The sequence below is a fragment of the Carcharhinus amblyrhynchos genome, chromosome 23 (genome assembly GCF_965287045.1).
Source record: "Carcharhinus amblyrhynchos chromosome 23, sCarAmb.v2.hapA, whole genome shotgun sequence".
Lineage (NCBI taxonomy): Eukaryota > Metazoa > Chordata > Chondrichthyes > Carcharhiniformes > Carcharhinidae > Carcharhinus > Carcharhinus amblyrhynchos.
Genome location: NC_137346.1, coordinates 33,564,994 through 33,709,172, shown reverse-complemented (window position 1 = coordinate 33,709,172; position 144,179 = coordinate 33,564,994). Strand labels below are relative to the sequence as shown.

At 42.9% G+C, this 144,179-nt stretch overlaps 3 protein-coding genes and 1 pseudogene across 9 annotated transcripts; 2 read left to right on the top strand and 2 right to left on the bottom strand.

Annotated features, from left to right (window-relative positions):
• Positions 1–5,273: 5,273 nt before the first annotated feature.
• LOC145357597 (surfeit locus protein 2-like) lies at positions 5,274–12,069 on the top strand (annotated as a pseudogene).
• Positions 12,070–33,469: 21,400 nt separating this feature from the next.
• Positions 33,470–96,196, top strand: mettl27 (methyltransferase like 27). Of its 7 annotated transcripts, none has more exons than XR_013889283.1 (7): positions 33,987–34,678; positions 43,534–43,654; positions 45,112–45,240; positions 50,752–50,887; positions 53,317–53,409; positions 56,776–56,973; positions 95,693–96,196. XR_013889283.1 is itself a non-coding variant. In XM_080210528.1 (6 exons), the coding sequence occupies exons 2-6, from the start codon at positions 43,535–43,537 to the stop codon at positions 55,017–55,019; spliced, it is 705 nt and encodes a 234-aa protein (XP_080066654.1). In that variant the 5' UTR covers positions 33,470–33,974; position 43,534; the 3' UTR covers positions 55,020–55,190. The 7 variants fall into 7 exon arrangements, 5 of the variants coding, with proteins under 5 accessions (XP_080066654.1, XP_080066657.1, XP_080066653.1 ...); XR_013889282.1 differs by lacking the exon at positions 95,693–96,196 and adding an exon at positions 63,618–64,812; XM_080210528.1 differs by lacking the exons at positions 33,987–34,678; positions 56,776–56,973; positions 95,693–96,196 and adding exons at positions 33,470–33,974; positions 54,793–55,190.
• A 2,500-nt stretch (positions 96,197–98,696) lies between these two features.
• On the bottom strand, positions 98,697–100,235 carry LOC145357480 (claudin-4-like). Its single transcript, XM_080210852.1, has one exon. The coding sequence runs from the start codon at positions 100,072–100,074 to the stop codon at positions 99,442–99,444; it is 633 nt and encodes a 210-aa protein (XP_080066978.1). The 5' UTR covers positions 100,075–100,235; the 3' UTR covers positions 98,697–99,441.
• Positions 100,236–121,569: 21,334 nt separating this feature from the next.
• Positions 121,570–123,283, bottom strand: LOC145357479 (claudin-4-like). Its single transcript, XM_080210851.1, has one exon. It carries the CDS (start codon positions 123,157–123,159, stop codon positions 122,524–122,526), a length of 636 nt encoding a protein of 211 aa, XP_080066977.1. The 5' UTR covers positions 123,160–123,283; the 3' UTR covers positions 121,570–122,523.
• Between the last annotated feature and the right edge of the window lie 20,896 nt (positions 123,284–144,179).

Here is a 144,179-nt window from a genome sequence, read left to right as displayed (position 1 = left end):
TACACAAACACAAAAGTATGCGGTCTTCAACGCAACATTTAATGATTACCCTCTACAGTAAGATATCAGCCTCCAATAATAACTTAGAGGTGGGAAGAAAATAGTAGATCATGTGGACAGGGAACTAGTTGCCTAAGTTTTCTGGTGACCCTTCTAATTTAATTGCATGTCAGTCATATTGGGAAGCTGGCTGGCTGTAGGCCTGCAGCACCAGGCCACAATCTGCCACCAGCAGGCAGTCAACACTGACAAATCAGCAAACAGGTAGAAGTGAGCACTGGGAGAGAAAAGTGGACACAGCAAGAAGGGACCAAGGGCTAAAAGAAATAAACATGATTGGGGGCTGAAGTGAAGCAGATACAGATAGGAGGAAGGGTGGGGATTGGTGGGGGGGGCATAACCGGTCAGTCAAACAACTGAAAGGATAGGTTGAAGAGAAAGTTGACGATCAAGTTGGGTGAAGGGAAGGGGTTTGGGCATTGGGGGGAGAGCAGAAACCAGTAGAGAAGCACACACTGAGAGATGATTTGTTTTCCTGTTTCCTGCATACAGTCAGCCAAATTGAGAGGTTTGGAGAGGGGAGTAGATGCCAGCAGAAGGAAAGGCAGTGAAAGAGGGTTAGACATTACATTTTTAATTAGTTGTTTCCTGGCTGTGGCAACCAGATTCAGAGGGATGTCTGGCTGCAGCCTGGCATCAACTATAAGGAAAGTTGGTGAAACTGGGAAGAGGTGCACATCTGCTCAAGAGGTTCTAATGTCAGAAGAGGATTGGAGGATGGATGACAGGTGGGGGCACTCAGTACTGGGTGAGGAGTAGAATCTGGGGGCAGGAGCAGATGCCAGAATCACAGGAGTTACCAGGGAGGGAAGAGACTCTGGGAGGGGCGCAGGTTTTGGGAGTGGAAGAGACACAGGAAAGACATTGATAATTATTTCCTGGTCCTTTAAATAGACTTGTAAGATCTACGATGATAATATGTTTGATATTTCTCTTCATTTATTACCAACAATACATGGATGGAATATAATGGCATTTTGAGACCATATCCATGTAGGCAACCTCACCCCAGGGAATTTTCTAGGGCCCAGTTAGCAAAGAGGGTCCCTTTAGGTTTGATATCCAATTTGGAAAAACATGCAGGAGCACTCAATGGCCCAACTGAGGGTGGTATTGAAAGGCACACAGATAGCAAGAACAGTGGGAAAACTGTACATTTTGGATAATAATGCTGCAAAAGAAAAACCAAGAGCCAGATAATGCAAAAGAAGAAGTGCAGCCCACAATTACAGATGCAACAATTGAAGTGACACTGAGGCACACTTTCCTTCCAAAGCACGGGAAGAAGAGGCAGCAAACTTCATGAAATGGGCTTGGTTGGAGTTCTTGGAGGAAGTGAGCAGTTGGAGAAGGTTCCAGTACAGGAAATTGCTTCAATGATGTCTGGTGGTCCACCAAGGTGAAGAGCATGCATGTGCCATATGACAACCATCACTTTTTTCATCTCAATAGCCTTTTCCAGCACAAATGTCCTTTAGTTCTTCCTTTACAATTCACTGAAATCAGTAAAAATGACCATGAGAGCTAACACTGATTGTAATAAAAACCTGTCTGGTGCACTAATATCCTTTAAGGAAAAAAATCTGTCATTCCTACATGGTCTGGCCTAAACGTAAATCCAGATCCACAGCAATGTGATTGATTCATTACTGCCCTCTAAAATGGCCCAGCAAACCACTCATTCAAGGGCAATTCAAGATGGACAACAAATGCTGGCCTTGCAAATGACAGCCATGTGACATGAAAGAATAAAGAAAAAAAAACACATCTATCAATGTTTGCCAGACAGCATCTTAACTTATCTCCATAGATAGTAATGACACTCTTCTTCAGATAGCTGGTTTTGTTCCACATCCGCCAGTGCATCCCACGAAAAATTGTGCTAAAATCCAAGAAAAGAATTATGTAATAATACTCCTCATTCTCTTTTTTTTACAGAAGAGAGCACATAACTCCTTGGAGAGGTGCCGAAGCTAGGGATTTCTGAGCCAAACTATGAGGTTGGATGTTTTCTTTCAAATATTTTTTGGGAATATTGTGATATTATAAGACCATTAAATATAGGAGCAGAGTTAGGCCAATTGCCTATCGAGTCTGCTGTTACTCAATCATGTAGATATGATCCTCAAACCTATTCTCCGTAACTTTTGATCCTCCTACCAATCAAGAACCTATCTATCGCTGTCTTAAATGCAGTCAAAGAACTGGCCTCCACAGCCTTCTGTGGCAATGAATTCCACAGATTTACCACCCTCTGGCTGAAGAAATTCCTCCTCATCTCAATTCTAAAGGGTTGTCCCTTTACTCTGAGGCTATGCCCTCAGATCGTGGTCTCTCCTACTAATAGAAACATCAGGGATGATTCTTCCAAAGAAGTTCTAAGTGCTGAATTCACAGAAAAAATGGTGTGAATCATGATTGTTTTATCAGTGGGAGTTCAGACTCGAATCTCCCACATTGTGACCTCTGAAATGCACAATCGTGATTTTCATTAAAAGCTCAGGGGACAGAGCCTATTCACACCAGAGTTTGACAGATCCAGGCCTCTGTGCATGCACATTGGCCCCAAACTGTCAACCTCCCATTTGCTGGCTAGGTCAATTGCTAGCCAACCTGGAACCCCACCCCTTCCCCGCAACCAGCTCACGGTCTCCATGACCATTCTCAGGCCAACCACGACCCAAATCCCATCCCCCGACCTCCAGCACATCCCTCCCTGGCAGTGACAATCCCCCCTCTTCCCACACACCCCCCCCCCCCACTTGAAGGCAGACCCCCACTCCAGCAGACCCACCCCACCACAGGAGGCAGAGATCCCCCAGCCCATCCTGATTGCTGGCCTCCCTCCAGTCCCAACCGATCCTGTCTACAGAGCAGCAGCTAGACCCCTCCCCACCCCCACCAATCACCCCCTAGGCACTGGCCCCAGCTGGCCCTGTCCCTTAGGCCCCATGCCCTTGGCACTGCCCCCTACACCCCACCCCCTTGGCACAGGCCCATGCCCAGTGGGCAGTGCTAAGGTGTCCCCTAGGCAGGGAGCACAGACTGCACTGCCAGGCCTGGGACACGGTGGACAGGGTACCCTTCGTCGTCCAGTACTTCCCTAGAGTGGAGAAGCCACGGCATCTTCTCCAGAGTCTTCAACATGTCATTGATGAAGACGAACATCTCACCAAGGCCATCCCCACACCTCCACTTCTTGCCTTCAAACAACGGCACAACCTCAAACAGATCATTGTCCGCAGCAAACTATCCAGCCTCAGGAGAACAGTGGCCACAGCATCAAACTACCCTGTCACAGCAACCTCTGCAAGACATGCTGGATCATCGACAAGGATGCCATCATCTCACGTGAGAACACCATCCACCAAATACATGGTACATATTCTTGCAACTCGGCCAATGTTAACTACCTGATTCGCTGCAGGAGAGGATATCCTGAGTCATGGTACATTGGGAGGGAGACCATGCAGTCGCTAAGACAACGGATGAATGAACACCGCTCGACAATCACCAGGCAAGACTGTTCTCTTCCTGTTGGCAAACACTTCAGTGATCACAGGCATTCAGCCTCTGATCTTCGGGTAAGTGTTTTCCAAGGCGGCCTTCACGACACACGACAGTGCAAGAGTTGCTGAGCAGAGACTGATAGCCAAGTTCTGCATGCATGAGGATGGCCTCAACTGGGATCTTGGGTTCACATCACACTATTGTAACCCACATGACTTGCCTAGGCTTGCAACATCTCACTTACTGTCCTGTCTGGAGGCAATACACATTCCTTTAACCTGTGCATAACCCTCACTCCACTCACATTGTCTGTACCTTTAAGACTTGATCAGCTGTAAAGACTTGCATTCTACTAAGTCTTCTGTAAACTGAGTGTGTGCCTTTATATGCCCTGTCTGTGATCAGAACTCCCCACTCACCTGACTAAGGGGCAAAGCCCCGAAAGCTAGTGGCGCTTGCTACCAAATAAACCTGTTGGACTTTAACCTGGTGTTGTGAGACTTCTTACTGTGTTTACCCCAGGCCAACACCGGCACCTCCACAACAAGGGTGCCCATACCCAGGCAACACCAGCCCCTCACCGTCCAATCTCCTGGGGAGCCCCGATTGCCTCTCTTCACTCCAGTGGGGTCTTCCACTAATTCCCCAAAAGTGGGAAGCTACTCTAAACCCCAGAGTGAAATTGTACTTGCAGAGTGGGAGGTGTTATTGGGCCCACAGAATTCTGTCCTGGACCCAATAATTACATTTAAATCACATTAAAACAAGGTTAAAAGTACCTGCTGTTCCCACGGGTTTCCTGCGTGGTTCCAATTGCACCAGATTTCCATTGCTAGGAGATGAAATCCCGCAAATCAGCACACACATGAATCTCCCAGCCCAACCCGCCAAAAAATTAGCAGATTTGCATGGGAGAATTGCCCCCATCTTCTCCACGTCCACTCAATCCCAGCCTTTTTGTATTTTCTAATTGTCAATGAGATCCCCCCATATCCTTCTAAACTCCATCGAGTACAGAAACCGAGTCCCAAATGTCAAGCCTTTCATTCTGGGATAATTCTCGTGAACCTCCTCTGGACCCTCTCCAAGGCTATCACATTCTTCCTGAGGTATGGTGCCCAAAATTGTCCAAATATGCCAAACATGGTCTGACCAGAGCCTTATAAAGCCTCAGTAGTACATCCCTGCTTTTGTATTCTAGTTCTTTCGAAATGAATGCTAATATTGCATTTGCCTTCCTAACTACCAACTCAACCTGTAAGTTAACCTTAAGAGAATCCTGAAATAGGACTCTCAAATCCCTTTACACTTCTGATTTATGAATTCTCTGCCCATTTAGAAAATAGTCTAGACCTTTATTCTTTCTATCAAAGTGCATAATCTAATATTTTCCCATGTTGTATTCCATTTGCTATTTCTTTGCCCACTTTCCTAAGCTGTCCAAATCCTTCTGCAGCCTCCACATCTCCTCAATATTGCCTTTTCCTCCACCTATCTTTGTATCGTCTTCAAACTTAGCCACAATGTTCTCAGTTCCTTCATCTAGATCATTGATGTATAAAAAGTTGAAGTCCCAACACCGACCCCTGTACAACTCCATTAGTCAATGGTTGCCATCCTGAAAAGGCCACCTTTATCTCCACATTCTGTCTTCTGCCAATCAGCCAATCTTCTATCCATGTTAGTATCTTGTCTCTAACACCATGGACTCTTACCTAATTCAGCAGCCTCCTGTGTGGCACCTTGTTGAAGGCCTTCTGGAAATCCAAGTAGGTAACGTCCACTGGCTCCCCTTTGTTTAACCTGCTCATCATTTCCTCACAGAATTCCAACATTTGTCAGGCATGACCTCCCCTTGACCAAGCCATGCTGACTTTGCCCTATTTTACCATGCACTTCCAAGTACTCCAAAATCTCATCCTTCATAATGGACTCTGAAATCTTACCAATGACTGAGGTGAGGCTAACTGGCCTGTAGTTTCCCATCTTTTGCCTCCCTCCCTTCTTAAACAAGGATGTTACATTAGCGATTTTCCAATCTTTTGGGACCCTCCCTAGCTCCAGGGACTCCTGAAAGATCACCACTAACGCCTCCACAATCTCTTTAACTATCTCCTTCAGGACTCTGGAGTGTACTCCATCTAGTTCAGGTGATTTATCCAGAACTTTCAGCTCCCCTATCACCTTCTCCTTATCAATGGCCACCATACTCACCTGTGCCCCATGACCCTCTTGGACTTTTTGGTATGTTACTGGTGTCTTCAACCACGAAGACTGACGCAAAGTACTTATTCATTTCTTCCGCCATTTCTTTGATCCCATTACTACTTCTCCGGCAGTCCAATGTCAACTCTTGCCTCCCCCTTACCCTTGATATATCTAAAAAAAACTCTTGCGATCTTCTTGTACATTACATATTTCATCTTCTCCCCCATTATTACGCTTTGGTTGTTCTCTGTTAGTTTTCAAAAGGATTCCCAACCCCCTGGCTTCCCACTAATCTTTGCCACATTATAAGCTTTTTCTTTTGCTTTTATGCTGTCCCTGACTTCCCTTGTCAACCATGGTTGCCTTGTCCTTCCCTTAGTATGCTTCTTCTTTCTTGGGATAAAATTCTATGTCTCCCGAATTACTCCCAGAAATGCCTGCATTGCTCCTCAACCATCTTTCCTGCTAAGCTCCTCTTCCAAGCAACTCTGGTCAGCTCCTTGATCAGGCCTCTCTAGTTACCATAATCAACTGTCATACTGTTACTTCTGATTCTCCCTCTCAAACTGCAGGGTGAATTAAATCATATTATGGTCACTGCCTCCTAAGGATTCCTTCGGCTTAAGCTCTCTTTTCAAGTCTGCCTCATTACACATCACCAAACCTAGAACTGCCTGCTTCCTAGTGGGCTCAACCACAAGCTGCTTCAAAAAGAAATCTAGTAGGCATTTCATGAATTCCTTTTCTTGGGATCCACTACTAACCTGATCTTCCCAGTCCACCTGCATAATGAGGTTCCTCATGATCACTGTGACCTTGCCTTTTGCACCTCCTGGTATATTTTGTGCCCCACATCCTGACTATTGCTCGGAAGTCTGCTTGTAACTCCCATCATGGTCTATTTACCTGTGCGGTTCCTCAGCTATACCCACACAGATTCTATATCTTCTGACTCAATGGGTGAAATTTTACAGCCTCGCTCGTCCCGAAATCATAAAATTCCATCTGAGATCAACAGACTTCTCCATGTACCACCCCTTGCCTGCTCTGATTCCCATGGCGGGCGGGGTGGGCAGTTCTGGCCTATGTCATTATTTGCTATGAATTTCATTTAATTTCTTACCAACCAGGCGACCTCGGCCCTTCAGCCCACCTGCCTGTCTTTTCAATAGGACGTGTATCCTTTGCTACTTAGTTCTCAGCCCTAATCCCTTTGCAACTACATCTCTGTGGTGCCCACAACATCATACCTGCCAATTTCAATCTGCACTACAAGTTCTTTTTCCTTATTTCACATACTGTGTGCATTCAAATACAACAACATCAGTATTGCATTGACTACCCCCCTTCTCATAGTCATTTGCTGTGCCTGAAGTTAGATTTCTAACCCTTTCCAACACATTGTCTTATTATTTGTTCTGGAGACTTTAATAACCTCTCCTGAGCTCTCCTTCCCTTTAGTTCTTTTCATTATTTTACATGCAGATCCTTGCACATGACAGGTGTGGTCCGCCATTCCCAACCCCAGGCTGGTCCTCTTGCTTGTCTCAAGGTTTATGTGCCATCAGTAACTAGGTCTTTCTTTCTCTCTCTCCCTCCGAGTTACTTCTTACCCTCAACGGAGACGTGAAGCCTGCATGTTTGAGTATCTGGGCAGGTGGTATCTCTCCAAGTTCTTGGCTCTTATCTGGATATCCCCCTGCTCCAGCCGAATCATTCCTTTATGGTAAGTGTCATTGCCCCATGTCACCATGGTAGCATGCCCCTCTGCCACCATCTACCAATGCCGTCTGTGCACAACTCACCCTATTACAGCATGCTGGCTCTCTTGATGTTTGGTTGAGACCCACCATTGCTCACCTACTTTCTTGCCACTTCTTTTAACCAGGCGAAGCCCATGGTCTCCTTGTGCCCTCAGTAAAATCAGAAATGCACCAAAATTCCAATTTATTTTCCTTTTAAATGCCTCAATTGCTGTCCCACTGTATTATACAAAGTGCAATGCCACAATTGATAAAACCTGGAAGCAAAGTAAAGAATTTGGACTCCTGGCCAAGCAGGTTCTATTTGCACTTTACTACCCTCCGACTTCCCATACCTGCCTCTGAACATGTTTTAAGTGACCCAGACAAATTTCAGCCCAAAACTTGTTCTTTCCAATGCCTTCCTCACTGGCTTCGTAAGCTCCCCCTTCAGAAACCCTAACATTCAAATGTTTGCCCTCCTGACCGACCTCTGTTCATCCATCATTCCTGTTTACATGGATTTCTATTGGGTCCCTGTGCCCAATGTACATCAAATTAGATATCCTGGCCTCATTAAAATCCCTTCCTTTATGCCTGAAATCAACTCAAGCTTTATCCCTTAGACCTTGGTTTTTAATTCTTTGATCCTAGTCTCCCATCAATATCTGCTTCTTCCACTCCACCATCAATATCAGAGCCTTCACCATCTTAATCCCATTGTCTGGAATTCCCCTGCTAGAGTTCTAATTTTACTTCCCTCCAACTTTTATAAGCTTCCACTGATTCAACCAAGTTTTCAGTTATTTATTCTAACTTTTCAGTATCTGAAATGATGCTGCTCGGGACATTCTTTACAGAAGGCACTGTATAAATGCAAATTGTTTTTGCATCTTTGAGTTGAAGAAGGATGTTCAGACACACATTCCTGAAGTGCCATCACTTGTATAAGTACTTTCCCATACATGGTAATCTTTGGAGGGAAATCTTGCATTATTCCTTAAGACTGGGCTCGGCCTGGGATGACACAGTGGTTGGCTTTGCTGTCTCGCACCAGGGACCTGGGTTTGATTCCAGCCTTGGATAATTGTCTTTGTGCGGCTTGCACGTTTTCCTGTGACTACGTAGGGTTCCTCCAGGTACTCCAAAGATTGGTAGATTGAACATGCTAAATTGCCCTTTACTGTCCAAAGATGTGCAGGTTACATGGATTAGCCACAGTAAATACACAGGGTTATTGAGATTGAGTGGAGGGGAGGGCCTGTGTGGGGTGCTTTTTCAGTGAAGACTCAACAGGCCGAATGGCCTCTTTCTGCACTGTAGGGATTCTATGATTTCCCAGATTCTGATGAAAATAGTTCTATAGTGCTATTAATTTTCTTTACAGTGTTGCAAGAGACACTGCCTTTTGCTTAACTTCCTGCTCGATTTTAGGGGGCCTGGTGGCATCAGACTGTCTCCAGCTCCTGTGTAATCTCTGACAAAAGCTGTCCTTGAAATATTGATGTTGACAAGCTTGTGAACCTCCTTACTACATTCAATATTTTGGAATAAGTTCAGTATTTACGACTATAATTCTCTGGTATCCAACTTACGCAGCTTCCGAAGTAATTGAAAGAATCTTGATTTCCACATAATATGGGAAGACTGATTCAATTAAGCTGTCCGTACTTATTAAAAGGACGCTGTTCTTGGAGGTGTGCCCCCTTCCGATCCCAGGCCTACATAGGGTAACTTCTCAAATTTCCCCTGTCCCTGAACTCCTTCCGCCAGCCAGAAATTTGAGGCTGGGTGGGAAATGGTCCTTAAATGATCATTAATTGGGGCAACAGCAATTGGCTGGCCTATACTTCATCCATTCTACTGTAGGTATGAAGAGAGGTCAGGGTAGGGGATAGTCCAGTGGGAAGACCATCCAATAAATTTTTCAGCCATCCCCCACCTCCAAGCTACTGACCAAGGAAAATAAAATTCTACTCAATAGTTTGGGACAAAGTTAACAATAATTTTGACAAATATAGATTAATTAAAGAAAGCCAGCAGAAGTTTGTTAAGGAAAAATCATGTCTAACTAGCTTGAATTTTTTGATGAAAGAACAGAAGCTTGGATGCATTGTGATCAATATGGTGTAAATGGGCTTCCAAAACACATTGGATAAAGTGCCACTTAACAGGTTTATCAGCAAGGTTAAGCCCATCAATAAAAAGGACAGTGGCAGCATGGACACAAAATTGACTGAACATGGAGCAATGGTGAAGTATGTTTTAGACTGATTGAAGAAACAGAATTAATGGGATTGCCAAAGATGTGGAGAAATTTAAAGGTGGTCAATTGTGTCTCAACTTAAACAATTCAAAACTCGCAAGGCAAATATTTCTGTACAAAGACATAACAAATTTATTTTACATAGTAAGTAGTCTCACAATATCAGGTTAAAGTCCAACAGGTTTATTTGGTAGCACGACCTTTCAGAGCGCTGCTCCTTCATCAGGTGAGTCACACAATATAGTAGTCACTCATCTGATGAGGGGGCAGTGCTCCGAAAACTCATGCTACCAAATAAACCTGTTGGACTTTAACCTGGTGTTGCGAGACTACTTACTGTGCCTACTCCAGTCCAACACCAGCAACTCCACATCATTATTTTACATAGAACGAACAAAACAAACATACAGCCGACCAGAGACTTCCAAAGGATTAAACAACTCTGGGAATAGAGCTATAGAACTCTCCAAAAGATCTGACGTACATAGTCAAATGCAGATCAATTATACTCTTCCTAATCAGTAATTTCACCTTTCATTAGCTTAAAATCAAATCTATTTAATAGTCATACATCAGTACAAATCTCTGTCAACTATTTCAGCCAACCATATGATACTTCATAGCGTGGTAATATTTTATTCATCTTCAAATCTAGACATGGTCACTCTTCTTGGCTCTAACTATGTCCCTGTTGCCTGGTAACAGCAGACGCTACCATAAGGTCAAAGCGAACATTCCCACCAGCTCACTGCCAAGTTGAATAGACGTGTTCCTGCATCCAAGGGCATATCTATCCTTGTGTCTGGACAGTGAATGTATCTGTTCATTAATATTACAAAATACATTCCCCCACAGGAATTCCCAATATCACTACTGTTGACTAGCCGGTTCCCAGATCTCTGGATTTGAACTGACAATATTTACACCATGCTTTCAGTAACACTGCTTGGCTAAAATAAATAATACATTTAAAACACAAAGTATCAGCATATATGTTTTAAAATCATAACAGCATAGAGTACAAAAGTAAGAAAATTATGATAAAACTGTATTAAGTGCTGATTCAGCTTCAACAGGAGTGTTATGCTTAGTGCAGGACACCACACTTTAGGAACAATATGAAGACAGTAGTACACCTCTACCATTCAGAAGCTACTTGTCAACTAATCAGCACTCTCTTCTCATGCAGTATAAATTGTTGTTCCCTTTAGAATGGGTATTTTTGCAAATCTGTCCTAACGAGTACAAGACAAAAGATTTCAATTTTTTCAGCAATGTAAGGTGTATTATATCACATGACCAAAAGCTTGATCAAAGAGGTTGTTCTAATGAGCATCTCAAAGGAGGAAAGAGGGCTACAGAAGCAGAAAACTGTGGCGTGTATTCTACAGTTTAGATTCGAGGCAGCTGAGGGCATGGTCATCAGTAGTGGAGCGATTAAAATCAGGAATACTGAAAGAGGCTGGAATTAAAGTACACATATCTAAAGGGTTGCTGGACTGAGGAGATTAGAGAGATGGGGAGTGATGATGCCATGGAAAGATTTGAAAAGAAGGATGAACATTTTTAAAATCAAGTAATTGCTTGACCAATAGCCCCAAAGGAGGTCAATGAGCACACAATGATCAGTGCGAGTCAACCTACATAGTTTCCAGACTGGCTCCACGGAGGCACCGTGGGCTCTGCCCTCCCCTGCAACTGGCCGTCATCTTCCAGCAACACCTGGTGCTGCAGCCCGGCCACATGAACCGGGTGCAATGTTCTCTAACCGGCATGAGTTGCCATGCCGACTGGCAGATCGGCAAGCCTACACCAAGGGCAAGAGTTACCAGCGTCTGGCAATGAATGAACCATTCGATTTCACTCACTATGAGCCACATGTCATCCCCAGCCCAAAAAAATCCATAGCAACTGTTCTGTAAATTGACAATCTGCCACATTAACAAGATTTGTCAGCATGTTCTTTGCCATGTGAATAGGAAACGTTGCCAAACAGCACTGAAAACCTTTGCTGCTGTCGGGTTCCCCTTCATCCCAGCATGTCTGTCACAGAAGAAACAGAATCAGCAATCTTACAGTAAGGACCCTTTGCACAAATCAGAAGGAGTTCTGGGAGCCAGACGAGAGTGATGAAGAAAGTGAGAGTGCAACTCTGGTGATAGTATGAATACCCAGAACATCTCTTTTAACAGAAATGACGACACAAGGGCAAAATTGCTCCTGAACGAGGTACATAGTGTCCGTGAAAAAATGGAGATTGAAATGCAGTTGCCAAGAAAATGAAAAATGGCAATCGCACCCTTTACAAAGAAGAAATTGAAGGAAGGGATTCCTGAAAAACCCGACTATTCGGGGAATTTAAAACGAGCCAGAAAGCTGGAAATCGGAACTGATTCTGAGAGTGGCTCAGCTCTTCTACACGGTTTGGGTGCAACATGCTAAGTGTTAATTGTACAGTTCAATTTGTATTTGTGTAGAAAATAAAGCATATCTGAAGCAAAGAAAAGTTCACCAAAGATAGAATGTGGGAGACCAGCCGGGATTGGAATAGCCAACAGTGACATCAGCAGATGAGTTGAGAAGGGTGAAGTTGGGAGACATTAGGGGTGAAAATAAACTATCTTACTGATGGTGTGAATCAGCAGCTTATCTCAGGGTCAAGTATCACAGTGAGGTTGTGAACATACCAGCTAAATTCAGGGTGCCAAAGTGAAGGATAGAATTGGCTGTTAAGAGAATGGAGTTTGGAGTGGGAGCCAAAGGCAGTGGCCTAGTTTCCCAACATTTAATTAGAAGATATTTCTGCTTATCCAATACTGAATGTCAAATAAAAGAAAGATGATATTTACAAGACAGGTTTTTTTAAGTTATGTGACCGGTACCTGCAGAACCTGTTTTCATGTTTAAGGATCCTCAAACTAAACTAGATCAAACTAGATAGAATTGCTGTTTGCCCAATATTAATAACTATTCTCTGCCCATTAGTCAACACCCACTTTGTTACATCAAGAGAATTTAAGTTGGTGAAATCAAGGTTATGAGGTTCTTTAGGGTTACTTACGGAATTTAACTTACTATACAGCTTAGCACGATAACATTGCATGATAATAAATTCAAAGATTTTTTCAGAAAATACACATTATTTAATCTTTATATATTTTGCAAAACATTCTAAATTATGTTTTTCTTTTAATTTATTATATTAGACAGAGTTCAGGAATAACTTAAAAATTAATAATTGAAAAAGCAGAAATTTTGCATAGATCAAAACAAAATTTGTGTTTGAGGTAAGGTTCAGAACACAACTCCTAACTTTAAACATGTTGATTTTTGCAGAAACTATAGCTACAAGGATGTTTGCTAAAAAAAACTAAATTAGACTGCTACATTTTATGTACTTTTTTGACCAGCGCTTTTGAAAACCATTGTGCTAAAAGATAGGCTGTGAAGCTGAGGGGATGCTTACTATGTTAATTGTAGAGGATTATTTATGTAATTGCAGCATGTGAAAGTAATAAACATCTACAATCAGTAAAGAAAATAGTTTATTTTCCAAGAATAATTTCACTGTCACCAAAGAAATTTGTTTATAAATGTCTCAAATTAATTTAGTAAAATCCACATCTTTGCCTCAATTCAACATCTTGGATGGCACGGTGGCACAGTGATTAGCACAGCTGTCTCATGGCATCAGGGATCTGTGTTCAATTCCTGGCTTGGATCACTGTCTGTGTGGAGTTTGCACATTCTCCTTGTTTCTGCATGCATTTCCTCCCACAGTCCAAAGATGTGCGGGTTAGGTGGATTGGCCATGCTAAATTGCCCCTTAGTGTCGGGGGACTAGCTAGGGTAAATGCATGGGGTATGGAGATGGGACCTGGGTGGGATTGTGGTTGATGTGGACTTGACGATCCGAATGGCTTCCTTCTGCACTGTAGGATTCTATGATCTATGATCTTGCCTAGCATAGAATAATTTTCTAGTTCTCACAAAAGGTTACACTTGAAATATCGTCTGCACTTTCGGTACTAACAACCTATTGATTATTTCCAGCACTTCCTCTTTTCTACTCAGAGATAAAAGAGATTATTTTATTCAAAGCTTAGCAAACTGAGAAATACATTCTGAAATGGATATATTAAAATTTGAAAGACTGTATTTTGCTACTTCTCTATCTTTCTCATATTTCTTACATTTAGAAGTGGCAATGGTTCAGCTATAACACAATTGTCTCTGAGTCAGATGACTGTGGTTTCAAAACCCAGCAGGGATTTGCATTTAAAACCTAAGCTGACACTTGAGCGCAGAATTCAGGGAGTGAAGCACCTTTGGACATGTTGACTTACACAAGCACAAAACCAAGGCCTCGCTGCTCTCCTGGGCAATATAACATACCTTGGCTCTATTTCTTGGCTAATATGACCCTCAACCAAAAATAATTAAAATTAATATTAAAATGTTATACAAATTAATATTTAAAAAGTAATATTCACACACACGTGCCCTCAGACAATTACCATCTGTAACAAGAAAGAATCTAACAATATCCCCTTGACATTTAATGGTATTACCATGGCTGAAGCCCCCCACTATCAACATCTTGGAGGTTACCATTGGCCAAAAACTTAACTGTACCAACAATATAAACACTGTGGCTACAAGAGCAGGGCACAGCCAGGGAATTCTATGGCAAGCAATCGTCTCCTGACTCCCCAAAGCCAAGGCACAAGTCAGGAGTTTGATAGAATACTCTCCACTTGCCAGGATGGGTACAGCTCAATAACACTTAATGACACCATCCAGGACAAAGCAGCCCATTTGATTGGCGCCTCATCCACTGCCTTAAACATTCACTCCTTCCACCACTGAGACACAGTGACAGCAGTGTGTTCCATAAACAAAGTGCACTGCAGCAACTCACAAAGGTTCCTTTGACAATATTTTCCAAATCTGTGATATTTAGCACCTAGGGCAGCAGATGTATGAGAACATCACCACCTGACTCAAACTCTATTGCTTCTGCTTCATTGTTACTGGGTCAAAATTCTGGAACTTCCTTCCTTACAACAGGGTGAGTGTACCTACATCACATGGACAGCAGCAATTCAAGAAGGCAGCTCACCATCACCTTTCTCAGGGCAATTTGGGATGGACAACAAATACTACCCTAGCCAGCAATGCCACATCCCCTGAAAGATTAATAAAAATGTCTAGCAATTTATTTCATTCCTACTTGTAGAGCCTTGCTATATGATAATAAACACATGTTACAATTGTGACTAACGTCAGAAATACCACATTGGCTGTAAAGCATTTAAAAATGTTTGGGGTCCTGAAAGATGTTAAATATGAGAGGCAGTGGCACAGCAGTATTGTCACTGGACTAGTAATCCAGAGACCCAGGATAACACCCTGCTTGACAAATCTATTAGAATCCTTTGAGGATATAACTAATAACGTTGACTAAGGACAACAAGTGGATGTAGTTTATTTACACTTTCAGAAGGCTTTCAACAAGGTCTCACATAACAGACTATTATGTAAAGTTAAAGAACATGGGATTGCTGGTAATGTCTTGAGATGGATAGAAAGTTGGTTAGTAGATAAGGAGCAAAGACTTGGCATAAATGAGTCTTTTTCTGATTGGCAGTCAGTCACTGTTCACATTAGATACTGATGATTTGGAAGAGGGAATTAAATGTATTATCTCCGAATTTGCAGATGATACAAAGTTGGGTAGGAGTGTGAGCTGTGAGGAGAATGCTGTCATGCTTCAGTGTGATTTGGACAGGTTGAGTGTGTGGCCATCTGAATGACAGATGCAGTATAATGTGGATAACTGTGAGGTTATCCACTTTGGTAGCAATAAGAGGAAGACAGGTTATTAAATTGAGAGTAAATTGGTGTAAATTGAGAGAGGTGGATACAGAATGAGACCTTGGAATTCTCGTGCATCAGTCGCTGAAAGTAAGCATGCAGGTGCAGCAGGCAATAAAGAAGGCAAATGGTACGTTAGCCTTCCTAATGAGAAGATTTGAGTATAGGGATAGGGATGTTTTGCTGCAATTGTATAGGGAGTTAGTGAGATCGTACCTGGAGTGTGTGCAATTTTGGTGTCCTTATCCAGAGAAGTATGTCCTTGCTTTAGAGGGAGTACAGTAAAGGTTTACCAGGCTGATTCCTGGGATGGCAGGTCTGTCATATGAGGAGAGACTAAAGTAGGTTAGGACTATATTCAATGGACTTTAGAAGAGTGAGAAGGGATCTTGTAGAAATTTATAAAATTCTAAACAGGGTATATTCAGAAAGAATGTTCCCAATGTTGGGGGAGTGCAGAACTAGGGGGTCATAGCTTGGGGATAAGGAGTAAATATTTTAGAACAGAGGTGAGAAGAAATTTCTTCACCCAGAGGGTGGTGACTGTGTGGAATTCACTACCAGAACATTGTCTGATTTCAAGAAGAAATTAGATAGCAATTAGAAGAAATTAGATGTAGCTCTTTGGGCTAAAAGGATCAATGGATATGGGAGTAAAGGGGGATATTAAATTCAATGATCAGCTATGATCAAAATGTATGGTGGAGCAGGCTCGAAGGTCCGAATGGCCTACTCCTGCTTCTGGTGATGAAAGAGGCCCCCGTAAGAACGGAACATGATGCTCAACTCATCGATCAAGGCACCACAGCGAAAAACTGCACCGACCTCCTCAGAAGACAAACACAGGACATGACCGACAGAGTCCCCTTCATCGTCCAGTACTTCCTCAGAGAGGAGAAACTACTACATCTTCTTCGGAGCCTTCAACATGTCATCGATGAAGATGAACATTTCGTCATCGTCATCCCCACACCCCCACTACTTGCCTTCAAACAACTGTGCAACTTCAAACAAACCATTCCTCGCAGCAAACTACACAGCCTTCAGGAGAACAGTGACCATGACACCACACAACACTGCCATGGCAACCTCTGCAAGATGTGCCAGATCATTGACATGGGTAACACCGTCACTCGCGAGAACACCACCCATCAGGTACATAGTGCATACTCATGTGATTCGGCCAATGTTGTCTACCTCATACACTGCGGGAAAGGATGTCCCGAGGCATGGTACATCGGTGAGACCATGCAGATGCTACAACAATGGATGAACAGACACTGCACGACAATCACCAGACAGGAGAGTTCCCTTCCCAGTCAGGGGAGACTTCAGCAGTCAAGAGCATTCAGCCTCTGATCTTCGGGTAAGCGTTCTCAAGGCAGCCTTCAAGACACACGACAATGCAGAATCACCGAGCAGGAGCTGATAGCCAAGTTCTGCACGCATGAGGATGGCCTCAATCAGGATTTTCGGTTCATGTCACACTACATGTAACCCCCACCATTTGGCCTGGGCTTGCAAAATCCTACTGTCCTGGCTTGAGACAATTCACACCTCTTTAATCTGTGATTATCTCTCTCTCCACTCATAAGAACATAAGAAATAGGAGCAGGAGTAGGCCATCTAGCCCTTCGAGCCTGCCCCGCCATTCAATAAGATCATGGCTGATCTGTCGTGGCTCAGTTCCACTTTCCCGCCCTCTCCCCATAACCCTTAATCCCCTCTCTTCTCAAAAACCCATCAACCCGTGTCTTAAAAATATGGAATACCTGAAAAGACTTGCATTCCAACCATTATCTTGCAATTGTGACTTTGTCTACATGTGCCATGTTTGTGAAACCTACCTCTCCACTCACCTGATGAAAGAGCAGCACTCCAAAAGCTCGTGATTCCAAATAACCCTGTTGGACTTTAACCTGGTGTTGTGAGACTTCTTATTACACTTTTTCATAATATTAAATTTATGTGTTTACTTAAAATTTATATTGTCCCATCTAACCTTCTGTATTAAACACTCACAAACCTAACTCCTATTCCCTGTGGTTGGCGGGAATAATTTCTGAGGAGTTCTCAGCTAGACCTTTACAATATATGGGCATTTACAATCCAGCTAAAAATAATTGGAGTTTAGACTATTGGGAGGAAGATAACATTCTGGACTGACTTTCTTTCTTTCAGTGAGGGGGTAGCCGAACTCTGACAATCCAAATTACGTGTACTGGAATATCGCTCTCCCTTTTGGCAATGGAGAGAAATTTGTTTAGTGATACACCAGATCCTAATAACAGCCATATTGATTAGGATTGTAAAAACACTACAGCCAGAATGTGGGCCAGAACATTGATTTATTGATTGATTGATTTATCATTGTCACATGTATTAGTATACAGTGAAAAGTATTGTTTCTTGCCCGCTATAGAAGCTATAAGGCATACCTTTCATAGAGAAGGAAACAAACAAGTGCAGAATGTTGTGTTACAGTCATAGCTAGGCTGTAGAGAAAGATCAACTTAATGCTAGGTAGGTCCATTCAAAAGTCTGATGGCGCAGGAAGAAGTTGTTTTGAGTCAGTTGGTATGTGACTTCAGACTTTTGTATCTTTTTCCCAATGAAAGAAGGTGGAAGAGGGACTGGCCAAGGTGCATGGGATCTTTGATTATGCTGGCTGTTTCTCTGAGGCAACAGGAAGTGTAGACAGAGTCAATGGATGGCTGGTTTGGTGATGGTTTGAGCTACTTTCACGACCTTTTGTAGTTTCTTGCAGTCTTGGGCAGAACAGGAGCCATGCCAAACTGTGACACCACCAGAAAGAATGCTTTCTGTGGTGCAGCTGTAAGAGTTGATGAGAGTCATGCCAAATTTCCTTAGTTTTGTTAGAAAGTAGAGGATCCAGTGGGCTTTCTTAACTACAGTGTCGGCATGAGAGGACTAGGACAGGTTGTTGCTGATCTGGACATCTAAAAGCTTGAAGCTCTCGACCCTTTCTACTTCATCCCCATTGATGTAGACAGGGGCATGTTCTCCACTCATCTCCTGAAGTCGATGACAATCTGTTGACATTGAGGGAGAGATTATTGTCACCGGACCAGTTCACCAGATTCTCTACCTCATTTCTGCATTCTGTCTCATCGTTGTTGGAGGTCCAACCCACTGTGGTGGTGTCGTCAGCAAACTTGAAAATCAAGGTGGAGGAGATTTGGCTACACAGGTGTATAAGGAGTATAGTAGGGGCATGGGAACACACTCTTGTGGGGCATCAGTGTTGAGGATAATCGTGGAGGAGGTGTTGTTGCCTATCCATATTGATTGTGGTCTGTGAGTTAGGAAGTCAGTCACAGAAAGAGAACATCCAATCCTGCCAATGACATAACCCACCACAGGTTTCAAAGCAGTGAGGGGTGCATTCAATGGGAAATCCTGTTGATAAGAGTGAAACTAGAAGATCCCACCACCAGTTAATGGTGGGCTGCCTCAGTGGATTGTGAGGTAAATCCTGCCCAAGATCTGTGAAATAATAGACACTTTAACCTAGATACAACACACATTAAAGTTTGTGATTTTGGTACAAAGGAGACTGGTCTCCTTATGAATTTTATTTTGCCATGGCCACAATTCAAAAATGACACGAAACAGCTCTGACTACAAATATGATCACTGTAAAACAAAAGATTTCGTTAAAAAAATCCTGATCTATAGTCACTGTAGCTTCAATGAAGCTATCTTCTCCTCATGCAAGTTCTCTTCTTCACATTATTGTAGGTGTATAAAAGATTGCGTAGGTGCTGACCACAACTCTGCCCAAACAAAATTGTGAATACAATCTGATTCTTTCTGAGGTAACTACGCAGTCTCACCAGTAACATCACTGTACAGTTAAAACATACTCAACATTTTCAGAGATTGTCCTAACTCCACAAGTTTATTGCAGTGTTAGTGTATTCTCCTAACTGGCCTGGTTACAAGTTTTCTTTTGAACATTGCAAACTTTTACCCACTAACAGTCCAGTTCTACACAGTACATTCTTTAGTGACAATCAATTTTATTTTTGGCACAATTTATACAAAAGAAAATTGTTCCCAGGTTACAGTACACAAGGAGCCAGGTTTTGTGTCAGCCAGTGCACCAGACACAGCTGTGTGCTGGGCATGCATTCTGCAGGCTGTTTAATAGCAGGTCTCACCACATGCCAAAATCAGCTGTTTGGAATGCCAGGAGTCCAAATTGATCATTATAACTGCTTTCCCAGTTACCGTAAAAGGCTGCTATGAGCATCCTAGATGAGGAAAACAATGAACACAAGAAGAGTAACTTTATCTGATGTGCCGAAATTTTATCACAGTCATCCTTACTCTTTTAACAGCTAGTCTTTGAATCAGTTGTGCTTTGTGAGTCTGTCCTGCCACCCAGTGGATATGGATGATTCTTTCAGCCAATGAAGCAAAACAATTGTTGTACTTGTTTTAATTGACATGAATAAATTAAGAAATTAGGCTTCTTAGTTAAGTTTCTTCCATTATCTTTCCTGAAGGCATTGCCTGTTGAAGGGCTAGTTTCTAGAACACCTTGGCTTTCAGATACGACAACTAAGTGGCCAATGTGTGAAAATAAACAGTATCACCAGACTACTAGGCCACAGTCAAATGCATTCTTGTCCTTGCCTGACACCTACTAATGCACAGTTTCTAGGTTAACCATCAAATAATGATAATAAATGATCTTTTTTCTCTCACTTTATCCTATGGATATGTGGGTCAGAGCAAGGGAAAGAAATCATGGGCCTTGGTGTTTCTTCTCTGACTGGGCACCTAATCTTTCCCTTTAATTAAGCATTATATTTCCCCCTTTCAAAACTCCTCAATCAATTCACTAATAGCAGAAAGCTACAAATAAAATGATAACATTCGTTGTTGGTACCCAATTGTCTGATATACATACAGCACGTGTCATTTATATCAAGAGTAACAATGACAAAATGAAACTATAGTTTGTATGCATCTTGTAGGTGATCCCTATTAAATGCAATCAGAGTACAAATTTTACTTAGCATAATTTGACAGGAAAATATGCTATTAGTTACTTATAGCTCTGTACAAACAATAACATTGATTTTGGTGACTGCCTTAGTACTTATTAACGCATTCTGCACATTGCACCAAATGGACATGGTGACAATAAATTCATATTTGGGGTAAAGATTCAATACTTACAATCCAGATAAACTGGACTGTAAAAAGATTCTTTCCATTTTGTAGACCAATTACAAGTCTTTCTTCTGCCTGGGTGGGTAGAAGGAATGTAATTAGGTTCTATTTTATCAGTAATGTCACAGTGTAGCAGATCAAATGACTCCTGAGCAAAAAAGTGCAATGATTGAACAACATAGGTGCTGTCAGTGAGAAGTATTGGAGTCCTCAGGTTTGTCTCTGTGACACAACTTTTAGGAGGTCAGTGAACAAAGACTGAAAAGTCCACAATTCTATGTTTTCTTAATCAGCAAGAAGACTCTTGATTGCTGTTTCTCGCTACAATATATTTTCCATATCTATAATGCAATATAACTTTATCACGATATTTCATTCTTCAAAAAGCTCATTAAAGCACCAGGATACAATGTAATAATAAGTAAGTAAACAAAAGGACAAGATTGAAGTTAATGGATAGACTCTTGAGAATCATGAGCTGTATAAAACAAGTTACTGATTCACTATGAGTCCATTAATTACGCTATTCCTGGGAATTTCACCCCACAAAGCTGCACACAGTAAACATCCATTAGCAACAGAATATACAGAACTCCAGCCATGATTTCACTCTCTGTTCACAAGATAATTATGGATGACAAAGACCATCTGGCCCAGCTCAGCTCATCCATCCTGAAAGACATACGAACATAGGTATTAGGAACAGGTGTAAACTATTCAGTCTCTTGAGATTGCTCTGCCATTTCATAACATTGCCTACATTATACTAATGACTAGGACTCAAAAGTACTTTATTAGCTGAAAAGCAATTTGAGACATTGTAAAAGGCACAGTATAAATGTAAGTTTTGTCTTTCTCCCATTACATTGCATTAGGCAGAGTGACTGTAGCAATGGTGAAATTGGAGGGCCATTTGTTGATTATGTAAGGATAGTTAATCATAGAGCAATCAACTGATGTTAGGAAAGTGGCAGAAAGCATGCATGACAGTTACAAAATGATTCAATTTTAGCTAATATGACCTTACAATTCTTATTTCTCTGGCACCAATCCACACTATGCCATGAATGGCATCTGCCCTATTTACACTAATGGATATTATCCCCAGGATTTGTCAATAAGATAAATACCAGCAGCTTAGAAAAAATGTGGTTGGATTTTTGATCTGAATTTTTCACAGAACAATACATAGTGCATAAATTCAGTGTGGCCTCAACTCAAGAACTGAATTGTGTACTCTTCCCCCAGAAGATGCTATACAAATTATGTTGTACACTCTGAACTTACAGCATGAAATGGGAAAATGTAGGTAACAAATAACAAACTCCAACAGCAAAAAAGTGACGCCCCTTCCCTATGTCACTCCCAACCATTACCCTCCCCACATTGCTCCAATAGCTGTTGACCTTTGGGCAGCTTTGTGGTTTTCTGATGGGCTTTTCCGAAACAAAAATCAGAATCATGAAACTGCCCAAAGGTCAGAGCAGTAGTGCGGCAACTAATGAAACTGACCTGATACAACGGTTTAATAAAAAAGTGGAATTCTCAGCCTGAAGATTTCAATTTTTTACAAAGTAATTCTTCCAAATCTGTCACTCTGCCTCAGGCTGCTCAGGTTAGGGAAAACAACAAACAAGCTCAGGCCCAGTATTTGGCACTGTCTGCACCTGCCACTCCCGGAACCTGGTTCAGGCCAGTTACAATGCAACCTTCAGGATTGTGCGGCTTAATGCTACATCAGAATAGGAGGTGTCTCCTTTAAAACTGAGATGAGGAGAACTTTTTAACTCAGAGGGTTGTTAATATGTGGAATTCTCTTTCCCTGAGCAACAGAGTCTGGGTCATTGAATTTATTCAAGGCTGATTAGACTACTGTTTGTTAGACAAGGCAAAAAATGGTAATCAGGGACAGACAGGAATGTGATCACAATCATAAGACATGGGAGCAGAAGTGGTCCATTTGGCCCATTAAGTCTGCGCCACCACTCGATGATATCATGACTGATCTGATACGATAATCCTCAACTCCACTTTTCTGCCTTATCCCCATAATCCTTGATCCACTTACTAATTAAAAATCTATCTCAGCGTTTAACATAATTAATGACCCAACCTCTATAGTCCTCTGCAGTAAAGAATTCTACAAATCCACCACATTCTGTGAGAAGATATTGCTCTTCTTCTGTCTTAAATGAGCAACCTGTTACTCTGAGGTTATGATGATTTTATTATTATGATCTTATTGAATGATGGAGTAGGCGTAAAGGGACGAATGGCTTACTCCTGCCATTAAGTTGCATGTTCCCATGGGCGTAATTTTCTGCACCCCCCATGGTGTGATTTGCGGTGGCAGATGCAACCCATCATTGGCCAGCAGAATCTAGTCCCACCATTATCAATGGAGATTCCCATTCTATGCACCCTCCACCTACTCCCTCCTCCCCCCAGCACCACCAGGAAACCTGCAGCATGTCATCTGTAGGACCATAAAATCCCACCAGAAAGAAAAGCCGGACAATTCCTGCCTATGTTCCAGACAGAGCATACACCACTGGGTAATTCATTTTTAAATATTTTTTAAAGAGGATTTGGCATCAGTGGCTAGGCCACCATTTATTGTCTGTCCCTAATTGCTCCTCAGAAGGTCTTGATGAACTGCTTTCTAGAACCGCTGCATTCCATGTAACATAGGTACCCCGTTAGGAAGGCAGATCCAGGATATTGATCCAATGACAGTAAAGAAATGACATTATAGTTCCAAGTCATGATGGTGTGTGACTCGAAGGAGAAATTGAGGTGGTGCTACTATGCTTGTCCTCCTAGGTGATAAAGGTCACCAACTTGGAAGGTGCTGTTGAAGGAGCCTTGATGGATTGCTGCAGTGCATTTTGCAGATGGTACACACTACTTTCACTATGCTTCGGTAGTGGAGGGATTGGCTGTTGGAAGTGATGGATGGGGTGCCAATCAAATGGGCTGCTTTATCCTGGATGATATCAAACTTTTTGAGTGTTCAGCCAAGTGAAAAGTATTCCATCATATTTCTGCCATGTGCCTTGGTGGTCAAGCTTTGCGAAGTCAGGAGGCGAATTATGCACCACAGAATTTGTAGCCTCTAATCTGCTGTTGAGGTCACAGTATTTATATGGCTAGTCCAGTTCAGTGTCTAGTCAATGGTAATAACCAATATATTGATTGTGGGAGTTACAGCGATGGTAATACCATTGATTGTCAAGGGGAAACAGTTAGATCTTCTCTCTCTCTCTTGTTGGAGATGGCAATTGTCTGGTACTTACATGGTGCGAATGTTACTTGCCCACTTATAAGTCAAAGCCTAAATGTTGTTCAGGTGTTATGCTTATTGGCATGGGCTGCTTCAGTATCTGAGTCATGAATGCTGCTGAACATTATGCAATCATCACTTCTGACCTTATGATGGAGGGAAGATAATTGATAAAACAGGAGAAGATGGTTGGGCAAAGGACACTACCATGTGGAACTCCTCAGTGATCTCCTGGGACAGAGATAATTCCAATGACCACAATCATCTTGGTGCTAGGTGTGCATCCAGCAATGGAGAGCTTTCCTCTGATTCCCATCACCTCCCATTTTAGTGGGGCTCCGTGATGCCATATTCTGTCAAATGTTGCCTTAGTGCCAAAGATAATCACTCTCACCCTCACTTCTTGAGTTCAGCTATTTTGTCCATGTTTGGATCAAGATTGTAATCCGATCTGCAGCTGAGTGGCCCTAGCCACTCTAAATTCGAAAAGTTAGTACTTTAATAGATTCTAGTAATAGTAATAGATTCTAAATAGTAAAGCTACACCAGAACTTTGGGGAAATTTTATTCCCTTTTCGATATTAAATTTATTACATTGAATATGGAAAGATGAATATTATACACAGAGAGAAAGAGACATTACATCAGTGTATCTTCTTTTCAGCAAAGCTTGGGAGAAAGGGGTGCACACAGTGCAAAACACCAGGGTCTAGGGCCCCAAGTTAAACTCACAGCTTTTGCATTACCAGCAGCATAGTCCCTCTGTACATGCAGCAGACAGTCATATCCACAGGCTATCATGAACGCATGTCCCAGACTCTGAAACTGAGGCACTGTTTCTAATTCAACAGCATTCCTGTACAGCTTCCTAATCGGCCACCTTCAGGGAGAGCTACTCGATAGGCAAAGCAGTGCCAGTGCACTCCCCCCCCACCTCCACCCCTCCCCTTCCCCACCTCCCCCATTCCCCACCCTCAGCCCCCTCCTGGACCATGTGCAAAGCCCACAAACAACTCAGCTGAAGAGAATGCAACACTGCAACTGTCTTGGCCCAAAGAAACAATGAAGTGAGCAAATGAAAATTGTGTGGCCGACACCTCAATCTGCATAAGAGGAGGTAGGTCTCAAATGTCAACCCCCCCACCTGCACCCACCCCCCCCACCTCCCTTACCCAAGGAAACCAAAAAAAAAGCCCTATTTGTTGGAAGAACAAAATTTTGAAACTGCTGAAAGAAACAATTAAGCTTGAAATCCCATCAGATGTCTATAACAGATCAATTTAAAATCTTTCAACATTGCTGGGCAAAGACAGATGGGTTCCATGTAGATTAGTTACCTGTGATAGAATACAAAGCACCACTGTGTAAAATATGCTCCTATAGAAACAGGAAGTGTTGGAAATGCTTAGTATGTCTGATGGCAGCAAAGAGTCAGATTGTGGAGTTGAAGCATTGTCTCTGTTTCTCTCTCCACGCTGCCTGGCCTGCTGAGTATTTTCAGCATTTTCTATTTAGGTTTCCAATTTCCAGCATCTGCTGTACTTTGCTGAGTTATTATATACTCCATTGTTTTTATTCATTCGTGGGACATGGGCAACTCTGGCTGGCCAGCATTTAATTGCCCTTGAGAAGATGGTAGTGAGCTGCCTTCTTGAATCGCTGCAGTCCATGTGCTGTTAGGGAGGGACCCACAATGCTGTTAGGGAGGGAATTCCAGGATTCCTGGATTGACCCAGCAATTGCAAAGGAACAGCAATATATTTCCAAGATAGGATGGTGAGTGGCTTGGAGGGGTACATGCAGATGGTGGCGTTCCCATGTACCTGCTGCCCTTTACTTCGAGATATGGGTTTGGAAGGCGCTGTCTAAAAATCTTTGGTGAATTGCTGCAGTGCATCTTGTGAACAGTATACAGTGCTGCTACTGAGAGTTGGTAGTGGAGGGAGTGGGTATTTGTGGATGTGATGCCAATCAAGTGGGCTGCTTTGTCCAAGATTCCTGAGCATTGTTGGAGCTGTACCCATTCAGGCAAGTTCATAAGATATACGAGCAGTATTAGGCCATTCAGCCCATCACATCCATTCTGCCTTTCGATCATGGCCGATATGCTCCTCATCCCCATTTTCCTGTCTTCTCCCCATAACCTTTCAACCAGTTACCATTAAAAATCTGTCTAACTCCTCTTTAAATTTACTCACTATCCCAGCATCGACAGCACTCTGGGACGGTGAATTTCACAGGTTCACACCCTTTGGGAGAAGTAGTTTCTCCTCAACTCTATTTTAAATTTGCTATCCATTATTCTAAGACTATGACTTCTCGTCCTAGAATGTCCCACCAGTGGAAGCATCCACTTCACGTCTACTTTATCCATACCCTTTATCACCTTGAATACCTTAATTTGATCTTTGCTCATTCTTCTAAATTCCAGAGAGTATAGGGCTAAATCGTTCAATCTATCTTCATATGAGAAACCCTTCAACTCTGGAATCAATTTAGTGAACTTCCTCTGAATTGTCCTCAATGCTACTACATCTTTCCTCAAATGTGGGAACCAAAACTTGGTTGCAATATGGGCGGCATGGTAGCACAGTGGTTAGCACTGCTACTTCACAGCTCCAGGGACCTGGGTTCAATTCCCAGCTTGGGTCACTGCCTGTGCAGAGTTTGCACGTTCTCCTCGTGTCTGCATGGGTTTCCTCCAGGTGCTCCGGTTTCCTTCCAAAGATGTGCAGGTTAGGTTGATTGTCATGCGAAATTGCCTCTTGATGTCATGAGATGCATAGATTAGAGGGATTAGTAGGTAAAACCATGTAGGGATATGAGAGTAGGGCCTGGGTGGGATTGTGGTTGGTGCAGACCCGATGGGCCAAATGGCTTCTTTATGCACTGTAGGATATCTATAAACTGAGCACAATGCTCCAGGTGTGGCCTCACCAGTGCCTTATATAGTTGCAACAATACTTCCTTACCTTTATATTCTATTCTTTTAACTATAAATGCCAACATTCCATCTGCTGTACCTGCATGCTAGTTTTCTGTGACTCATGAACGAGGACACCCAGGTCGCTCCGCATCGGAGCACCCCAAAGTCTTTCCCCATTTAGATAATAAGTCACCTTCCCAGTTTTGTAACTAAAATGCATACCTTACACTTCACCATGTTAAACTCCATCTACCACATTTTGACTCACTCTCCTAAACTATCTATATCTATTTGTAAGGTTTTGTTTCCTCATTGTAGCTTACTGTCCCACCAATTTTTGCGTCATCCGCAAGTTTGGCTATAGAGCCTTCCATCCCTGTATCCAAGTCATTAATATAGATTGTACATAGCTGGGGCCCAAGGACCGAACCCTGTGGTACCCCACTAGTTATTTTTTACTATCCAGAAAACAAAAAATTTACCCTGACTCTCTGTCTTCTGTGCATCAGCTAGTCATCTATCCAAGCTAATAAATTACCCTTAATTCCACGTGATCTAACTTTGTGAATTAATCTTTTGTGTGGTACCTTATCAAACGCCTTCCAAAATTTTAGATATACTACATCTACAGGATCCCCATTATCCACTTTGTTTGTTACATCCTCAAAGAACTCTAGCAAATTAGTCAAACATGATTTGCCTTTCATAAAACCATGCTGACTCTGGTGGATAGTGTTTTGACTTCCCAAATGTCCTGATATTTCTTCCTTGATAACTGATTCTAATACTTTCCCAATAAATGATGTTAAACTAACTGGTCTGTAATTTCCCAAATTTTGCCTCCCTTCCTTTTTGAATAAAGGCATTACATTAGCATTTTTCCAATCCATTGGAACCTTTTCTGTGTTCAGGAAATTTTGGAATATTATAACCAATGGATCCACTACCTCCACCGCCACTTCTTTTAAAACCCTCGGATGTAAGTCCTTAAGTCCAAGAGACTTATCTGCCCTCAATCCCAATACTTTGCTGAGTACCTTTTCCCTATCGATATTAATTGTTCTAAGTTCCCTTTTTATTATTTCTGATTTGCCTGTTCCATCAGGAATGGTACTAGTGTCCTCCACCGTGAAAACTAAGGCAAAGTATTGATTTAGCATCTCTGCCATTTTAGTTTCTCCCACTATTATCTTTCCGCTTTCATCTTCCAAGAAACCAACGTTCACCCTAGCGACTTTCTTCCTCTTTATATACCTATAGTAGCTTTTGCTATCCTTTTTGACGTTTTACGCTAGTTTTTTCGTAATTTACTTTAGCTTTTTTTATTACTTTTTTAGTATCCCTCTGTTTATGTTTGAAAGTTTCCAATCTTCCAGCCTGCCACTGGCCTTTGCAAGGTATACCTCAGTTTTTGTCTTTATATTGTCCTTTACCTCCATTTTTAGCCTTTTTTTTAACGCCTTACCACCTTTCTTCCTCATTGGGGTATACTTTGTGAGGACTTGAGTATTAAACTGCCAATGCACATCTACTACCCTATAATTTAACCTTCCTGCCTACTGCCTATGTAATTTCCTTTGTTTAATTTCAGAATGCTAGTATGGGATTCCACTTTCTCAACCCCAAACTGAATTTTGAATTCTATTATACTATGGCCACTACTCCCTAGAGGATCCTTAGCTATGAGGTCATCAATTAATCACTCCTCATTACACAGTACCAAATCCAGAGTAGCCTGCTCCCTAGTTGGTTCCATGACATACTATTCCAAGAAACAGTCTCTAATACAGTCAATGAACTCTGCATCCAGGCTACTCTTGCCAATGTGATTCTTCCAATCTATGTGCATGTTAAAATCACCCATGATTATTGTCGTGCCTTTCTTGCAAGCCCCCAGTATTTCCTGGTGCCTCACTGTGGAATTACTGTTTGGGGATCTATAGTCTACATCTACCAAGTACTTCTTTCCTTTGCTATTTCTTATTTCTATCCAGACTGATTCCACGTCTTGATCTCCTGTGGTTATGTCATTTCTCATTACAACACTGATACCTTCCTTCATTAGCAAAGCTACACCACCTCCTTTTCCTTTCAATCGATGTTTCCAAAATGCTGAGTACACTTGGATATTCAATTCCCAGACCTGGTCTCCTTGTAACCATGTCTCCATAATTGCCACCAAATTAAACCCATGTTTCGATTTGCACATTAACTCACTAATTTTGTTCCTTATGGTTCGTGCATTTAGATACAAAACTTTTAAATCTGTCCTACTGCTAAGTTTCCCTACTCTTTTATAATTCCTTGGTACATAAAGACATTCACCCGTTCTGTCCTCTCTTTTAGTGTCTGGTAATCCTCCATCTTGTCACTGACCTGCACTCTTATCTCCTCCTTCAATTTGGGCTTTCTAATTTCTCCTACAACTGAACCTTCCCCTATTCAGTTTAAAGCCCTATCTACTGGCCTAATTATGTGATTTGTTAGGACTCTCGTCCCAGCATGATTCAGATGAAGACCATCCCATCGGAACAGGTGCCTTCTTCCCCAGTACTGGTGCCAATGTCCCATGAATTCAAGCCCATTTCTCCCACATCAATCTCTAAGCTATGCATTTACCTGCTTAATCTTATTGACCCTGTGCCAATTAGCTTGTGGCTCAGGTAGTAATCCAGAGATTATTACCTTTTTGGTTCTGCTTTTCAATTTAGTTCCTAGCTGTTCATGCTTCTGGAGCAAAACTCCTGTCCTTGTTTTATCTATGTTGTTGGTACCTATGTGAACCATGACAATTGGATCTTTACCCTCCCACTCTAAGTTCCTCTGCAGCCCAGACGAGATATCCCGAACCCAAGCGCCAGGCAGACAGCACAACCTTCAGGAATCTCGATCCTGGTCACACAGAACAGTGTTTCTGCCCTTAAATATACTGTTCCCAATTACAATTACATTTCTTTTCACTCCACCCAGTTGAATGGCTCCCTGCACCACGGTGCTGCGGTCTGTTGGCTCATTCTCCCTGCAGTGGGGAGTATTCGATTACTTTCCTGACTTGTGCCTTGGAGATGATGGACAGGCTTTGGGGATTTGTCCTCCTTTTTCTGTATAGGGACATACCTGAGCAATTTTCCACATTGTCGGATAGATGCCAGTGTTGTGACTGTACTGGAAGAGTTTGGCTAGAGGAGCGGCAAGTTCTGGAGCACAAATCTTCAGTACTGTTGCCAGAATGTTATCAGGGCCCATTGTTTTTTTCAGTATCCAGTGTCTCCAACTGTTTCTTGATACCACATGGAGTCAATAGAATTGGCTGGTAACTGGCATCTGAGCTCTGGGAACCACTGGAGGCCAAGATAGATCATCTGCTCAGCACTTCTGGCTGAAGATTACTGTAAATGCTTCAGATTTATCTTTTGCACTGATGTGCTGGGCTCCTCCATCATGGAGGATGGGCATATTTGTGGAGCCTCCTCCTCCAGTGAGTTGGTTAATTGTCCACCACCATTCACAACTGGGTGTGGCAAGACTGCAGCACTTAGATCTGATCCGTTGGTTCTGGGATTGCTTATCTCTGTCTATCACTTGCTGTTTATGCTGTTTGGCATGCAAGTAGTCCTGTTTCGTAGCTTCACCATGTTGACACCTCATTTTTAGGTGTACCTGGTGCTGCTCCTCCTGCACTCTCCATTAAACCAGTATTGATCCCCTGGCTTTATGGTAATGGTTGAGTGGTGAATATATTGGGCCATGAGATCGCAGATTGTGCTGGAGTACATTCCACTGCTGTTGGTGGCCCATAACGCCTCATTGATGCCCAGACTCGAGTTGCTAGGTCTGTTCGAAGTCTGTCCCATTTAGCATGGTGATAGTGTCACGCAACACAATGGAGGTTATTCTCAATGTGAAGGCGAGACTTGGCCTCCATATGGACTGTGCAGTGGTTACACTTACTGATATTGTACTGAACAGGCGCATCCGTAACTGTCAAATTGGTAAGAATTGGTCCATTATATTTTTGCCTCCTGTTGGTTCTTTCACAGCCTTCTGCAGACTCTGTCTAACAGTTATATCCTTCAGGACCTGACCAGCTCAAGCCACTCTTGGTGGTGAACATTGAAATCCACCAACCAAAATACATTTTGCAACCTTTCCACCCTCAGTGCTTCCTCCATGGAGATGTACTGGTTCATCAGTTGAAGGAGGGTGCTACGTGCTAAGGTTTCTTTGCCCATGTTTAACCTGAAGCCATGAGACTTCATGCTGTCTAGAGTCAATGTTGAAGACACCCAGGGCAACTCCCCCCCCCCCGCCTGCCATTTCTGCTAGGTCTGTCCTGCCGATGAGACAGGGATAGTAATGGTGGTGACCAGGATGTTATCTGAAAGGTATGATTCTGTGAGAATGACTATGCCATGGCTTGACTAATCTGTGAGACAGCTCTCCCAATTTTGGCACTAGCCCCCAGATGTTAGTACGGCGGACTTTGCAGGGTCAACAGAGCTGTTTGTTTTGCCGTTGTCTTTTCCAGTGCCTAGGGCGATACCAGGTGGTCCATCCAATTTCATTTATTTGTTGACACTTTGTAGCAATTGATACAACTGGCTTGCTAGGCCATTTCAAAGGGAAGTTGAGAGACAACCACATTGCTGTGGGTCTGGAATCACATATAGGCCAGACCAGGTAAGGGCGGTGGATTTCCTTTCCTAAAGAACAGTAGTGAACTAGATGGGTTTTCCAAATAATCAACAATGGTTTCATGATCATTAGTAGATTTAGAATTAATTCAGATTTTTTATTGAATTCAAATTCCACCAGCTACCATGGTGGGATTTGAACCCAGATCCCTATAACATTAGCTGAGTTTTTGGATTAATAATCTAATAACAATATCACTAGGCCATTGCGTCCCCATACTGTGCATTTGTAAGTGCGGTTAGTTTCAGTTTAAAGGAAAAAATATTTAATACTCTAAATATAAAGTGTAATTTTGTATGTTAACAAAGTGTGATAGAAATAGCAGGTGAATTGATTGGTGCTAACTTCCTGGAAAGTTTTGGCATTTTTAAAATTGGAAGTAAAGCCAGTAGCCACATGTCAATGTAATATGCCACTACTAAGTTAAAGTTTATTTATTAGTCACAAGTAAGGCTTACATTAACACTGCAATGAAGTTGTTGTGAAATTCCCCTTGTCACCACAGTCCAGCACCTGTTCGGGTCAATGCACCTGACCAGCACATCTTTCAGAATGTGGGAGAAAACCAGAGCACCCAGAGGAAATCCATACAGACAAGGGGAGAACATGCAAAGTCCACAGACAGTGATCCAAGCTGGGAATCAAACCCAGGTCCCTGGCACTGTGAAGCAGCAGTGCTAACCACATGCTACTGTGTTGCCCTAGTTCTACTAGTTCAAGATATTCTCATTTGTACATGAGACTGATGTTTGTAAAGCTTGCGAGGGTGAAGTCTTTTAAATGTTGCCATCTGGATATTGCATAGGACCAGATTCAAATAAGCTGAGCGGGTTGCATAATATGAATGACCAGTTGTGTATAATTGTCCAACAAAGTTGTGGCTATAAAGTGAAACCTGCTGAATCCTGCACTTTCAATGGACTTTACAAATGGAGGCATGGAGTACAAAATCTAAGATGTTTTGCTGAATCTATATAAGACAGTTTGACCCCAGTGTGACTGATTCCCAGTTATGGGAACCCAAAAGATGTAAAGGTTTTGAAGAGGATTTAGAAGAAATTTGTTTAAATGCTCCAAGAATGAGGATTATAGAGAAGCTAGAGTTGGTACTGCACTGCCAAGAAGCCTGAGGGAATTTGATGGAGGTATGTAAAATATTGAAGGGTTTAGATAGAATCAATAGAAACTGTTTTCAACAGTTAAACGATTGATAATCAGATGGCCCAGATATAACTTAACTTGAATGGCAAAAGAACCAGAGGCAACACAAGGAAAAACATTTACACAAAGAGTGATTAGGATTTGGAATGCATTCTGTCCCTGATATTGTGGTGGATAAATAGAAAATACGTTAAATACTTGGAAAAAAAAGTTCAAAAGAAGAGTGGTGGTAGGGAGGGAGCAAATGTGTGGCAGAACAGATTGGCTTTCTCTTCAAAAGAACTGGGGCAGGCTTGATGGGCTGAATTACACCTTATTTGCTGCACTATTCTATATTACAGGACCCAAAGCGCATCACAAAGATGCTCAACAGAAGCTGTGGAGAAGGAGTGGGGTAATGAGCCTGGAAACAAGAGAAGTACAACGACCCATGATTTCCTATCCCCTGATTCCACTCCCCCCCCCCCCCCGCCCCCCACCTCCCGCCTCAGCAAAATACAGAATCAAATGAGCTAACTACCTTTTACCCAGTAACTAGTTAATATTCTCAGAGATTATAGGATTACACGAAAGTTTTATATAATCTCAAGATCATGCTGTTGTTTAAATACTGGGTAAGAAAGATGTATTGTTGATCATTGAGAATTCAGTGTCCATTTATAGGAGCAACAAATGATGTTGAGCCAAAAAAAAAATTTACACCCTTGAATGTCATAACTAAGTAAAAGATTTCAGATAAAATGGACACTGTGGCATGCATGGCCATGTCTATGTATGGGCCTTTTCCTGACCATGCAAGCATATAATGATCAGGCTCCTGAGTGAATTGAGATTGAAAGCTACTCAGTACTTCCCCAAATTTTGTCCATTCCAAGGTGGCATTTGAATCCACACCACTTAATTTTACGGTGAGAATTCAAGCCAAGTCACGTGGCTTTCCGAACTACGTTCACCATGTCACTTCCCACAATGAAGTTGGGCTGACAACCCCTTATGAATCCATGGCGATTAGCTGTAATCTACTTAATCATCATTAAACAGGTAAAAGCAAAATACCGTGGATGCTGGAATCTGAAACAAAACCAGAAAATGCTGTAAAATCTCAGCAGGTCTGAGAACGAATAAAGCCAATGTTACCCCACAACGCTGTCGGACGTGCTGAGACTTTCCAGTTTTTTTTGGTGTCTTGTTAAACAGGTAATCCTCAAAATCATAGAATCCCTACGGTGCAGGAGGCCGTGACTCCAAAGGATCTGTTGCAACCGATGGTTTGGATGCCAGCACTGGCTCTAATTCTCGGGATTTTTCCTTTAAACTATCTCTCACTCTGAATCAACAGCTTTTCTCTCCTGTGGTCTGTGTATACTAGCACATTGTTCAGGAAAAGATCGAGGTTTTTCCTAACAGAAGGGCTGCTGAGATACAAAGATAATGAAACAGCCCCATTTTGGAGTTTCGGTTCTCGATATATCACTGCATTGAGGGCGATTTCTGGAAAAGTTTTACCATCGGACGCAGTTCAAAGAGATCCTAGAATTGACAGCGGCAGAGAACGGAAGCTCTACGCTGCACACGTTACTTTGAGGCTAAGGTTGCATTAAATGACAATTTGTTTCTGAAGCAGATTCGCACTCACTTTGCGTAGTGGTTATTAGCCATTTATGAAGTGTCGGTGTTTCTCCTCCAGCGATAGAATGCGGAAGTACACGGAATGGTCGCGAAGAACTTTGATGCACTCCAAATAGGTAATGACGACCTGGGGCAAGGGGTAGCTCCGAACGGCGGTTAGAGCCGCGCGCCTGACCCCGGCATTTGAAAGGCAGCGCGAGCGGCGGTTAGAGCCGCGCGCCTGACCCCGGCATTTGAAAGGCAGCACGAGCGGCGGTTGGAGCCGCGCGCCTGACCCCGGCATTTGAAAGGCAACGCGAGTGACAGAGGCTTTTGCAGGAAAATCAGGCCCTTCATTGAGCTGGAGAAAGGGACTGGGAGTAGTCCACTAAGTGGGAAAGAAACTCCTGGGTTTGTGGAGGTCGTAGAGAGAAAAGGCCCTTACTGAATGGGGCTGGTGGGACAGAAGGCCCTTGTATGGAAAGAGTGGGGTGCGTGCCAGAGAGAAAAGCTCCTGACTGAGCAAGAAAGAAGCAGTCCTTACAAAATGGCTGAATGTGGTGGAAGAGAGGAAATGAAGAAAGCGAGATGGGAACCTGCTAAGCATTAGAATGTAGGGCAAAAATAAAAAGTGCTGGAGAAACTCAGCAGATCTGAGCATCTGTGGAGAGAGAATAGAACTGACATTTGAAGTCAGTATGATCCTTAGTCAGATCTGAGAAGCAAGAGTAAGCCATTTGGCCCCTCGAGGATGGTCTGATATTCAACTACATAATGGCTGAGCTACCTCAATGTCATTTTCCTGCACTATCCCCATAATCCTTGATATCATTTAATTGTAGGGCATTGGGGAGAGTTACAAAACAAAGAAATCTAGAGGTATACTTTCATAGCTCCTTGAAAGTGGAGATACAGGTGGACAAAGTGGTGAAGAAGTCATTCATCATGCTTGGTTTCATTGGTCAGAGCATTAAATACAGGAGTTGGAATATCTTGTTGAAGTTGTTCAAGACATTGGTAAGACCACACTTGGAATACTGTGTTCAATTCTGGTCATCCTATTGTAGAAAAAAAATTATCTTTTAAAAAAAGGGCAGCATGGACAAGTTGGGCTGAAGGGCCTGTTTTCATGCTGTAAACCTCTATGATTCTATGACTTTATTTTCTAGAAATCTGCCAATCTATGTTTGGAGCAGGCTCAATGACAGAGTGCCCACAACCATCTGGGGTAAAGAATTCCAAAGACATACCACCTTCTGAGTAAATTGATTCCTCATTTCACTCATAAATGCTCTCCCTTATTCTAAGATTACATGCCCTGGTTCCAGACCATCGTCCCAGCCAGGGGAATCATCCTGTATCTACCTTGTCAAGCCCTGTAAGGATTTTATATTTTTGAACGATATTGCTTCTTAGTCATCAAAACGGCTCAGTGTCCTTGATCTCATCTCAAGGGATAATTCCAGGGATCAGAACCTTTGTTGCCCTCCATCTATGGCAAGTATATCCTTCCTCGAATAAGGGAGCAAACTGTTTGTGATACTCTGGGTACAGTCTCATCAAGGCTCTATACAATGCAGCAAGATGTCTTTATTCTGTACTCAAATTCCCTTGCACTGAAAGCCAACATACCATTTGCCTTTCTAATTGCAGCTGTGTGTTGGCTTTTAGTGACTCATGATTAGGGACACCCTTTGAGCGTCAACTCTTTCCAATCTCTCACTATTTAAAAAAAATTCTCTGTATTTCTATTTTAGCCAGCAAAATGGACAACTTCATCTCCCCTGCCCTGCCAAGAGTGGTTCACTCCAACAGGGTTTACAACTGCTCGACCCCCGCTAGAGGGAAAAGAGGCCAGGGCGGTCCCCCCAAGAGGTCGGGTGTAAGGGAGGTGCACCTTTGGCAGTGGCAATCTGGCCTCTGGCACTGCTCAAGGGCCCACTGGGCAGTGCCAAGGGGGCAGGCCCTATTGGGGAAGGTGATTGATGGGGGTTGTCACTCTGCAAAAGAATGGCAGGCAGAGGGAGGGTGGACAGTGATCAGAGCTGGCTACCCGGGGAGGGAAATCAGCGCATGTGCAGTGGCCCAGTCAGCGCTATGCTGCTGGTCTTTTGGGTGGGAATCCCACTAAAGCACTTTGCAGTACTCAGAGTATGGGAGATTCAATCTGAAAATCCCGCTAAAAAAGTCAGTGAGAGTTATTCCCATTTTCACACAAATTGGGGACTTAGAATCTTTTGGAAGAACCCCTGCCCATATTTTTTCACATTATACTGCACCTGCCATGTTCTTGCCCACTTAAGTTAGCCTGTCTAAATCCCTTTGGAGCCTCTGCAACCTCCCCAAAACTCATATTCCTATCTAGTTTTACGTCATGAGGAAATTTGAAAACATTACCTTTAGTCCCCACATCCAAATCATTCATATAGATCAGTGGCCTCCAGACCTTTTATGCACAACATCACTTTTAGAATCTAAATGCAGCACAAGATTTACTCTTAAAAATTCAACTTTACTAAACCCCTCCCCCAAAAAATTATGCTATGCACTACAGTCACCTATTCTTAGTGTGACACCAGTGCTTGCACACAACCTGTATGTGCTGTGAAGTCTGGGTCATAGTTTGAGACGGCCAATCTCTCTCAGTCCAACCTGGACAATCTGTGTGACAAGTGCAAGAGTTGGACTTAATGCTTTTCATCTGGGAAAAAGTCATCTCACGTGTCTGGAACCAAAGGAGGTCTTCTTGAGTATGCAGGATGTCAGAAGAGGGTACTTCTGTCTGTTTACATGTCCCCAAAGTCTTTGTCCCTTGACCTAGCTTTCAGCTCTGTCATTTTGTGTGATGAGTATTCATGTGAAGTCCACTGCTTCATACAAACATCTGATAAAAGTTTGCTGTCAGTTTTTCAATGTCCATTTGAAGAAAAGAATTCGAAACAAACCTAATTATTTGTTCCAATTGTTTACTTCCTAAAACCATCCCTTAATTCCTTTTCCAATTTGTTCAAGTGTTCACAGAATTTGTTTGAGTGGAATCTTTGTTTGACTTGTTAGATTTTCTCCAGATTTGGGAAGTGCTCAGTAATTTTGTTCTTTAACTGAGAGAACCCCCACAGGTCCAATTTCAACTAGAACGCATTCACTGCACTGATCATGTCTGACAAGTCTCTGTTCCTCCCCTGCAGTTCACAATTCAGTTTGTTCAATTTTACATTTATGTCTGTAAGAAATGTCAAGCCTGGCAACCACACAAAACGGCTCACTGTATACTTCATTTTTTCTTGTTTTAAAAAAGGTGACAATTTCAGGGAGCAAATCTAAAAATCTCTGGAGGACTTTTCCTCAGCTTAACCATCTCACGTCTGCATGAAGGATTAGTTCACCATAGACAGCATCAAGCTCACTGAATAATGATTCGAACAAGAGATGTTGCAGAGCTCTGGCACAAATTGAATTGACAATCTAGACAACTGTCACTATATAAGTCAATAACCTTGCTCGCTAGCACTTGGTGGATAACAGTGGCAATTGACAAAGGAGGAGAATTCAGGATCACTTCTACGAAGTGCAACAAAGCCTGATTGACACCCAGCATTGTTGGTGCACGATCAGTTGCGATTGAAACCCATCAAGGTACATGGAGAACGTGTGAATGCCATAGAGTGTCACCCAAGGTTGGAATCAAACCCAGGTCCCTAGTAAGGCAGCAATGCTAATCACCATGCCACCTGGTGGAAATGGTAGGTTTTTTCCCCTCTTGGAGGTCCTTGGCTCCTTGCTCATCATTTTGTCTTTACCCAGCTTATTCCAAGTTTTGGCACCTGCATGAAACTCGTTGCCTGAGTTTTGTGGATTTCTGGTGCAGTTCAGCAGGCAATGAGCTACTCACTCGTCATTACAAAAGGCATAGTTTGGCAGGAAATGACAATCTTTTGAAACTCTGGAATGAAGGGCTGTGACTAGTGGCATTCACAGTAAGAAGTCTCACAACACCAGGTTAAAGTCCAACAAGTTTATTTGATAGTAAATTTGATCGTAAACTGGGTTTACTATCAAATAAACTTGTTGGACTTTAACCTGGTGTTGTGAGACTTCTTACTGTGTTACCCCAGTCCAATGCCAGCATCTCCACATCATGACTAGTGGCGTTCCTCAGGGATCAGTGCTGGGACTTTGCTGTTTGTAATATATATAAATGATTTAGAGGAAAATGTAACTGGTTTGATTAGTAATATTGCGGACGACACAAAGGTTGGTGGATTTGCAGATAGTGATGAGGCCTGTCGGAGGACACAGCAGGAAACAGATTGATGAGTGACTTGGGCAGAGAGATGGCAGATGGAGTTTAATCCGGACAAATGTGAGGTAATGCATTTTGGAAGGTCTAATAAAGATAGGAAATATATAGCAAATGACAGAACCCTTAAGAACATTGATAGGCAGAGGGATCTGAGTGTACAGGTACACAGCTCACTGAAGTGGCAATGCAAGTGGAGAAGGTAGTCAAGAAGGCATGCGGCATGTTTGCCTTCATTGGCTGGGGCATTAAGTTTAGAAACTGGCAAGTCAAATTGCAGCTCTGTAGAACCTTAGTTAGGCTGTACTTGAAATATAGGGCCCGATTTTACCATTGCATAAAACAGGCGCAAAAACTTGGTGAAGCTGGGCGCAAGGCCATTAACGTGACCAACGCCCGCGACTGCAGAGATGCCCACTTTACGAAGTCCCGAAAATGGCCGCAATCCAATTTGCACCCAAAATGGACAAAGGCAATTTAAATGCATTTGCAAACATTTCCCCCTTTCCCATCGGGTTCGCACGTCCTGCTTCAGCACAAAACAGACCTGTTCAGCAAAGATCTGTTTCGGGAGCTCCAGCTGCTGAAGAGGTAAGTTCATAGATTCCAACGGCTCTCTGATTCAGATCGATGGTGAGAGGGGAGGGAGGCAGGCCAGATCATTCTCTGCTGAGATGGGGGAGGGAGGCCAGATCATTCTCGGTGGGGGGGGGGGAGGAGCGTCAGAAGTATCTCTGGATGGGGGGTAGAGAGAACAGATCATTGCCTGGCGTTGGAGGGGAGGGGAGGGGTTGGGGACAGGGAGGAGGGTGGCCAGAGTGTTGTCTTGTGGGGGAGGAGGAGGGAGGCTATAATACTGCACATACACTTAATTAATGAAACTGTTAAAGTACTCGGCTGTGAGTATGTGAAATATACTGGGAGGGAGACCAGATGGATCTCTGGGTGGCAGGGGCAGAGGGGTCCACTGTCACTTTGCAGGCAATCGTTGGGGGGGGGGAAAGGGGGCAGAGGGTCGCGATCGGTCTAGGTAGCAGGGGGTGATGGGTGGATAAGAGAGAAAGTTATGTTGTAAGGGTGGGGGTGATATCTGTGGGGATCATCGCTCCCATTTTTTGCTCCGGGACCGCTTTATCTCCTTTTTTACAACCTGGGAGCAACGTGACAGGAGTGCGATTTTCAAACTTCTTTTCCTCTCTGTATATGCGCAGTTCAGAGCTCCGATTGCTTCAGGTGCGATAAGCCCTGCCCACAGCACAATTCAGACCCACAATTTTTTTAATGCTAAGTGCGTATGGGAGCACCTGAAAGCAGATTTCAGTGGATCTGAATTGTGCCCAAATTCAGCACTTAGAATGAAAATGATAAAATCGGGCCCATATTGTTCAATTCTGGTCGTCACACTACCAGAAGGATTTGGAGATTTTGGTAAAAGGTACAGAAAAGATTTACCAGGATGTGCCTGGTATGGAAGACATTAACTATGAAAAGAGTTTGGAGAAATTTGGTTTGTTCTCACTGGAATGATGGAGTTTGAGGAGCGACCTGATAGAAGTCTATGAGATTATGACGGTCATGGACAGTCTGGATAGTCAGAAGCTTTTTCCCAGGGTGGAAGAGTCACTTACTAGGGGGCATAAATTTAAGGCGCGATGGGCAGAGCCCCAAAAGCTAGTGGTATTTGATACCAAATAAACCTGTTGGACTTTAACCTGGTATTGTGAGAATAAAAAAGACTTTTATTTTCTATGATGCAGAGCAACACCAGCAGTGTGCGTTCAGTTCCCATATTGGCTGAAGTTATTCATGAAGGCCTGCCTTCTCAACCTTGCCTTCATCTGAGATATGGTGCTCCTCAGGTTAAAATCATCGCCAGTCAGTCTCCCCCTCAAAAGGAGAGCAGCCTATGGTCATCTGGGACTATGGTGACTTTACCTTTATTTGTAGAGGCTGACTGGCTTTTTTTCATTTCATGTTAATCTGATTTTTGGGAGAACTTTACTAGATAAGAGAGCTCTGAATGAGACCCATTTGAAAGAATTGTAAAAAAAAACAAATTTGGTATCATTTTAAATTTCTTAAAGAAAATTAATGGGTAGGCTGTGTGATTTTCACGAAAAAAAATGTTGAGTGCAAATAAAGTTTTGCAGTTGGAGGTAAATAACTGCCTCCACCAAACTGAACGTCTTGCCTCTAATACAGCCATGATGCTGTCCAAACAATTTGCTCGTGCTGTTCCTTTTTTATTCATTCTGCTTTGAAGTCGTTATCATTATGTTGTTAATCATTTTATCTGCTCATCCAAGCTACGTTAAGTTGCATTTTTGTGATTTTATCCAGTATTACTTTGTTCAGTTCAGTTCCAATTCTTTCTGTATTGCATCATTTCTTAGAATTTGTTATTTTGAATTCTTTAGTTTATTCATTTATGTGGGTGTTACTGGCTAAACCAGCATTTCTTGCCCATCCCGAATTACCCTTGAGAAGATAGTGGTGAGCTGCCTTCCTGAACCATTGCAGTCCATATGGTGTAGGTACACTCAATGTGCTGTCCGGGAGTTTGAGGATTTTGACAGCAACAGTGAAGTAACGGCGATATTGCTCTAAGTCAGGATGGTGAGTGGTTTGGAGGGGAACTTCCAGGTGGTAGTATTCAGATGTGTCTGCTGTCTTGGGCCTTCTGGATGGTAGTGGTTTATTTATTTGTTAGCCACAAGTAAGGCTTACGTTAACATTGCAATGAAGTTACTGTGAAATTCCCCTAGTCACCACAGTCCGGCACTTGTTTGGGTCAATGCAACTAGCCAGCACATCTTTCAGAATGTGTGAGGAAACTGGAACACCCGGGAGAAACCCACACAGACACAGGAGAACGTGCAAACTCCACACAGATAGTGACCCAAGCTAGGAATCAAATCCTGGTCCCTGGCATTGTGAAGCAGCAGTGCTAAATGGTAAAAAAATTGCAGGATGCTGCTGTGCAGAGGGATCAGTGCATGAATCACAAAAAGTTGGTTTGCAAGTGCAGCAGCTAATTAAGAAGGCAAATGGAATTTTGTCCTTCGTTGCTAGAGGAATGAAGTTTAAAAACAGCGAGGCTATGTTGCAGCTATATAAGGAACTGGTGAGACCACAGAAGAGTACTGTGCATAGTTTTGGTTTACTTGAGAAATGATATACTGGCACTGGAGAGGGTGCTGAGGAGATTCACTAGGTTGATTCTGTAGTTGAGAGGGTTAGCTTGTGAGGAGAGACTTAGTAGACTGGGGCTACGCTCATTGGAGTTCAGAAGAATGAGGGGAGATCTTATAAAGACATATAAGATTGTGAAGGGAATAGATAAGATAGAAGCAGGGAAGTTGTTTCCACTGGCAGGTGAAACTAGAACTAGGGGACATGGCCTCAAAATAAGGGGAAGCAGATTTAGAGCTGAGTTGAGGAGGAGCTTCTTCACCCAAAGTGTTGTGAATCTGTGGAATTCCCTGCCCAGTGAAGCAGTTGAAGCTAAATCATCGAACGTTTTTAAGGCAAGGATAGATAAATTTTTGAACAGTAAAGGAATTAAGGGCGATGGTGAGTAGGCGGGTAAGTCGAGCTGAGTCCACAAAAAGATCAGTCATGATCTTACTGAATGGCGGAGCAGGCCCGAGGGTCCAGATGGCCTACTCCTGCTCCAAGGTTTTACATTCTTATGTTCTAACCACTGTGCTACCATAGCACCCACACTGTGCTACCATGCCACCCACTAGTTACACTGTGTAACTGCACCGCCCACATTGCTACTATGCCCCAGTGGTCATGCATTTGGAAGTTGCTGCCCGAATAGCCTTGGTAAGTTCCTGTAGTGCATCTTGTAGATAGTACACACTGTTGCCATTATTCATCAATGGTGGAGGAATGAATATTTGTGGAAGGGATGCCAATCAAGTGAATTACATTGTCCTGGATCATGTCATGCTTCTCAAAATGCTTAGGTTATGTCTAAAGTAGCATGGTAGCAAAGTGGTTAGCACCACTGCCTTACAGCGCCAGAGACCCAGGTTCAGTTTCCAGCTTGGTTCATTGAATGGAGTTTGCACGTTCTTCCTGTGTCTGCATGGGTTTCCTTCGGGTGCTCCAATTTCCAACCACAGTCTGAAACATGTGTTGGTTAGGTGCATTGGCCATACTATTATTCTCCCTCTGTGTTCCCGAACAGGTGCCAAAGTGTGGCGACTAGAGGATTTTCACATTAACCCCATTGTGGTGTTAATGTAAGCCTATTTGTGACACAAAGAAATAAATTTTAAAAATACTTTAAAAGTAGTCAATTTGCTGTTAGCAATCATTGATTTGCCACAGTATGTTGAAATGTACAATATTTGCTTATATTTAGTTTGCACTACAAAATTATTTATGTTCCATATCATATATACACATTTTTTTCTGTTTGTTTATTTTTCATTTTATATAAATCCAGACTGTTATGGAGACAATTGTGGATTTGAGCCTTATTGTTTGCTTTCAATTTTTATTAGTTTTTCTGTGGAGCATAAATGAAATTAAATTGCTGCTCAATTCTGTACACGCTCAAGAAACACTACTTTTCACTGTATGCTAATATATGTGGCAATAATAAATCAAATCAAAAAGGATTTGTGAGAAGTGAAATGAAGGAATAGTTTCTGAGCAGCTCTCTGTCTTTTTCTCCAGAATGGCAGCCAATCCAAGAACATTTGCAGATATTCAGAGAACTGTTCTCACCGCTCATAAAACATCCACAACTGAAAACAAAATGTCCTTTTACGATAGTTGGTCTGAACTCTATGAACAGGTAATGTAACAAGGGAATTGTGTGGCTTTTCAAGAAAAGGAATCATAAAAACAAAACATATGGGCAGGATTTGGCCATTTAGTCCCTTGAGCCTGCTTCACCATACTATAAGATCATGGGTAATCTTTTAGCTTCAACATCCCATACTTTCCATTTATCTCTGATTCCTTTATACTCAATGACTGGGTATCCAACACTCCCAGTAATAGAGAATTCTAATGATTCACAACATTTTCAATGATATATTTGCTCCTCATCTTAGTCCTATGTTGACGCTATAATTAAGAAAACCCGCCAACGCATTTACTTTCTCAGAAGACTAAGGAAATTTGGCTGGTCTGCTGCGACTCTCACCAACTTTTACAGATGCATCGTAGAAAGCATTCTTTCTGGATGCATCACAGCTTTGTATGGCTCCTGCTCTAAGACCTCAAAAAAACTATAAAGGGTCGTGAACAAAGCCCAGTCCATCATGCAAACCAGCCTTCCACTCAATGATGCTGTCTACAGTTCCTACTGCCTTGGGAAAAGCAACCAGCAATAAAGGACCCCAGGAACCTCAGACATATTCTCTTCCACCTTCTTCCTTTGGAAGAAAGATGCAAAAGTCTGACGTTACGTACCAGCTGACTTAAGAACAGCTTCTTCTCTGCTGCCATCAGACTTTTGAAAGGCCCTACCTCGTTAAGTTGATCTTTCTTTACACCCTAGCTATGAATGTAATTCTGTAATTCTGCACCTTCTCCTTATCTATGGTATACTTTGTCTGTATAGTGCTCTAGAAACAATACTTTTCACTGTTTATTAATACACGCGACAATAATAAATCAAACCAAAATCTAATCTAATCCTAAAAGGCCAACCCTTTATTTTGAGACTTTGATCTCTACTTACAAATTCTCCACTTAGGGAAAACATCCTCCCAGTATCTACCCTTTCGAGGCCCTTAAGAATTTCATGTTTCAGAGATCCCCTCTCGCTTTTCTAAACTCTGTAACATATAGGCACAGTTCACTCAATCTCTCATAGGACAATCCATTCATCCCAGGAATTAACCTAGTGAACTTTTGCTCCCCCTAAGGCAAGTGTATCCTTCCGTATTAAGGAGACCAAAACTGTATATGGCATTCCATGTGATCTCATCCTGTGCCAAGAAGGATAGTTACAGGAACCTTTTAGTTTTATAAGATGAGTAGCAGGATAGAAAAAGTAAATATAAAAAATGGAAAATCCCAATTTTTGTTGTATGAAGGACACATCTTGGGCAGATAAAAACGTATTCATAGAATGGAATAACAGAAATCAGTTACTGGGACAGATGGTTATGACCAGGACTCAAATTATTTAAGAAATAGATAGCTGTCATAATGGACAGATGTTCTGAAAGGCTGAGAATACATAAACTGAATTACTACCTTCATCTGAACTGGCTGTTTTTTCAATTGTTTCTGCTGCAGGATGTGATGCTTCTGGATTATCGTGCTCCTGTCTTGGTTGCAGAAACTCTAGCAGCAGTAATGCCAGAAGACCGTGACCAAGCTCTGGTCCTGGATGTAGCCTGTGGAACAGGATTAGTCACTACACAGGTTGCTACATTATTAGGGAGCAGTTCTTTAATTCTTACCACATTTTGGTGTTTTTTAATCTTCCTTTATGTGTCACCTGGTTGCTTCTGATTTTCAATGTTAAACCTGTAATATAGATCACAAGTTTTCAAGTTGAGGCACTCAAATGACAGGAAAGGTCCCTGAGGCATCAATTTTCTGATTTATTAGCATATTGGCAGAAACCAATAGCATTAAAATGAGTATACTCAACCAATTACATCATTGCATCCACCCCTCCCAAACTATCCCCATGCCATTCCATCCTTCCTCTGCCACCCTTCTGATGACAACCCCATCCATGCCTTTCCATCCTTTCTACAAAAAATTTGCAGTCAAATTAGTATTCTTGGCCAATTGTTATCTGTTCCTTCCATAACGATTTTATCCTTCACATGCCTGTCATTTCATATATACGTATAACATACCCTTTTAATCGGTGTACAACGGCCCTGACCATCATCCCTGTACTCATGCATATTATGTGGAGATGCCGGTGTTAGACTGGGGTAAACACAGTAAGTTGGCATAAAGTACATCAAATCATTGATTTCAGAATTCTTGAATCCTTCAATCACTTCTAGTTTCCCTATTTCCATAACCACCACCTGTCCTACAAGAACTCTGAATTCTTTCAACTCTTTCTCCATTCCTTTTACTCCTATGTTAGTGGCATTGCCTTGAATGTTATAGTCCCTATATTCTGCAATTCCATCCCTGAACCTGTCCATCTTATTTTCTTCATTTAAATCTCTTTTAGTCACTAATCTTAAGGTCCCTTAATTTTTCTTATTGCACTCCTTAGAAGTAGATGGGTTTTTTCTACAATAAAGGCACTATGTAAATATAATTCATTGTACGATTATACAAATAATTCTCCAATGAAAGCACAACTTTTGAGTGGTGCACTTTTTTGAACAGGAGTGCATTATTATTTTCAGAAAGATTCCCACACAAGAAGTTGAAAATCAGTTGTGTGAATTGCCTAGCACTTAGGGCATCAGTGAAACATATAACTTTTTGGAAGAAATGCCCCTGATATGGTCTCTTCTGTGCTATACATTTTTCACTGATTTCTAAGTGTCGAATTTGCAGGAAAACTGGTAGATGATGCTTTTTTTTCGGTGGGAGTTCACACTGGAATCACCCACACTCTGTGCAATGCAGAGGTCACCAGTGTGATTATCATGAAATTTCAGGAGACAGGACCTGTTCACACTGGGCAGGGCCTATTCACACAACCAGCAGGTCTCTGCACGTGCACAGTGGCCCTGAACTGTCAGCCTCTGGTTTGCTGGTCAGCTCAATCGCTGACACCCGCAGTGCAGATGCCCCCCCGACCCGATCGCACACTTCCTCCTATTCCTGGGCTAGCCTCGACCACCCACCATCCCAGATGGTCCCAATCTCCAGTAAACCCCCCCCCCCCCACTCAGCAGTCCCAACCTTCCCCCACCCCCAGCCCACCACGATCATTGTCCTGCTTCCTGTCATCTTTGATCCCCACGCAGAGTGGCAGCGGGTTTCCCCACCTCTAATTGCCTCACCCCTATAAGCACTACCCCCTTGGTGCTGCCTGATGTCTAGTGGGCAGTGCCAAGGTGCCCCTTGGATATGGGCACTTTGCCCCTTTGGAGTGCCGGAGAGAACAGGCTGGCACTAATAGGGTGCCAGTGCCGGGGGTGGGGGGGGGGCAAACCTTTGGGGGGTCCCAAGACCACCCCCTTCACTTCAGCAGAGTCAGACCACTAGCCCCCCAACAGTTGGGGGGTGAGAGATGCTAACCATTTCCCGTGATAGATTGACAACCAATGTTAATTATAAACTCATCGATTCCCACTGCTACCTCAACTACAGCTCCTAACACCCTAGTCCTTGTAAGGACTCCATCTCATTCTCTCAGTTTCTGCACGCCCATCGCATCTGCTATTTTCTCCAACTCCAGAACAATGCTACCACAAAATGTATCAATCACCATCAGCATTCTGCAGGGACTACACCCTCAGTGACATCCTGGTTCACTCCTCCATTTTGTTTAATTACTTAATGATAGAACATAGAAAAACTACAGCACAAACAGGCCCTTCGGCCCACAAGTTGCACCGATCATATCCCTACCTACTAGGCTTACCTGTAGCCCTCAATCCTATTAAGTTCCACGTACTCATCCAGAAGTCTCTTAAAAGACCCTATCGAATTTGCCTCCACCACCACCGACGGCGGCCAGTTCCACTCACCCACCACCCTCTGGGTGAAAAACTTACCCCTGACGTCTCTCTACCTACTCCCCTCGTAGCAAACATTTCATGGGAAAAAGCCTCTGAGAATCCACCCAATTGATACTTCTCAACATCTTATACACCTCTATCAGGTCACCTCTCATCCTTCATCTCTCCAAGGAGAAAAGACCGAGCTCCCTCAACCTATCCTCATAAGGCATGCCGCCCAATCCAGGCAACATCCTTGTAAATCTCCTCTGCACCCTTTCAATAGCTTCCACATCCCTCCTGTAATGAGGCAACCAGAACTGAGCACAGTACTCCAAGTGTGGTCTGACTAGGGTCTTATAATATTATTCAACTCAATTAATAGTTCAGAACATACTTCATTTAGTGGAGCACAGTTTACACCATTTAACGTAGAAAGCCAAGTCCGCTTGTACAAAATTAGGGCATTTTACTTCAGTGTTTCATGTCACTTGAGCCCTTCCATTTTTAACTGAATTGTGAGATTTGTATGCTTTCTCCATTGGAAATCACACATGAAGCAACTTAGTTATTTACAGATCAGACCTGTGACATTAGCTATTTCTTCTGCTGCGTACTTCAACCATGTGTAAAATCTTGTATACTAGACGGAACAGAACTAATTATGAATTTTCTGATGTGATGCAGCACACACACTACACAGTACCACTGAAAAAAAAGACATTTAACTTTCTCTGTTTTGGCAAATACCACTTTTGACTTTGTTGTGTGAAAACAAGTTACTGCATTTCCTGCATTATAACAGTGATTACTCTCCAAAAGTACTTAATTGGATGTGAAAAACTGGGGCATGAAGTCACGGAAGATGCTATATATAAATGCACCTTTTTTATCTAATCAGGTAGCAGGATGTCAAATATCTGCTCTAATATATGGTCGAATTTCTGGTACAGATGGAGGGTGAGAAAGTAGGGTCCCAAACCAGTGTCCTCTGCTTGAACAGAGGAGAGTACAACTGGATGAGGGCAGAATTGGCCCTAATGTAGACTGGGAGTGCAGATTGGTTGGTAGGACAGCTGAGGAACAGTGGAAGATTTTTAAGGAAACTTTTTTCAGTACTCAGCAAAAATATATTCCGGTGATAAAGAAGGACTGTAAGAAAAGGGATAACCAGCCATGGATAACAAAGGAAATAAAGACGAGCATTAAATTAAAAATTGATGCGTACAGAGTGGCCAAAAATAGTGGGGAATTAAAAGATTGGGAAAGCTTTAAAAAACTACAAAGAATGACTAAGAAAGCGATAAAGAAAGGAAAGATAGATTATGAAACTAAACTAGCTCAAAATATAAAAAATGATAGTAAAAGTTTTTACAAATATATGAAAAGGAAGAGAGTGGCTAGAGTGAATGTTGGACCCTTGGAGGACGAGAGGGGGGATTTAATAGTGGAAATGAGGAAATGGCTGAGACTTTAAGTTTTTTGTGTTGGTCTTCATGGTGGAGGACACAAATAGCTTAATATTAACGATCGAGGGTTGGTAGGAAGTGAGGTCCTTAATACAATTACTGTTACTAAAGAGGTAGTGCTTGGTAGACTAATGGGACTGAAGGTAGACAAGTCCCCTGGCCCAGATGGAATGCATCTCAGGGTACTGAGAGAAATGGCAGAAGTAATAGCAGATGCGTTAGTAGTTATTTATCAAAATTCGCTGGATTCTGGGGAAGTGCCGGTTGATTGGAAAACAGCTGCTGTTATGCCACTGTTTAAAAAAGGAAGTAGACAAAAGGCGGGTAACTACAGGCCGGTTAGCTTAATGTCCATAATTGGGAAAATGCTGGAATCCATCATTAAAGAAGAAATAGCAGGACACTTGGAAAAGAATGGTTCGATCAAGCAGACGCAGCATGGATTTATGAAGGGGAAGTCGTGTTTGACGAATTACTGAATTTTTCTGAAGATGTGATTAGAGCAGTTGACAGAGGGGAACCAGTGGATGTGGTGTTTTTAGATTTCCAGAAGGTGTTTGGTAAGGTGCCTCACAAAAGGTTGCTGCAGAAGATTAGGGTACACAGAGTTGGGGGTAAAGTGTTAGCGTGGACTGAGGATTGGCTATCTAACAGGAAGCAGAAAGTTGGAATAAATGGGTGCTTTTCTGGTTGGCAGTTGGTGACTAGTGACATGCCGCAGGGACTGGTGCTGGGGCCTCAACTGTTTATCATATACATAGACGATCTGGAGGAGGGGACTGAGTGTATGATAACAAAGTTTACTGATGACACGAAGATGAGTGGAAAAGCGAATTGCGTGGAGGACGCGGAAAGTCTGCAGAGAGATTTGGATAGGCTGAGTGAGTGGGCAAGGATATGGCAGATGGAGTATAACATTGGCAAATGTGAGGTTATCCACTTTGGAAGAAATAATAGTAAAATGGAATATTATTTAAATGGTGAAAAATTACAACATGCTACTGTGCAGAGGGACCTGGGGGTCCTTGTGCATGAATCGCAAAAACTCAGTCTGCAAGTGCAGCAGGTGATCAAGAAGGCGAATGGAATGTTGGCCTTTATCACGAGGGAGATAGAATATAAAAGCAGGGCGATCTTGCTGCAACTGTACAAGGCACTGGTGAGACCGCAGCTAGAGTACTCTGTGCAATTTTGGTCCCCTCATTTGCGAAAGGATATATTGGCCTTGGAGGGAGTACAAAGAAGATTCACCAGGTTGATACCGGAGTTGCAGAGGTTAGCTTATGAGGAGAGATTGAGTAGATTGGGCCTGTACTCGGTGGAGTTTAGAAGGCTGAGGGGTGATCTTATAGAGACATATAAGGTAGTGAAGGGGCTAGATAGGGTAGAGGCAGAGAGATTCTTTCCAATTAGAAAGGAAACCAGAACTAGAGGGCACAGCCTCAAAATAAGGGGGAGGGGGTCAGTTTAGAACAGAGTTGAGGAGGAACTTCTTTTCTCAGAGGGTAGTGAATCTCTGGAATTCTCTGCCCATTGAAGTGGTGGAGGCTACCTCGATGAATATGTTTAAGTCACGGGTCGAAAGAGTTCTGATCGATAAGGGAAATAAGGATTATGGGGAGCAGGCGGGTAAGTGGAACTGATCCACTTCAGATCAGCCATGATCTTATTGAATGGTGGGGCAGGCTCGAGGGGCTAGATGGCCTACTCCTGCTATTTCTTATGTTCTTACGTTCTTAATTCATCATGCGTAAATTAAAACATTGCAGTTTGGTACAAGTCATTTGTGTCACAAAAACTTATTTATTTTTGTCTAGCTGCAGAGACTTGGATTTTGTAACTTTCATGGAGTGGATGGCAGTGAAGGAATGTTGGAATTAGCACGGTCTAAATCAGTGTACCAAACCCTCCAGAAATGTATTTTGGATACAGAGTTGCTTCCAGCATCTTCAGGTAACTGAATAACGAAAGTCACACATTCCTGTCTGAGACTTCCAATTATTTTGATCTTTGTTTTTTTAAGAAGTATGAGTTATTCTTTTCTAATTGTTGCTCAAGTTAAATACATTGCCATTTTTCAGTGTTCTCAGGGCATAATTAAAGCATAGAAACATAGAAAATAAATGCAGGAGTAGGCCATTCAGCCCTTTGAACCAGCACCACCATTAAATATGATCATGGCTGACCATACACTTTCAGTTATCCCATTCCTGCTTTCTCTCCATACCCCTTGATCCCTTTAGCCACAACAGCCATGTCCAGCTCCTGCTTGAACATATCTAACAAACTGGCCCCAACAGTTTTCTATGGTAGAGAATTCCACATGTTCACAACTCTCTGAGTGAAGAAATTCTTGCTTATGTCAGTCCTGAATGACTTGCCCCTTATTCTTAAACTGTGACCCCTAGCTGTGGATTTCCTCAACATCGGGAACATTCTTCCCGCAACTAGCCTATCCAGTCCCATCAGGATTTTATGTGTTTCTATGAAAGCTTCAAGTTTTTAGGTGCTCAGATCACCAGCCTATCCTGGTCCCTCCATGTGGATGCTACGGTTAAGAAAGCCTACCAAAACCTCTACTTTCTCAGGAGAGTAAGGAAATTTGGCATGTCTGATACAACTCTCACCAACTTCTACAGATGCACCTTAGAAAGCATTCTTCCTGATTGTATCACAGCTTGATATGGCTCCTGCTCTGTCCGAGACTGCAAGAAACTACAAAGGGTAGTGAATGAAGCCCAATCCTTCATGCGAACCAGCCTTCCATCCATTGACACTGTCTACACTTCCCACGGCCTCGGAAAAGCAACCAGCATAATCAAGGACCCCACACACCCTGGGCATACTCTCTTACACCTGCTTCCATTGGGAAAAAGATACAAAAGTTTGCGATCACATACCAACTGACTCAAAAACAGTTTCTTTCCTGCTGCCATCAGACTTCTGAATGGACCTACCTCACATTTAAGTGATATTTCTTTACACCCTAGCTATGACTGTAACACTACATTCTGCATTCACTCCTTTCCTTCCCTAAGTAAGATATGCTTTGTTTGTATAGCGTGCATGAAACAATGCTTTTCACTGTATAAAAATAAATGTGACAGTAACAAATCAAATCAGATAAGATCCCCTCTTATTCTTCTAAATTCCAATGAGTGCAAGCCCAGTCAATCCAATCTCTCTTATGTCAGTCGTGCCATTTCAGAATCAGTCTGGTGAACCTTTGCTGGATTCCCTCAATAGCAAGAATGTCCTTCCTCAGACTAGGAGACCAAAACTGCATACAATATTCAATGTGTGGCCTCACCAAGGTCCTGTATAACTTCAGCAAGACATCCTTGCTCCCATATTCAAATCCTCTTGCTATGAAGGCTAGCATGCCATTAGCTTTCTTCACTACCTGCATGCCAACCTTCAGCCACTATTCCATCATGAGACCCAGGTTATGTTGCACTTTTCCTTTTCCTAAACTGCCACGATTCAAATAATCTCTCTTCCTGTTTTTGCCACCAAAGTGTAAACTTCACATTTATCCACATTATATTCCATTTGATCTTATTGGATTGTGGAGAAGGTTTGAAGGGCCAAATGGCCTAATCCTATTTTCATGTTCTTTGTAGAAGGCATGAAATAAAGTAGATTGATCACTATCAACACTCGGATTCGATTCCCAGTCTGTCCAGGGCAGCAGTTGGAGTGCTTTCTTGGTAATAAACTGTGCAATGGAAAGATCAGTTAGTGGCATTGGGCCAATGTAATTGTCAAGTGGCATTAGATTTGACTCCCTGTGATGCCTTTTGTGATCAAGAAGCCTACTGAAACTTGCGGTCTAAGGTTACACATGAAGATTAGCTACTTGCTTGAGGTACAAGTCAAGCTTAAGTCCAGACGCCTTATAATAGATGCATTTTGTGGCTGGTATAACAGTACCATTTAAATTTTTTTCTATTACACTTGTCAATCATAAGACATTAGACTAGTGCTTCTGGCGAGAGCAATTCGTTTAATATTAAGAAGCATTGACTGTGAAGAAGCTAAGAAAATTAAAAATGAGTTGGGTTTATGATATCACTCAATAATTCAGTCAAACAGAAATCACAATGAAATAATGGGCTTAAAGCATGGCTTACTTTAATAATCCATTCATAAGGGAGTGAAAAACTGACATTCAATATGAAGCACTTCCTACATCACATAGTCCCACAGTGTTCTACCCTCTGATTTCGAATGCAAAACTAGTCTTCTCACACAGGAATGGACAATAAATGCTGGCCTAGTCAGTGACACCCATATCCATAAAATTTTTTTTTAAATATTTGCTCACTAGTGTAAAGCCAAATTTTACAGATCTGAATTTATCATCTTAAATCCTGTTTCAGGTACTTATGATGTTGTTGTGATTGTTGGGGCATTAAGCGAAGGGCAGGTTCCACATACCATTCTTCCTGAACTCCATCGAGTTACCAAGCCAGGTAAGAAAATTTCAGGTCATTTCCTAAAACCAAAAAGTGCAATACAAGATGATTATAAACTAAGTTGGTATTGGCCGAGTAAAGAGGAGGGGCATATTAATGTTCAACATCCAGCAAATATTTGACTTCACTTGGACTAAATTTCCATATTGTGAACAGGCCATTGAACAGACAGTAGGTATTGTTAAATTGGTCATTAACTACAATCCCAAGTAATGCATCAATGTGAGCAAGGTTACTAGGCATAGTGCTGTACTGATATCAACCCTCTTTTCATTGTGTTCAAAATTATAACATTTATATATTAGTGTTAAAATACCATTTGCATTGGAAGAGAAATGGATATGGTATCTGGTGACTTAGAATACAGAGCTAATTGAGGGGACTTGCTAATGGTGGCTACCCATTGGACACAATGCTGAGGTATCAAGCTGACTAGAGTGAATCAGTTTGATTTAGTTTCTGGTAAAGTATCAATCTAAAGACAGAAACTGGCAGATATTTGGAATAACATCAGCTTTGATAAAGGGTCATCTGGACTCGAAATGTCAGCTCTTTTCTCTCCTTACAGACGCTGCCAGACCTACTGAGATTTTCCGGCATTTTCTCTTTTGGTTTCATATTCCAGCATCCGCAGTAATTTGCTTTTATTTGGGATAACATGCTTATCTTTTTCGTCCAGAAGCCCACTTTCTGCCTTATTATTCTTCTGCCTTTCTGCTCTGCTGTCCCAAATTTGAATCCCCTTTGAGTAACTTTACCCATGTGTCTCTTGCAGTTCCCTGAAGGATCCATAGAGGAACCCATTGCACCTCCTTACAAGTAGTATGCCCAACTGCCTTAATTTCCTATAAAACAAACCTTCCTAAGCTTCATTACTACTGGGAGCTAACCTCATCAACATCATTTCCATCTCACTCATGTTAGCAACTGTAACACATTTTGAAGTCCCCCAGATGATCAACCATCACTGTGCCTTCCTTCTTCATTTTTCTTCCGGAATATGAGTTAATTCGTGAATAAGACCATTATGTTTCAGCACACCATCATAGTGGACTGGATTGCCATCCGGACTTTGAACAAAATTTGAACTTGTGACATCTCCCTTCTTATTTTAGCTTTCCCATATAGGCATCTTTTTCCAACAAAATCACTAAGTCATCAGGAAATCTATTTTTTTTTTAAATTCCAATCTGTACTTTCAATCTCAGAAGTTTGTTTCTATTTTCATATTTGTGTATCTTTTAATGCCAATTAATGAATGCTTTGGGGAAAATCAAGAAAATATTTTCAGGACAGCTTGAAATTTGTAAATTACTTGAACATAAATTTTACATAACATTCAGACAATTTAAGCATATAACCTTGTTCTCTGTTCTTCAGGGGGCTTTATATGCATGACCACCCGAACCAACTCCTCAAATCAACTCTACAAGAAACAGTTAGAGATTGTAATAGAAGAAATGGAGCAGCAAAACTTATGGGAAAGAGTAAGGGTGCAAGAAATAAAACATTGGGAAAAAGCAACATCTGTACATGAAGCTGAACAAGAATCTAAGTACATCTCTGGGATAATCTATACGTACCAAAAATCAAGGAGTCAGGATTAAAATGACTGAGAATTATGAAGACAATTCTTCATTAAGGTTCTGTAGCTTCATCACAGATGAGTATCTGATTCATAGGGAGTTTGATTCTGACTGACCATTTGGATTTGTGTATAAAATATAGGATTGTTGGCAGCAAAATTAGTCGCTAATAAAAATTTAAATTTCATTGCATCAGCAGGCTGATTGCTTACATCAGAATAGTAGTCATTAATGTTTTTGAATTGGAATGGAAAGTTAAATTGCAAATGGAAAAAGTAATAAATGTACTTGTTAAGTACTGATGATGACATAGTTGGAATAGTATTTATAAAAACAGAAAATACTCTGGATATTTAGTAGGTAAGGCAGCAACTGTGGAGAGAAATTGAATTAATATTGCAAAAAGTGTTCAGATAAAGGATCATCAAGCTGAAACGTGATATAGTATTGTTAGTTATTGCAAATTCAAAGACAGAAGCAGTAGAACAGAGCAAGAAGAGCATTTCGACCCAATCTTAATTTGCCCATCCAATTAAAATAGGAGAATTCCAAATAGTCCCAAATATTTAATAATTATGAAATCTGACACTGCCAATGCATAAAATATTTCCACTGTCCTGACACTGGTGCTTATAGTAAACTCTGTGATTCCTTATGAGCCTAACTTTCACAGGTGCTTGGGGTTCTTCTCTTGGTATCATCCTGCATCCTGTGTTAGCTAGCATTAGAGGCCGGTTATTAATTATAAACCAGGAAAGTAACACTTGCAGGTTTCAAGTTCCTATTTGAGCATTTAGTTCCTAATACGCTAACGGCAACTGTTAAACACCAAAATGGGATATTTGATTGTCATTAGGTTTTATATTAAAGGAAGGGATCATCCAACTTATCAAAATCAACTGAATCAGCCATTACTGTTTAAAATAATAGAAGATAATTACCATACTGTGTCCCAAATCTGGTCATCCAAAAATCAGAGTTGGCCAAAAACCAGACGTTTTTAGAATGTGCCACATATCAACTTTAAGTAAAATTTAAACCTACCTGGACAATTTAGCTAAGTGATGCATTGAGTAACAAGTGTGGTAATTGAATAGTTATCCCCTTGGTTAGCTGCCTATCTGTTTCAGCACTCCAAGTGACTCTTGACCCTACATGACTTGAATTTGGCCCAAACCGTCTGACCTGAAATTCGGCAAGATCTGAAATCTGGCATGGCTTCAGTCCTGAGGTTGCCAATTTTGAAATTGTACCTCTAATAATATGAACTCTTTGTAAACTGGATGTGAATCCAGGACCTCAATTCCACCCAACAATTACACTGTAAGTAAAACCAGGAACAGATAAGTATCAGATATCTGTAAAGGAAAGTAACACACATTTCAAAATTGTTAAGGTTCAGGTAGCAGTGAATTGGCACTAGGCAAATTTAACACTGCAGTCATTACTGTTGTTTTGATGTACTTCCGCAAACAGTTATAGGCACAACTCAGGTGATGCTCTGAAAATCATTTAAAATGAATTACCTTGCACTCAGTTGAGATGTACAGATTTCCGGCTGTGTTGCCAAGGCATGGAAGAATTGGAGCGTGACTTTGCTTCAATTTTGTAGGGCCACTGACAATCTGGTTTCCATGATTAAAAATCATTAATGCCATTTTGGGAGGCCGTTGGGCCAAAGCAAATTTACACCTGTTTCCCATTTCATGGCCCTTTAATCACAGAAGATGCAAGTAATATACTTTGATTCTGAGATTACTGTAATCTTATTTTACAGTTTTGTATTCTGAGCCTCCAGCAGCTATGGCATGGAGCTGCCCTCTCTTGCTCCAAAATGTCTTCCCTCAGTGGTTGTAATTTTGGAGCGGGGATTTCGGAAAGCTGTGAATGTTCAACCACTAAGTATATTCAAGGCAGAGATTGACAGATCTTTGGACACGAAGGAAAACAAGGGATATTTGAACAGTGAAGGAAGGTAAGTAAAAGATCAGCCATGATCTTATTAAAAGGCAGAGTAAATTTGAAGGGTTGTCTGGGCACTTTATGCTGCAATTTCCTAGGTCTTTAATTTCATTTCACATTGAACATGCACAATCAAAAATAAAATATAAATCAATCAATTGAATGAATGAATCATGGGACCCTACAGTGCAGAAAGAGGCCCTTCAGCCCATCGAGTCTGCACCAAACACAATCCCACCCAGGCCCTACCCCCATATCCCTACATATTATACCCACTAATCCCTCTAACCTATGCATCCCTGGATACTAAGGGGCAATTTCTTAGCATGGCCAATCAACCTAACCCGCACATCTTTGGACTGTGGGAGGAAACCGGAGTGCCCAGAGGAAACCCATGCAAACGCGAGGAGAATGTCCAATCTCCACACAGACAGTGACCTGAGCTGGGAATCAAATCCAGGACCCTGGAGCTGTCAAGCAGGAGTGCTAACCACTGTGCTACCGAGCTGCCCCAGTTTAAAAAATGAGTTTGCACAGTGTGGTGATCGAAAATACTCGTTTCCCTCTTTTGCGTGATTCAAATTAAAATCAATCAGATGTGTAGTTCCATAAAATAATTTGCACAATGTTCAATTTGAAATCACTCACTACTGCAATGTATTTATTCAAACAGATAAGTCAGACTATTTGACAATTTTTCCAGAAGGATTGTGAGGAGAGTTTTTTTCTTTTCAGCTTCACATTTTTAGCTTAACTTTAGATATGCGCCTTCCCAGATAATTGAAAACAAAATGGCTCTGTTCCCACCGACTTGTTGATCATTGTTCGTACTACTTCATTCTCTGATTCATGGACATCTTACATTTAGCGAAGTGCAAATTAGTTTGACCCATAATTTCACTTAAGAAAAGAAGTTAAGTATCAAGCACAGTTTGCACCTAATTACTGATTATGTCCAAAGCAGTCCTGTCCGTACCCCATTTTTCTAGATTCATGCAAAAGTGGCAACAGTTTCTGCTTGTCCGTCTATTGGGCTCCATTAGGGCTGTTCATAGTCTTCTCCTTTCTAGAGTATAGAGCTTTCTCAGTATATCCAGATGGTGACAGTGGAAAAGATAACAAAAAAGGACAAAGAGACTAGTGACTGAAAAAAGCAGCAAGAGAAACCACTGCGGGCAAAGGACAGCATGCAAAAAAATTGACAGAACCTGAAGATCGACTAGACTAAAGAAAAGCCATAGAGCAAATCTTACTCTGACCAGAGTTCTTTGATCATATGGAAAGCCTGATCAAACTAAGAAGTGGCGTCACAGGACTAGCAGGTACAGAAAGCTTTGGGATTAGCAGAGAAGGCGAGCAAGGAGCAACTGAGGACCCTTCTCTGCCTGTACCATTGCCTTTGGCACAGTGTAACAGCCTGACAAAGGATAAATGATAAGATGGAAAAATACAAAGAAGTTCTAAAAGCATTTGATACACATTGCAACCTTAGAAGGAATAATATCATCAAAAAGCTGAAGTTAAATAAACATACCCAACAACCAGGAAAAAACATGAATGCTCTCATTAACTCTTTATATCAATTAGCAAATTGCAAATATGAAGCCCTGAAAGATGACTTAATTCTGGATCACATTGTTGTAGGAGTCTTAGAGGAGACTTTATCAGATTTTCTACAGTTGAGAGAGGATGTAACCTTATTTACGGCTGTACAATTAACAAAGCAGGCAGAAATGTTGAAAGCACAATCGGCTATTTATTCAAGATGACAGATCTTGAGGAGGAAAGCACTGAGAATGTATTTTTTGGGACATAGAAATAGCCGTGATCTACTCCAAAACAGGGAAACAGTGAAGAGGCCATGATAGCCAAACTCGGTGTCCTTGCTGTGGCAGGAAAAAGCTGCATCAGCATAAAGAATGCTCTGTCAAAAAGTCAGAGGAGAGGGTTTTTAAATTTGCATGCTGAAACAAGAAGTTCTTAACACACAAATTTAAGGAGAAACCAATTAAAACATTTAGCATTTGAGAAACTGAAGATGGAGAAAAGACAATAAAGTGCCAGTCTTGGGAGAAATTACAGGACCAAATGGGAACTATCGGAGTACTGCCATATGGTCAACAAATGTGAAACAAATTTTAAATTGGACACTGCTGATGTAGTTTCAGTTCTTTCCAACACAGAACAGTGGCTAAAGCAAAACGTCCTTCAGCTTCTGGCCATGCAACTCTATGGTCCAGAAGGTATTCAGCCAGAGCAGTGGAAGAGAAATTACAGAAACTTTGTTATTAAAAACCAAATTGTTCATTGTTAAGACAGATTTACAATTCATTTCACAAAATAAATGAATTTGAAAACCAAGAAAAACCAAAAGAATTCAGGACAGAATTTCCAAACTTAATTAGCGGTGTTAGGAAGACTGAAACAAGTGCACTGAAGCGAACACCAGAACCTAATGGAACTATGTGAAAACCTCAAAGTCAGGCAAAAGATTCCTCATGTACTGCAAGTGAAGGAATTACATTAATACCCTGAAGGGCGGCTTGAATCAAGCAAGAAATAGATGGACAAGCTTGAGCAAAGAAAACAACAAATAACAGTATTCTCATGCATTCCGGTTAAAAGGTCTGAACAACATTTCTTTGAAGATATAAAAGTCCTTTTAACCACAAAATTTCTACCAGCAACAATACAAAAGCTAAAATAAATTTGAAAGACACTAAAAGCAGATGAACAATTTGCTAAAATTGAGGAATATCAATGGATGGCCAGAATTTGGTCCAAATAATCTCAACCCGAAACAAATACTTCAAGGCCATGAAGACGTCTAAGTTTCGTGGGTGACTTGTCTAATTATGATGAGAGATTGGACATACCAAGAGTACAAAGAACAACCCAGCATGGGAAACAGGCCCTTCGGCCCAACGAGCCCGCGCCACCGCATCACCCTACACCTATTCTACCCTGCGTGTCTACGAATGGAACCCCTAACTTAGCCAGATTCAGGGGAGAATAGTGTCAATTTGGTAAACCAATCAGCCTAAGAGCACATCTTTGGGGTGTGGGAGGAAACCGGAGCGCCCGGAGGAAACCCACGCAACCACAGGGGGAATGCAGAAACTCCCACAGACACGGGCCCAAATCCATGTATCTGCACAGCCAGCAGTGCTAGTCACCGAGCTGTTGCGACGCCCATACTTAGACTACAATCCTTCTGAGACAACAGCTGTGATTCTCATATCCTGCTGCACTAATTTTTTAATGGAGTAGACCGGGTGAATCGCACATTGGGCGATTCACAGGATTCCTGCAAGCGTCCATGCTACATTTGCGTTTGCACAGCCCAGCTAATTAGCTGGGAGGCATTAGTGATTAGTAGGCCGGCGACTGAATTCTCTGGGTCTGCTGCATCTCTCATCTCACCAAAGTGCTTCACTCCAGCAGGGATTGCAACAGCTCTCCACTTTAGGGGAGCTAGCAGCCTCAGCCCACTGGAGTGAAGAGAGAGGGCAATAGGCTCACCCCCACCCCCCTTCCCCCAGGGGACTGGGCAGTGACCTCTGGGCATGGGAACCCTGTCAGTGCCAGCTTGTGCCCCTGGCAGTGCCCAAGGGGCAAAGTGCCCATGCCCAGGGGGTACCTAGGCACTGCTCCATGCTTGACAAACAATGCCAAAGGGTGGAGCCTATTGCAATGGGGCGAGGCCTGCTGCAGCGTGGCCTAGAGGTGATTGGTGGAGGGTAGGGGGTCCTACTGCCACTCTGTATTGGGATCAATGGGGGCTCAAGGGAGGCCACGATTGGGGTAGGGGAGAGGTGTCGTCACTACAAGGGGGGGGGGGGACTGGAGATCTGGCAGGCTGGCACAGTGGGGGGGGTGAAGTTCGGGGTTGGCCTGCGAATGGGTGGGGGGGCTGCAATCAGATCATGGAGGATTTGGAGGGTGCAGTACAGTGGGGGTCCTGGGCTGGCCAGTGTTTGAGCTGGCTAGCAAACCAGAGGATAACACTTTGGGGCCACTACACTTGCGCAGAGGCCTGCTTATTTCAGCCACTTCAGCCCCGCCCTTGAAATCTAATGCTATTCACACTGTGGTCTTTGCAGTGCGCAGACTGTGGAGATTCTTTGAACTCCCATTGAAGACACCAGTGTGAATTACTCCAGTTTTCCTGTGAATTCAACACTTAAGATTTTTTTGGGAGAATCATCCCCTTCAGGTGGGATTCTCCAGCCATGCTCACCCCAAAACTGGAGACTCCCGCCTGAGGTCAACAGAGCTTTGCTTGGTTCGCCCCTCACTCACTATGATTTCTGTGATGGGCAGGATTGGAGAATTCCCCCCTACAAGAGCCTAAAACATTGTAATGCCTGAAGTGCAAAATTCTGTTTGGTGGCCATGGATCGCACAATCATTAGAGGAAATTATTTTGAGCTGTGTCATCTGTGCAATCCATTGCCAGGATCAAAGAGAACCACTGATGGTATCCTCCTTTCCATGCAGACCATGAGAATATCTCAGAATGAATCTTTTCAAACTGAAAGAGAAAACATTCCTCATAGTCATTGACTCCAGAAGGATTAAGATTAAACACCTTCATGGTCTCCCCTTTGGAAGAATTCATAAATTACGAAATGAAACTTTTGCCACAAATGCCATTCCAGTCTAGTCATTTCAGAGAACGGTCCACAGTTTGCAAATGCATGTTTTAAACAGTTCATAAAAGACTATAATTTTGTCCACATGGCTAGTTCACCCACATACTCACAAGCAAATGGTGAGGCTGAAAGAAGAGTAAAAATGGTAAAGGCTTTATCAAAGAAAAGTTTCAACAATAACTTGGCACTTTTGAGCAACCTTTGTGCACTACCTCAGAATGGTTTGACTCCATCAGAACTTCTTATGGGAAGACAACTATGGACTCAACTTTCTGTTCTTCCATACACACTTATGCCATATTTCAAAACAGCAGTTATAGAGAGAATAAGAGAGTATGAGGATGAGTATCGTGCAAACCACAATACTCGTCCTCCTACAAGGGAACATAGGATAATGTATTTAATAGAGCCTGAAACTTGGGTGAGGTGAAGTATACAGGGTTAATGTTAAATGTAAATAGAACAGTCTACATCAGAGATGATATGAGAAAGTATGCTGAGATAGTTCTGTGTGAAGCCTCAAGCTAAACCTTATACTAGCTCCTTATTATACCATTAGTGGGGAGCTAGTGTAATCCCCACTGGAGTGAAACACTGGTGGCGGTGGGGGAGACCTGTTCCCATTGGCCTCTGCACATGCGCCAACTCTGGAAAATTCAGTCCTGGCCCTGCTGATTTCCAGCACGCAGCAGACCGTGCCGAAAAGCCAGTGCTGGGAGATGCAGGCGCGGTGCGAAAGCTTACGATTTTCCTGGCCCATTGCACTAATTTTTGGGAGAATTGTGGCCGATGAGTGAGGAAGTGCAGAAACGTAAATTTCTAGCCAATGTATTTAAATGGATAAAGTGACTGATAATTGCAGCTAGATATAGTTGTAGAACTAGCTAACGTTTCACCAATTATTTGACAGCATACTAAATATTAATCTGGTTATTATGAGTTATAATAATGGGGGCGATTCTTCTCCCTCAAAAAACTAAATGCCCAATGAGCGGGAAAACGACAGATTTTCCTACTTTTTTTTGGGCATACTTGGTCAGGTGAATATCCAGCACTCTGCGCTTCGCAGAGTGTATGGAGGGTTGGGGGATTCACACTGCTAAGGTGGAGGGGGGAGGCCTATTCCCATCTGAGAGGCTGGCATCAGCACACTGAGTGAGCCACTGCACATGCACCAATCCGTCAATAGGAGATCTGCGCATGTGCATTGGCCCCCCCATTGCCGCCTCCCAATGGCTCCCACCCCCCCAATCCCCCATCATCATCCTCTTTCTCCCTCTCTCTCAAATGCGAAGTGCGCAGTTTTGTCATTTCCCCCCGACCCCCTCAGGTCCTGTCACCCTGTCACTGTCTGGTGCCTAGCAGTACCCAAGGGGGTACCCCTCTGCTCCCAACCTCCTGGGGGGGAAGGGGCTCAATGGTCTCTGCCCCAACCAGCAACGCCATCCCGCCTGCTCCCCTTTGTTGAGGGATTGTTGAGGGTGGTGAGGGATTGGAATGCCCTGCCTGCTGCTGTTGTAAATGCGCCTAGTTTGGGGGCGTTTAAGAGATCCGTGGATAGGTTTATGGACGAAAAGGGATTGGTTTAGGTTAGTGGGTCATTGTTTTGTAACTGGTCGGCGCAACATCGTGGGCCGAAGGGCCTGTTCTGCGCTATGTTCTATGTTCTATGTTGAGGACCAGCTTCAGTCCCTACTGATGGGAACCTCTCCTGGCAGGGGCAGAAACATTAGTGAGCCCAGACGAAACCATCCCGGGCTCACTAATGATATTTATATAGCAATTTAAATATTGTAATCAGCCTCACACTGCCTTCCAGTGCAAGACTTATTATGCCATTAAAGATGGCCCAGGAAAGTCACAACTGGCTGGACACTGGTCGTGAATCTTGCTAGGGTCCCCTCGCTCATACTTCCCAGCCCATTGCGCTACCCAAGCAGTGCAGCAGGCCAGGAAAGTTGCACCCAACATCTTTGCCAATGTCTCTCTTCCTCTCTCGTAGCTACAACACTGACATCTACCCAGCAACATGGAAAATTGCCCAGGTATGTCCTACAAAAAAATGCTGGACAAATCCATACAGCCAATTATCAGCCTAGTCTTGATCATCAGTAAAATGAAGGAAGGTGGTCATAAAAAGCACAATCAAGCAGAACTTGCTTAGCAATCACCTGTTCACTGACCCTCAGTTTAGGTTCGGCCATGGTCATTCTGCTCCTGACTTCATTTCAGCATTGCTTAAGTAATGGACAAAAGAGCTAAACTCCTGGAGGTGAGGTTAGAGTGACTGTCCTTGACATCAAAGCAGCATCTGAGCGAGTATGATATCAAAACTGGAGTCAATGGGAATCAGGGAAAACCTACTGCTGGAAGGAGTCTTATCGAACAAAAATGGATAAAGGATTATGATTGTTGGAGGCCATTTCCAGGACATCACTGCACAAATCTTTCAGGGTAGTGTCCTAAGCCCAACCATATTCAGCTGCTGGATCAATGACCTTCCATCATAAAGTTAGAAGTGGGGATGCTCATTAATGATTGCACATTATTCAGCACCATTCGTCACTCCTCAGATATTGAAGCACCATTCGTCACTCCTCAGATATTGAAGTAGTCCATGTTCAAATGCAGCAAAACCTAGACATTACCTAGGCTTGGCTGACGAGGCAAAAATAACATTCACACCACACAAGTGCCAGGCAATAACCATCTCCAACAACAGAGAATCTAACTATCTACCCTTGAAAGTCATTGAAATTAACAATGACCAAAATCTAAGCTGGACTAGCCATATAAATACTGTGCTACTATGTGGATGACAGCACAGAGTCAACGAGCAGAAACCGATAGCCAAATTCCACACACATGAGGACAGCCTCAACCGGGATCTTGGGTTGATATCACACTATCTATAACCCCCATGACTTGCCTAAACTTGCAACATCTCACTTACTATCCTGTCTGGAGACAATACACATCTGTTTAACCTATGCTTAATGCTATCTCCACTCACATTGTCTGCACCTTTTAAGACTTGAATAACAGATTAGCAGTAAAGACTCACATTCTAATCAGTATTCTATACACCGTGTGTGCTTTTATGTGCCCTGTTTGTGATCAGAATTCTCCACTCATGACGAAGGAACAGCGATCCGAAAGCTACTGGCATTTACTACCAAATAAACCTGTTGGACTTCAACCTGATGTTGTGAGACTTCTTACTATACATAAACATATCCATAGTGTCATTTTTAGCTTTGAATCCCCACTACTGTGTATGTAAACAAGCCCAACACAGTGCAAACTTTCAGCATCTGTTGCATTTTCACTTTTGTTCACAAGATGTCAGTGTTGCATTGTACCAGGAGCTTAGCATATTGAAACAAAAAATAGAAAATGCTACAAATGCAAAGCACGCCTGTTGCCTTTTTATGAACCCACAGCTTAACATTTCAGACTAGCTTCTCTTTAACTCAGTTTCTTGCAGTCTACAAAGTAGAAGGGAATTCAGCCTTTTTCCAAGATGGTGCTAAAACAAGGCAACTTATTGTGAGCTGTCCCTGGCAGAGTCTCTATCTTTTAGTCTCATTTTATGCTTTTAGAATTTGACTCTAACATTATATTCTGCACTCCATCCTTTTCTTCTGCCCTATGTACTTTATGAATGGTATGCTTTGTCTGTATAGCATGTTGTACCACCCTTATACAATGGACAAATAACTGCGAGTAGATGTCTGGTTAGTTCAATCAATATTTATTTAAGACACACAATCAATAATCACCCACCCAATCAACAATAAGTTATCTTTACAAAAAATATTAGAGTTCAAGTCCAATACAAGACCTTGACTTAACTTTGCGTGACTGGCAAATACCCAAGCAAATATTGGCCTTTATCTGTGCGCTGGTCTCGGTCATCCTCTGCTCAGTCTGGCCCTTTGGTCTGGTCTGGCACTCTGGCTCTGGTCTTCTTTCCTTTATGGGTGTGGTGGCTCTCCTCGTGCTGGTCGCCGCTGGCGATGGCACCGGTATTGTAGCTCGTTCATGGGGTCAGAGAGAGAGAGCTCCTTCTGTTGTGCAGCAGCTTTTATCCCTCCCTGGTTTTGTGACCTTTTGGGTGGTCTCCTGATTCTTGTCAATCAATCGATCAGGGCTTGCCAAGCTGATCTCTGGGTATGTACCCAAAAAATGGAGATGCCTAACAGCCATGCCTGTAGATACTGGAGGCATGTAGGTCACATACCTTCCTCCCAAATAAGGGGTTAAGGTAAACAAGTCTGTTTGACCAGAGAGTGTCCATTGTCTTTGGGATGGCCTGTTTCCTGTTTATTCAGTCATCTGAGTTGCAGCCTGTTTATCTGTCTTTTAGGCTGCAGTTTGTCTTTTTAGTTCTTGCCCAAATGTCCCAGAGTGCTTTACAAATTGTCGTCTAAGGTGGCCCGTTTGGTCACAAGCACAAGAAGCAATATTTTTCACTGCTCACGATGTGACAATAATAAATCAAATCAAATCAAAAAAGACTCCAAATTCCTGCAGCTAAATATTGTAAGGCATAACTCATTGCCTTTGGTCCCTGTCACGAACTTTGTTTCCTTGGTATTGATTCTTTCCCACTCGCCGGTTTGAGGTTGGACAAGACTGTTCACAACCTTAGTGTTATACTTGATCCAGTGAAGAGTTTCCTAATACACATCCATACTATCATTAAGACCCCCCTGACAAAATATAACTTCATCCTTGTTTCATACCTGCTGCTGAAACTGAACCATAAATTTGTGACAAGGATTGTTAGTACCCAATTAGCTGTAAGTACCTTATCTTCCCCTCCCCCAGCCCAGCAGGCCATACTATCACTCAGGCTCTGTCTGTCTTAACTATAAACTGTATCTTTCTCTAGTTTCTTGCCTGTATCCCCTCATACACTGACTGAGTTCATTTTGTTTATGAAACCCACCTGTTCGAACCTATTCTCTCCCAACCTTACTCCCACTCAACTGCTGATCAACCAATTTCCCTTCCAAGCTCATGTTAATTGACATTATTAACAGTTCTCAGATACTGACCCACCCCCCGCCTTCAAATCTGCTGTCATCACCCTACTTCCAGCAAGACCAAACCTTCAGCACTCTGACCTTACAAACTATTGCCCCATCTTCAACCTCCCATTCCTCAACATAGTCCTTGAATGCGTTGTCATCTTACAAATCCATTCCTATTTCCCCAACTCACAAATCAAAACTCAAAAATCAACATCCTATTATAACTGTGACAAAGATAAACTATTCACATTCATCTCTCTTGACCAGCCTTTAACATTGTTAACCACGCTACCTTCCTGTTCCAAAGTTTCTGCTGCACGTTTCCCTAATACACACCATGTCCCATTCACTCATCTGCTCATTGATCCACACTGACCCCATTTAAGCAAAACCACAATTCTAAAATTCTCATCCTTGATTTCAAATCCCTCCATGGCCTCATACCTCATTTCCTATCATTGTAAACTTGAGCAGCCCTGCAACACTCCAAGATCATAGAATCATAGAACCCTACAGTGCAGAAAGAGGCCTTTTGGTCCATCAAGTCTGCACTGACCACAATCCCTTCCAGGCCCTACCCCGATATCCTTACATATTTTACCCACTAATCCTTCTAACCTAAGCATCTTAGGACACTAAGGGGCAACTTTACAATGGCCAATCAACCTAACTCACACATCTTTGGACTGTGGGAGGAAACTAGAGCAAACCCACACAGACACAAGACAATGTGCAAAGTCCACATAGACAGTGATCCAAACCAGGAGTTGAACCCAGATCCCTGGAGCTGTGAAGCAGCAGTGCTAACCACTGTGCTACCGTGCCACCCATATTCTGGCCACTTGAGCATTCCAGATTTTAATCACTTCCTCACAGGTGACCATGCCTTCAGTCGCCTGGGCCTTAAGTTCTGGAATTCCCTCCCTACACTTCCCTGCTTCAACATCTCATTTTCCTCCTTTAAGATGCTGCCTCTTTTTACAAGTCTTCAATCATCAGGCCTAACATTTCCTGGTATGCACAGTGTCATATTTTGTTTTATATTGTTTCTGTGGAACACCATGGGAACCATGCCTTTATTTCTTAAAGGCACTAGATAAATATAAGTTGTTGTTTGTGAGATGTGTGTGTACAAATTGACCTGTGTGTTTCTGACGTTACGTTGTAGAGATGCCGGCGTTGGACTGGGGTAAACAGAGTAAGAACTCTCACAACACCACGTTTAAGTCCAACCAGTTAATTTAATAGTAATTTTCTACGTTACAGCGGTGACTGCACTTAAAAGTACTTAATTAACTATAAAGCACTTTGGGACATCCTGTGGTCTTAAAAGATGCTATATAAAGCCGAGTCTTTCTAGACTTTTTGAATATTCTAATGCACCCCTGATCAGTCTCCTTTCTGCAAAGTTTTGGTCATTCAAAAGTCTTTTGCCTAAGTTCTTTTTGCTGACATATTTTGGCTCTTGATTAAGCTACTTTTTGATTTTGAAATTCTCACCTTTATTTTCAGATCCCCATTATGGTTTCACTCTCCCATATCTTTATAATGTGTAACAGCCCCAAAATTCCACCAGCTCTGGCCTCTTTAGCATTTCGCATTTTAATTACTCCGTTATTGATAGCTGTGCTTTCAGCTGTCCAGGCTTTAAGCTCTGTAGTACCCCTGCCACTAAATCTCCCTGCCTTTTACTTCTTTTCATTGTTACGATGTTCCTTGAACTTATCTTTTTGACCTGGCTTTTGGTCATCTGCCCTAATATCTCTTTCACTGATTAATTTTCTGTTCAGTAACATTTGAAAGGCACCTTGGGATATTTTGTTATGTCAAAGGTGCTGTGTGAATGCAAGTTGTTGTTGTTGCTGTCATTCATTGATGGTATCGCCACCAATTTGGAATAATCTCTAGAAATAGAGATAAGGTCACTGTGTTGCCAGGCTGCTTGCCTCTGAGTCAAAAGGTTATTCGTTAAAATGCTACTTTACAAATAGAGAAGCATGAAGCTCAAAATCTGACACCCCAGTCTGATATTGAAGGACTGCAGCACAAATGGAGGTGCTGTTTTTCAGATGACACTTTAAATTGTCTGCCCTCTCAGATAGATGTATGACATCCCACATGTTATTTATTTAGCCGGCTGTATTGGTGCTTTCAGAGCTGATCACATGATTTGATGGTGATGTCATTCGGGTGTTTGCATAGGTTGCTCTTTCACTTTCAGTTTATACTCTGCAGGACAGAGGCAGCTCTCAATAAACCTTGTTGTGTATTAGTTTGAATCTACATGTACAACCTACATCTTTTTATGTAAAACCCACAACCCCTAACATAGTTAGGATGTTACAGAAAGAAAATTAGTGACAAGTCGGGATTCTGTTTCATTAAGAACATCAAAATTGTGGGTCCTCCCATCTTGAATATTAGAAGGATGGAGACAAGCAACAATGGGATTAAAGTTTAACGTGCCAGTGCCAGAAAAACCAAGTAACTAAAAGTCCTCTGTGTGGTTTTAAATTAGGGTTTTTTCCTAATCGGAGAAAGATAAGATTCCAGGCAGAATCTGGCATATTTGAAAAGAAGGGATGATTTGCTGTACAGCCGAGGTTGCTTGAAAAAAATACATAAAGCCAACTGTCTCCAGGGTAAAAAAGAAAGCACTGGGAAGACTCTAATTAAAAAAAAACTGAGCTGTCTCAAGTTGCTAGTGCCTACAAAAGGACTAATGAGTCAATTAGGATCCATAGGGCCTTTCAATGAAGAAAATGAATGGAGTGGAGTTCCAATGCTGTGCGATTTTAGTACTTTATGCAAGTGAAGAAAATTGCAAATGAGTTGCTCCTACCAGTTTTTCTCGGTATGATAAGAAGTAAAACCTTTGATTTGTTCCAGAACTGTGTTCATCCAAAAGAGCTAAGAACCAAAATTTATGATGACTTGACAATGATCCTTGAAGAGTATTACTCTCCAAAGCCATTGCTTGTCATGTAAAGGTTCAGTTTCCACTGAAAAAATTAAGTGGAAGGTGAAAGCATTGTTCAGTTTCTGGCAACCTTATAAAGGCTGGCACAACATTGAGAGTTTGGTGAGTCATTAGAAGATACTCTTCGAAATCACCTAATTTGTGGTCTCTAAAACTAGGTTGTCCAAAGAAGATTACTTACTGAACATGCTTTGACCTTAAAGACAATAGTGAAAATCACAGTATCGATGGAACTGGCTGCTAAAGAGGCTGCAGAATTTGGTGTAGGAATGAAGATTCACATGTTGGGAAATGCCCACAAGTCAAAATAGCTACAAGCATGTCACAGATGTGCCAAAATAAGCCATTCTTTAAATGAATGCTGGAGCAAGGATAATGAGTGCAAAAATTGTGGCAAAATGAATCATATTACAAAAGGCTGTTGGGCTGGACCAGCTTCCCCTGAGAAGAATATTTAGAAAAATAATCTGGGTAGTTTCAAGGAGAAGAACAACTTGCATTCTGCAAAATAAATTTACAACATGGAAGAAAAACATTATGACTATGATGAAGACAAAGCCCAGAGATATGATAAAGAGCTCAAAGTGAATGTCTTAACCCTTACAGGGTGGATCAGATAGATTCTGGGTGATTCTGAAATTAAGTGGACACTTGTCAGGATGGAAGTTGATATTGATGCTGATCTGTAATTTCTGAGGCTGCAAACCAACAAAAGAGGAAGCATCTTCCTATGAAACTAGCTGATGTCATTTTAAGAACATATATGGAAGAGATTGTGCCATCAAAAGGTTACATCATGGTAAACATGGAGATGAGTGCACGAACAGTAGAGTTGCCTGTCCATGTTATCTGTGGTATTTTTCCACCTCTATCGGAGCTTATGTTTGGAGAAGATAAAGCTTAACTGGAGTGCTGTTGACAGATTGATCGATGTAAAAACAGACCTACAGTGTCTTCTGGATAAATACAAGAATGAATCCGAAGAGACGGGGGTTCAAGTGAAACTCATGGTGAAGCCTAATAGTCAACCAAAAAGTCTCAAATCAAGAGCAGTGCCATATGCAATTCATCCCAGGGTCAAAGAAGAAGTAGTATGATTTGTCAATACTGGTGTGTTAGAGCTGGTTACAATGAGTGCCTGGGCTTCCCCCATCGTACCAGTCATGAAACCAGATGGTTCAGGTCGTATTTGTGATGACTTTAAAACAACCATATATCTAATGCTATGTGTTGATCAATATCCACTTCCTTTAATTGAAGATTTTGTGTGTTAGGTTATCAGGTGGCCAATAATTCAGCAAGATTGATCTTTCATGAGCACATTTACAGATGAATGAAGCCACTGAGTTTCAACCATTACTTACTATCATTACTCAAAGTTTTTTTCTGTTATAAAACATTAGAACTTCTTCAAGCACATCGTCTGCGTACATTTTTTTTCCAGGCATCAGTACTGTATTTGGGTCTACATAAAGAGATAGACACTATTTTAAAATCACCATGTCCAACAAATGTGATGCAATTAAAGTCTTTTCTAGAATTAGTAAATTATTATGGCAAATTTGTTCCTAACTTAGTTATATTATTGAAACCGTTAAATAATTTACTATGTGTGAAGCAGTCATGGGACTGGACAACAGAAAACGTAAGAAAACATACAAGGATTATCAACATGCTTTACAGAAGTCTGAAATATTGGTTCATTTAAACCAAAGTTACCATTACTGCTTATGACGCTTCATTTTACGAAGAAGAGGCAACTGTTTCACAAATTATGTCTTCAGGAGAAGAACGACCAATAGCTTTTGCTTTGTATATGCTGAATCTAATTAAAAAAGAAACATTAAGTAAAATTTTTTGGCATGTGAAGATTTCTTCAATATTTATATGGTCATTATTTCATATTATTGACTGATAATAGACACTTAAATACAATTTTTAGACCATATAAAAGCATACTACCATTAGCTGCTTGTCAATTGCAAAGGTGGTCACTTATCTTGTCGGCACACTCTTATCTAAAGTATCATCAGAGTGCTATACCAATGCTGGTGCATTATTACACTTACTTTACCTATTGAGTAGAAGCCACCAACTCTTTATTTTTGCTAGTAGATCATTTGCCTGTGACAGCTTCTCAAGGTCAGACACATACAAGAAATGATCCTGTGATAAGAAAGGTGATGGATATAGCATTGAAAGGAACAATTGTTGGAACGCATCATCCACATCCTAATTTGGAACCATGTGTCAAGAAAGCTTGAGTTGACCATCCAATGTGGATATTTATTATAGGGAATCAGAGTAATCATTCCTTTTAGTCTCCATGGAAGAGTTCTTGAACAACTACATGAAAGACATCCCCCTGTCAAAGGAGTTAGCATGTAGTTATTTTTGGTGGCTGGATCTGAATGCTCAGATTGAAGAAAGAGTAGGACAGTGCCAATCTTGTGCACAAATAAGAAATTACCAATGTCTCCTTTATGCCCTTTGGAGGGACCTAAAACACCATGGCAACAATTGCATGTAGATTTTGCTTGTCTGATTGAGGGTTACATGTTCTTAGTCACAATTGATACACACTCATTGTGGCCATAGTTTGTTATAATGAGATCTACTACAACTGAACAAACCATTAAAAACTTGCTGAAATTTTTGCAAGTTTTAGTAAACCAGAACAGACATTGCGAAAATTGTTTATAGTTTAATTTATTTGATTTATTATTGTCACATGTATTAGTATACAGTGAAAAGTATTGCTTCATGTGTGTTATACAGACAAAGCATACCGTACATAGGGAAGGAAAGAAGAGAATGCAGAATAAAGTGTTACAGTCATAGCTAGGGTGTAGAGAAAGATCAACTTAATATGAGAAAGGTCCATTCAAAAGTGTGGCAGCAGGGAAAAAACTGTTTTTGAGTCAGTTGGTACATGATCTCAGACTTTTGTATCTTTTACCCGACAGAAGAAGGTGGAAGAGATATATCTGGGGTATGTGGGATTCTTGATTGTGCTGGCTGCTTTTTCAAAGCAGCGCAAAGTGTAGACAATATCAATGGATAGGAAGCTGGTTTAAGTGATGGACTGGCCTTCATTCATGACCATTTGTAGTTATTTGTGATCTTGGACAGAGCAGGAGCCATACTAAGCTGTGATACAACCAGAAAGAACGCTTTCTATGGTGCATCTATAAAAGTTGGTGAGAGTTGTAGCAGACATGCCAAATTTCCTTAGTCTCCTGAGAAATTAAAGGCATTGGTGGGCTTTCTTAACTATAGTCTTAATTATAACTCAACTTCACAAGAGTTTGAGGATTATCTCAAAATAAATGGTATTCAACATTTGCAATCTGTACCTTATCATCCATCAAGCAATGGATTTGCAGAAAGATTTGTACAATCCTTGAAAAATTCTTTAAAAGCTTCAAAAGAGCAATGTTCGTTATCATACTGGGTGAATAGCTTTTTGGCATCTTATAGAAACACTACTCATACGACTGCCCAAAGTTCATCTGCTCTTAAAGAGAAAGTTGAGAGCTTTGTTTCACTTGTTATTACCTCCAGAAACTTCAGAGCAATAATAACAACATCAAGTTGTTAAATGATAGGTGAGGGCAAAGCAATGCTCATTTCAACAAGAAGATTGATTATTAGCATATAATTATGCCAGAGGTGAAAAATGGATACCAGCCATAGTTTTAGCAAAACCAGGTCCAAGTTCCCTAATTAAATTTTCCAACTTTGGTCTCCACCAAAACTAAGAACATAAGAAATAGGAGCAGGAGTAGGCCATCTAGCTCTTCGAGCCTGCCCCGCCATTCAATAAGATCATGGCTGATCTGAAGTGGATCAGTTGCACTTGCCCGCTTTCTCCCCATAACCCTTAATTCCCTTGTCTATCAGAAATCTATCTACCCATGACTTAAATATATTCAACGAGGTAGCCTCCACCACTTCAATGGGCAGGGAATTCCAGAGATTCACCACCCTTTCAGCGAAGAAGTTCCTCCTCAACTCCATTCTAAACTGCCCCCCCCGCCCCCCTTAACAGTATCTCTGTGACCAGTTTCATTTCCTAATATCTCCTTCTTTGGTACATAGATTTTTTAAATTTGAAAATCCTTCTATGAAGAGCCATGAAACAATTCTTATTCAATAATGACATTATGTATATACAAGTTATTTTCCTTGTTGAAGTCCTGGATGGGATAGTTTTTGAAAGGAATGAAGCATTTTTATGTGCAGTGTGAAAGAGTAGGGTGAGACATACAAGCGCTTCTGGGCAGAATGGGAAAAAGGTTGGGGAACAACAACTTGATTTTGCGCTGAATTATGCCTTTCACAATACCTTGAACAGTTCTTTATACCTATTGATTTCCTAGAGAAAGTTCAGATTTAGAGACGGTTCAAATTTAGCTTCCTTAAAGGGGGTCAAGGTGGGGAGAGATGATGGAAGAGATTAACAAGGTTTTGGTTATAGAGATGTTTCCAATACGACATTTAACAAAAATCGTAATCTGTACTCCAGGGCTCTTCTGTTTATTGGTCAACTAGTCTAACTCACTAATTCCACACGTATGTCACCAGGATCCTTCCTACCTGACTCCAGCTTCCCATATAAACCCATGCTTTATCAGCCAAAATCAATTGTAAGTCTAATTAGCTGATCAAGAGTCAGGCTGAACAAGCAGCAGGAAATTGAAGTTTAACTTAGCTGGTGGTTGGTGTAATCTTTTCCTGGCCTGTACTCTTTGTAAAACTGGAGCAAATTACGATGAACAGCTTTGTGAGTTTCTTCTGCTCCCATTTCTACCTGCTCATCTCCCGAAAGCCCACATATGCGGGAAATGTCTAGAGGTGCAGAGATTAAGGGCCCGGGTGAGGCAGCTGGAACTGAGGCTGGAGGATATGTTTTTAGTTAGGGAAAATGAGGAAATAATGGATAGGGACAGTAACACTGAGCAGATACCAGGACCTAGGAGGAGAGATGGATGGGTTACAGTTAGGAAGAGCGAAAAGAAAAGGAGTCATGGCACTAGGACCGCCCCAGAGGAATTACCCCGGAATATCAAGGGTGGGGTGACAGCTGGGGTAGAGAAGGCAAGGGAGGGAGATCAGAATACCTCGGAGGAAGGGAAGAGTGCAGGGTGTGAGATAGTGGTGGGGGATGGGAGAGTCAAAGGGATTGACAGGCGGTTCTGTGGGCAAAAGTGGGACTCCAGGATGGTCGTCTGCCTCCCTGGAGCAGGGGTACAGGATGTTTCAGAAAGGGTAGAGGGAATTTTGAAGGGTGGAGGGACTGAGTCTGATGTGATAGTGCACGTAGGAGAGAAGGATGTAGGAACAAAGTGCAGGGGGGACATACGTAGGCAGTTCAGGGAGTTGGGGGCTAGGCTGAAATGTAGGGCCTCCAGGGTGGCGTTCTCTGGGCTGCTGCTGGTGCCTGGGGCTAGCAGGGCTAGAAATAATGAGATACTCCAACTAAATGCGTGGTTGAAGGATTGGTGTAGGGCAGAGGGTTTTAGATTCGTAGACCACTGGGAAGTCTTTATGAAAGAGGGGCAAATATACAAGAGGGATGGGGTACAGTTAACTGGGAAGGGCGTGCATATCTTAGCTGGAAGGTTAGCTGGAGTGTTTCGGCAGGGTTTAAACTAATATGGAGGGGGGGTGGGGAGGTGGACGGAACTGGGATTGGGGATGGGATTGGGGATAGGGTAAGCCCGGAGGGTAGGAAGAAGGATTGGATTGTTTCTGAGGGTCTTCGGTGCATGTGTTTCAATGCTAGGAGTGTGACTGGCAAAACAGATGAACTGAAGGCAATAATGTTCGAAAGGAAGTTGGAAGTGGTGGCGGTGACAGAGACTTGGTTAAAGGAAGGGCAGGACTGGCAGTTGAATGTTCCTGGGTATAAGTGCTTCAGGCATGATAGGGGTGGGTCGCTGAGAGGTGGGGGAGTGGCGTTGTTAGTTAAGGATTGCATCATAGCAGTGCAGAGGGAGGGAGGTATAGAGGATATAGGAATCGAGTCGCTTTGGGTGGAGTTGAGGAATAGGAAGGGAGATGTTACTATGTTGGGTGTGTACTACAGACCACCCAACAGCCCATGGGCTGTGGAAGAAGGGATAAGCAGGGACATTCTAGATAAGTGCAGGAAGAATAGGGTGGTGGTAGTGGGAGATTTTAATCTCCCCAGGGTAGATTGGAAGGTGCCGAGATCAGAGGGTGCTGACGGGGAGGAATTTGTACAGTGTGTAATGGAAGGATCCCTGGAGCGGTATGTGGATAGCCCGACCAGAGAGGGGGCTATACTGGACTTGGTTCTGGGGAATGAGCCTGGGCAGGTGGTTGACGTTGAAGTAGGAGAGCATGTGGCTAACAGTGACCACAACTCTGTCTGGTTTAAGATATTAATGGATAAAGATGAAGCCTGTGCTAAGGGGAGGGTGTTAAACTGGGGGAGGGCTAGATACAACCGGATTAGGCAGGATCTTAAAGATACGGACTGGGGTAAGCTGTTTGATGGCAGGTCGACGCTGGGTATGTGGGAGTCTCTCAAGGGAAAACTAAAATCTTTGCCGGAAAGACATGTGCCGGTCAGGAGGAAGGATGGGAAGGGTAGGATTAGAGAGCCGTGGGTAACTAGGGATATTGAGGACCTGGTCAGGAGGAAGAGGGAGGCGTACATTAGATCTAGGCATTTGAGGACAGAGATAGCGTTAGAAGAATACAGAGAATGTAGGAGAGAACTTAAAAGGGGCATCAGAAAGGCAAAAAGGGGCCACGAAATGGCTTTGGCGGGTAGGATTAAAGAAAATCCTAAGGCATTTTACTCCTATGTTAGAAACAAAAGGATGGTTAGAGGGAAGATTGGTCCTCTCAGGGACAGAGGAGGGGAACTATGCTTGGAGCCTGGGGGAATGGGGGAGATCTTGAATGAATACTTTGCGTCGGTATTCACGCAGGAGAGGGGCCTGATGTCTGGTGCTGTGCTTGAGGAGTTTGAGGATCCGTTGAGGGAAATAGTCATCACGAGGGAAGAGGTGTTGGGACTTTTAGACAGTATAAAGACGGATAAATCTCCGGGGCCTGATGGCATCTATTCCAGGCTGCTAAGGGAGGTGAGGGATGAAATTGCTGGGCCTCTGACGCAAATCTTTGTCTCTTCTTTGGACACAGGTGAGGTCCCAGAGGATTGGCGGATTGCAAATGTAGTACCGTTGTTTAAAAAGGGTCAGAGGGATAACCCAGGGAATTATAGGCCGGTGAGCTTGACTTCAGTTATAGGCAAGCTAATGGAGAGGATCCTCAAGGATAGGATGTATGAACATCTGGAGCGCTGCAATCTGATCAGGGATACGCAGCATGGCTTCGTTACAGGGAGGTCGTGCCTTACGAATCTAGTGGAATTTTTTGAAGAGGTGACAAAAACGGTTGACGAAGGACAAGCCGTTGATGTCGTCTATATGGATTTCAGTAAGGCGTTTGACAAGGTCCCTCATGGTAGGCTGATAGAAAAGGTGAAGGCTCATGGGATACAAGGCCAGGTATGTAGATGGGTGGAGAACTGGCTTGGGAGGAGGAGACAGCGGGTAGTAGTGGAAGGCTCCTTTTCCAATTGGAGGTCTGTCACCAGTGGTGTGCCGCAGGGCTCGGTACTAGGACCTCTTTTATTTGTGGTATATATTAATGACTTGGAAGAGGGGGTAGGTGGTGTGATCAGCAAATTTGCTGATGACACTAAGATGGTTGGATTGGCGGGTACTGAGGAGCAGTGCCTGGCAATGCAACAGGACATAGACAGGCTGGTAGATTGGGCAGATAGATGGCGAATGGAATTTAATCCGGAGAAATGTGAGGTGATGCACTTTGGCCGGAATAATGTGGAGGGGAGTTATACGATAAAAGGTAGAACTATCCGGAGTATAGATACGCAGAGAGACCTGGGGGTGCAAGTGCACAAGTCCCTGAAGGTGTCGGTGCAGGTGCAGAATGTGATGAGGAAAGCGTATGGTATGTTAGCCTTCATAGGAAAGGGTATAGAATATAAGAGTAGGAGTCTGATGTTGCAGTTGTATAGAACGTTGGTTAGGCCTCACTTGGAGTACTGCGTCCAGTTCTGGTCGCCGTACTACCGGAAGGATGTAGAGATCCTGGAGAGAGTGCAGAGGAGATTTACCAGGATGCTGCCTGGTATGGAAGGGCTGTCTTACGAGGAAAGATTGAACGAACTTGGGCTGTTTTCCCTTGAGAGACGTCGGCTGAGGGGGGATCTAATAGAGGTTTATAAGATTATGAAGGGGATAGATAGAGTAAATGGTGGTAAGCTTTTTCCGCTATTAGAAATGGATAGAACAAGGGGTCACGGGCTTAGGGTGAGGGGGGCTAGGTATAAGACAAATATTAGAGGGCAGTTTTTCACGCAAAGGGTAGTGGGGGTATGGAATGCACTGCCGAGTAAGGTGGTGGAAGCAGGCACGCTAGGGTTGTTTAAGAGTCACTTAGACAGCCACATGAGCGGGCTACATATAGGGGGATATAGCAGGCCTTACTAAACATTGTAGGCTTGGGATTACGTTTTTGCCTCAGGGATGTTATAGTCTTTGCCTGTTTAATAATGAATTTTTTGTCTCCACAGGCATTTAAGTCCAGCAAGGGGCATGCATGGGGCAGGTTGTAGTGGGCTGCTCTTGGACGTTGCTTCGGGAGTTGCCTATTGCTTCATGTCGTTAGTGTGCTTAAACTGGACCATCTCGAGGGCAACATGACAGCTCAGAGACTATCTCTGTTGCTGTGCGGACACATGGATTTGGGCCTGTGTCTGTGGGAGTTTGCACGTTCTCCCCGTGGTTGCGTGGGTTTCCTCCGGGTACTCCGGTTTCCTCCCACATCCCAAAGATGTGCTTTTAGGCTGATTGATTGGGTACTAAATTGTCCCTATATTGGACCTCCCTGATCCTCGCACATTAGGCGTAGACTAAAATCATGAATAGGTCACTGAGACAGTGGGACAGCGGCACGGGCTCGTTGGGCCGAAGGGCCTGTTTCCCATGCTGTGTTGTTCTTTGTTCTTTGTTCTTGCTCCATCTACCACTTCATTCAAGTGTTTTTTTTAATCTTTTGTTGCTTATTATGTCACCAATGACCTTTTTAAATGTTGCCCACCCGTAATATTCTCCAATTTCATTGAAAGGCCCACATTGCTGCCCAACCTGCTAACTGTTTCCACTAATTTCTGCTTTCAGATTTTCAGCCCTTACTGTTTTGTCTTTTTGTTTTTTCAATGATTTCTTTCAGCTAATTTTACTTTAAAGCTGCAATGAGTAATTTATCTTTACCATTTTAACTTCACAACAAAGCATCAAGACAGGCAGAAAAACCTGACAAGCCACATACCCCTCACCCACAGCATGAAAGGAAATCTGACACAGCTCCTGATCCACCCTTCCCCCATTAAAACAATGAAAGCAGGTTTCCCTTCAAAATTAGCAAAAGACAAGCCCTGCACACTGTGCAAATAGAAAAATAAACTGATATGGAAAAACATTGGTGGAAATACACAGCAGTCTTCATTGGAACTGGATTCCAGTTGGTCAATAAGAAAACTCCCTTGTGGTAAGGAGACAGCAAGAAGTCTCAAAACACCAGGTTAAAGTCCAACAGGTTTATTTGGTAGCAACTGCCAGTAGCTTTCGGAGCGCTGCTCCTTCGTCAGGTGAGTGGGAGATCTTGTGAGACTTCTTACTGTGTTTATCCCGGTCCAATGCTGGCATCTCCACATTGTAAGAAGACAGGACAGAGATTAGAAATTGTCAAATGTATTAGCACACAATGAAAGGTATTGTTTCTTGTGCATTATACATATGAAGTATACTGTTCATAGAGAAGGAAAAGAGAGGGTGCAGAATGTAGTATTATAGATATAGCTATGGTGTAGAGAAAGATTAACTTAATGCAAAGGTGTAACGGCAGCAGGGAAGAAACTGTTCTTGTGTCGGTTGGTATGTGCCCTCAGACTTTTGTATCTTTTTCCCAACGAAAGAAAGGTGGAAGAGAGAATGTCCGGAGTGCGCGAGTCCTTAATTATGCTGGCTGCTTTGCCAAGGCAGCGGGAAGTTTAGACAGAGTCAATGGGAATGGGAGGCTGGTTTGCGTTCATGAGACTACATTCATGACATATGAGCCATACAAAGTTGTGATACAACCGGAAATAATGCTTTCTGTGGTGCATCTGTAAAAGTTTCTAAATGTGGGCGCCCCACAATTCAAGGATTTACAAGCAGGGAAGGAATGGGTGAGCGTTAGGCCACTCTGTGATTCAATGCTTCAAGGAGAACTAGGAAGATCGTGAAAGAGTCCTCTGGGTGCATCACATTCTCCAATCAGTATTATTCTGCACTCTCTTGTTTCCTTCTCTATGAAGGGTATGTTTTGTCTGTATAGCGTGCAAGAAACAATACCTTTCACTGTATGTTAATACATATGACAATAATAAATCAATTCAAATCAAATCAAATAATTTTTAATACTGGTGAGAATGATAGCTCCTCTGAAGAGTACAGCCATAGCAAAATCCATCGCAGTACGGCTGAGTCATTGGATGGGGGAAGGAGGAGGATTAAGAATGATTGGGGATTCTATAGTTAGGAAACGTACAGAGCTTCTGTAGATCACAGAAATGAACCCAGGGTGGTATGTTACCTCCCATGTGCCAGAGTTAGAGATGTTGCTGAGCACTCTGAGTGCAGAATATTAATAGTCAGCAGTCATGATCCATATCAGTACCAAAGATATATGTGGAGAGAGGGTTGAGGTTCTCGGAATTGATTTTAGGAATTTGGAAAGAAATTTACGAGCAGGACCTTAGAGGCAGTAATCTCTTGATGCCATGCAGTACTGAGTTTAGAAACAGAAGGATGGAGAAGGTGAATCCATGGCTGGAGCGATGATGCAGGAGGGAAGGCTTTATATTCCTGGGTCATGGGACCACTAAAGGCCAGAAATGTTGCACCTGAATAGGGCTGGAACAAATGTCCTTGAAGGCCGTTTGTTAGTGTCACTGGGGAGGGTTTAAATTAATTTGGCAGGGATATGTTACAATGTGGTTAGGAACTAGAAACCTTTTATTTAAAGCAGACAAATTTTGAGATCCCAGTTATCCACTAGGAACATAAAGCTATAAGATTCCATCATTTTAAACAAACAAAATAAATTAAATTCCCTTCCCCAGAGGATGTTGGATAAGGTTCACAAAGTTACACACCAACCATTAATTGCCAGCTTACGTCCAATTCTTTTGCAGACCATGAGCTTCACTAAGCTGACACTGTTTCTGGGTTTCTCTGAACTCCAATCTCTGAGCTATAACTGACTCCTGGGCTTCTTTGGGCCCTAACGACTTCTAGCACAGAACCAATGACTTTTCATCATCTTCTTATCTCCCAGGATTTCTTCTGTACCAAAGAGTTGCAAACCACACAAAATCCAAAATGCGACCAATGGCTGCACCTATAGCTTCCAGGGCTTCTTCAAGCCCTGATTGTCTGAAGGCTGCAGCATCCTTTCAGTATAACCTCTTCCCCTATTTCTGAACCTCAGATACTTTGAAACCGGAGAACATTCGTATGCTCCACCCTTCTCCATGACAATGTAGCCTTTCAGGGTTCAGTGAATGCTTTTAAACTAGTTTTGTTCTAACTCCTAAAACAAAACATCTCTCTGGATAGCACTTCTCATGATGTGGATGTGCCGGCATTGGACTGGGGTAAACACAGTAAAAAGTCTGACAACACCTGGTTTAAGTCCAACTGCTTTATTTGATAGTAAACTCACTAGCTTTCGAGGTTTCCCTCTTCGTCAGGTGAATGGAGAGTTCTGGCCTCAGACAGAGCATATAAAGCACAGACAGTTTACAGATTACTAATTAGAATTAGGTGTAAAGATTCGCATTCTAATCAGTAATCTGTAAACTGTCTGTGCTTTATATGCTCTGTCTGAGGCCAGAACTCTCCATTCACCTGACGAAGAGGGAAACCTCGAAAGCTAGTGAGTTTACTATCAAATAAATCGGTTGGACTTAAACTGGGTATTGTCAGACTTTTTACTATAGCACTTTTCAAGCAGTGTAGACAGTATGTCTCCAGCTAAGCTCACCTGCTGTTTTAAGGTCTACCCTTTCTAGTTATTAACCCCTTAAGGAAGGAAATGGTGGTAATGTTGCAGCACTAATAGTCCAGAGGAATGTGGCTTCAAATCTCACCATGGTAGCTCATGGAATTTAAATTCAATTTGTAAAATATGGAATGTAAAGCTGTTTTTCACTAATAGTGACCATAAAACCGTTGTCAATTGTCAGTTCCCTTTTCAACCCTCCCTTTTAGTCTACATCTCGACTGCATAACCTTTTTGCTTCAGAAAGATCGCCCAAGCATAGTGATATCTGACTCAGATCTTCCTGTATGTAAAGTGGCCACCTGTTCAGGCTGCCACCCCCATGGGAAACTGTTACCCAGTCGAACTGGTAATTCAGAGACCCAGAGTAATATAGTGGGGACCCGGGTTCGAATCCCGCCACGGCAGATGGTGGAATTTGAATTCAATTTAAAAAATCTGGAATTAAGAATCTAGTGATGACTATGAAATCATTGTCAATTATCAGAAAAATCTATCTGGTTGACTAATACCATTTAGGGAAGGAAATCTGCTGTTGTGGCATATGACTCCAGATCCACAGCAATATAACTGACTCTTAAATGCCCTCTGTAACTAATAAGCCACTCAGTTCAAGGGCAATTAGGGATCGGCAACAAAATGCCAGCGACAAACACATCCAGTGAAAGAATAAAAGAAAATGAACACGGCCTCAACCTTTTAAGTGTAATAGATTCAACGCTCCTTTAGTATCGTTTATCCCATTTTCTACAATTAAACGTTAATCTCCCCAGAACTGAACATTACTTCTAAAGTATTAATATGAATCGTGCACTAGTATTTGCAACAGATGGGAACAAGGGCGTAGCATTCAGCAGGAAAATCAAGAAACACAAAAAATCGGGAGCAAAAGACAACACTAGAATCAGAAATAGTAAGGTAGTTAGTAAAGTCAGAGTAAAAGGAGATGTAATACAGTCTAAATTGGGTTTACTGTGCACATAAGTGAATGTACAGAGTGTGGTAAGCAAGCTTGGTGAGTTACAGGCACAGTAGCCTTGTGGGAATATGATGTCATGAGGATAACAGTCCTAATTCAAAAAAAGGGAGAACTGGGTCCTAAATATTCCTAGATACAAAGAGGTGCAGATAGAAGAGCCATTATAATGTATTATATATTTGCAGCAAGAGGTATGATGTCGTCGAACAAGAGAGTAATACCATTCAGGTACATTACATAAAGGAGATGGTGTAAAAACTGAAATGTTTGAAGATAATCGAGTGATTGAAGATAATAAGAAGCAACAGCCAACCACAACCACAGTTGCGCGGGATCACGTCTGTGGCTTTGAACAGTTTCAGAGCTCTGCACAGCACAGAAACAAACTAGATGGTTTTGAACAATGAATGTAAATTTGACATGTGAGACAACAAGCTCTTGAGCTTTGGAAGGAATGGGAAGTCACACCATTTTACTTTAAAGAAAATTGGACAGGATGTACAACTGATAACCCATTTGCTATTATCCATGTTCTCCCAGTGATAAAGTTACAATTTTCTCTGCTCATTCTATTTTTACGTTATTATTGTCACATTTTAAATGCCATTTAAAATTTAACAGGTAAAGTTTAATGAGCTAAAATAACCCATGAACGAAACAAAATGTATATTGGATGGCTGATTCAACATTGCTTATTTTCCACCATAACTGATTTTCTCTCAGGCTGCTTGCAGCTATGTCAAGGAGATTAATCTTTAATATCTTGGATTATCCTAGAGGGTAGTGAGTCAGTAACTGGAGTGTACCAATTTAAGATCAAAGAGCGAAAGATGAGATTAGAATTTTTTTTAAACTCTAAACTATTACAATATGGAATGCCCTATCAGAAAGTGTAATGGAGTAGTTTTCAAATGGAAATGAAAAAATATCTGAAAAGAAAAATAAAAAAAGAACCTGTGAAAGGCTGGGATTTACCATTATGTAAATAGCACTTTTAGAGAGCTGTGAGATGGACCAAATGGCCTCCTCCTTTGCAGTCAGATCCAGTGGATATACATTTTGCAAACAGAAAGTCAGGAAGGTCAAATGAAGAACAAAAATATATTTCTGATTAAATCCCACACATTGATCAGTTAAATTTTCAGTAAATTAATTTAATGTTGTTTAAAAAGAGAATCACTCACTGAACCCCATCCTACTAATCCAGAGTGCAAATGGTGAAATGCTCCACTGGCTACAAGAATGTCACTCTACAGGTATTTCAAACTGTAATGCAAAATTCATACATCAAAGGACTCAGACATTTTAAATCACCCACATTTTTTAATAAAATTATAAAAAATAAAACACAATGTGGTGTGGAACCAGTGTATGCAACTGATAACCTGAGAATTATTTTAATTTGGTAATGAGATACACTGTAAAAAAAATCCACATTATTCTTCTACAAATATGACCTAGAAATCTGGTCATATGGTGATAATCTTTCAGGAATTAAATGGTTTTCAATATGTTAGGCAGAAGTACATGTTATAAGCAACAGTTATGTATTTTAAGCATGCTTACCTGAACGTAGATCCTGGAGCAGCAGGAGTGCTCAACCCAACATGTCTTAAAGAATATGGGCTGTTTACTCCCAATTACAATCATTCCCCCAACCAGGCCACCAAAACCTGGCTTTGCTGGCAACATTCACATTGCATGAAGAAATATAAAAAGAGTGCTCCCCGTGTTACTTAACCCCCTGACCAGAACAATATTCCCCACCCATCCTAGGAACTGATCTTCTACCCCCTACTCTCAGTCAGCTTGGTTCTCCAACGTGCATAATTTAGCAAAGCCTTGAAAGAATTTGATTATCAGAATGAAGATGAGCCAAATAGATTAAAAATGATAGAGGCAGTTTATGAGTGATCAGGACTTGTACCATTGAATATAACAATTGAGATTTGGAGAAATATGAGTTTTGAAAGGAGCAAGATGTGAGGCTGGAATGGATGGAATAATTGTGCCCGGAATGGCAAAAAATGTGGATAAGAATTTTAGTGGCTGAGATGGAGGTGGACGTTGTAAATGTTACAAAACTCATAATAAGTAGTGCTGGTGATGAATAAGATGTCGGGTATTAAACTTAGCTCTGGCTTGTACAGGATGCGAGATTCTCATAGTCTAATTCAGCTTGAACAATGGCTAGAAAGAGGAATGGAACCAACAGCAAAAGTGAAGTTTTGTGGGGATGTAAACAATGGCTTCAGTCTTCTCAGCGTTCTGTCAGATGAAGTTGTGATTCATCGATAATGTAGTTAGGCACTCTAACCCAGATTTTCGCTATTGGGTCAGGTGCAGAGACAGAAGAATTCCTGGCTTGCGAGCATAGCCTTCAAAAATAGTGGACTGCATTTCAGATTTTCAGTTGGGAGGTGGTCTGGATTCAAGATCAGAGCCAGTGTGGCCGGAATTGGTGAGAAGTCGGAGGTGGACTAGGAATGAGTATGGTGGCGAGTGTGCATATAAAAAGTGCCACTTTTGAATTGTTGGTCTGAGAAGGCAGACCTCAACTTCCCGAGCTTTGGAGGAGACATTTTTGTCAGGTGTCAAAGCGGTAAACAAAAACAGAAAATGCTGGAAAAATTTAGCAGATCTGACAACATCTGTGGTGATTGAATAAAGCAATGATTCAAGTCAAGATGACTCTTCATCAGAACTGAGAAAATTGGACAAGATTTATACTATGAGGGTGGAGGGGTGGAGAGGTTAAAGGGGGCTGCAATTGGACAAAGGGAATGTAAATGGTGATGATTAAGGTAGGAAAGATGCTAAGAGCATCCATTAAGGGATTGAAATGTGTGAATGGCAAAACAAAGGTACAAGTTGTCAAAGGACAACCTGAGGAATGTGGCAGTTGGTCCTGGTGGGGGTGGAGGTTGCAAGACAAGGTGGAGAGCAAAATTTGAGAAGTGAAAATAAAAATAAGAATATGAAGTAATAAAAATGGATAAGATGAAAAGAAGAAATAAAATAAATAGAAATAAAGTGAAGGTGGAGGAGAGAGTTAATGTTCTGAAGTCGTTGAACTCAATGTTCAGTCCAGAAGGCTGTAAAGTGCCCAATCGAAAGATGAGGTGCTGTTCCTCTAGTTTTTGTTAGGCTTCATTTGAATGTTGTGCAGGGGTTCAGTGAGTGATTCTCTTTTTAAATAAAGGCACTGTTCACTCACAGAACCCCACCCTACTAATCCAGACTGCAAAAGGGCATGTGGACAGGAGAGCAGGATGGTCTGTTGAAATGGCAAATGACAGGAAGGCCTGGCTCCTACTTGTGGATGAACTGAAGGTGCTCTGCAAAGCAGTCACCCAGTCTGTGTTTGGTCTCTCCAATGTAGAGTAGACAGCATTGGAAGCAGCGAAAGCAGTAGACCAGATTGAAGGAGGTACACTGCTTCACCTGAAAAGAGGGTTTGAAATCTGGGATGGTGAACAGGGAGGAGGTAAGGGGGCAAGTTTACACCTTCTACAATTGCATGGGAAGGTGCCATTGGCAGTGAGTGAGGTGATTCACGAAGATTGTTCAAGCCTCCATTCAAGGAAAAAGCAAAGAGCTCTGAAGCCACCCTGATGGAGAATGAAGGTGTAAAGGTATTGGACATTCATGGTGAGGAGGATTCAGTTTGGGCCAGAGAATTGGAAGTTGTTGATATGGCATTGGGCATCAGAGAAATCACAGATGTAGGTGGGTATCAGAGGAATTAGAGATGTAGGTGGGAAGGGACAAGTGGAGAGAGAATGGAATTAAGATAGGAAAAATTGTTCAGTGGGGCAGAAACAGGCTCTCATAATGGGCCTATTAGGGCAGTCCCGTTTGTGGATTTTGGTAAGGAGGTAGAAGCAGGCTGTCCGGGGTTGGGAGACTATGAGGTTGGAAGCTTTAGAGGGAAGATCTCTAGAGCAGATGAAGGAGATGAAGTCCCCTCTCACAGCTCTTTCATCAGTACAATGACAACTATTTTGGTGCCACTTATGCTCTAGTCTGGGTCTGAAAAAAATTATCAATTTCATTTCCAATTTCCACCCCTCAATTACCTTCACATGGTCCATCTCTGACACTTCTCATCACTTCCTTGATCTCTCTATCTCCATTTCAGGTGATAGACTGTCCACCAGTATCCATTACAAGCCCACCAACTCGCACAACACCTTGACTACAGCTCTTCACACTCCCCATCCTGTAAGGACTCCATCCCATTCTCTCAGTTCCTTCACCTCTGCTGTATCTGTTCTGATGATGCCACTTTCCAAAATGGCATTGCCTTCTTCCTAAATTGTGGTTTTCCACCCACTGTGGTTGACAGGGCTCTTAACCGTGTCTGACCTATCTCTCAGAATACTGCTCTCACCTCTTCCCCTCCTTCCCAGAAGCAGGATAGGGACCCCCCCTATGGAAAGGGTAGCAGCAGTTCAAATGTAACTGAATCAAACTCACTGATGTTCATTCATTCCCTTAAAGCGGATGAGCAATCCCTTGAGAGACTATAGCATCAAGGTACAAGGATCTTCTTATGGAGATATGTCACCAAGGACTGTCTATCTGATGGCAGTTGCTATATTAGAGGAGCTTATGAAAATCTATTAAATAAATAAACTACAAAAATTGTCCCTGGGTATGTCCAGCAGAAATGGCAGCACAATGGTACACAGTCAGGAGGGACCAACACAGGAGTTCTCAGCATCGACTCTGCACTCTGTACCCTACGAAGTCTCATTGCATTCAGTCAAATATGGGTAAGGAAACTTCCTGTTGATTACCCACTCGTAGCTGATGAATCAGTACTGTTCCATGTTGAATACCAGTTGGAAGAAGCAGTGCATAAGAGTGAAGGAACGCAAGGCTGCAGAATGTACTCTGGATTGAGGACTTCAGTATCTATCACCAAGAATAGCTTGTTAACATCAGCACAGATTGAGCTGGTTGTGCCCCAAAGAAAATAGGTCTGCATTAGATAGTGGGGAAACCAACAAGATTGGACAAGTAGGAGAGTGGGCAAAGAAGTGGCAGATGGAATGCAAAATGGAAAAGTGTGTGCTTATGCACTTTGGAAGGAGAAATGGAGGCATAGACTATTTTCTAAATGGGGGAATGCTTAGGAAATCAGAAGCACAAAGCGACTTGGGAGTCCCTGTTCAAGATTCTCTTGAGATTAACCTGCAGGTTCAGTCGGTAGTTAGGAAGGCAAATGTTTGCATTCATGTCGAGAGGGCTAGAATACAAGAGCAAGGATGTACTTCTGAGGCTGTATAAGGCTCTGGTTAGATCCTATTTGGAGTACGGTGAACAGTCTTGGCCCCATATCTAAGGAAGGATGTGCTAGCCTTGGGAAAGAGTCCAGAGGAGGTTCACAAGAATGATCCCTGGGATGAAGAGCTTGTCATATTAGGAACAGTTGAGGACTCTGGGTCTGTACTCGTTGGAGTTTAGAAGGATGAGGGGGATCTTATTGAAACTTATAGGATACTATGAGGCCTGGATAGAGTGGACATGGAGAGGATGTTTCTACTAGTAGGAAAAATTAGAACCAGACGGCAGACTAAAGGGATGATCCTTTAAGGTGGAGATGAGGAGCAATTTCTTCAGCTAGAGAGTGGTGAATCTGTGGGACTCTGCCGCAGAAGACTGTGGAGGCCAGGTGATTGAATGTCTTTAAGATAGAAATAGGTTCTTGATTAATAAGGGGATTAGGGGTTATGGGGAAAGACAGGAGAATGGATGAGAAAAAATAATCAGCCATGATTGAAGAGAGGAGCAGACTCAAAGGGCTGAGTGGCCTAATTCTGCTCCTATGTCATATAGTCTAAGATGGAAAAATATACTTGACCTCATTCATCCTCACCAACTTGCCTGCCGCAGATGCAGCTGTCCATGACATTGTAAGTAGGAGTGCATAGTCCTCCTATGGAGATGAAGTTGCATCTTCCAGTTGAAGATACCTTCCATTGTGTTGCTTAATACCACCACTGTGCTAAATTGGATAGACTTTGAACAGATCTAGTAGCTCAAGACTGCACATCAATGAGGTGATGTGAATCATCGCCAAAAACAAAATTTTTCTCAACCACAATCTGTAATCTCATGGCCTGGCATACCCCCTCTCTACCATTACCCTGGTTCAATTAGAAGTGCAGAACAGCATGCCAGGAGCAATGCCAGATGCCAACCTGGTAAAGCTACATCACAGGACCACTTGCATACCAAACAAAATAAGCAGCAATTGACAGACAGAGCTAAGAGATCCCACAACCAATAGATAAGATCTAAGCTCTGCAGTCCTGCCATATCCAACTGCGAATGGTGGTGGACAATTAAACAGCTCACTCAAGGAGGCCCCACAAATATTGCCATACTCAATGATGGAGGAGACCAGCACATAAGTGCAAAATATAAGTGGAAACATTCACAACACTGTTCAGCCAAAAGCACTGAGTGGATCTTCCGGAGGTTCCCAACATCACAGATAGCAATGTTCAGTCAATCCAAATCACACCACACGATATCAAGAATTAGCTGAAGACAATGGACACTGCAAAAGCTATGGGCCCTGACAATATTTCAACAATAGTATTGAAGACCAAAAGAGAAAATACTGGAAAATCTCAGCAGGTGTGGCAGCATCTGTAAGGAGAGAAAAGAGCTGACATTTAGAGTCCTGATGACCCTTTGTCAAAGCTAAAAGGCATAGAAAACGGGAGATAATTATACTGCAGGGGGAGGGAATGAAAGATGAGTCATAGCCATGAAAACTAGAGGGAAAAGACTGTGAATAGCTGTCCAGAGAGAGAATAAAGGATGTGACTGGCCAAATGGCAGAGAAGCTGTAAGCTGTGACAGATGAAGATGTGGTGGTGGTTGGGGGGGGTGGGGGGGGGGGGCAGATGGGACAGAGGTAGAATGTAGAAAAGGGGAAGCAGGGGGGAGAAAAGGGAAGGGAAGGGGGAAAGAATGGGGGGGGAAAAATTAAGAAAGACAATAAAGAAATAAAAGTTAGAGAGCAATAAAAAATTAAATAAAGCAGAATGAAAACAAAGGGGGCCAAGGTGGGATAGAGCAAATCATCTGAAGTTGTTGAATTCGATGTTGAGACCAGAGGTCTCTAAAGTGCCTAGTCGGAAGATGAGATGCTGTTCCTGCAGTTTGCGTTGAGCTTCACTGGAACATTGCAGCAAGCTAAGGACAGATATGTGGGCATGGGAGCAGGTAGGAGCACAGTACTGAAGACTTGTGTTCCAGAACTTGTCGCACCCCTAGCCAAGCTGTCCAAATACAGGTATGACACTGGCATCTACCTATCAATGTGGAAAATTGCCCGGGTATGACATCCTATACACAAAAAGCAGGACAAATCCAACCCAACCAATTATCATCTCATCACTCCTAGTGCAAAGATCGGTATGATTGTTAGATGTACGACATTACTTTATGAGTTCCTTGGAGAAGTGTCTTAAGCCCAATCATCTTCATTTGCTTCTTTCATAGAATCCTACAGTGTAAAAGGAAGCCATTCGACCCATCAAACCTGCACCAATAACAATCTCATCCAGCTCCTATACCCATAACCCCATGTAATTACCCCATTAAGGGGCAATTCAGCATGGCCAATGAACCTAGCCTGCACACCTTTGAACTTAGAGGAAACCGGGGCACCTGGGGGAAACCCACACAGACACAGAGAGGATTTGCATACTCCAAACAGATAGTCACCCAAGGCCAGAATTGATCCGGGGTCTCTGGTACTGTTCCTTCGATCTTAAGGTCAAAGGTGGGGATGTTTGCTAATGAATGAACAATGTTCAGGACCATTCATGATTCCTCAGATACTGAAACATCCATGATCCAAATGCAACAAGACTTGGACAATGTCCAGCTTGTGCTGATAAGTGGCAAGTAACATTCACATCATACAGATGGCAGGTAATAACCATCTCCAACAAGACAGAATTTAACCATCCCCCTTGACATTCAATGGCATTATCATCACTGAATACCCCACTATCAACATCCTGGGGGTTACCATTGACCAGTAACTGAACTGGACAAGCCATATAAATACTGTGCTACAAGAGCAGTTCAAAGGCTAGGAGCTCTGGTAACTCACCTCCTGACTCTCCAACATGTGCTCACAATTGGCAACCCTTCCAAAACAAAATTCACTCCCACCATCATCAACAATGTGTACTATCTACAAGATGCACTGTAGGAATTCACCAAGACTCCTTAGTGCCTTCCAAATCCACAACCAATATATTAAAATTTAAAGTTGATTTATTATTGCCACAGGTAGGTTTACATTAACACTGCAATGAAGTCACTGCTAAATTGCCCCTTAATGTTCTGGGATGCTTAGGTTAGAGGCATTAGCGTAGTAAATATGTGGGGTTAGGGGATAAGGCCTAGGTGGGATTGTTGTCGGTGCAGATTTGATGGGCCAAATGGCTTCCTTCTGCACTGTAGGGATTCTATAAAAATCCCCTAGTCGCTACACTCTTGCACCTGTTTGGGTACACTGAGAGAGAATTTAGTTTTACCAATGTACCTCAGCAGCATGTTTTTCAGAATGTAGGAGGAAACTGAAGCACCCCAGGGAAACCCATGCAGACAACGTGCAGACTCCACACAGACAGTGACCCAAACAGGGAATTGAACCCGGGTCCCTGGAGCTGTGAGGCAACAGTGCTAGCTATTGTGTCATTGTGGGTGATACATGGGAACACTACCATCTGGAAGTTTCCGTCAAGCCACAGAGCATTCTGACTATCGCCATTCTTTCACTGTCACCGAGTCAAAATTCTGGAACTTACTCCTTAACAGCATTGTGAGTATACCTACAAAAAACTGCAGCTGCTCAGGGAAGTAGCTCAGCATTAACTTCTCAAGGGCAATTAGCGATGGGCAATGAATGCTGGCCTAGCCAGCAAAGCCCACATCCCTTGAATAAATATTTTAAAAAGTTTCAAATGAATATATGTTTTAATGATTTGATTTGGTTTATTATTGTCACATGTATTGGTATACAATGAAAATCATGGTTTCTTCATTGCTATACAGACAAAGTATCCCGTTCATAGAAAAGGAAAGGACAGGATGCAGAATGTAGTGTTACAGACAGAGTTTATAAGAGTTGGAGTAGAGTTTTTTTTAAAAAACATAGAACGAGACTAAAAGATAGAATTAGTATACTGGGGACAGTTTGCAAGAATTTGCCATGCTCTGGGACCATCTTGGTTAGTGAATGAATGTAAATAATTACACTGACAAATTCAAAACACGTTGTTTTGGTCCAACAACAAGCAATTATTTTATGTCTTTAATGTAGCAAAAGACCCAAGAATTTGCAATGGATTTTCATATAAAAATGGATGCCAAGCCAAAGAAAATATAAAGTAAACAAAATCTGGGTTAAAGAGGTGAGTTTTAAGGCAGGCTTAAAAGAAAAGAATGAAATAGAGAGGTAGATGGGAGGGAATTCCAGTCCGAGAAGGCACTAGGTCTCTTTGTCCCAATTTTGATGACAATTTTGGTCAACATGGACAGGAGTGATGAATGAGACAGTTTTAATAGGGATAGGATATAGGAAACAGGATTTTGGATAAGATTAAGTTTACAAAGCTTGAAAGATGAGTGGTCATCCCAGCGAGCACTAAAAAGTCTAAGCTGGAAGTACCAAAGGCATGTATGAGAGTCTTAGCATCAGTGAGGTATTATCAAGCAGGACATGTGTCATTACAAAGGTGGAAGTAGGTGTATTTGTAATGAAGTAGGAATGAGGTCAAATGTGTAGTTTTGGGCCAACAGCAACAAGTAATTATTTTATGTCTTTAATGTAGCAAAGGACCCAAGAATCTGCAACGGCTTTTCATATAAAAATAGATGCCAAACCAAAGAAAATATAAAGTAAACAAAATCTAGATCAAAGAGGTGAGTTTTAAGGCAGTCATAAAAAAAGAATGAAATAGAGAAGCAGATGGAAAGGAATTCCCATCTGCCAGAAATTTACCATCCCCATGAGGCAGGATGACATCTGGGGAGAGATAGTTATCATGCCAGTGTTAACATCCCCATCACCTGCCCACCATACCTGCACTTGCCCATGCAGGTGTTTCACCCATTTAATGGCCACTTAAGGGTCCCTCTCACTGCAAACTAGATATTGCCTGTGATGGGGAAAGCCCAGGCCAGGTCTCCAACAAACACTGTCAGCCTGGTGGGCAGACTTGATGGGGATGGGGGACGATGCTTCCTGGTCAGATACCCCTGCCCCAAGATGTGAACTCACACCCTCTTGGCCTGTCATCCGCTGCACTCATTATCCTTGCTGGAGTTCATCAGCCCAACATGGGTGAGGCTTTGGATTCAACTCAGTCGAAACTCTGTTACTGAATGCTTTGATGTGGAGGTGCCAGCGTTGGACTGGGGTAAGCACAGTAAGAAGTCTGACAACACCAGGTTAAAGTCCAACAGGTTTATTTAGCAGCACAGCTTTCAAATCTCATTCCTTCATCAAGTGAGTGAGGAGTTGTGTTCACAATAGGGCTTATACAGACACAAACTCAATTTACAAGATAATGGTTGGAATGCGAGTCTTTACAAGTAATCAAATCTTAAAGGTACAGTTAATGTGAGTGGAGAAAGGGCCAAACACAGGTTAAAGAGGTGTGTCTTGTCTCCAGCCAGGACAGTTAGTGAGATTTTGCAAGCCCAGGCAAGTTGTGGGGGTTACACAAAAAAAACATGAACCCAAGATCCCAATTGAGGCCATTCTCACATGTGTGGAACTTGGCTATCAGTTTCTGCTCAGCGATTCTGTGTTGTCGTGTGTCGTGAAGCCTGCCTTGGAAAATGTTTACCTGAAGATCAGAGGCTGAATGCCCGTGACTGCTGAAGTGTTCCCCGACTAGAAGGGAACACTGGTGATCGTTGAGCGGTGTTCATTCATCCATTGTCGTAGCGTCTGCATGTTCTCCCCAAAGTATCATGCCTCGGGACATGCTTTCCTGTAGCATATCAGGCATGCTGCAGACAATAGTCTGTTTGAGATTCTGCAGTTGTTTGAAGGCAAGAAGTGGGGGTGTGCCTTGCCAAGATATGTTGAAGAGTCCGGAGAAGATGTCGTAGCTTCTCTGCTCCGGGGGAATACTGGCAGACAAAGGGTACTCTGTCCACCACGTCCCGTGTTTATCTTCAGAGGAGGTTGGTGCAGTTTTTCACTGTGGCACGTCGAATGCTTTCCACAGGGACTGTTACAGTCCCTCCAGTGGTCATCACAACCAGTACTGGTCAATGCTGGGACAAGGGGGCTGCTGGCCATTTGATTGACTGGCAGTTCTCTGAGGTGGGACTTCTTCTCAGAAAGGACAGACATGCAGCCTCATGCTAATTATAAGCCCAAAGGCCATTGTGCTTCAACGAGATTTCTCTGCCCGTTGAGGTGGTGGAGGCTGCCTCGCTAAATATTTTTAAGACGTGGGTTGATGGGTTTTTGATAAGCGAGGGGATTAAGGGTTATGGGGAGAGGGCGGGAATGTGGAACTGAGCCACAACAGATCAGCCATGATCTTATTGAATGGCGGGGCAGGCTCGAAGGGCTAGATGGCCTACTCCTGCTCCTATTTCTTATGTTCTTATGTTCTTATGAGATCATCTCTCGTTTTCCTAAGTTCCAATGAATAGAGTCTCAACCTGCTTAACCTTTCCTCATAAGACAATCTCTCCATACTGGGGATCATCCTAGTGAAACTTTCTGAACTGCTTCCAATGAAATAATATCTTTCTTTAAATAAGGAGACAAAAACTGCTCATAGTACTCCAGATGTGGTTTCACCAGTACCTTATACAGTTGCAGCAAGACTTCCCAAATCTTATTCTCCAGTCCCCTTCAAATAAGGGCCAACATTCTATTAGCCTTCCTGATTATCTGCTGCACCTTTGTGTTAGCTTTCTGTGTTTCATGCAAAAGTACCTCAAACCCGTTTGTGTTGCAGCATTCTGCAGTTTTTCTCCATTTAAATAATACTCTGTTCTTTTTGTGTTGTCTGCAAATTTGGCTACAGTACATTTGCTTTCTTCTTCTGAGTCATTCAATATATTGTAAATAGTTGCAGTCCCATCACTGATCCCTGTGAAATCCCATTGGTTGCAGGTCACAACCTGAAAAAGAAATCCCTTATCCCCACTTGTTGTTTCCTGCTCATAGTCAATTCTCTATCCAAGCCAATAATACACCAACACCATCTCATGACTTAACCTTTTGTGAGGTATTTTGTTGAACGCCTTCTGGGTGTTCAAAAACAACACTGCTACTGGTTGACCTCTATCCACTCTGGTCGAGACCTCCTCAAAAAACTGTAATGAATTAGTCAGACATGATTTCCCTTTCATACTGACTCTACTTGATTAGATGGATGATTTTCCAGATGTGCTGCTATTAATTTTATTAATAATCAATTTCCAACATTTTTTCAAGAATAATTTACCTATTGCTACCCGCTTTTTGCCTCCCTCCATTTTTGAATAGGGGTGTCACATTGGCAGTTTTCTAATCTTCAATACTTCTCCAGAATCCAAGGATTTTTCAAAAATTACAAACCAATGCGTCCATTATCTCTGTAGCTACTTCTTTTAGGATCCTAGGATGCAAGCCATCAGGGTCAGGGTACTTATCTGCCTTTAGCCCCATTAGTTTGTCTAATAGTATTTCTTTGGTGATGGTGATGGTACTTAATTCCTCCCCCATATTTTTTAGTATTAATGGGATGTTTGAAGTATCTTCCGCCATAAAGACTGATGCAAAATACCTGTTTAACTCCTCTGAATCCTAAATATGTGAGCTTATCGGCCTGAAATGTATTCTTTTCTCTTTCCAGATGAATACCAGCTTCTTTGAATCTCCTGAGGATTTCCTCCAAATTGGCCCTATGTTCTTCAGGTGATACCACCATTACTAAGACATCGTCCAGATACATGACAACTCTTGGGATCCCTTGTGGAAGGCTTTTCTTGATGCGTTAAAAGATAACGTATGCAGATGAGATACTGAAAGGGAACCTCATATATTGGAATAAGCCCTGGTGTGTATTAATGGTGATGAATTTCCTCGAGTCTTCCTCCAGCTCAAGCTGCTGGCACACATGACTTAAACCCAATTTGTGTACTTGGGGCCTTCTGCAATATCACATAAAGGTTTTCTATCCTAGGGTTAGGATATCTATCTACTTGGGCAACCCTGTTCAAGGTCAACTTGTAATTGCCACAAATCCTTACTGTGCAATCTGGTTTTGACATTGGGATTATTGGTGCAGCCTAGTCAGAGAATTGTACAGGTTTAATTATCCCTAGGTCTTCCAAATGTTTCAACTTAACATCAACTTTTCTAAAGCAAATAGCACCAGACAACTGTATCTTCTGTTTAATTATATCTTCTGTCAGCTCCTTATACACCACTCTTCACTGAATACATCAAACCTTAGCCATCAATTGCCCTTTCACCTTGAACCTCTTCTATTCCACTGTTGAGGTTGCCCTGGCTCTAATAGTAACTGAATTATATCCCTGACTACAAGTTAATTGCTAGTTTTAACTACCATCAAGAAAAAACCTCGACAAAGCCTGCCTTCTACTTTACTCAATGATGTTTGAGCCTGAATTATTGATATGGTGGGAAGTCAGTGGAGAACACATCCCCACTGATTCAGTGAACCTCGCCTTCCATTTTAATGGACTTCCACCCCTCAGTTAGAATAAATCCTGCCTTGGAGAGCTGTCAACCAATTTCCAGTCCATCCAGCAACAGCTCTACAGTGGTCACAAGAGGCACTGCACAGAGCTGCCAAAATCAAAGTCCCAGGAATTGGAGATACAGGTGAGTGTCCTGGATCTGGGAAGAGCAGGTGAGGAGGTGGGACTGATCAGGTATTGATAGACAGACCAGGAAGGGGGAGATCCGGAGATCACTGCGCCTTAAGGGTAGGGCGCCCCCAGTCAGAAAGGGGATTCTGATGGAGGCACCTTCCTTTCCACTCAAGATCTAATTCTCTTCATTTCTAGGTCCCCCCCCCCGGAGCTGTTATCTGCCCACCAACTTAAAAATGGACGCTGGGCATAAACAGCCTTTAAGTAGCCTTCAGTTGGCTCTATAAAGGTCCCAATTGGGCAAGGATGGCTTCCCATCTGAGGCCCTGCCCGCCCCAGCATAAAATTGCTGCAACCTCAGGGCAGGTAGGAACCCCAGGGAATCCCTTCAATACAATTTCACACTCCCCTCTGGGGGTGGGGTGGGCAGAATCATAAGATTCTGACCCTGATGTTTTCTCAAAACATCAAATTTTGCCTTCAAAATTCCTGGAGCTTTCTGGTTACAGCTATGCTTCTGTAGCATCCTAACATAAGACTCAGTTATATTTTTAATCTGCTGCTCTAATACTTATGTTTTAAAGTATTGAACAATTTATAGTTGCCTGACTCCTCCATGCTGCTGTTTCCTGCTGAACCTGTGATTAGCCAACAGATACTACGAGCTTTCCAGCTTCAGCTACAGGCTGTTTCTGGCCAGAGAATCACTTTTCTAGTTGAAATACATCTCCGATTGACTTGTGTTTTTTATTCATTCAAGGGATATGGATTTGGCTGTCCAGGTCAGCATTCAAGCTCATCCCTAATTGCCCTTGAGAAGGCAGTAGGAACTGTCTCCTTGAACCACTGCAGTTCATGTGGTGTAGGTACATCCAAAGTGCTGATAGGGAAGGAGCTTCAGGAATTTGACCTAGCTATAGTGAAGAATGGCAATATAGTTCCAAGTCAAGATGGTGAGTGGCTTGGAGGGGAACTGTCAGGTGTTGATGTTCCTATGTATCTACTACCATTATCCAACTAGATAGTAGTGGTCATAGTTTGGAAGGTTCTGTTTAAGGAGTCTTGGTGAGTTCTTTTTTGTGGTGGTCTCCAAAATCTGTGTCATTTTTCTGCCTTGCAATTGATTTTGCATACTTTTGAAATCTTAATTCCCATGGAAATATCTCTGTCAGTGTGTTTTCCACTTGTCAACCCTTCAAACCTGACATGTCCAACATATTCCCAACAAGACTCCTATAGTCTCGCCTCTGCAATCTTGAGGTCATCCAAAATCTGTTGCCCAAACTCACATCAAGACCCATTTACCTGTCACCCTCATTCTTGTTGACCTGCATTGCCTGCTGGTTAAGCAACACCTCCTTGTCTTTGTTTTTAAATCCAAGAATTACCCTCTCTCTGTTATCTTTTCCAGCTCCACAACACTCCCAAGACAACTCCACTCCCAATGCTATACTCTGGAGCATCCCCAATTTTAGTGGCTATGCCTTCAGCTCCTAAGTTCTGGAATTTTATCCCTAAATCTCTCTATCTTTCTTCCCTTATTCAAGACACTTGTTAAAACCTACCCTTTTGACCAAGCTTTTGGCCCGCTGTCCTGATAGCCATTTAGATGGCTCCCTGTCAATTATTTTTCATCAGGCTTTTTTTTAAGTTTATAAATTTAAAAGTAGCACGACATATTTTACTGTTACAAGCTGGCCTTGTTGATATAGATAAATTTTCAGTTATAATAGGATTTCAGTATTTTTCATTGTTTCTAGATCTTTCCTTCGTAATACAAAAATTTACTGCCACTGTGGTCCAACCAAGGCTCTATAAAAACTTAATATAATTTACCTGCTTTTTAATTCTATTCTCCAGAAAGGAAACCCAGTGTGTTATTTATTTTCTAATAGTCTTATTATTATCCTGATTTGTAGATCTGTTGCTCCATATCCTTCTGCTCCTTTGCCGATAATATTTTTGCTCGTGTTGTTTTTTTCACCCCCACATACAGGAAGTGGACACAAGAAATTCTGGAAGAACTTTGGATTTTATTTTGACTCTTGTGATTTACAAATATACCAAGTCCCCGGATCACTGAACATACAGTGGTCTAAATACAAAGAGGCTTGGAAAAGACGAGTTCAGACAATCTTTAAAAACATACGAGTTAAAACATCATTAAAAAAATAGAAAATGAAAAGTCAAGAATTAACTTCAATCACATGGATGCAATTGAAATACACAATAATTAGTACTAATATCATGTCATCTAAAGATCGAACCTTTTCAGGTGAGGTCGAGACCCATTTCACAATTATCACTTTCTCACTATATACGAAATGGCTGCGGCTGATTCTTTCCAATTGGTCCAGATATTCCGAGTAACAATACGGCTTCAGAAAGCAGCTCTCAAAAGAGGATCGCCAATTAATTGCTAAATCAATTTCATTGCCATACATTACAGAACAGCCGTTAAATATCAGTAATTTTACAAAATCTTATCTCCAACAAAGCTTCCCTTTAACAACCACCTTTACTTTCAAACTCTGGCCAGATTTCCAAACTCTGTACCTGAGGTTGTTGTTGGTTGTAAGCGCACTAACTTCAAATACTTCCTAATATAGGTAACTTTGATAACAGACACATACGGTTAAATAGTTGTTGGAGTTTTTAAAAAAGATTTATTAAAAGATTTAATTCCTCGATTGACAAACAATGTTGAAAACGTGCAGTATTACTGTGATCTCTGGAAATTGGTTCTGATTTATTCTTTTCCAAGTTACACATAGTTCTTGCTCGGAGCTGTAGACCGAGGCGCGGAATACTTCGCCGAGTAGCTATTTTCATCTTTGGGAGGACAGGTGCAACACAGCAAAGCCCCTCCGAGGATCAGCAAACCCGAGGTTCCCCAACCGATGTACAAGGAAGCTCCAAGCTCTCTCCTCTGAGCGTCGGTCACCAGCGGGTTGTAGAAATCCTTGATGATGGTGTTTGCTGACCAGGACACTGGAATCAGGGTCAATACACCAGCCAGGATGAAGATAATTCCTGATATAATTGTGACCTTGGCCTTTGTTGCCTCGTGTTCTATACAGTTGGTGCATTTTCCTCCAGCAATGGAGACGAGAATGCCGATGACTCCCACCACGAGTGAGATAACAGTCAGTGCTCTGGACGCCTGGAGATCTTGGGAGAGAGCTAACAAGGAGTCGTACACCTTGCACTGCATCTGCCCAGTACTCTGAACAATGCAGTTCATCCACAGACCTTCCCAAATAATCTGCGCCACCACGATGTTGTTTCCAATGAAAGCGGTCACTCGCCACATGGGGAGGACACAGGTGAGAAGAGCCCCCAGCCACCCGAACACACACAGGGCTATGCCCAGAATCTGGAGTCCCATTGATGCCATTCTCGTGGTTTTGTGGAAGCAACCCGCAACTTTCTGAAACAAACGATTTGGTCTGCTTTTACAATCCCAAGCAAGCTGAGGACGAGCAGTAAAAGTGATGGCACTTATAACCCCTAACTAGTGGGCGGGCATTCGCTCCTGTTCTCAGTGTATCGCTGCAGAAATCGGGGAATACCTGTTGAACCAGATTCCAACCTAGTTTCAGGTACTTTTGGTAACTGATGAGGCACATGATTGGGATGGTCAACAAATATGTGTGTGCTTCTTGGCATCTGTGTTTGCAGTTCAACAGCTTTTCTTGTAATGAAAGCTATTTTTTAGAAAATATATTGGGAGTGTAGCTTTAAGTAAAATGCTATTCAAAGGCTAAGGGAACTTGCCGTCCCCCTGGTAACTCTTTTAGGTTGCAAACAGTCAAGTTTTATAGTAAACAAATCTTCAGAGGCCTTTTCTGCTCTGTTTCCTTCTCTCATTACGGTAGGAGGAGCTGCCTAAAAGGTAAATTTTGACACTTTGTCTAACCTGGTGTTGTCAGACTTTTTACTAATCTGGGAACACCATGGGAAGGTAATGAATTGCTTTCAAAAGAGCATCACAGACACTTGCTGTGAGAAAAAAGAAATCAGTGCCAAAAACCAAGTGTTCAAACCAAATTCAATATTAAATAAATAATATATTTTGAGTCATTTACATTCCTATTGATTGGATTGACAACAATAACAATGGCATGTAGCATCATATGTGATTTGATTTATTATTGTCACGTGTTAGTACACAATGAAAAAATTCTGTGCAGTATACAAAGCATACTGATCATAGAGAAGAAAAGGTGAGGGTGCGAAATGTAGTGTTACAGTCATAGCTAGGGTGTAGAAAAAGATCAGCTTAATACGAGGTAGTTCCATTCAAAAGTTTAATGGCAGAGGAGAAGAAGCTGTTACTGAGTCAGTTGGTACATGACCTCAGGCTTCTGTATCATTTTCCTGACAGAATTCTTTCACCTCACAATATTGCCTGTACCTCTTTGCTACCTCTTGTCCAGCTGAATGAGTCTCCCCATTCTTTTCTAGACAGTCTTAGCCAGAGAATCATTTGCAATGGTTTCTCTTCCTGCTCCTGTAACATTAGCTCTGGTGTCCCTACAAGTATCTACTTTTGACCCGTCTTCCTATATCTCATCTATGTTCTGTCCTTCAGCAACATCATTGGAAAGCACAATGTCAGATTCCTCATATCTGCTGTTATCCAGCCCTATGTCATCATCATCACTATTAATCTGCTGGTGATTCTGATTTTCCACGCTGCTTGATTGACAAACAGTACTGGATGAACAGTCATTTCCTCCAACTAAATATTGAGAAGAACAAAGCCACCATTTGATCCCCATATGAAAATCCAATCCTTTGTCAATACCTCCATCTCCCAACCTGGCAGCACTGTGTCTGAACTGGACTATTTGTAAACTTAGTGTTCTGTTTGACTCCAGTATGAGCTGCAAACCACATATCTGCTCTATCATCAAGGTTGGATTTAGGAATGCTAACCAGAGAGTAAAGAGCAGGTAGGAATAAACAGGTCATTTTCAAGGTGGCAATTGTAACTAGTGTGTTAGTTCAAGGTTTTTTTTGTAGTTTGCGCTTTCCGTAGCGGGACCTAGGCACAAGGGCAGTCGGGAAGGGAGCGCAGGAGTACAAAAAGAAGGCCGCAGTAGACAGCGGGCAGCGGAGTGAGGCGGGTGCTGAGTGAGTACTGCAAGGGCTTTGGCTTACAGGGCTTAGGCGAGAGCAGGCTTAGGCAAGGTGAGATACTGGTCAAATTTTTTCCATTTGTGTCCATAAGTCTAAGGGTGGTCAAATAAATGGCAGGGTACTTGGGGAGGCGTGTCAGCTGCGTTAGGTGCAATATGTGGGAGTTCCTGGAGACACCACATCTCTGGAAAGTCCACATCTGCACCAAATGTCTGGAGTTGCAGCATTTGAGAGCCCGGGTTAGGGAACTGGAGCTGAGGCTGGAGGATTTATTTTTAGTTAGGGAAAATGAGGTGCTAATGAGTAGTAACCACATTCAGGAGGGGATCCCAGAGCCTGGGGGGAGGGGGGCCGGTGGGGGGGGGGGGGGGGGTGGTTACAGTTAGGAAGGGGAAAAAGAAGAGGAGTAATGTTCCAAAGGCTATCCCAGGGGTAGTGTCTCAAAATATCAGGGGTAAGGCGCCAACTGAGGTGGAAAGGGCACGAGGGGAAGACCGGAATGCCTCAGAAGGAAGGAAGGGGGCTGGATGTGAGATCGTCGTGGGGGACGGGAGGGTTAAAGGAATTGATAGGCGGTTTTGTGGGCAAAAGAGGATGGTAGTCTGCCTCCCTGGAGCAGGGGTACAGGATGTGTCGGAGAGGGTAGAGGGAATCTTGAAGGGCCAAGAGGTGGATATGATTATACACGTAGGAGAGAAGGACGTAGGAAGGAAGAGTAGGGGGGAAATACATAGGCAGTTCAGGGAGTTGGGAGCCAGACTGAAGTGCAGGGCCTCCAGGGTGGCGATCTCTGGGCTGCTGCCAGTTTGCGGTGTCGGTTGGACTAAAACCTGGTGTTGTTAGACTTTTGACTGCTGCCAGTGCCCAGCAATAGCAGGAATAAAAGTAACGAGATCCTACAGCTGAATGCGTGGCTGAGGGATTGGTGCAGAATAGAGGGTTTTAGTTTTGTAGACCATTGGGAAGTCTTTGCGAAGGAAGGGCACTTGTATAAGTGGGATAGGGAACATTTAAATGGGAAGGGCACAAATATTTTAGCTGGGAGGTTAGCTGGAGTGTTTCGGCAGGGTTTAAACTAATATGGAGGGGGGGTGGGGAGGAGACAGCTCAGGCACTGGGAGTGGGAGTGAGTTGGAGGTCAGGTTAAGTCGAGATGATAGGAAAATCTCCCAGGAGAAGGAGGATCCGAGTGGGCCTGAGGGTCTTCAGTGCATCTGTTTTAATGCAAGGAGTGTGACGGGTAAGACGGATGAACTTAAGGCCTTGATGTTCGCGAGGAATTTAGATGTCGTGGCAGTGACAGAGACATGGTTAAAGGAGGGGCAGGACTGGCAGCTAAATATTCCAGGGTATAAGTGTTTTAGGCGTGATAGGGGAGGGTTGAAAAGAGGAGGGGGAGTGGCGCTCTTAGTTAGGGAGCAGATCACAGCGGTGCAGAGGGAGGATAACATGGAGGGGTTGGGAATTGGGTCTCTGTGGGTGGAGTTGGGGAATAGGAAGGGGGCCATTACTATGCTAGGAGTGTACTATAGGCCGCCCGACAGCGCTCGGGCAGTGGAAGAGGGTATATGTAGAGACATTTTGGACAAGTGTAGGAAGAACAGGGTTGTTGTAGTGGGAGATTTTAATCTCCCTGGGGTGGATTGGAATGTGCCTAGAGCTGGGGGTTCGGACGGGGAGGAATTCGTAAGATGTGTATTGGAAGGGTCCTTGCAGCAGTATGTAGATAGCCCGACTAGAGAGGGGGCTATACTGGATTTAGTTCTGGGCAATGAGCCGGGTCAGGTGGTTGAGGTTGCGGTAGGTGAACATGTGGCTAACAGTGACCACAACTCTGTCTACTTTAGGAGACGAATGGAAAAAGATGATTGCTGTCCTAAGGGGAGGGTGCTAAATTGGGGAAAGGCTAGATACAGCCAGATTAGGCAGGAGCTTAGGGAAACAGACTGGGATAGGCTGTTGGAAGGCAAGACCACATTAGGCATGTGGGAGTCTTTCAAGGGAAAACTGCAATGGGTGCAGGAAAGGCATGTCCTGGTTAGGAGGAAGGATGGGAAAGGTAGGATTAGAGAGCCGTGGATTACTAGAGATATAGAAGACCTGGTTAGGAAGAAACGAGAGGAGTATGTCCGATCTAAGCAGTTGGGAACGGAGAGAGCGTTGGAGGAATACAGAGAGAGTAGGAGGGATCTCAAAAGGGGAGTTAGGAGAGCAAAAAAGGGGCATGAGTTGGCTTTGGCAGGTAGGATTAAGGAGAATCCAAAGGCGTTTTGCTCCTATCTTAGGAGCTAAAGGGTGGTTAGGGGTAAAATCGGTCCTCTCAGGGACAGACGAGGGGAATTGTGCTTAGAGTCTGAGGGAATGGGGGAGATCCTGAATGAATACTTTGCGTCGGTATTCACGAAGGAGAGGGGCTTGATGCCTGGTACGGTCATCGAGGGAGCAGTAGACCAATTGAAAGATCTATCGATTATGAGGGAAGAAGTGTTTGGGCTTTTAGGTAGCATTAAAACCGATAAATCTCCAGGGCCCGATGGCATTTATCCTAGACTGCTTAGGGAAGCGAGAGATGAGATTGCTGGGCCTCTGACGCAAATCTTTGTCTCTTCTTTGGACACAGGTGAGGTCCCAGAGGACTGGAGGATAGCGAACGTGGTACCGTTGTTTAAAAAGGGTAGGAGGGATAACCCGGCTAACTATAGGCCGGTGAATTTAACATCAGTGGTAGGCAAGTTGATGGAGAGGATTCTTAGGGATAGGATGTATGAGCACTTAGACCGTTGCGATCTGATTAAGGATACGCAGCATGGCTTTGTAAAGGGGAAGCCTTGCCTTACGAATCTGGTAGAATTTTTTGAGGAGGTGACAAAAACGGTCGACGAAGGATGAGCCGTTGATGTCGTCTATATGGATTTCAATAAGGCATTTAACAAAGTCCCTCATGGTAGGTGGTAGAGAAGATTAAAGCTCATGGGATATGTGGCCAGGTATCTAGATGGGTAAAAAACTGGCTTGCAAAGAGGAGTCAGAGAGTTGTAGTGGAGGGGTCCTTTTCCAGCTGGAGGCCTGTCACTAGTGGTGTGCCGCAGGGCTCAGTACTGGGATCTCTTCTCTTTGTAGTGTATATGAATGATTTGGAAGAGGGAGTAGGTGGTGTGATCAGCAAATTTGCTGATGACACTAACATGGCTGGATTGGCAGGCAGTGAGGAGCAGTGTCTGGCAATACAACGGGATATTGATAGGCTGGTATATTGGGCAGATACATGGCAAATGGAGTTTAATCCGGATAAATGTGAGGTGATGCATTTTGGCCGGAATAATGTAGAGGGGAGTTATATGATAAAGGGTAAGCCCATAAGGAGTATAGAATCGCAGTGAGACCTGGGGGTGCAAGTGCACAAGTCTTTGAAGGTGGCAGTGCAAGTGGAGAGTGTGGTGAAGAAAGCCTATGGTATGTTAGGCTTTATAGGAAGGGGTATAGAATATAAGAGCTGGAGTCTAATGTTGCAGTTGTACAGAACGTTGGTTAGGCCGCATTTAGAGTACTGCATCCAGTTCTGGTCGCCTTACTACCGGAAGGACGTGGAGACTCTGGAGAGAGTGCAGAGAAGGTTTACCAGGATGTTGCCTGGTATGGAAGGACTGGGGTATGAGGAAAGATTGAATAAATTGGGGCTCTTTTCCCTTGAAAGACGGCGACTGAGGGGGGATCTAATAGAGGTATATAAGATTATGAAGGGTATAGATAGAGTAAACAGAGGTAAGCTATTTCCTATGATAGAGACACACAGGACAAGGGGCCATGGGCTTAAGGTGAGGGGGGAGAGGCATAACACAGATCTTAGAGGGAAGTTTTTCACACAGAGGGTAGTAGGGGTATGGAATGCTCTGCCAAGTAAGGTGGTGGAGGCAAACACGCTAGAGTTGTTTAAGAGTAACTTAGACAGGCACATGAGTGGGTTGGGGATGGTGGATTTAGGAGATTGTTTTAAATAAGGGTCATTAGCATTGGGGCGTCCCTGGTAAGGTAAATAGATATGGTACAATAATAATGGTTTTTTTTCTCTTTTTCATTCATAGGTTTTAAGTCGGTCCGCCTTGTGTCCAACGAGGGGCATACACGCGATGTGTCGTACTTGGGCTGCTCTTGGTTGTTCGAGATTGGCCGAGTGCTTCATCTCGTTAGTGTGTGCTTAAACTGGACCAGATACTGGGCAAGACGACAGCTCAGTGACTATCACTGATTGCTGTGCAGACACATGGATTTGGGCCGGTGTCTGTGGGAGCTTGCGCATTCTCCCCGTGCTTGCGTGGGTTTTCTCCGGGTGCTCCGGTTTCCTCCCACACCCCAAGAATGTACTATTAGGCTGATTGGCAGTAATAAATTGTCCCTAAATTAGTTTCCCTCAATGTGGATGGCCATAAAACATTGGATAAGGGTCATGGGTGGAGGGGGGTGCTGGTGGTGTTAAGATGGCAGCGCGGGCTCGTTGGGCTGAAGGGCCTGTTTCCCGGGCTGTTTTTGTTCTTTGTTCTTTGTAATTTAGCTAGTTACAATCTATACCACTGCCTTGGGACATGAGGGGACTGAGTGTCATGTGCTTAAATTCACTGATGGAAAAGTATTTGAATGAATGGACAAGAGCATGGATTATAATGTGGGGATGTATGTAATTATCCACTTTGGTCAGAAAAGTATAAAAGGTTTAAGAATTCTAAGGGAGTGGATAGCAGGGAGTTGTGGGGGAGCAGGCTTTAATTATCAGGTGCTCACACGGTGAAGCCTTCCATTGTTTGCTGGAGCAGACGAGTGAGGGAGCAGAGAGACAGATAAGAAATTACCTGTTAAAAACCTGCTTAAATAAGTTTAAAGCACTTTCGTAGTAAGAACTTACCTTGTAGAACTGTTTAAATCATTTAAAAGCATTTTTGCGGGCTTTTTGTATCTACCACTTTAAGAATTCTGAAGGAGTGGATAGCAGGGAGTTGTGGGGGAGCAGGCTTTAAAACAGCGCCAGGTTTAAAAGGAGGCCTGGTGTAGACAGCGGGCAGCGTCGGAGCGGGCAGCGGAGTGAGAGGGAAGCAGAGTGAGCTATTAGGGCTTAGGAGCAAAAGGGCTGGGGAGAAAAAGGGCCAGGTAAGCTCGTGTTGAAATTTTCAATACTACTACAGTGAATAATGGAGGGCCATGTGATGTGTTGTTTCTGTATGATGTGGGAGCTGGTGGACCCAGGGTCCTTCCCAGTGACCATGTCTGCAGTAAGTGCAGGTTGCTGGAGGAGCTCCAGCTCAAGGTAGATGAGCTGGCCTCTGAGCTACAGACACTGAGGCTCATCAGGGGGAGAGAGGGTGCCATTGTCAATGGGGTGCAAGTGACATCCACCCCCCCAGACTGGCTAACTCTAAGGGTCAGGAACAAAAGGGGGCTGCTGAGAGGAGGAAGGAGGGTGGGGAGCGGAGGAAGGAGGGTGGGGAGCGGATGCCTCTCAATCTGCATAAAAGGTTTGAGGTTCTTGCTTCCAGTCTGGACGAGAACGAGGGAGGTGAGGTTGGTGAGCAAACTGCACACAGTACAGTGATGCACACGCAGGACATAGGCAAAGAGAAGGTGAAAAGGAACATAGTAGTAATTGGGGATAGTGGGGTTAAGGGTATTGACACTGTCCTTTGTCACAATGACAAAGTGCACAGAAGGGTGTGTTGTCTGCCTGGTGCTCGGGTCCGGGATGTTGCATTTGGGCTGCAGAGGAACCTGGAATGGGAGGGTGAGAATCCGGTTGTTGTGGTACATGTGGGTGCCAACGACGTAGGCAAAATGCGAACTGAGGATCTGGGGAGGGAGTATGAAAAGCTGGGAATGGAATTAAAAAGTAGAACCGACAAGGTGGTTATCTCTGGGCTACTGCCTGAACCGAGTGCAGACGGGCGTAAGGTTGATAAGATTAAGGAAGTGAATGGGTGGCTCAGGTATTGGTGTGGGAGGAATGGGTTTGAATTTATGGGGCATTGACATCAGTATTGGGGTAGGTGGGACCTGTTCAGGTGGGATGGGGTTGGTCTGAACCGTGCTGGAACCAGAGTCCTGGTGAATAGTGTACATAGGACTGTAGACAGGGCTTTAAACTAATTGGGGGGGGGGAGGGTGCGAGGGTAGGTGACATTACGGGGTCTAAAGTTAAGGAGAGGGTACAGGTAAGGGAAGAGGCCGAGGGTGTCCCAATAAAGGGAGTAGGGGGCGTGAGTATGGTTGGTGGCGTTCTGGCAAATAGGGTCCAGGTGAAGGCTGGGATGAAGGCACTTTATCTGAATGCACGAAGCATTCGGAATAAAGTGGATGAGCTGGTGGCGCAGATCAGCACAAATGGATATGATCTGGTGGCCATTACAGAGACGTGGCTGCAAGGTGACAGGGACTGGGAGCTGAATGTCCAGGGGTATCAAGTGTTTAGGAAGGATAGGCGGGAGGAAAAAGAGAGGGGCGTAGCTCTGCTGATTAAGGATAGCATCAGGGTGGTAGCAAGGGATGATATAGGAACCAAAGAGCAGAAAGTGGAATTGTTGTGGGTGGAGATTAGGAACAGCAAAGGGAGGAAGACGCTGGTGGGTGTCGTCTATAGGGCCCTGAATAATGATCTGGAGGTGGGCTGGGCTGTTAACGCGTAAATAAGTGCGGTGTGCAGGAATGGAACGGCGATAATTATGGGGGATTTCAATCTACATATTGATTGGTCGACCCATGTTGGACGCGGTGGGCTCGATGAGGAGTTGTTGGAATGCTGCCGGGATAGTTTCCTTGAACAGTGTGTGTTGGAGCCGACGAGGGAGCAAGCTATCTTGGATTTGGTGTTATGTAATGAGGCGGGTAGAATTAGGGACCTTGTGGTGAAGGATCCTCTTGGGGAGAGTGATCATTGTATGGTGGAGTTTCTGGTGCAGATGGAGGAGGAGAAAGTGGGTTCCCGGACATGCGTCCTTTGTTTGAACAGAGGGGAGTACGGTAGAATGAGAGCAGAATTGGCGAATGTTGACTGGGGGAGCGCGTTGGAAGGTAGGTCTGCTGAGGAGCAGTGGAGGATCTTTAAGGAGATCTTTCTTGGTGCTCAGCAGAAATTTATTCCGATGGTTAAAAAGGACCGTAGGAGGAGAGGTAATAAGCCGTGGATAATGAAGGAGGTGAAGGAAAGTGTTAAATTAAAAGCGGACGTGTTTAGAGTAGCTAAGAGTAGTGGGCGAGAAGAGGATTGGGAGAGGTTTAAATGTCAACAAAGATTGACAAAGAAGTTGATAAAGAAGAGTAGGAGAAACTATGATGCTGGGCTAGTGCTTAATATGAAAAAGGATAGCAAGAGTTTTTATAAATATATAAAAAGGAAGAGGCTGGCTAGGGTGAACATTGGACCCTTAGAGGATGAGAAGGGGGACTTAGTGGTAGGGGATGGGGAAATGGCTGAGGTCTTGAATAACTTTTTTGTTTCGGTCTTCACGGAAGAGGACGTGAATAATTTGCCGGGTGTTAGCGATGGAAAGGTGGTAGGACTGGAGGGTCTCAGTGACATTAGTGTTACTAGAGAGGCGGTGCTCGACAGACTGGAGGGACTGATTGTGGACAAGTCCCCAGGACCGGTTGGAATGCATCCGAGGGTTCTGAAAGAAATGGCGGAGGTGATAGTGGATGCCTTGGTGGTTATTTTCCAAACGTCGCTGAATTCCGGGGAAGTGCCGGAAGATTGGAAAACGGCTAATGTTACGCTGTTGTTTAAGAAGGGTGGCAGGCATAAGACAGGGAATTGTAGGCCGGTTAGTTCAATGTCTGTTGTAGGTAAAATGTTAGAATCCGTCATCAAGGAGGAAATAGCGAGGCATCTTGAGGGGAATTGCTTGATAGAGCAGACGCAGCACGGTTTCGTTAAGAGGAAGTCGTGTCTGACAAATTTATTGGAGTTCTGTGAGGATGTGTCTAGGGCGGTGGATAGAGGAGAGCCGGTGGATGTGGTCTTTCTTGATTTTCAGAAGGCGTTTGACAACGTACCTCACAAGAGGTTATTGCAGAAGGTAAGGGGGCATGGAGTTGGGGGTAGGGTGTTAGCGTGGATAGAGGATTGGATGTCAAATAGGAGGCAGAGAGTGGGGGTTAATGGGTACTATTCGGATTGGCGGTTGGTGACTAGTGGAGTGCCCCAGGGGTCGGTGCTGGGGCCTCAGCTATTTACCATTTGTATAGATGATCTGGAGGAGGGAACCGAGTGTATGGTGTCGAAATTTGCTGATGACACCAAGATTGGGGGAACGGCAAATTGCGCAGAGGGTGTGGAGAGTCTGCAGAAGGATCTAGATAGGCTGGGCGAATGGGCCGGGAACTGGCAAATGGAATTTAATATTGGCAAGTGCGAGGTGGTCCACTTTGGTAGGAATAATGGTAGGAAGGACTATTACTTACGTGGTGAAAAACTGCAGCAGGCAACGGTGCAGAGAGACCTCGGGGTCCTTGTGCATGAGTTGCACAAACCCAGCCTGCAGGTGCAGTAGGTGGTCGGGAAGGCTAATGGGATGCTGGCCTTCATAGCGAGGGGGATTGAATATAAAAGTAGGGAGGTCTTGCTGCAGCTGTATAGGGCATTGGTGAGGCCGCAGCTGGAGTACTGTATGCAGTTTTGGTCGCCGCACTTACGCAACGATATTTTGGCCTTGGAGGGAGTGCAGAGGAGGTTTACTAGGCTGATACCAGAGTTGAAGGGGTTGAACTATGAGGAGAGGCTGAATAAACTAGGCTTGTACTCGTTAGAGTTTAGAAGAATGAGGGGAGATCTCATTGAGACATATAAGATGATGAATGGGATGGATAGGATAGAGGTGGAGAGACTCTTCCCGCTCAGAAAGGCCAGTAGGACTAGGGGACACAGCCTCAAGATAAAGGGGGGGTGGTTTAGAACGGAGTTGAGGAGGAACTTCTTCACTCAAAGGGTGGTGAATCTCTGGAATTCTCTGCCCGTTGAAGTGGTGGAGGCTGCCTCGCTAAATATTTTTAAGACGCGGGTTGAAGGGTTTTTGATAAGCGAGGGGATTAAGGGTTATGGGGAGAGGGCGGGAATGTGGAACTGAGCCACGACAGATCAGCCATGATTTTATTGAATGGCGGGGCAGGCTCGAAGGGCTAGATGGCCTACTCCTGCTCCTATTTCTTATGTTCTTATGAAAATGTTTTAATATGTTGAGAGACCTGGAAATCTGTTTTTCAGAGGAATCAATGAGTCCTTGTATAGGAATCTGAGAAAATTAGCATGTGGCTACAGTGGAACATCAGAAATATGAGCAGGAGTAGGCCATTTGGCCCACTGAGTCTTCTCCATCATTCAAACAGATCATGGCCGTTCAATTACCACTACACCATTTTTCCCCATATCCTTGTTCCATTACTATCCAGAAACCCATTGATTTCTGTCGTTAATATGCTCAATTATGCGCTTCAACAGCCTTCTGGGGTAAAGAATTCCAAAGATTCAGTACTCTTTGACTCAACACAGGAAGAAGTCTTGCAACACCAGGTTAAAGTCCAACAGGTTTATTTGGTAGCAAAAGCCACTAGCTTTCGGAGCACTGCCCCTTCATCAGGTGAGCGGGAATTCTGTTCACAAGTAGTGGCTAGTCGCTTTTGCTACCAAATAAACCTGTTGGACTTTAACCTGGTGTTGTGTGGACTTCTTACTGTGTTTACCCCAGTCCAACACTGGCATCTCCAGATCTAGACTCAACAACTAGGGGAAACATCTTACCCATATCTACTCTCTCATGCCCGCTAAGAATTTTGTAAGTTTCAATGAGATCATCTCTCATTCTTAAAAGCCACAGAAAATACAGGCTCTGTTTCCTCTATATCTCCTCATAAAACAATCCCACCATCCCAAGAATTAGTCTGTTGAATCTCCATTGTACTACCTCGATGGTAAGTGCATCCTTCCTTAAGTAAGGAGAGCAAAACTGCATGCAGTACTCCAAGTGCAGCTTCACCAAGTGCAGGAAGATATCTTACTCCTTTATTCAAATTCCCTTGCGATGAAGGTCATCATATCATTTGCCTTCCCAATTGCTTGCTCCACCTGCATGCTAGCTTTTAGTGACTCATGAACAAAGACACCCAAAGTGTCACTTTGGACATGAACACTTCTCAACCCTTCATCATTCAAGAAATACTCTGCCTTTCTGTTTGTTCTATCAAAGTGTATAATTCATACTTATTCACATTTTGTTCCATCTTGCCCATTCATTTAGCCTGTCCAAATCCCCTTAAAACCTAATTGCATCCCCCTCACAACTCACATTTCCACTTAGATTTTGTCATTACCAAATTTGGAAATATTACATTTGGTCCTCATATTGATGCATTTATACAGATTATGAGCAGCTATGGCCCAGCACTGATCCTTGCAGTACCCCGTTTGTAACAGTCTGTCTTCATGAGAATGACCTGTTTATTTCAACTCTTTTTTTCTATCTGTTAACCAGTTCTCAATCCATAGCATTTTATTACCCTTAATGTCACGTGCTTTAATTTTGTTTACTAACCTGTGTGGGACTTTAATCAAAAGCCTTCTGCAAATCCAAATAAGGCATTTTCACTGGTTCTCCTTTATCTATGCTACAAGTAACATCCTCAAAAACTCCAACAGGTTTGCCAAACCCCTTTCATCAATCCATGTTGCCTCTGCCCAATCATATCACTATTTTCTAGTTATCACATCCTGTTCAGTAGATTCTGGGGTGGCATGGTGGCACAGCAGTTAGCACTACTGCCTCACAGCACCAGGGACCTAGGTTCAATTCCTGGCTTAGGTCACTGTCTATGCAGAGTCTGCACGTTCTCCCTGTATCTGCATGGCTTTCCTTCAGGTGCTCTGGTTTCCTCCCACAGTCTGAAAGACGTGCTGGTTAGGTGCATTGTCAAGCTAAATTCTCCCTCAGTGTACCCGAACAGGTGCCACAATGTGGCAACTAGGGGATTTTCACAGTAATTTAATTGCAATGTTAATGTAAGCCTACTTGTGATACTGATAAATAAACTTTAAACATTTTCCCTACTACTGACTTCAAACTAACCTGTAGTTCTCAATTTTCTACCACCCTCCATTTGTAAATAATGGAATTACATCTGTTATTTTCCAGTCTCCAGAAATCTTTCCAGAATGTTTGGAATTTTGAAAGATAACCACCACTATCTCCATTGCCACCTCCTTCAATACTCTTGAGATAGCTCATCTCTTCTAGTGGATTTATCAATCTTCACTTTTTGAGTGCTACTCTTTATTAATACTAATTTCTTTCAATTTCCTTGTTTTCACAAGTCCCCATTGTTCTGTAGTATTTCTGGGAATGTTGTGGGGTTCTCTGGAGGCTAGGTATCACCAAAACTTCAGCCAATACAAAGACTCACGAAAGTCAATGTCTCGGTTTAAAGATATATCTTTATTAACCAACAATCAAAGGGAGAGATAACATTGATCAATCCAATGCCTCTCTACAGAGAAGGCTCTGAGCTTTCAATATAACTCTCAGATTACAATGCACGGATTGATCAATTATATATTTTTCATATCAGATTCTTCCACCTTTCATTAGTTGTGATCAAATCAGCTTCAATATACATCAACAGGGACGAAGCAGAAAGGGTCGAGAGCTTCAAGTTTTTAGATGTCCAGATCACCAACAACCTGTCCTGGTCCCCCATGTCGACACTATAGTTAAGAAATCCCATCAATGCTCCTACTTCCTCAGAAGACTAAGGAAATTTGCCACATCAGCTATGACTCTCACCAACTTTTACAGATGCACCATAGAAAACATTCTTTCTGGTTGTTTGACAGCTTGGTATGACTCTTGCTCTGCCCAAGACTGCAGGGAACCACCAAAAGTCGTGAATGTAGTCCAATCCATCACACAAACCAGCCTCCCATCCATTGACTCTATCTAAACTTCTCGCTGCCTCGGCAAAGGAGTCAGCATAAGTAAGGACCCCTCGCACCCCCAGACATCCTCTCTTCCACCTTCTTCCTTTGGGAAAAAGATACAGAAGCCTGAGGTCGAGTACCAACCAACTCAGGAACAGCTTCTTCCCTATTGCTGTCAGACTTTTGAATAGACTTACCTTCCATTAAGTTGATCTTTCTCTAAACTCTAGCTATGATTGTAACACTACATTCTGCACTCTCTTGTTTCCTTCTCTATGATCTACCATGTAGTGACATTCACTTATGCCTTGGCTTTTCCGAGTGCCTTTCATATTCATAGCACAATATATACCTTTTGGCTTTGGTGTTGGCTGTTTTAAGACTAAACTAGGAGCTGGTTTTCCTAGATTATAGATAGGTGTGTATCTCTTCATATGGCTTAACTTTCCTGCACAAGATTCACTACTATGAAATTCCTTCCCTATCTCTCTGCTAGAGAATCCTGGTATTCAGTGTCCAGCAAACTTGGAATTCTGGGCTATTTGGTCTGCCATTATCAACTCTGCCCATGTCAGAGGTGACAATTGTTAAGGTATTCCCTGCCACCATGCTGGCCACCTCCCCTCCCCCGTCCCTCCCCCCACCATGGATGGGAAAATGTGAACAAATTCAGCACTTTGATTGGTTGGACAACCCAATATTTTTTTCCTCCCCAAGACAGCTTGGAAGACTCCTCGGAGGAAGGCAAATATGGGACCTCCGAGACCAGCACCAGTTTCATGTCAACTTCCACCTCACTGTTCACCATCCCAGAGACTTTCACATTGGTGTATCAAGTTAGTAGCAAGGCATCTCGGTCACTCTGTGGTGCGCACAACACATCTGCTGATATACATCGGGTGGAGGATGGAACATCCAAGGTCTCTGGCACTTGCCGGAGTTGAGACTCAGCTGGCCCCAGGCCACATGCTGGCCTCTGCAATCATTTCTCCCTCAGCTGCTGGAAGTGCAGGAACAGAGCCAAGAAACTCAGGAGGGACTGACAGCAACACTGGACTGACTGCTAGGCTGTTGGAAGAATCCCAAAGCTTTCAGGTGGACCCGCTATTGCCTGTCTTGTGTTCCTGTGGATGCCATCATTCCAAGGATGTCGTACACGGTGGAAAGCCTGGAGCAGGATATCATCACCATGAGTAGCAGGGTCCAAGTAATGGCCGAGTCACAGCAGGCCATGCTGGAGTCCCAGAGGGCCACGGCTGAGGACCTCAACAGGCTTCTCATGATTCTGTGGTCCATGGCTGAAAGGCTGCAGAGCTTGCAGGAGACTCAGCGGAACAATGCCGAGACACAGCGGGCTATGGCAACAGCCCTTGAGAACATGGCCCACTCACAGAAGTCATGATGTGGAGATGCGGGCATTGAACTGGGATAAACACAGAAGTCTCACAACACCAGGTTAAAGTCCAACCAATTTATTTGATAGCAGTCTCACGAGATTTCGGGGTTTGCCCCTTCATCAGGTGAATGGAGAGTTCTGGCCTCAGACAGAGCATATAACAGCACACACAGTTTACAGATTACTGATTAGAATGTGAGTCTTTACAACTAACTTGCTATTCAAGTATTAAAGATGCAGACAATGTGAGTGGAAAGAGCATTGGGCGTAGGTTAAAGAGAAGTGTATTGTCTTCAGACAGTACAGTAAGTGAGGTTTTGCAAACCCAGACAAGTTATGAGGGTTACAGATAGTGCGACATGAACCCAAGATCCGGTTGAGACTGTCCTCATGTGTGCGGAACTTGGCAATCAGTGTCTGCTCAGCGACTCTGCACTGTTGTGTGTCGTGAAGGCCACCTTGGAGACGCTTACCTGATGGTCAGAGGCCGAATGCCCGTGACTGCTGAAGTGTTCGCCAAAAGGAAAGGAACAGTCTTGCCTGGTGATTGTCGAGCAATGTTCATTCATCTGTTGTCGTAGCGTCTGCATGGTCTCCCCAATGTACCATGCTTCGGGACATCCTTCCCTGAAACTTATTAGGTAGACAACGTTGGCCGAGTTGCAAGAGTATGTGCCGTGTACCTGGTGGATGGTGTTGTCACGTGTGATGATGTCATCCATGTCGATGATCTGGCATGACTTGCAGAGGTTGCTGTGGCAGGGTTGTGTGGTGTTGTGGTCAATGTTCTCCTGAAGGCTGGGTTGTTTGCTGCGAACAATGGTCTGTTTGAGGTTGTGCAGTTATTTGAAGGCAAGAAGTGGGGGTGTGGGGATAGCCCTGACGAGATGTTCATCTTCATCAGTGATATGTTGAAGACTCTGGAGAAGATGTCATAGCTTCTCCAGCGGCCGTCTCCCTCTCCTCCTATGAGCCTCCTCTGCCCATAATTCATCCTCCTGCTCCTCCTCCTCAGCTCCAGCAACAACCAAAAGAACAGCAAGAGATCAGTGGGTTTCATTGTGTAATACAGTCATATCTGGAGAGTGAGGAGGTGGTGGTGGTGGTGGGGGGGTGGGGGGGGGGAGTGAGGGTTGTTGAGACAAGGAGGGGAGAGAGAGAGAGATGGAAATGATAGAGAACTCTGCTCACCACCAACCCAGCCATGCACACTCCACAATTTTTTACCTCAGCCCAGCCACGTACAGTCCCAAATTTAGCCCCCCCTCCCCCTGCCCAGCTACATTCTCTTAAATTCCTCCCAGCCCAGCCACACACACTCCACAATTCATCCCCCCCAGCCCAGTCACACACAGCCCACAATCCCCCCCCCCGGCCCCCCATAAACATTCCCCACGTCCCCCCATCCCCCCAGAATGGCAACACAGACCCCGCCCCACATCCCCCCTCAGCCCCTCAGAATGGCAAACCAGCCCCCCCCTCAGTCTCCCATAATGGCGACACAGCCCCCCCATTTCCCCCCACACACATGCCCAACCAGAACCCATGCAGTAGTGGCCCCAGACAGTGCTGTTTGACAAGTCCTGAGGCTGCAACTTTTCCAGTTCTGAAGTTTCTAGCCCATTCCCCTCCCCCGCACCATCAACATTGCTTGCTGCTGCTAACACTAGGAGCCACAGTCAGCACTAACACCCCAAATCAGCGCTCAGTCCCGGGTTAGTGCTGAAAGGTCAAAGTCACACACCATGAGCAACAACAGCCCCCCACTCCCCACACACACATAGGCCTTCCTGACTCAAAACGCAACATGGCTGCCACAAATTAAACATGGCAGCATGGAGCCATTTGCAACCAGAGACCTACCCCCTTGCTCACCCTCATTGCCCCAGTACCTGAAGTCAACTTTTATAGAGGAGGTGTTTTGCCCGCTGTTTGCAGCTGCAGCAAAGTTGCTCAAACAAGTGAGATAGGACAATTGGGAGTGAAGCTCGCTAATGACATTGTGATAAATGCAAAAAAATGCAAATTGATGTTTCACCCATTTTGGGCAAGGTCCCAATCGCATCTTTTTTTGGTAAGATGGGAATTTGCGCAAAAATGGGTGCCACACCACTAGTCAGCTCACTCCCAATTTTGAGATATTTTCTCACTGAAAAGCGGGCGCAATGAGGTCATTAAATTCTGCGCTATATTTGAGATTCAAGCTGTTAGGATACACCAAACAGTAAATAAAAGCTTCCCACAGGGAGGAAAATACAAACTCAGATGTCATGCTCAGGCTGCCCTCATGCACCACCTATCAGATAGTTGAAGGGATAGGTGCAGACTGGATGCAAGCCCTTGAACAAAGAGAAAAATTCTCAACATGCAACCTTTAATCAGCCTTTCTTAAATTCTGTGTTAAACTGTGAAAAAAGGTCACCTTCAAGGCCTTAATAAATGAAAACCTGGATTGTGCATCTTGTTGATTTCTTTCAGCTTGCATCCATGAATGTTTCTGTTGGCAAAGGTCTGATTATCTGTACTCATTTCTGTGATGTCTCAGAGCTTTTCTTCTAATTCAGAAGGACATATAACTAAGTATTACGTAACCTTGCATTGAACTTACAGCATGGAAACACTCCATTCAATCCATCATGCCCATGGAGATATTTATGCTCTACACGGGCCTCCTTCCTTCTTCACGATTGGCATATTCTTTTTCCTCCTTCATCTACTTATCTTGCTTCAAATGCACTTATGATATTTAACTCAACTATACCTCGCTTAGTCTCCAGTTCTAACAGTTCTTTTCAGAAAACAGGTTTCTCCTGAATTCCCCTTTGGATTTATAAATGGCTATCTTATACATCTGACTTTAATTCTAGTCTCCCTGGAAATGGAAGAATTTTTTTCTACATCTCCCCATTCAAACCATTTCATAATCATAACAACTTCAGTCTTAATTTTTCTAGAGAATAGAGACCAATCTTTTTATTGTTCCTGGTAAGTTTAAATTCTCAATTCTGATTTCATTTTAGTGATTTTTTTAAATTTTCTCTAATGTCTGAATTATTTATTTTGGAAACTGGGTAAAGGAAACAAATTTCCTTCCCCATAAGAATATTACCATTAATAGCTTTTTATGACAAGCTGCTAGTTTTGTGGTCACTATTACTGATAGTAGGTTTTGTCATTCAATATTTATTGAATTAGCTTATTTAAATTACTCCCTTTTAAAATCATGGGCAGGATTTTCTGGCCACGCTCACCCCAAGGCTGGAAATTCCCACATGAGGTCGGCGGACCTTTGTATGGTTCTGTCCCGCCAGCTACGATTCGCATGGCAGGTGGGACGGGAAAATTCCACCCCATATTTCTGGACCATTAGTCCAGGCTTTTGGACGAACCAATGATAAAAAAGCATATGACTGAAACATTTGTTTCTCTCTACAGATGCTGCCAGACCTGTTGAGTATTCCTGGCATTTCTGAGTTTATCCTCTAGATTACTAACCTATGTCATAATTATGGCATGGTTGTCTGAGAAACAGTTGGGTGCGGCTGAATTTTCTTCACCCTAATTGGTTCTTGTGGAACAGAACACTCCAAGTCACATGCCATATTGACTTGCAACAATATCACTTTTTTCACTGTCACCAAGTCAAAATCATGGAATTCCATTCCTCACAGCAGAATTGTGGCAGTTCAAAAAGGTGGCTCATCATCATCTTCTCAGGGGCAATTAGGAAGCAAAAGCGATGCTTAGACAGTGATGCCTACAACCCATGGAAGAATAAAAAAAACCTTGGATTCTACAGATGTATTTAAAGTATTTTATATTTACCTAATTTAATAGTAGGTTTGTTTATTCCTGCTATATATGCAAAATCATACTAATGTGCAGTAGTTCCCAGATCATATAATAGTTACAACACAGGAGACCATTTGGTTTGTCATCTCTATGCTAGTTCACTGCAAGAGCAACTTAGCTAGTCCCAGATCCCTATCTTTTCTCTGTAGCTCTCTAATTTTTTTCTCTTCAGGTAATAAGCCAATTCTCTTTTGAAGGCCTCTACTGAATCTTCCTCCAGTACACAGTCAGATAATGCCTCCAAATCCTAACTACTCACTACATAAAGGCAGTTTTCCTTGTTTCATTGTTGCTTCTTATACCAATAATTTTAAATTGGGTTTTCTTTGGTTTTCGATCCATCTGCCAATGGGAACAGTTTCTCTTTATCCTCTTTGTCCAGTCTTTCATGATATTGAACACCTCCATCAAGGCTCATTTTAAGTCTTTTCCAAAGACAACAGTTCCACATTCCCCAATCTAACTATGTAGTTAAAGTTCCTCATCCCTGGAACCTTTTCTGCACCAACTTTCGTGCATTCACATTCTTCTTAAATTCCAGTGCCCAGAACTAGACATGATGTTCCAATTTATACAGATGTAGCATGACATATCAAGTAAAACCAGCCTCAGGTGGGCTCCAGTCTGAAGAACTTTGTTTCCTGGCACTCAGTTATTTCATATCCATACTGTGACTGAGCTCTAACTTGGCTCACTTGCCTGTTATGTGGCACTTCATCAAATGCCTTTTGGAAGTCCATGTCTGCCAAATCAAGCCCATTGCCCTCATCAATGCTTTCTGTTACTGCATCAAAACACAAGCAAATTAGGTAAACATGATTTTCCCATAACAAATTAGTGCTGCCTTTCATTATTTTATTGTAAATTTTGTCCAATTTATAATTTCTGAGTTTCCCCACAAAGGTTAAACTGACTGATCTCACACTGTTGGTTTTATCCTTACAACTTTTCAATAAGGGTGTAACACTTACAATTCTCCAGCACTACCCCTTTTTCTAAGGAGGATTGGAAAATTATGTCCAGTGTCTCTGCATTTTCCACCCATACTTCCCTTGGAATCTTTCAGTTCATCTCAACTTATCCTGGTGACCTAACAATTCTAAGTTGCTAGCCTATCTAATGCCTCCCTGATGTATTTTTTAGCCGATCCAGTGTCTCAACTACCTCCTCTTTCACTATGACTTGGGCAGCAGTTTCTTCCTTTGTAAAGACATGTGAAATTACCTCAGCCATGCCCACAGTGCCTCTTTTGCAAATTCCCTTCTGGGACCCAATCAACCTCACTCTTCCTGCTACCACTCTATCTGCCTATAGACAACTTTTGGATTCCCTTTTATGTTTAAGGATTTCCAAATTTTATTCAACAAGTAATTGGCAGGTTTAAAAAGTTTTTTTGTAAGACTATGCAGAATGTAAATGCACAAAAGTCGGTGCAGAAAAGGTTCCAGGGATGAGGAACTTTAACTACATAGTTAGATTGGGGAATGTGGAACTGTTGTCTTTGGAAAAGACTTGATGGAGGTGTTCAATATCATGAAAGACTGGACAAAGAGGATAAAGAGAAACTGTTCCCATTGGCAGATGAATTAGGATGGACTGAGGCATATGCAAAGCTTAAGCGCTAATGCAGTCAAATTGGACTACATAGCTTATGCCCAGATTGTAATTTAGTTATGTGTAATCTGACACGGATGTGTTAGCTGTGGCTCAGATGGCAGCACGGCAGTCTCTGAGTGAGCAGCTTGCAGTTTCAAATCTTACTCCAGGATTTGAGCACAGCAATCCAGGATGGCACTCCAGTGTAGTAGTGAGAGAGTGTTGTCCTGTCTTTTGTACAGGACATTAAACCCAGATCTTGTCTGCCTTTTCATGGAATCCCTAAAGTGCAGAAAAGGCCATTCAGTCCGTCGAGGCTGCATTGACTCATTGACACAGTATCTTACTCAGGCCCTTTCCCTGCCCTGTGCCAGTAAGCCTACACATTTCACATGGCTAATCCATCTAACCTACACATCTTGGAACTGAGGGAGGAAGCACACACAGACATGGGGAGAATGTGCAAATTCCGCACAGTCATCCAAGGCTGGATTTGAATCCGGGTCCCTAGGACTGTGAGGTAGCAGTGCTAACCACTGTGCCACCCAGGTGATCTTAAGTGACATCTTATATTTGTAAAAGATTCCATGACACTATTTTGATTTATCCCTCAGTTAACATCACAAAAAGTACCTCATCATTATCAGGCCAGTTGGGAGATTGCTTGTGTTAATATCCTACATTATAGCAATGCGCAAACTTCAAATCTTTGCCATATCAATACAATGTCGATAAGAACTATTGGCATTACTACAATTTTGGTCTAACCTACATTATCTTCAAATGTATCAGAATTTATTTGTTTCCTAATCTTCTTCCAAAATGAATTCGAGTTGTTTACCTTTAAATACCCAACTAGCCCTGGTCACTGCCTTTAATTGTTTGTAGACTACACCTCAGATTCCTCTGATTCTCTTTGCTCGTGTTGTTTTTTTCACCCCCACATAAATAGACACAAGAAGTCCTAAAAGAACTTTGGATTTTATTTTGACCTCTGTGAATTACAAATATACTAAGTCCCCCGATCACTGAACAAGCAGTGGCCTAAATACAAAGAGGCTTGGAAAAGACTGGTTCAGAAATATCTTTAAAAACATACATGAGTGGGAGCATCATTTAAAAAAATCAATAGAAAATGAAAAGTCAGGAATTAACTTCAATCACATGAATACAATTGAAATACAAAACAATTCGTACTAATATCACGTCATTTAAAGATCGAGCCTTTTCCGTTAAAGTCGAGACCCATTTCACAATTATCACTTTCACACTATATGCGAAATGGCGGCGGCTGATTCTTTCCAATTGGTCCAGATATTCCGAGTGCCAGATAGACATTACCGTAACAATACAGCTTTAGAAAGCAACTCTCGAGAGAGGATCGCCTACTAATTGCAAAATCAATTTTATTGCCCTACATTAGAGAATAGCCGCTAAGTATCGGTTATTTTACAAAATATTATCATCTCCAACAAAACTTTCCTTTAACAACCACCTTTACTTTCAAACTCTGGCCAGATTTCCAAACTCTGTACCTGAGTTGTGTTAGTTGCAAGCGCACCAACTTCAAATAATTAAGAAAGAACTCTCACAACACCAGATTAAAATCCAACAGGTTTATTTGGTAGCAAAATCCACTGGATTTTAACCTGGTTGGACTTTAACCTGGTGTTGTGAGACTTCTTACGGTGTTTACCCTAGTCCAACGCCGGCATTTCCACATCATTTCAAATAATTAAAACATCGATAACAGCAGGCGCCGCAGTTGTTGCTGAAGTTTTTAAAGAAAATCATATAGCGAATTTCTTATCAGACGCTTTATAATAAATTGATTTAATTCTTCGATTGACAAACAATGTTGAAAACGTGCAGTATTAGTGTGATCTCTGGAAGTTGGTTCTGATCTATTTTCCAAGTTACACATAGTTCTTGTTGCTCGGAGCTGTAGACCGAGGTGCAGAATACTTCGCCGAGTAGCTATTTTCATCTTTGGGAGGACAGGTGCAGCACAGCAAAGCCCCTCCGAGGATCAGCAAACCCGAGGTTCCCCAACCGATGTACAAGGAAGCTCCAAGCTCTCTCCTCTGGGCGTCGGTCACCAGCGGGTTGTAGAAATCCTTGATGATGGTGTCTGCTGACCAGGACACTGGAATCAGGGTCAATACACCAGCCAGGATGAAGATAATTCCTGATATAATTGTGACTTTGGCCTTTGTTGCCTCGTGTTCTATACAGTTGGTGCATTTTCCTCCAGCAATGGAGACGAGAATGCCGATGACTCCCACCACGAGTGAGATAACAGTCAGAGCTCTGGACGCCTGGAGATCTTGGGAGAGAGCTAACAGGGAGTCGTACACCTTGCACTGCATCTGCCCAGTACTCTGAACAATGCAGTTCATCCACAGACCTTCCCAAATAATCTGCGCCACCACGATGTTGTTTCCAATGAAAGCGGTCACTCGCCACATGGGGAGGACACAGGTGAGAAGAGCCCCCAGCCACCCGAACACACACAGGGCTATGCCCAGAATCTGGAGTCCCATTGATGCCATTCTCGTGGTTTTGTGGAAGCAACCCGCAACTTTCCAAAGCAAACGATTCGGTCTGCTTTTACAATCCCGAGCAAGCTGAGGACGAGCAATGAAAGTGATGGCACTTATAACTCCTAACTAGTGGGCGGGCATTCGCTCCTGTTCTCAGTGTATCGTTGCTGAAATCAGGGAATACCTGTTGAACCAGATTCCAACCTAGTTTCAGGTACTTTTGGTAACTGATGAGGAACATGAATGGGATGGTCAACAAATATGTGTGTGCTCTTGGCACCTGTGTTGCAGCTCAACAGCTTTTCTCCTTGTAATGAAAGCTATTTTTTAGAAAATTAACTTGAGTAATATGCTGCTTAAAGGTACACTGAGTCTATAAGACAAGTGAGATCAGAATTCTCAAGCAGATCTTTTATGGGCAGCTGTCTCAGGAAGAAATTACATTAGTGTGGTTCATTTAAATGTTATAAGGACACCATTAAAAGAAGCCTTACAAAATTTTGCAGTACAGACCATCTCTCTTTGGAAAACAATGTCATAGACCAACTCTTGTGGAGGCAAGTACTAAACGTGATCCAACATGTTATGAGGATTACCTATGCTCAAACTCCGAAGTTGTGATGTGGCCAGAGGAAGGCCAGAGATAGCCCAGCTGCAGAAGCGACAATATGAACTGTCAGTTCTGTAAACATCCATGCTAATCCCACAATGGATTCTGCAGCCCTGGATATACTGGAAGAATGAGGAGTCTTCCAAGAAGATAAGTGAGAATCCTGTTCAGGATAACCCTTGCTACTTTACAAGCTGTTTTTCCACATTTTGGCTTGAGCTGAATCAAGGACAAGCTTGTGATGCAAATGATTCAATAGCATCATCACACACTAAGGATTCTTGATTTATGAGATATTTAAAGTGCTCTCCCCAGTGAGGGAAATTATCATGAATGTTCATTTGGAGCTGAATAGTAGCTGCTGAGAGAACAGGTATTGTAGCTTTGGGGCCATAGACAGATTCCTGAAAGGATTATTTTCAATAAGTGTGTCATTCATCTTAAAGAACAGGTTGTTCTAGAATCAAGGTTTGGCTTTCACAGAAATAACTGCAGAGATATGGTCGGCAAAGAAGTAGCTATAGGGATTGTCGATGCATTGGTTGTAATTTTCCAAAATTCCTTGGATTCTGGAGAGTGCCGCAGGGTTGGAAAATTGCCACTGTGACACCCCTATTCAAAAAGGAGAGAGGCCAAAAGCAGGTAACTAAAGCCCAATTAATCTAACACCTCATGTTGGAATCAATTATTAAGAAAGTAATCGCAGCACATGTGGAAAATCATAATCTAATAAAGCAGAGTCAGCATAGCTTCATGAACAGGACATTGTGTGTGACTAATTTATTATAGTTTTTCAAGAAGTCTCAACCACAATGGATAGAGAGGAACCAGTAAATGTGTTGTATTTCAACTCCAGAAGACAATCAATAAGGTACTTCACAAAAGGTTAAATCATAAGATAAGAGCCCAGGGTGTTGGAGGTAGTATAAGGGCATGGATAAAGAGTTGGCTAATGGGCAGTGGAAAAATAGATGGAAAGAGAAGTTGCAAGAGGGATACAAACAGTTTATAAAGAGATATGATAGGTTAGGGGGCAAAATATTGGCAAATGGAGTAAAATGTGGGAAAATTGGTCATTTTAGAAGGGAGAACAAAAGCACAAAGTATTACTTAAATGGAGAAAAACTGAACTGGTGTGGCGACAATAACCCTCAATGTCAATGAAATGAAGGAGATTGTCATTGATTTCTGGAAGTGTAGTGGAGGCATGCCCCTATCTACATCAACGGGGATGAAGTAGAAACAGTCAAGAACTTCAGATTTTTAGGTGTCCAGATCATCAACAACCTGTTCTGGTAACCCCATGCCAACAGTATAGTTACGAAAGCCCAGCAACACCTCTACTTTCTCAGAAGACTAAGGAAATTTGGCATGTCAGCAACATCTCTCATCAACTTTTACAGATGCACCATAGAAAGCATTCTTTCTGGTTGTATCACAGTTGATATGGCTCCTGCTCTGCCCAAGACCACAAGAAACTACAAAAGGTTGTGAATGTGGTCCAATCCATCACACAAGCCAGTCTCCCATCCATTGACTCTGTCTGCACTTCCTGTTGCCTTGGAAAAGCAGCCAGCATAATCAATCCCACGCACCCCAGACAGAATCTCTTCCACCTTCTTCCATTGGAAAAAAATACAAAAATCTGAGATTACATACCAACTGACTCAAGAATAGCTTCTTCCCTGCTGCCATCAGACTTTTGAATGGACCTACCTTGCACTAAGGTTGATCTTTCTCTACATCCTAACTATGACTTTAACACTTCATTCTGCATTCACTCCTCTCCTGCTTTATGAATGGTATGCTTTATCTGTATAGCATGCAAGAAACAATACTTTTCACTGTCTGCTAATACATGTGACGATAATACATGTGACAATAATAAATCAAATCAAATCACAGAGACTTGGGAGTACTTATGAATGAAACACAGGAAGCTAGGACATAGGTGCAGCAGGTAATCAGGAAGGCTAATGAAATGCTGGCCCTTATTTCAAAGGGGTTGTTGCATGAGAGTAGGGAACTCTTGTTACAACTATACAAGGTACTGGTGAAACCACATCTTGAGTACTGTGAGCAGTTTTGGTCCCCATATTTAAGAAAATGTATTGTTTCATTGGAGGCAGTTCAGTCCTGGGAGATGATGGCCTAGTGGTATTATTGCTAAACTATTAATCTGGAAACATATTTAATGTTCTGGGGACCTGGGTTTGAATCATGCCATGGCAGCTAATGGAATTTGAATTCAATAAAAAGATATCTGGAATTAAGAATCTACTGATGACCATGAAATCATTGCCGATTGTTGGAAAAACCACCTGGTTCACTAACATCCTTTAGGAAGGAAATCCTTACTTGGCCTGGCCTTTGCGTGACTCCAGAGCCCAGCAATTTGGTTGACTCTCAACTGTTCTCGAGCAACTAAGGACGGGCAATAAATGCTAGCCAGCCAGCGACACCCATGTCCCACGAATGAATGAAAGAAAAAGAAAGTTCATTGGAACGTTCTGCAGTATGGAAGAATTGTCTTATGAGGAAAGGTTAGACATGTTGGGACTATATTCATTGGAATTTAGAAGAACGAGAGATGATCTAATTAAAACATATAGGGTGCTTAAGGGGCTTGACAGACAAAATGCTGATGTTTCCCCTTATGGAAGAGTCTAAACCACAGAACAAAGTCTCAGAATAAAGGGACACCAACATAATACTGAGGTGAGAGTGAATTTCTTCCCTTATAGGACTGAGTGTCTTTGGAATTCCTTGCCACAGCGCCAAGGTCCCAGGTTCAATTCCAGCCTTGGGTCACTGTCTGTGTGGAATTTACACATTCTCCCTGTGTCTGTGTGGGTTTCCTCCAGGTGCTCCTGTTTCCTCATACAGTCCAAAGATGTGTAAGTTAGGTTGATTGGCCATGCTAAATTGACCCGAGCGTCATGTGGATTAGCTGAGTAAATGCGTGGGGTTACAGAAATAGGGCCTGAGTAGGATTGTGGTCAGTACAGACTCGATGGGCTGAATGGCCTCCTTCTGTACTGTAGGGATTCTATGAAGTGTAGTGGAGGCCATGCCTCTGTCAACATCAATGGAGATGAAATGGAAATGGTCAAGGGCTTCAAGTTTCTAGGTGTCCAGATCACCAACTACCTGCCCTGGTCCCTCCGTGCAGACACTATAATTAAGAAAGCTGACCAATGCCTATATTTTCTCAGGAAGCAAGCAAAAATTTGGCATGTCTGCTACGACTCTCACCAACATTTACAGATGCACCACAGAAAGCATTCTCTCTGGTTGTATCATAGCTTGATATGGCTCGTGTCCTGTCCAAAACCGCAAAAAAACTACAAAGGGTTGTGAACAAAGTTGAGTCCATCATGCAAACCAGTCTCCCATCCACTGACACTATTTACACTTCCTGCTGCCTCGGAAAAGCAGCCAACATAATCAAGGACCCCACATACCCCAGAGATACTCTCCTGCTTCTTCTTCCGTCAGAATGGACCGCAGAGCAAGGGAGGTCTTGATAAGACCTTGTTTTGGGGACGAGTAGGCTTAGCCCATGTTAAGCCCTCCCCCTGCCATCATGGGTATCAGGTCAAACAATGAATGTGTCTTCATGGGCAGGGGGCCGAAACCATTGGCTGGCCTCTGCAGGAGAATAATGGTAAACTGCTGCGAAGGCAGGGTGATGCTCCTCTCATCCTCAGCAATATGTCTAATTCCTGCCTAACAGAGAGCTGAATCTTCCCTGCTAATGAATGGGCACACTGTGGGCTTCATGATTGGTTTAAGATGAGCATCAGGAACTGCAGGCCCCTGTGGGGTAAGTGCTTAGCTTTTCAGTTTCAACTTACACACAAGGAAGGGCAGGTCTTAGCATTTCAATAGCCCCTTGCCCTCTTGCTCACAGTTACAAAGTTGCACTATTGAAACACTAACTCTGATCTTGGTATTGGCGGGGGGGGGCAAGATGTGTGTGGCAGGGAGTTGGGGGGGGTGCGTCCCTTCAATGAATGAGAACATGGGAAGGGTTTCCGGAGGTTGGGGAGAGGTTGCCTATAGCTGGGAGCCTATGGTTTCTTTAGTATGGAAGACACATTGCACAGCCATTCTCACACTCATCAGGGATGAAGTGCTAGGTATGTGTAAGAGTTCACATAACTTTCAGCACTAAATGACACAGTGGGGACTTTGTGGATGAACAGAGTGAATATTTATTCTAGAACTGTAAACAGTGGTGATCTTTTTACATTTGCACTTAATTTCACCTGTGCCAACTTGGTGCTGATAACTTCCTACCTTTCTTTACCCTTGCAATATCTTTAGGTGTTTCCCCAGCATTCACAGCAGAGACATACTGGCATCCACACCCTGTTGCTTGAGATAATCTTGACGGGCGTCCCCTCAGGTCCTACTTTCTGGCAGCACAGGTTTTACAGTGCTGCCTTCCTGTGTGTGTAGGCCTGAAGGTATGTCATTCACAGGAAGGGGATAGTCAGATGGCTGGACACCCCCAGAGGGTCCTGGATGGAAGGCGTTGGACTGTGTTCCAGATGCTCCTCATCCCTTCGGGTTTTTGATCTGCCTGTGTGCTCCTCCATGGGATGGAGGGGCAGCTGGAGTGAGATTCAGAAGTTCTGCCATTTTCTGGCATTGGCACTCGTGGATTCCAGTGGTGCTGCACCATGATGCTGATGCCCTGCACCATGGAACCCATGCCTTCATACATGGAGATCATGGATCATGAGCTGAATCATGGTGTGGACATCTCCTGCCATGACATGCACATCCTGCACCAAGGTCTCCACCACAGACATCACCCTCACAGTGTTCGCCTTGTTGTGCTAAAGTGACAGTGCCATCTTCTTGGACAGAAGGTGACATGACTCCTCCAGTCAGCTTTGCAGTTTGAGGAGGAATGCTGTCATCCCTTCCTGCTACTTCACAGCTCTGGGCTAGCTAGACCAGAAGGATGCCATCGGCCAGGATCATGGCTTCCGGCATCCCTCTGACTCCCAATTTCCTGGGACATCACTGCCTCTGCCTGCTGCGGATCTTCAGCTGTGAGGTGTTCACCAGTGAATGACCCAGAAGTCTGTCTACTTAGCAGACCCACTGAGTTGTGAGTTTCTGTATTGATGCTGGATGCAGATGACAGCTATGATGCCTCTTCAATGGTGGAATCCAGGAAGTGTCCCTCAGAGGTGCTCATGTCCGGTAGGTCCATGGGTCAGGAGGATGGTCCGGGCTGCTGGGCTGCGTTGCCTGCATGAGAAGGGAGATGGCATCAATGTTTCACAGGGGATAAAGTTGGGAACATTGATTACTCACTTGAGATTTGAGGGATGACAGTATGTCATCACATTTGCCTGCCGCCCCCACTTCACTATCAGCACAGGCACACTCTTCCTCCTCTCTGGCTAGCTGAAGTCTTTCTCCTCATAAGGTGTGAGATTCTGAGCTCTGGCGAGTCTCCGACCGGTTATGACCACTCATGCTTGTGATTGAGTTTGTCCTGCGGTGATGCAGATGGGGAGAGTGTAAGTTGGAGTTGTAAGATAGAAGATGGGAATGAGGTGTGGTGGACATTCGATATAAGTGGGAGCTACAGTGTGAGGAGCATAGTGGCTAATAGGAGAGAACACGATGATTGGGGGAGCTGGAAGGAGAGCCTTGTGCTTGGCATTGACAACCCCTTTAGATGGCTGGGTGAGGGATGGAATTGAAAGTGAGAGGGAAATGCGAGTGGGTCCAGAGAGAGACTGGAGGTGATTCATTTACCCTGTGTGCATGAAGAAAATTGTTCATCTTCTTCTGACATTGCTGTCCCATCCTCTTTTGCAGTGAGCTGGCACTCTCAAGGGCTACCACTGCATTTCAGGTGGGTGTGGTGATCTTGCTGGAAGGCCTTCATCTGGAGCGGGGATAGAATTTCTCCTGCTTCTGCTACACATCATGCAGCAGTCTGGTCAGGGCACCACTCAAAAAGCAAGGTGCAAATCTCTTGGCTGTCATCCTTTAGAATAGATTTAGACAAGTGCTGGGCAGCCATTTATATAGACCTCCCCAGTGATTGCAACGGTTACATTGTAGTGGGGCGGGCTAATCTGAGGGAGCATGCCACAAGCACATGATTCTCATGTGCATAAAATTTTACTAATGAGGCATAAGATTTGGTCAGCTGGCAGCATTGGTGGGAATCGCTCCGTTTTTCACAACAGAAACAACAGTGCCAAATTCCCATAAGATTCCTGACACTATGTCTATCACACACTGCACATCTAAGAAAGATACAATTCAAGAAGATAGTCCATTTCTACGGAGTTAAACCAAAAGAATAGTTAACAGTTCATGTGTTGAGCTTGCTGTTGGTGGGTGGCCATTAAGTGGAGTCTTCTTCCACATTTAAATTGCAGTTTCAATGGATCCAAAAATAGCTGGAGTCAAATATCTAAAAGAATTGAAAAGAAAGAATAGCTGCAGAATTCTCTTGAAGAGATGACTGTTCAGCACGTCACATGTTTAGGCATTTGTGACTTCCATATCAGCAGTTAAAATATCTTTGTAGATGGACTGAGAGTTTTGGAGGAGGCTTTTATAGACTTTACAGCATCCCCATTCACAAAAGGCAAATTTGGCACAATCTCTTGCTACTGCTTGCAGTGTTCTTCTGCAGGCAGCCTGGTCTTTTTTGGGCGTTTATCTCCAGCTGGTTTCAGTCTATGCAACCTATGGGCAACATTCTGCCCAACTCTCAGTGTTCATAGTGAAAGGCAAAGCACCAAGCCTTCTCGATCGCAATTGGCTGAAGGGAATCAAATTGAAACAAGATTTTCGAAGTGCGGGAAGGAGGACTGCTTAAACTGATGAAGAAATATAGGAGCGTCTTCAAGAATGAAGGCATCAAGTGTTTAGAGCTGCAGCATCTGAGGGCCCGGGTCAGGAAATTAGAGCTGCGTCTAGATGATGTATTTCTGGTCAGGGGGAACGAGGCAATAATGGATATGAACCACAGTCAAGTGAAGATCCCAGAGCCTGGGGGCGGGGGGGGGGGGGGGGGAGGGGGGGGTGGCGGGGATGGTGGTGTGGAGAGCTGGTGGGTTACGGTTCGGAAGGGGAAAAAGAGAGGAGTCCTGGTCCAAAGACTACCCCAGTGGTCCCCCAAAATATCAAGGGCAAGGCATCCACAGGGGTACAAAAGGTAAGACATGAGGACCAGAATGCCTCAGAGGGAAGGAAGGGGGCTGGCAATGAGATAGTGGTGGGGGATGGGAGGGTTAAAGGAATAGATAGGCGGTTCTGTGGACAAAAGTGAGACTCCAGGATGGTAGTCTGCCTCCCTGGAGCAGGGGTACAGGACATTTCAGAGAGGATAGAGGGAATTTTGAAGGGTGAAGGGACCCAGGCTGACATAATTATACATATAGGAGAGAAGGACGTAGGAAGGAAGAGCAGGGGGGATATACGTAGGCAATTCAGGGAGTTGGGGCCAGGCTGAAGAGCAGGGCCTCCAGGGTGGCATTCTCTGGGCTGCTGCCTAGTAACAGTGGGGCTAGGAATAATGAGATCCTACAGCTGAATGCATGGCTGAAGGATTGGTGCAAGGCAGAGGGCTTTATTTTTGTCGATCATTGGGAAGTATTTGTGAGAGAAGGGCACCTATACAGGAGGGATGGCAAACATTTAAATGGGAAGGGCACGAATATCCTAGCTGGGAGGTTAGCTGGAGTGTTTCGGCAGGGTTTAAACTAATATGGAGGGGGGGTGGGGATGAGACCGATAGCTCAGTAGGCACTGGGATTGAGAGCGAGTTGGATGACAGGGTAGGTTTGGTTGAGAGGAAAATCATCGGGGGGGAAGGAGGATCCGAGTGGGCCTGGAGGTTTGGATTGCGTCTGTTTTAATGCAAGGAGTGTAACGGGTAAAACGGATGAGCTTAAGGCCTTAATGTTCGTGAAGAATTTAGATGTGGTGGCAGTGACGGAGACGTGGTTAAAGGAAGGACAGAACTGGCAGCTAAATATTCCTGGGTATAAGTGTTTTAGGCGTGACGGAGGAGGGTTGAAGAGAGATGGTGGGGTGGCGTTGTTAGTTAAGGAGCACATCACAGTGGTGCAGAGGGAGGATAATATAGAGGAGTTAGGGATTGAGTCGCTGTGGATGGAGTTGAGGAATAGGAAGGGAGCGATTACTATGCTAGGGGTGTACTATAGGCCACCCAACAGCCCACGGGCAGTGGAAGAAGGCATATGTAAAGACATTTTGGATAGGTAAAGAAAGAATAGGGTTGTTGTAGTGGGAGATTTTAATCTTCCTGGGGTAGGTTGGAAGGTGCCTAGAGCTGGGGGTTCGGATGGGGAGGAATTTGTCAAATGTGTACTGGAAGGGTCCTTGGAGCAGTATGTAACTAGCCTGACTAGGGAGGGGGCTATACTGGATTTAGTTCTGGGTAATGAGCCAGGTCAGGTGGTTGAGGTTGCAGTAGGTGAACATGTGGCTAACAGTGACCACAATTCTGTCTGCTTTAGGATAATAATGGAAAAAGATGAGTGCTGTCCGAGGGGGAGGGTGCTAAACTGGGGGAAGGCAAGTTACAGCCGGATTAGGCATGAGCTTATGGATACTGATTGGGAGAGGTTGTTTGCGGGTAAGTCCGCGTTCGGCAAGTGGGAGGTTTTCAAGGGAATACTGAAAAGGTTGCAGGAAAGACATGTGCCGGTTAAGAGGAAGGATGGGAAAGGTAGGATTAGAGAGCCATGGATTACAGGGGATATTGAGGACTTGGTCAGGAAGAAGAGAGCGGCATATGTTAGGTCTAAGCAACTGGGAACAGAGAGAGCACTGGAGGAATATAAAGACAATCAGAGGGAGCTCAAAAGGGGAGTCAGAAGGGCGAAAAGGGGGCATGAAATGGCTTTGGCGGATAGGATTAAGGAAAATCCAAAGACATTTGACTCCTATGTTAGGAACAAAAGGGTGGTTAGAGGGAAAATCGGTCCTCTTAGGGACGGAGGTGGGGAACTGTGCTTAGAGTCTGAGGGAATGGGGGAGATCCTGAATGAATACTTTGCGTCAGTATTCACAAAGGAGAGGGGCTTGGTGTCTTGTACTGTCTTGGTGGGAGCTGTAGACCAGTTGAAGGAAATATCCATTACGAGGGAGGATGTGTTAGGGTTTTTAGGCAGCATAAAAACTGATAAATCTTTGGGACCTGATGTCATTTATCCCAGGCTGCTTAGAGAGGTGAGAGATGCAATTGCTGGGCCTCTGACACAAATCTTTGTCTCTTCTTTGGATGCAGGTGAGGTCCCAGAGGACCGGAGGATAGCGAATGTGGTACTGCTGTTTAAAAAGGGCAGTAGAGATAACCCTGGTGATTAAAGGCTGGTGAGTTTGACGTCAGTGGTAGGAAAGTTGTTGGAAAAAATTCTTAGGGATAGGATGTATACGCAGTTAGACCGTTGTGATCTGATTAGGGATACGCAGCATGGATTTGTTAAGGGGAGGTCTTGCCTTACGAATCTGGTGGAATTTTTGGAGGAGGTGACAAAAACGGTTGACGAAGGTCGAGCCGTTGATGTCGTCTATATGGATTTCAGTAAGGCGTTTGGCAAAGTCCCTCATGGTAGGGTGGTTGAAAAGGTTAAGGCTCATGGGATACAAGGACAGGTATCTAGATGGATTGAGAACTGGCTAGGTAACAGGAGACAAAGAGTAGTAGTGGAAGGGTCCTTTTCTAGCTGGAGGTCTTCACTAGTGGTGTGCTGCAGGGCTCAATACTGGCCAGTTCAGTTCTCAGAATGGGCACCCTTAGTTCCTGTAATGGAACTGGACAAAACCGTCCACACTTGTGGTGATTACAAGTTAACAGTTAATCAGGCTGGCAAGGTGGATAGACATCCAATTGTGAAGATTGAAGACCTGTGTACAAAGCTGGCTAGAGGTCAATCTTATATAATGTATCAGCAGCTCAAATTAGACAACATTTCCCAAGGTTAAGTCACTATAAGTACCCACAAAGTGTTGTTCCAATATATGCCTTTTGGTGTGCCTTTAGCACGTGCAATTTTCCAGAGGACAATGGCGAGTCTGCTGCAGAGGCTGCTACCAGATGTGGTATACCTTGAAGATGTTCTCATAATTTGATCGACAGAAGCTGAGCATCTAGCAAAATTAGAGGAGATGCTGAGGAGATTTCTGGAGACTAGAGTGCACCTCAAGAAGGTAAATATACTTTTCAAGCCATTGAAATAACCTATCTGGGGAACCATGTAGATGCACAAGGATTACAGCCCCTGTAAAGTCAAGGTCAAGGTCATAAAGGAGCACCAGTGCCAAAAAACACATCTGAGCTCAAGTCATTTTTGAGAATAGCAAATTATTATGGGCATATTTTTTTCCAAAATTTGGCGACATTATTAGTCCCCTTGCATATTCCGCTAAAGAAACACAAGCGTTGGTCTTGAAAGATTCCCTGGTTAGAAGCTTTTAACAGAGTAAAACAATTGCTGCATACTTTGAATTTATTAGTGCATTTTGGTGCTCGTGAACCAAAGGTGTTCCACAAGGTTGTCACCCAGTCTTTGTTTGGTCTCCCCAGTGTACAGGAAAACTGCATTGGGAACAGTGAATACAGTAGACCAAATTGAAGGAGTACAAGTGAAATGTTGCTTCACCTGAAAGGAGAGTTTGTGGCCTTGAACAATGAGAATGTAAAAGGATAGGTGTTGCACCTTCTGCGATTGCAATAGAAGGTGCTATCAGAAGGGAATGAAGACCTTGAGGTGATGGAGGAGTGGACCAGAGTGTCACAGAATGCTGACAGTGGGGTTAAGGGGAAGATGCACTTTGTCGTGACATCATGCTAGAGTTACCGGAAATGGGGGAGGATAATTCTTTAAATGCAGAGGCTGGTGGGGTGGAAAGTGAGGACTAGGGGGACCTTATAAATTGTCCTCCATCTTGACCCTCTTTTCTAATATATCTAAAACATTTTTGTCCTAATACAACACCACCCCACTCCCACTACTACTGCCCCACCCACCACTGGACATCTGTCACTTGTGCTTAAATTTTAATTTCACTGAGCACTGACTTTTATTCTCCCATTAACACATTCTGATATCTTACATTTATGCAACTACTAGCTTCTTCTCCTGACATTAACACTTCCTCCAACTTGTGACCTACACATCTTTGACACAATCCCTCCTAGTTCCCACCAATCACTCACCTTCTACTCTGCTCCAGTGACTACACTCTCTCTTATGCAATTTTCATCACTGTAGGAATTCTTCACGGTCATGTCCTGAGCCCAATCATCTTCAATTGCTTCATCAATGATCTTCGCTCCAAAATTAGATCAGAAGCAAGGATGTTTGCTGATCATTGCACTGTTTAATTCTATTTACAGCTCCTCAGATAATGTGCCTGTCTGTTCTTGCATGCAGCAAGATCTGGACAAGATTCAAACTTGGGCAAATAAATGATAAGTAATCTTTGTGCCACACAAGTGCCAGGTAATGACTGTCTCCAACACCTCCCCTTGACATTCAACAGCATTACTATAATTAAGTTGTGCACCATTAACATATTGGGGTTCACTGTTGAACAGAAACTTAAGTGGATGAGCCTGATAAATGCTTTGGTTACAAGAGCAGGTGAGGGACTGACTATTCTGTGGTAAGTGACTCACCTCCTAATTCCCCAAATCCTTTCCAAATTCTACAAGGCACAAATCAGGAACGTGATGGAATATTCTCTAATTGCCCTGTTGAGTGCAACTCCAATACTCAAGAAGTTCAACATCATCCAGGACAAAGCAGACTGCTTGATCAACACCCCATTCATCAACTTAAACATCCATTCCCTCAAACACAAGTGCAGCATCTGTACCATCTGTAAGATGCACTTCAAAAACTTGTTAAGGGTCCTTCAACAGCACCTTCCAAACCCACGACCACTTTCACCTAGTAGGACAGATACATGGAAATACCAGCGTCTGCAAGTTTCCCTCCAAGCCACTCACCATCCTAATTTGGAAACATATTGCCATTCGTTCGCAGTTGCTAGGTCAAAGTCCTGAAATTCCTTCCCTAATGGCATTGTGGGTCAACTCACAGTACCTGGACTGTAGTGTTTCAAGAAGGCAGCTCACCAAGGGCAACTAAGGATGGGCAATAAATGCTGGCCAGCCAGCGACGCCTATGTCCCACAAATGAATAAAAAAACTCCCAAAACTTGTGCTGTATAGAGGATGTGCCTATAATCAGTGGCACAGTGGTTGGGGCGGCACAATGGCACAGTGGTTAGCACTGCTGCCTCACAGCTCCAGGGACCTGGATTTGATTCCCAGTTTGGATCACTGTCTGTGTGGAGTTTGCACATTCTCCCCATCTCTGCGTGGGTTTCCTGCAGGTGCTCCGGTTTCCACCCACGCTCCAAAGATGTGCGGGTTAAAGATTATCTGTGCTGAATTGCCCGTTAGTGTCCCGGGATGTGTAAGTTAGAGGGATTAGCAAGTAAGTATGTAGGGTTGTGGGGATAGGCTCTGGGTGGGATTGTTGTTGGTGCAGACTCAATGAGCCCAATGGTTTCCATCTGCACCGTAGGTTCTTTATGATACCTATGAATCATCGCACAGACTGCAGTTGTTCAATAATGTGGTTCATCGTCACCTTCTCAAGGGCAGTCAGGAATGCACAATAAATTATGGCCTTGCCAGTAATGACCACATCTTGTGAGTAAATAAGATTACTGCATACAGTCTCATAAGATTTAACAATCGTCCCAGATCATTTAGAAAAATTATTTCTTGACCTCAAAAGGCATCTCCCAGCAATATTGATGGCATTGAGGTCTAGATAAAACAGAGGAAAAGAAGGACTACATTTAAAGAAAAAAATGTCTTTCATGACCTCAGAACATCCTATTTTTTATTGCCAATTAAGCATTTTTGAAATGTAGTCACTGCTGTAACCTAAGAAATGTGGCAGCCAAAATGTACAGAGGAATGTTCCACAAACAGTAATCTGATAATGACTAGGTAATCTTTTAGAGTGATATTGGCTGAATGAGAATATATTGATTGCAATACTATAAAGATTGCCCGTGCTGTTCTTTGAACAGTGCCATGAATTCGTAATGCCCACCTGAAAAGACAGACAGGGCCTCAGTTAAACCTCTCATCCAAAGGCCAGCACCTCCAACAATGCAGCACTGCGCTGAAGTATCAGGTAAGATTTTGTGCTCAGGTTTCACAGTCTTCTGTCTCAGAGACAAGATTGCAAACACTGAGCTATGGTTAGTATTAGAAAATCTTTTAAACACAGTTAAATAATTCCTCGTGATTCAGGTTCAAGTGTGTTGACCAAATGCAAATTTGATACTCAGACACCAAGTATATTAACTATTACAGTGACAAAAGATTCAAACAGCCTAGTTTCTTGCAGTCCCAAGGTGACGGTACAAGGTATGTACCCTTTCTTCTTGTCTTCATGATACCTAATATGTATATTGAGCATGTTCCTTCTCAACTAGTCTCCACAATTAGCTATTTTGATAGTTTAACTGTGAAGCAGTTAATATTACAGAAGCAACATGATAATCTAGACAATCTCAAGTAAATTATATCTTTGGGGTATTTCTGTCTTCTGGCCAATACCTGATACTCACACCTTGTCTATGAAGTAGTCAACATATCTGCTATGGTTTCTACTTCCAATTATTCTGGCTAATAACAGATACTAACACAAAGTGAAATCTCATTGAGATGTGATTAACTATAGGATTCAGGCAAATTCTAACCGTCTCCCCTCATGAAACCAAAAAAGAAAATGCTGGACAATCTCAACAGATCTGGCAGCATCTGTAAGAAGAGAAAAGAGTTGACGTTTCAAGTCCAGATGAACCTTTGTCAAAGCAAAACCCCTTGTGAACCTCAATTTTTAAATTCTGGGTTTTTTTTGCATTCAGCTCTCAACCACTTCAAGTCTTCAAACCAACAAATTCTTCAGTACTAAGCTATTTACTGATCATTATTACAGACCCTACTAATTGCATATGAGCTATGCACATTCTGGAGGCTCCAATAAACAGTCAGGGCCTGCCAGACTTGCTGCTGATCCTTCAACTGGCAACGCATGCTGCCTATACATTTGCAAGTAATAATAAGTGAGTTAATGTAAATTGAACAGCTATAAAAACATATATATAGTGACAGACTTGCACTTTACGGGGCTCCCCAATTACATCATACCTCATCCCCCAATAATGTATCAACCTCCCCACCCCATGACATCACCACCCTAACGATGTCACAGCTCTCCTGACTGCGCCCATCTTCGCCCATGAACACAAAAGTGCAAGCCACAGAAATATACAAATTAATCACTGCTTAACTGCTTTAGTGTTTTTTAACTTGCAAAAACACATCTGTAATTGCTGAATTGAAATTCAAGCTTCTTGTCAGAATGACAGTAAAAAGATGGTCAATATTGCAATCTATGTGTCTTAAGACGAGCAAACATCAAATTTGCTGATGAGCATTGAGATGGAAAAATCAGCCGATGATAATCACTGCAGCATAGGTCAAAATGAGCTAGTCCAGTGCAGGAGCAAATACCCCAATCTGCAAGATGCATACACAGCCATTCTGTATATTTCAGTCTCAGTTTCAATTAAGTTAACTTCCTTATGTCCTCTCACAAAATCAAAGTCATTATCACCATAATTTCATGTGGGTGGAATATGCACTAAATCCAAATCCAAATTCAGTGGCTTTGTCTTGCAGGTTCCCATTCTTTGTCCTGGGAGAGACATTCTGAAGGTTAGTCTTGAGAATGATGGTGCTTAGAACTATCTGTATGTGACCAGCAGCCATTGTATCAGACCAGCACATGGGCCCTTTTGAAAAACTGGACTTAAGTAAAAGAATATGAAAGAGGGAACAATTTTTAAGATTTTCTTGCTTCATTCCTTGTTGCAGTGGTACCCAGCCGCTGTGCCACAGCACACTGGTGTGCCTGGGAGGCTTGCAAGTGTGCCGCAGCCTGGAACAGATTTTAAATAGAACACACTACAGGAGCCCAAGAAAGATCAAGAAAAAGACCCAGGACTGGGATGTGGGAATGAGGCGTTGAGGAAAGCAGGGGAAGGGTGAACCAGAAGTGTGGCAGACCTGGACAGGTGTGTGGCAGTTCTAATTTTGGTTCAGCTGAACAGCTCCAGGGATGATTCGGACCCCTAGTGCCTGATGTTGGAACTTCAGGGAAAAATCAAGTCCCAAGGCCACATCATTTTCTACACGGAAAATCTCCAACATACTGGAGCATAAAATGTTCCCTGAAACAATACAACAGTCCACCAGCTAGTTACCTTTACTACCCAGCAAATATCATCCAGATGCCAGAATTTTCCTTTGTTCTCTTATTACACCTGTTTGCTTAGAGTAAGAAATGTTAAGTGCTACTGCCCATCAATCTGCTTTGCTAGGCATCTGGAAAGTTAAGTGCCATTTAATATTAGAGGAAAAGAAATATATAAAAGTTGCCTTGTGAAATGTTTTGAGTTGAGTCCCAGAATTCTATGTCCAATACTAAATACAATAACCCTAAATACCAGCCCCATTGAGATCATCAAGCTCTGTACAGAGTGAGGCTGACACCTTGCTGACCTATATGGCCCAGCTCCATGTTGGGTAGTAACTTTTCAACTCACCAGTGGGACACCTCACAAATGCTCATAGATGAATTCATTCATCAGGTTTCTAACATTATAATTGTATTTTTGTGTCTAAAAATATTTCACACAAACTTGAAAGCTTACTAATCTCAGTAAAATTAATTACATTTACACAGTAGATTTACTGATTAGCTGTATTATACTCCCAAAGTTATGAACTGGATCACACACAATTATTCTAAATATTTGACCTATTTTGTTTTGATGAAAATAGTGATTTATTCCGCTGAAGGCCACCTGGCTATTACTCTTCTCTTTAACTGCCCGTCTGATTTTTGGGTTCCATTTTCTTTGATTGATCTGTGCATTACCTGGTCTCCACCTTCCCAGATTTTTTCACTAGTATTTTAATTCCATTTCCACTTTCCACAAACAAGCCACCTCCTCAGTCATTCTCCCTCAAGGATTCTTCCAATGAAGCCAGCTAGATCATCCATTTGGACATTGTTTGTAAAAATGGCCCTTTTGGCCACAATTCCAACGCCATGGAACTGACCATGCCTGGGATTTAGGAGAGCACTAGGCAGTGGGGAGGAAGCAGGTAGGAGGTGTTGGGGGAGGGTGGGAGGTGCTATCCATACAGTGGAAGCTCCTCATTCCTACCTGTGATAAGGATAATGTCATGGGATAAGATCCTGATCAGATTATGCTTATTGAATATAAAATAGGCTTCCTTCAGTGAGGTGCTGGGCATCAGTTATGACAATTTGGTCTCTGTCAGGTCCTTGGATTTTGTCCAGGATATTGATTTTGTTTAGCAATAGTTGGAAGAATTTTTATTTCTGCAGAGATGTTACCATGCTGTGTGCCACATTTGGAGCAGCCTTAAGCTCATAGATTCCTTCACCTTCAATATAGGAAAATTCAACAAGAAAACTGTTTTTATCATTTCACTTAGCAAAGTGGGAAGTGTACATTAATAACCCATTGTAGCTTTGCAGTAAATCCAACTGACACCACTGGGAGAAATATCCTGTAACATCTTTTCACAACCTCCTGTGGAGTCCAATGATTTGGGAACTACCCAAAGTTCAAGGTAGTCTACACAGTAACTAAAGCCATTGCTCCGGCTGGTTACAATTCAGCCTCTTTATATTACCTTGCATATATGGTAGTGCAAAAATTGTAAATCATTCAAGCAATCAAAAACAAATTTGAGAAAATTTTGGATCTGACCCATTATGAGATCTCCTACACCAGTTAACTTACAAACAAGGTTCTAGATCAGCAGCCACGTTACCTATGTGAAATTTTAGCTCTCAAAAATTAAAACTTATATCTATACATTGCCTTTCTAACACACTAAAAGACAGGAGCAATATAAAACAAAGTATGACACCAAGGCACATAAGGAAACATTTGATCAGATGACCAGTGGAAGAAGTGTCTAAAAGGAGACAAGTGAGGTAGAAAGGTACAGGGAAGGAATCCCACAGTTTGGACCTAGGCAACTGAAGGCACAAGCATCACTGGTGGAGCAAATATGATTGGGAACACATGAAAAGCCAGAACCAGAGGAGCGCAGATATCTTGGAGGATGTGAGGCTGAAGGAGCTTATACAGGTAGCGAGGGCTGATGCCATGGGGGGAATTGAAAACAAGGATGAAAATTTTAAAATCAAAAGGTTTTTTGACTGGAGGCCAATGAAGGTTGGCAAACAAGGTTTTGCTCAAATTTCTCAAGGCTGACCTAAGCTGGAGGAGAACCATCATGCAAAAACATAACATGGGCTTTAGGGCTGTTGTCAAACAGCTATGTCTGTAATATTATCTGACTACATGCATGCCTCAACTTATCTGCTACTGGAACTCTCATCCATGACTTTGTCGCCTCTAGACTTGACTACCCTAATGTTCGACTGGCAACCTCCCCATTTTATCTTCTTTAAACTTGAGCTCACACAAAACTCTGACCATGGCAACCTTACTAGTTCCAACTTTCATTCACTCATTGCCCCTGTGCCTGCTGACCTACACTGGTTCTCAGTTAAGAAACATCTCAATTTTAATTTTTTAAATCTCTCCATTGTCACTTCTCTCCCCATCTTTGTATTCTCCTCTAGCAACCAATTGTCCAAGATATCCATATTCATTTAATTCTGAGATCTTGAGCATCCCTGATTTTAATTGCTCCACTACTGACAGCTATGCTTTCAGCTACCTAGGCCCTGAGCTCTGAAATTCCCTTCCTAAACATCTCCACTTCTCTTTTCTCCTTAAAGACAGCTGCTTATAACCTATTTCTTTTGTGATTTTGGTGTACCTTTAAGAAAGGTTTTTTAAAGTCCTGTTCTCTGCAGTTGTAAGCAGACATTTTTCAGTTTTGGTTTCATTACTGCTGAGTTGTTTATGAGAGGTCCTTATATTGCTACTTTAATAGCTTAAATTGAGTCTAATTATTGTAACTCTGGGTTGTTTTATGATGCTGCACTGTTAGAGGATGGTCATGTGTTTTTGGACAGTTTTGGTTTCCTTTCCAGTGAGTTTAAGGTTTCATTTTCTGTTCAGCTGCAATTAGAGTGAAGAAGGGACAACGGAAGTCTCTCTCTCTCGTCCTGGTTTTGGAAATCCTATAGGTTGGCTGAAAGCTTCCTGAAATAGAAAATCTGCTGTTGGTGGCTTGACCAAAGTCTACCTAGAGTTCTGGGAGCTGTTCTGACTTCAAACTATTCTGGGTGTATCCAGAGTACTGCAGACTTCAACCAAAGGACTCAATTCCAGTATCACATGAGCATTAGTCTTTGCTGTGTTGAACTTGTTTTAAAGAGTTTTGTTTTTTGGCAAGGGTTCTGTTTGATTGGAACATTTTAGATATATTTGTTTAGGGTTATACATTATATTGGTTGTTTTGTTTGTAATTGATAAAAGTCATTACTTATTTTTTTCCATAAATTATATTCTTGAATAAACTTTGTTTGATAAAAGCTCCCTAGTGGGTCATTTGAATCATACCTGAGTGAATGATAACATGTCCAGTGGGTACCACTCCCATGACTACACTGGTTCCCCATCCCTTGTGACAAGCTTCAAGGACAGCTTGCATGGTCGCGATGTTACCAAATTCAAGGTACAAAACTTATGATCCAGGCAGGCTCCATAAAACACATTAAGTTTCTGATCTGAACCACTTTGATCAAGCTTTTGGTCATCTACCCTAATATTGCCTTAGTGGTTTGCTGTCAGCTTTTGTTTTATAACTATCCTCTAAAGTATCTTGGATGTTTTCTTTATGTTAATGGTACTGTGTATTTGTTTTTGGTACATTAAATATGCTTTGGGTGGAGTAATGGCCAGATTGCTCCCAATGCCACACGTAAATGAGAACAGGGATAGGATTAAAGGGCAGATGAATGTGTAGTTGGAGAAATGGTGGGAGGGCTTCAGATTCCTGGAACATTGGGGCCAGCTCTGGGAAAGTTGGACCTATATAGGCCAGATGGGTTGCATCTCCATAGAGCCAGGATGAATGTCCTTTTCAGATAGTTTGTTAGTGCATTGTGAAGGGTTTCAACTAAGGTGCAAGAGAGATGGAAATTAGGATGTAAAACAAGAGAAAAAGCAAGAGGCAAAAAGAATTGGGAGCATTAAAGTAAAAAGAAATAAAGTCCAAATTAGGTTTACTATGCATGTATGTGAATGCAAGCAGTGTAGTAAATAAGCTGCATGTACATATGGTCATATAGGAGTATGATGTCATGATGATAAGAAACCTGGCTTAAAAAGGGGCAGAACTAGCAACTAAATATTCCTGATTACAAGATGTTCACGAAAGATAAAAAAGAAAAAAACTGAATATTATAATGCTGGAAAAGCAGGATGCCCTTGAAGAGTTGGAACTAAATAAAGGTTTAATTATGTTATGGGTCTATAGGCCACACAACTACTTGGATAAATACAGAGGAATAGAATTGCAAAGAAATTAAAGAGAGTTCAAAATATATATAGTTATAATTGGAAAATTTAATTATCCTAATATTCATCGTGATAGTAATAGTGTAGGGTGTAACAATGTTAGCAGATCTGTTGAGTATTTCCAGTATTTACTGCTTGTATTTCACCAAGTTTCTGAAGTGCGATCAGGAGAATATTCTACATCAGTATCTTTCAGGCCCCTTGCCACATTTCATTCTGTGGGGTGAAGTGAGTCTAGTGGATCAAATGTCTTTCGGGATTATGGGGAAAAGGCAGGAGAATGGGGATGAGAAAAAAAACAGCCATGATTGAAGGGTGGAGCAGATTTGATGGGCCGAGTGGCCTAATTCTGCTCCTATGCCTTATTAAGAGTTGATTAGTTGACACTGATTATAGAATCATAAGGTTTGGATTATTTATGGAAAAGAACAAGTAGCAATCCAAAGTAAAAATAATGAATATAACGAGGACAAATTACTGGAGTGAGAACAGACCAAGTCAGTTGGAGACTGGAGAGCAAAATTGTAACTGAACAATGAGCTTTAAAGAGGAGATAGTTTAGGTACAATCCCACAAGGACAAAGGTCAACAAAACCAGAGCTCCCTGGATGATGAAAGTGATGAGGAGTAAAATGACACAGAAAATACTTGCAAATGACAAATGTTTTGGCTTTTTAGCTTTGATCCTCACTGTCCACAGGGATAGTGCCAGAGGACTGGAGAGTGGCAAATGTTGTTCCTCTTTTCAAGAAAGGAAATAAGA

Bases quoted from the DNA above. Each gene is read 5' to 3' on its own strand.
- mettl27 (XM_080210528.1), top strand. From the start codon at position 43,535: ATGGCAGCCAATCCAAGAACATTTGCAGATATTCAGAGAACTGTTCTC. The intron at 43,655-45,111 runs GTAATGTAACAA...TTTCTGCTGCAG, and splicing joins GGTCTGAACTCTATGAACAG to GATGTGATGCTTCTGGATTA. The intron at 53,410-54,792 runs GTAAGAAAATTT...TCTGTTCTTCAG, and splicing joins CCATCGAGTTACCAAGCCAG to GGGGCTTTATATGCATGACC.
- LOC145357480 (XM_080210852.1), bottom strand. From the start codon at position 100,074: ATGGCATCAATGGGACTCCAGATTCTGGGCATAGCCCTGTGTGTGTTC.
- LOC145357479 (XM_080210851.1), bottom strand. From the start codon at position 123,159: ATGGCATCAATGGGACTCCAGATTCTGGGCATAGCCCTGTGTGTGTTC.